Source organism: Paroedura picta, chromosome 4 (assembly GCF_049243985.1).
Source record: "Paroedura picta isolate Pp20150507F chromosome 4, Ppicta_v3.0, whole genome shotgun sequence".
Taxonomy (NCBI): domain Eukaryota; kingdom Metazoa; phylum Chordata; class Lepidosauria; order Squamata; family Gekkonidae; genus Paroedura; species Paroedura picta.
Window position 1 is genome coordinate 100,731,557 of NC_135372.1, and position 104,957 is coordinate 100,836,513.

The 104,957-nt window shown below is 42.4% G+C and overlaps 3 protein-coding genes across 12 annotated transcripts; 1 reads left to right on the forward strand and 2 right to left on the reverse strand.

Annotated features, from left to right (window-relative positions):
- Nucleotides 1-3,065: 3,065 nt before the first annotated feature.
- Nucleotides 3,066-71,621, forward strand: CNTN2 (contactin 2). 4 transcript variants are annotated; one of them, XM_077334688.1, is made up of 23 exons: nucleotides 3,066-3,094; nucleotides 36,224-36,338; nucleotides 40,542-40,686; nucleotides 43,106-43,281; nucleotides 44,100-44,210; nucleotides 45,225-45,434; nucleotides 47,801-47,900; nucleotides 48,740-48,915; nucleotides 50,330-50,466; nucleotides 53,552-53,681; nucleotides 54,395-54,545; nucleotides 55,382-55,509; nucleotides 56,322-56,497; nucleotides 56,731-56,851; nucleotides 58,624-58,782; nucleotides 58,895-59,044; nucleotides 59,614-59,684; nucleotides 60,544-60,778; nucleotides 61,014-61,129; nucleotides 61,397-61,583; nucleotides 63,277-63,389; nucleotides 65,114-65,282; nucleotides 67,267-71,621. In XM_077334688.1, the coding sequence occupies exons 2-23, from the start codon at nucleotides 36,284-36,286 to the stop codon at nucleotides 67,374-67,376; spliced, it is 3,126 nt and encodes a 1,041-aa protein (XP_077190803.1). In that variant the 5' UTR covers nucleotides 3,066-3,094; nucleotides 36,224-36,283; the 3' UTR covers nucleotides 67,377-71,621. The 4 variants fall into 4 exon arrangements, with proteins under 4 accessions (XP_077190803.1, XP_077190802.1, XP_077190805.1 ...); XM_077334687.1 differs by lacking the exon at nucleotides 3,066-3,094 and adding an exon at nucleotides 3,118-3,393; XM_077334690.1 differs by lacking the exon at nucleotides 3,066-3,094 and adding an exon at nucleotides 3,119-3,393 and having other exon boundaries at nucleotides 44,100-44,195.
- A 3,819-nt stretch (nucleotides 71,622-75,440) lies between these two features.
- TMEM81 (transmembrane protein 81) lies at nucleotides 75,441-79,960 on the reverse strand. Of its 4 annotated transcripts, none has more exons than XM_077334699.1 (2): nucleotides 78,986-79,960; nucleotides 75,441-76,662 (listed from the first exon to the last, which is right to left on the reverse strand). In XM_077334699.1, the coding sequence occupies exon 2, from the start codon at nucleotides 76,549-76,551 to the stop codon at nucleotides 75,784-75,786; it is 768 nt and encodes a 255-aa protein (XP_077190814.1). In that variant the 5' UTR covers nucleotides 76,552-76,662; nucleotides 78,986-79,960; the 3' UTR covers nucleotides 75,441-75,783. The 4 variants fall into 4 exon arrangements, with proteins under 4 accessions (XP_077190814.1, XP_077190813.1, XP_077190811.1 ...); XM_077334698.1 differs by having other exon boundaries at nucleotides 75,441-76,710; XM_077334696.1 differs by having other exon boundaries at nucleotides 75,441-76,713.
- Nucleotides 79,961-81,865: 1,905 nt separating this feature from the next.
- On the reverse strand, nucleotides 81,866-102,796 carry RBBP5 (RB binding protein 5, histone lysine methyltransferase complex subunit). 4 transcript variants are annotated; one of them, XM_077334693.1, is made up of 14 exons: nucleotides 102,541-102,796; nucleotides 100,426-100,451; nucleotides 100,109-100,281; nucleotides 98,189-98,329; nucleotides 97,168-97,330; nucleotides 96,426-96,535; nucleotides 95,581-95,700; nucleotides 94,359-94,512; nucleotides 94,175-94,246; nucleotides 93,600-93,717; nucleotides 92,080-92,149; nucleotides 89,786-90,015; nucleotides 88,127-88,321; nucleotides 81,866-83,506 (listed from the first exon to the last, which is right to left on the reverse strand). In XM_077334693.1, exons 1-14 carry the CDS (start codon nucleotides 102,557-102,559, stop codon nucleotides 83,481-83,483), a joined length of 1,617 nt encoding a protein of 538 aa, XP_077190808.1. In that variant the 5' UTR covers nucleotides 102,560-102,796; the 3' UTR covers nucleotides 81,866-83,480. The 4 variants fall into 4 exon arrangements, with proteins under 4 accessions (XP_077190808.1, XP_077190810.1, XP_077190809.1 ...); XM_077334695.1 differs by having other exon boundaries at nucleotides 88,244-88,321; nucleotides 102,541-102,795; XM_077334694.1 differs by having other exon boundaries at nucleotides 81,866-83,509; nucleotides 88,244-88,321; nucleotides 102,541-102,795.
- Between the last annotated feature and the right edge of the window lie 2,161 nt (nucleotides 102,797-104,957).

The following is a 104,957-nucleotide window of genomic DNA, read 5'->3' on the forward strand; positions in this document are numbered from 1 at the left end:
GGACACTCATTGGTTATGTTGAGTCTCATGGCCAATAGAAGTAAGAGATTTTTCAATGATTTCACAATGTTCTTACATTTAAAAAGCAACAATGAAGCCCCCAATTTGAATTACAGCTTTGTAGTTGAGGTGGGGGAATCCTTTCTTCACCACAGCATTTTACTGATAGAAAGAACTGAGGCACAAGGACCTCAAGTACATCTTAGAATGAGAGCAGTCAGTCTGCCTTTCACTGAAAAGGAGCAGCGACAGATAATACAGAATCTTATTTCACAGAATATTAGGAAGTAAGCCCATTAATATTTGAGATGTTTCAGCAATAGGAACCACATAACGGGTAGTGACGAGGAACATTTGCAGAACAGCTGTCCACTGGGAATGGACAAGGATTCTCAAAATACCAGATCTCCAGGACAACTACTGAAAACAGCATTTCCTGGCTGTCATGTATTCCAGCAGCCCTTAATTGACTGTAGCGCTCGCAGTAGATATTTTTGAATCTAAAAGTCAAAATGATTTTCCTCCCACCTAGTCCAGGAATGATTTTTTTAAAGACATGATTAAGTCAATAAAATCAGAGTCCAACGGCACCAACAAAGATTTATTCAAGGCGTGAGCTTTCGAGTGCAAGCACTCTTCGTCAGACTAAGAACTGTTATGAGTAAATCTTTGTTGGTCTTAAAGGTGCTACTGGACTCTGATTTTTTTGTGCTACTTCAGACCAACACGGCTACTCATTTGAATCTATAATTAAGTCACTTACTTCTAGCATCTGCAATCAAAAAGCTTTATGGAGCTTCATGGAAAAGCCAGCCCTGGCTTAAAACTACAAGGGGCAAAATCTTTATTCCCAGGGCAAATGTTGGGTCTGATTATAGCATCTTCATCAGAGTTAATTTTTTTTAAGCTGTCTTCTTCACTGCAATGAATGGGACATCAATTCTCATTAGATTTGCACTTTGTGAGGCAAAATAAAATCAATCAAAAGTAAGGTTTTTTCTGTTGTCGGATATCTCAGCATATTGTAGGTGTTGCCATATAATATCTCTCATTGCACTCCCCTTGATAAAGCAGCAGCCCCTCTCCTATTCATACTGAGCACACACCCCTACACAAGAAAAACTCATGTTTGCTCAACTGCCCCCCCCCCCCAAGTGCTTAATTGATCATGAAAGGTGAAAGGGCTCAACCCTGCTCTTAAGCTGAGGCTCTGGTGGCCCCTAAGCCCAATAAGCATGGAGCAGGACTGTGGTGGTTACTCAGTCGATAGGAAATGAGGCCCTCTCCCTATGGCCAAAACCAGTTTAGGATTCAGTACGGAACTGGCAAAGGCAAATAGTGTCCGTTTTTAAGGGGGACCGAAATCCTGCTATTAGTTTCAAATGAATGTAGCTAGTTATTGTAACTAGGCAAGTAACAAGGTCAGAGAATGCGGCTGGTGTCCCCCTAGAGCAGCCTTTCTCAACCAGAGTTTCATGGAACCCTGGGGTACTGCGACAGCCCCAGAAGGGTTTTGCTGATGGGTTAGAAGTTAAATTAAATTAAGTTAAATTTTTAAAATGTAGAGAAAAATAATTAATTAAAAATGTGGTATGATCCGATACCACATGATGGGGCCAATGATGGGGCCAGCCATGTTGACCCCTCCCAAAATGGCCAATGATGGGGCCAGCCATACACATCCTTGCTGGCTGAGGCTCATCGCATGTGTTATCTACTGGGCTCCAGAGGTAAGTGCTCTCATTTCAGCTTAGCTGTGGGGTGGGCAACTGAACAATACAGGCCTGTTCCGCCCCTGCTTCTGGATCTGGGGAGGGGGGAGGTGACGGAGCAGCATAAACCTGCCCCAGACGAGTTTTTGCAGGCTCCCACTTCAGGCTCCCTTTGGTGAAAAAGAGCAAACTGGTAGCCAGCCCAGAGTGCCGGTATGGTTCTTGTGGCCTTTGAGGACCAAGCTTGAGGTCTGAAGCGGGATTGTAGTTTACAATGTAATTGATCACTGCATGGCTTGATCACCTCTGCCAGATCCAGTCAGTGTAAACTGAAATTGACCAATAGTGCACACTGGCAGGAAGAGCTATTGTTGGGTCCTGTACATAAGCTGAGGTCTTCTGATGGGTTCTTCAATTCAGTGCTTTTTATATGGGTCCTAATAAAGAGCTCAAATCACTACCACTGCTGAACTCATGGATTTAGAAGAAGAGTTGATCCTTATATGCCGCTTTTCTCTAACCGAAGGAGTCTCAAAGTGATTTATAATCCCCTTCCCTTTCCTCTCCCCACAACAGACACCCTGTGAGTTGGGTGAGGCTGAGAGAACCCTGACATCAGGGCTCAGTCAAAACAGTTCTATCAGAGCTGTGGCGAGCCCGAGCCCGCTGGCTGCACATAGAGGAGCAGGGAATCAAACCTGACATGTCAGATTAGAAGTCCGCACTCCTAACCACTACATCAAATTGGCTCCCACACGAAACAGTTCTTTTCATAAATAATCTGAATATATTTATGTGCAGTATGGGTGGCCTGGTGATGTCACTTCTGGTGACATGTGACTTCCAGGTGGCAGAAAGGTGTGGCCTGCTGACTTCCTTTCTGGATTTCTCAACTCTTGAATAATGTTTCAGGGGGTTCTCAATGGTAAAAGATGGGGACAGGCTGCCCTAGTGGGCTTATCCTTCAAGCCTGACAAAGCCTACCCCGAGTTGTGGTGTTTGGACCTAAAACAGAAGCCCTATCATTTGAAAACCGTTATCAGTCTGTTTCTCAAGACCTTGCTGCCATGAACTTCTGTGTTCCACCCACAGCTGTGGCATCGAACCGTGGCTCGGCGGGGACGGGACTCCAAGTGCAGAGTCCCTTGGCGTTTTGGCGGGGCCGGATAGGCGGCGACCAGCCAGGATGAGCAACGAATATAACCCGGGGGTTCTCTTGGCCCTAACGACGGCGGGCAGGCTGGGGAAGCGTTGCAACGGGCCGTCTTTGGGCGAGGGCTCCGAGGTTCCCGGCCGCAGGAGCGCCAGACTGAGGAAGCCCATGTATTATGTATGCTGCCGCCAGTCGCCCTCGCGAGTTCTGACTGGGCCTGGCAAATGAGGTAAAGGCGAGGGGGGACGAGATCACCCCTCTCTCCAGGCGGCCCCTGGCAGGCGGGTGGCGAGGAGGGTGGAGACAAGAGAGAGCGCGTGCCGGGGGAAGGGCGGAGCACATCCTAATGCGGAGCCGCTGCAGTGGCTCAGGGCGCGCACACACCACACAGGCAGGCGGCGGCGCCAGCGCAAGGCTCACCTGCAGAAGGAGGGCAGGCGCGAGACGGGAAGGGGGCTGCTGCAACCAAGGGCTCCCTCGGCCCAGCCACGCGCCAGCACGTGCCCATCCAGCCACTGGCCGCCCAAGGTAGGCGCGGGGCTGGGCTGGGCTGGGCTGGGCTGGGCTGGGCGGGGGGGACCTCGGGGCTCCTGATTCTGTTTCGTAGAGGCGGCTTGGATTGCGGAAAGCCGCGCGCGGCACCCGCGAACTTTCTATCCCTTCTGCCAGAGAGCCCTTTCCGGGGGGGGGGGCGGGGGGCGGGCGGGGAGAGAGCCATGACATCAGTGAGGCTCACCATCCTGCGCGGGTGGGTGGCACGATCCCGGGCGGGAGAGGCTGGCGACGGAGAGAGGCGGCTGGGAAAGCGGGAGGGCTGTCAGGCAGGAAGGTGCGGCCAGTGGGATTCTCTCCCGGTGCCCTTACTTGCAGGGAGATGGTTGCTGGGGGGGGGGGCACCACAAGGACTGGTTGAGGGTCCCACCTTTCTGACTTGGGGAGCGGAGCGAGTGGCGCCGTGGGTGTGACTGAAGGCGCCTCCGAATGTGGCCCGGGAGAGGTCTGGGATAGGGACCAGGCGAAGGATGGGAACACTTTGGAGTTCTGGCGCGCTGCAGACGGACCGTCTCCTCTCCGCTCCTCGTGAGGACTGCAGCGGAAGGCAGGGCTGGCGTCGGGTGTGTGGGTGTTCTGTGTGTTTACGTCCCCTCTCTGGTCCATTTTAGGACTTTAGAGCTGCAGGAGGTGGCTGTAGAAAAAGCTATGGTACATTTAGGATGGGGTGGGGTGGCCCCTGGAAAGATGGGCTTCCTGAGGGTGAGGAAAAGAGAAGGGATATGTGTTCAGGTATATTATTTAGATGTTAACCAGACCTGCGCAGGATCATGCACCAAGCTGAAAACAAGCCCGCAGGTATGTTGGTGGCCCACCAGGGGCTACAGGTTTTTCTCCGTTCTTGGGACTTCCCAAGTGTCAAGAAGCTGGGGAGCCTCAACACATAGGTGATGGGCTGGATTTTCCCTTGGTGCAGGCCTGAACTAGGCAGGTCACATATGCTTTTATGCTTAAAGCTAGTGGCAAAGATAGAGCTTCTAGATTGTCACCCTTGCTTTTTCATCCAGAAGCATGCAAACTTGTTTCACTGACTTTCCAGCAAAAAGTCTGTGTTGTGGATTAACGTGCCTTGAAACAACTCTGTCTATGTGCATGGATTGTAAATGACCTGTTGAGTATCCTGTCCAACCACCCTTCAGTTGTGGTAATAAATTCCCACAAATAAATTTCATTCCCACAAACTTTTCCCTATATACATGTGTGTCTGTGACACATGTAAAAATCTGTCAGTTGATGTAACCAACTTGATGTAACCAACAAAGTGAAGACTAATCCACAAAAGCATGAATGATGCCTCAGGAACCTTGTTTGAGACAGCCTGTAGGTCTCAGTTTAGCTTTTGGGATCAAATCATTGAAACTATCCTTCAGCTCTTTGTAGGCCATACTTTGGAGCTTCATGGTAGACATTCATTGTTTCATATATATTAATAATGCAGACCAAGCAATGTCATTTGATAAATTAACACACTTGGATTTATTTCCTCCATGTACTGAAGTTTTGATTCCAGAACCTGTAGCACCACAAAGATTTAGTGGATCCCAAGTCTAGACATTCTTGTACAAAATGAATCTACCACATTTTGTAAAGTGCCAGGATTTATGGCAGCCACTCCTTCCTCCCAAGTCAGCCCCTAAGAATTTAACTGCCAATATGTGAGCTATTGTCCTTTATTCAAACCATACCTCACACTTTCTTCTGAATTTAAAGTCAACATAATTGTATCTCCCACCCCCACCTCCAAATCCTTAGTCCATCTGGGTGCAAGCAAACCTGATAGCCAAAGACCAAATCAGGGTACCTTCTGCCCATCCCACAGAATCAAATGGAGAAAAAAGACCTTTTTGTATATTGGGGGTTCCCAAATCTGTGTACAGAACAAAGGGTTGCATGAGACTTTATAATATTACATTGAAGGTGGGGAAGGATGATGCATTTTGGGTCAAGCCAATAACCTGGGGTCTACACCCCCTTGCACATCCCACTGGATCACCCTATGCCAGCTTCCCGGAAAGGTCAGAAAAGGCAAATTTTGTCTCTTTCCCAATTCTCCGTTACTGGGTCTACATAATATAGACAGTTGCTTCTAGCCTTGAGAATAGAACATATCAACCTTGGCAATATTTCAAGATACAGTCAAGAACAAGCTGCTAAGAACAAGTTGGATTACAAAACAAAATAGTTTTCTTTACTGAACAAAAGTTGAGGGGGGAAAAGTTATCTCATTTCTCACTCCATCAAACCTGCCAGGTTAGTAGCTGCCTCTTCTGTTCTCTCGGGCAGCTACTAAGAAGGCTGCTTTGGTCATATGGTTAAAACATGCTTGAACCAGCCTGGAGTGTCTGATAAACTGGAAAACAACCCCGCTGATTATAAAGATGCATAGGTGGCTAGCTATTTAGGCAAAGTGGTTATGCTCAGTATAGGTGTGGTTGATGATGATTCAATCCAAAGTGTAAGGGAACATGCCAGATTGCATGCCTGGATCCCAAAAATCCCACCATCCTTTATTTGTTATGTTCCATTTCTAATATCATAGCTGTTATGCATGTTGGTACCAAGGTCCTGTATGCATTCAGAAATTAGATTAATCTTTTCTTAATCCAGGAATGGAGGGCCAAAATACATGACGATCTGATCCCCAAATGCATCCCTTGGCCAAAAAGAGAAGCTGAAGAGGAAGCCTCACTTTAATTGGGGCCACAGTCCCAGGGAAGGGATTTAAGTCTCTCCCTACCATGCCATTTCCCCAGGCAGTGATGAGAAAAGCCTTCCCTTTCCTGTAACTGTTAAAGAACTTCACCCAAAATAAAGACCAGGGGTCCATGGTCCATTTTGCTCAGCTTCCTATCTTCTCCAAGATGGGACACAGGTTTCCTTCATCAGCTCCCCCCATCGTAGGTTTTTAAAAGCTTGTAAATCTCATATTTGACATTAAAAGCAACTGAAGTCGTGAATAGTTGCCCTGATCAAACAAACCACTTCATTTTTTTGTTCCCTACATGAAATCCTCACATGGGGCTGGATCCCATAAAAAAGATGTATGTGTGCAAGATGCAGAGCAATTCCTCTTCCATGGCAGCTCTCCTATGTTGCTCCTGAGATCCCCTTTCTCCCAGGAGTAACATTTCAGGAGGAGCTTGGGCTGCTTCAGGAGGGGGAGGTTCAGGAGTTGTGCTTCTGGGCATGGAGCTTAGATGGGATCTAACTCATGTTCATCCTTTACTTGTTAAAGAAGGAAGAAAATTATCCTCATCTTGCTGTACACCAGAAATTCCGATGAACAGAAATGGATAATTTGACTTCTTTGTTCATATGAACACACATGAACCTGTGAAGCTGCCTTATGCTGAAACAGACCATGAGTCCATCAAGATCCTTACCGTCCACTCAGACTGGCCTCAGTCAGGGATCTTTTGCTTACTTGCAGACTTGGGTGAGGCCAAGGTCCGGATGAGAGCAAGACATTAGTCAGGGTTCTGGGAGAGGAATCACAGCAAGAAAACTCAAGCTTGTTGCCTAGGATGAGAGTAAAGTAAATGGGTAACCTTGTAATCAAGCATTAGTTTCTGGCTTTGTTTTCACTCAGTCCATATTAGGTAGGTATTGGCACACTGTGTATGTGTGGCAGGGCTAAGCAATTACAATCATCTGCTGTGCTTGCTCTATAATGGACAATGGTATTGGTATCTTCTACAGAAGGTGGGATGGCTGCCTGCAGGACTGGTAGAAAATGTCCTGCCCCTATAATAGAAAGTGTGGAAATGGACACCTGAAACATTTCATGGCATCACAGCACCAGTTAAATAACATCACATTAAGTCTCTATTAAAATGGTAGCTTTCCCCCACCCCTCTAGTTAGTTGCTAAATCTGCAGTAGCTACTAGGAATCAAAAGATTTGGCATACAACAACATTCTCCTATCCTTTCACAGAGATGCCTTTCTCTTGGTGTCTCAAAGGTCTTTGCTTTCTCTTTTGCACTACTTTAGGTTAAACAAGATTAGAATTTGGGAGGAAGACTCTCAGAGAGATCAACTCTTTCTGGAGAGCTGTAATCATAATTGCATAATGCTCTGGCGTGACTGGCAGACAATCTCTGTCCCACTGGCACAGAATAATTGTCCTTTTTCTTTTCTGTTCCCCCCCTGTATTTGATTCCACTCTTATGTTTGATGCTGAATTTGATCAAATAGTACATTCCATTTTCTCCACTTACTTAAGGAGAATGACCAGCATCTTCTCTTCAAATTTCTTTTGTTTTTTCCCTTCTTTGCTAATTATTATTTTCTTACTTTTCAAAGCCTGTTATTCTGGGTTAATATATGTCTTCCCATCTTTGATCTTTTTCCATTATAATTTATTGGCATTTCTAAGAAAGCAAAAACCTTAAGCAATTGTTTTAGACCCATCATGGCAGAACCTGTGCTGGACCAAGCCTATAGAAAAGTGCTCTTTCTTTTTAACAGCTAATTTGTGTTTGTATTTTTTTTGGTCTCTCTTAACCATCCAGCTCTGTTAAGGGCAGATGTTCTTTTTTCTTTTTAAAAAACAAAATAAACAATATAAAAAAGACACAAAGAAAGAGTGAGATGCTACATAGCAAATTATATAGCTCTAGAACAGGAAGTATTCTCTCCAACATCTCCTTCATTATAATCCCAAAAACATTCTCTATAAAATATAATGTGTCTTACTTCAGTCACATTAAATTTCAAATTTAAATTTAATGTTTTACAGCTATATTATTAATTTCATCATTACTACACATTCCATATTCCTTTTTTACATGTTTGCCACAAATCCTAATAAATTCAATTAATAAAAAGAATCTGTTATTTATCTCACATTGGAAATAAGGAGTTTATTTTCAAACTTTTAATATCTTTATATTCAAACTTGGTCTCATTCTATTTCTGCAATATAATATATTTACATATGTTACAATGCATTTTATATAATTTTTAAACAGTTATTCATTCTAGGTTAATTTGTTTTTATAATAAACACAATGTCTCGTTGAATTTTGAAATTGATCTGTTTCTCAAATAAGTTGTTAATATTGCCGTTACTGCATAGTCAGTAAGTTTATTTTCCCATTCTTCTAAACTTGGACAGACATCTGATTTCTACTTTGCTGTGTAGATAATTCTAGTTGCTGACAATATATATAACAAATCTTTTGGTAATTTATATGACAATATTCCTATTATATTTTTTTTAATATATTGGAAGAAGAGTTTCCGATATTTTCCTTTATAATTGTTGTTTACTTTCCCCAATGTCCTTTAAAGTAATACACCATCTGAAAAACATTTTGTACCAATTTTCTCTTAATGCCTGACCAACTGTACACTTATTTTTTTCCCTTGTAGCCATTTCTATTGATGCATAAGTATTTGCTCTCCCAAATTCTACATCCACTTAATTTTTCTTAGCTGAAGTAATAAGCCATTGTAATAAATGATCTTTTTGTTTTGTAATGAGTTGCTTGAATTTATGCATTTCTCTGAACTTGGTGTAGTGGTTAAGAGTGCCAACTTCTAATCTGGCAAGCTTGGTTTGATTCGCTGCTCCTCCCCCACATGCAGCCAGCTGGGTGACTGTGGGCTCGCTACAGCACGGATAAAGCTGTTCTGACCAAGCTGTGTCATCAGGGCTCTGTCAGCCTCGTCTACCTCACAGGGTGTCTGTTGTGGGGAGAGGAATGGGAAGGCGACTGTAAGCTGCTTTGAGACTCCTTTTGGTAGAGTAAAAGCAGCATATAAGAACCAACTCTTCTTCTATGCTGATGATTTTCTTTAATCTTGAAACTGATTGGAAATGTAGTAGCCATTGAATATTAATTCCTTCATCTCTAATATTTTGCTAGGATTTGAGTTTCCACTGAGCATTTACCATATTGCAGTATATTTAAAAATCACATTTATTTCTCATAATTTTTATCATGATAAGCTTCTATTGAGGACATAAGTAGAGAATTTGAGGGACTCTGTATATTCCATTAAACAAACCAGCATAGTGTAATGATTAAAAGTGGTGGCCTCTAATCTGGAGAATGGGATTTGATTCCCATTCCTCTTCCACTTGCAGCCAGCTGGGTGACCTTGGGACAATCGTGGTTTTCTCAGAGCTCTCACAGTCTCAGCTAACTACAAGGTGTCTGTTGTGAGGAAAAGAAAGGGAGGTGAATATAACCTGCTTTGAGACTCCTTCAGGTAGGAAAAAGTGGGGTACAAAAAAACAGCTCTGTTCTTCTTCAGTCCATCTCTAATTATATGACTCCTTTCTTGTATTACAATCATTTACATTGATTTCTTTATCCATAAATAGTTATGTAGACCTTTTTGTAAGTCTGCTGATTCAACTTTTACTATTCTTTGATCCAATCTGCAATCCAGACCAAACCTGCTGCTTGATGATATAATTTTATATTTGGAACTGCCAGCACAGGGCAGATTTATTGGCCATACGAATTCACTATAAAGGTAAAGGTATCCCCTGTGCAAGCACCGAGTCATGTCTGACCCTTGGGGTGACGCCCTCTAGCGTTTTCATGGCAGACTCAATACGGGGTGGTTTGCCAGTGCCTTCCCCAGTCATTACCGTTTTACCCCCCAGCAAGCTGGGTACTCATTTTACCGACCTTGGAAGGATGGAAGGCTGAGTCGACCTTGAGCCGGCTGCTGGGATTGAACTCCCAGCCTCATGGGCAAAGCTTTCAGACGGCTGCCTTACCACTCTGCGCCACAAGAGGCTCTATACGAATTCACTATACATGAGCTTTATTTCTGTTTTTCTCAATACTTCCCTGTTTTCCCCAACAGTGGTATTTTATATAGCAATATAATAGCTTAAGGACTACAGTCACAATTTTCCATCAAAAAATACCCACTCCTCTTCAAAAAATCCTTTTCTGTTAGTTCAGTGACATGTCTGAAAAGCCTATCCTAGCCAACGTGAAATAGAGCAGTCATTATCACCACGTAGCAAACGTTTACTGTAATACAAATGGAAATTCATATCATGTATGTGTGAGGAGCCCTTTCCCTTCCCGTCTCCTCCAGACAAGCAGACATCAAAAAAAAGGGAGCCCTTTCCCTTCCCGTCTCCTCCAGGCCCATCATTGGCTATTTTGACAGGGAGGTAGTAGGTTGATGTGACCATATATGGTCATATCACCTGATACATATTTAACTTTAAAAAGATACAAAATTAATTAACTTCCACCCACTGGGAAACCCTTCCAGGACTGTCAGGAAACTCCAGAGTTGAGAAAGCCTGCTCTAAAACAATGCTTCTTATGAAGATTGCTTTGTCCATATAGTTCAACCCCAATCAAGCCTTAGCATGTTCCCCTGAGTCCTCTGTCTTCATCTTGGCCAATTGCTCCCTCCTCCTTTTTGACCCACAAGGAGCCACCCAAGCACAAACTTCTCATTCTGAGATAGCTGAGGTTCAGATACACCCCAGCACCACTGTGGCCGTTTCTCTTCCCTGCAGCCTTGTGATGTTCTGATTGTCTTGGCTGCTGGCCCAATATTTTTGTGGGGGTGAGATGCCAGCCAGCAAGACAGTGTCCTTCACCCAGCAGCTGATCAGCAAAGGAATTAGAGTAAACACTGCGTACAGGTACAGAGTTGAACCTCATTTACAGTCAGCCAACACTGATGGTGTAGTGTTGCAGGCTCTAAATGGCCAGCTTCAGGCTGGGAATACCTTTATTTGTTTGTTTGTTGTTAGGTGTGAAGTCGTGTCTGACCCATCGCGACCCTATGGACAATGATCCTCCAGGCCTTCCTGTCCTCTACCATTCCCCGGAGTCCATTTAAGTTTGCACCTACTGCTTCAGTTACTCCATCCAGCCACCTCATTCTCTGTCGTCCCCTTCTTCTTTTGCCCTTGATCACTCCCAGCATTAGGCTCTTCTCCAGGGAGTCCTTCCTTCTCATGAGGTGGCCAAAGTATTTGAGTTTGATCTTCAGTATCTGGCCTTCTAAAGAGCAATCAGGGCTGATCTCCTCTAGGACTGACCGGTTTGTTCGCCTTGCAGTCCAAGGGACTCGCAAGAGTCTTCTCCAGCACCAGAGTTCAAAAGCCTCAATTCTTTGACGCTCGGCCTTCCTTATGGTCCAACTTTCACAGCCAGACATTGCAACTGGGAATACCATAGTCTTGACTAAACGCACATTTGTTGGCAGGGTGATGTCTCTGCTTTTTAGGATGCTGTCTAGATTTGCCATAGCTTTCCTCCCCAAGAGCAAGCGTCTTTTAATTTCTTTGCTGCAGTCCCCATGTGCAGTGATCTTGGAGCACAGGAAAATAAAATCTATCACTATCTCCATTTCTTCCCCATCTATTTGCCAGGAATTCAGAGGGCCGGATGCCATGATCTTTTTTTTCTTGATGCTGAGTTTCAAGACAACTTTTGCACTCTCCTCCTTCACCTGCATCAACAGGCTCTTTAGTTCCTCTTCACTTTCTGCCATTAGAGTGGTATCATCTGCATATCTGAGGTTGTTGATATTTCTCCCTGCAATCTTGATCCCAATTTGTGACTCCTCTAATCCCGCCTTTCTCATGATGTGCTACGCATACAAGTTAAATAGGCAAGGCGACAGTATACAGCCTTGCCGAACTCCTTTCTCAATTTTGAACCAATCAGTGATTCCATGTTCAGTTCTCACTGTTGCTTCTTGACCTGCATATCAATTTCTCAAGAAACAAATAAGATGCTCTGGTATTCCCATCTTTTAAAGAACTTGCCACAATTTGTTGTGCTCCACACAATCAAAGGCTTTAGTATAGTCAATGAAGCAGAAGTGATGTTCTTCTGGAACTCCCTAGCTTTCTCCATGATCCAGCGTATGTTGGCAATTTGATCTCTAGTTCCTCTGCCTCTTCAAAATCCTGCCTGTACTTCCGGAAGTTCTCGGTCCAGCCTAGCTTGTAGGATTTTGAGCATAACTTTGCTAGCATGAGAAATGAGTGCAATGGTGAAGTAGTTTGAACATTCTTTGGCATTGCCCTTCTTTGGAATTGGAATGTAAACTGACCTTTTCCAATCCTGTGGCCATTGTTGAGTTTTCCAAATTTTGTGGCATATTGAGTGTAGTACTTTTACTGCATCGTCTTTTAAGATTTTGAATAGTTCAACTGGAATGCTGTCACCACCACTAGCTTTATTGTTGCTCAGACTTCCTAAGGCCCATTTGACTTCACATTCCAGGATGTCTGGCTCCAGGTCAGTAACTACCCAATTGTGGTCATCAGGGATGTTAAGCTCGCTCTTGTATAGTTCTTCTGTATAATTTTGCCACCTTTTAAAAATCTCTTCTGCTTCTGTGAGGTCCCTACCATTTTGGCCCCTTATCATACCCATCTTTGCATGAAACGTTCTCTTCATATCTCCAATTTTCTTGAAAAGATCTCTGGTCCTCCCCATTCTATTGTTTTCTTCTATTTGTTTGCACTGTTCATTTAAGAAGGCATTCTTATCTCTTCTAGCTTTTCTCTGGAATTCTGCATTCAATTGGGTGTATCTTTCTCTTTCTCCCTTGCCTTTCACTTCCCTTCTCTCCTTAGCTATTTGTAAAGCTTCCTCAGACAGCCATTTTGATTTCTTGCATTTCTTTTTCTTTGGGATGGTTTTAGTTGCTACCTCTTGTACAATGTTGCGAACCTCCGTCCATAGTTCTTCAGGCACTCTGTCTATCAGATCTAATTCCTTAAATCTATTTGTCACCTCTACTTTATATTCGTCGGGGATATGATTTAGTTCGTACCTGAGTGGCCTAATGCTCTTCCCTACTTTCTTCAATTTAAGCCTAAATTTTGCAACAAGAAGCTGATGATCTGAACCACAATCAGCTCCTGGTCTTGTTTTTATTGACTGTATAGAACTTCTCCATCTTTGGTTGCAGAGCACATAGTCAATCTGATTTCTATGTTGACCGTCTGGCGATGTCCATGTGTAGAGTCGTCTCTTGGGTTGTTGGGAAAGAGTGTTTGCTATGACCATTGTATTCTCATTGTAAATAAATAAATTTATTTATTTATTTATTTATTTATTTATATTTGTTGCCCTGCCCCGAAGGCTCAGGGCGGTTTACAGGGAACAGATACAGATTATTGTTGTGGAACTGTGAAAGGAAGTCAGCATTGCCATGGGTGCTTCTTTTTGGAGATGGATGCGTTAAAGTTAGTCAATACTACTTCAGATTTGTTTTGACACTAAACCAATCAAGGTCAACTTTCAAAAAAGTCAGATCTGAATTCTAGCATTATAATTCAAATTATATTTAAAGATGCTATTGATTTTTACATATTTATGATACTTTCCTAAATGAAAGAGGAAGGAGATTCCAGATAGCAACTAACTTTTCTTAAAATGCTGAGCTTAAGAAAACCATTTATAATTCTGAGTATAATTTGATGCTTCACAGCCAGTGAGGGGGAAGAAGTCTGGAGACATTAATCACCTAGCTGATTTTGAGCTGCAGTCTGTTTCCATTAAGGAATTAAGAAATCAGTGATATACAACATACAGCAGAGCCAAAGTTAAGTAAGTAGTTAATGAATCCTGGAACTATTGAATATATCTGAAACAACCAGAATATTGAGCCAATGTGAGTTTCCTGCTTTAAGTTCTATCATTCCTGTCAAGCAAGGCAAGAAAAATGGGCACATAGAGCTTGCCAAATGGCAAAAGCAGAATGCAGCTGAAGATCTTGCAAGGGAGGGAGGAAAGCTAGTGCATTATTAGCTAAGGAAGGAGCATGGCAGTTTCTTCCTCTTTAATTCCAGTGGCATTCTAAAGTTATGTGTGCTCATGAAATCAAAGCTGTTTCCCCTTAAAAAGTTAATCACTTACTATAAGCATGTAAACCATATAAATATGTTATATCTCTTCCATATCTGTCTAATGCATAAGCCCTCCCAGTGGATGGAAGTGAGCCGCAGAGTCCCTCAGAGATCTGCATTGGGAGTGCTTTTCAATGTCTTCATAAATGACCTGGAGCTAGGGGTAGGTTGTGAAGTGGCCAAGTTTGCAGATGACACTGAATTTAAGCTGGTTATTTAGGGTGGTTGATACAAAAGAAGAACTCCCAAAGGAACTTTGTAAAGAACTCCCAAAGGATCTCCCCAAGCTGGGGAAATGGGCAATAAAATGGCACATGAAATTCAAAGCAAGCAAGCGTAAATTGATCCATATTGGGACAAATAATACCATCTTCACATATAGATTCTGATGGGATTTGGGAGGGCAGTGACAGATTAAAGAAAGGGATCTTGGGGTGGTAGTGGATAGCAAATTAGAATCAATCTATGTCAATCTATTGTGCAGCTCCTGTGAAAAAAAGCAAAATCCATGCTGGCTATCATTAGAACAGGAATAGAAACTAAAACCACCATCATCAAACTGCCCTTATACAAATCCATGATGAGATCACATCACATTTGGAATATTGTGTACAGTTCTGGTCACCGCTCCTGAAAAAGGATATTGTACAGCTTGAAAAGAGCAACTAAACTGATTAGAGGACTAGAGTAGCTGCCTTATGAGGATCAGTTAAAATACTTAAGTCCATTTAGTTTAGAAAAAAGGCACGTAAGAGAAGACATGACAGAGGTCTTATACAGTTTTGCATGATGTGACAAGAGCGGACAGGGGAAAGGTTTTAATCCTTTCTCATAATACTAGAAACTGGGGGCATCTACTGAAAGTGAATGGTTGGAGATCCAGGGCAGACAACAGGAAGTACATCTGAAAGTGCAGTTAAATTGTGGACTTCTCCATCACAGGACTATCAACTTGGAAGGCTTTAAAAGGGGAGTTGACAAATTTATGGAGGATGAGGCTATCAGTGGAAGTTATGATGGCTATTGATCATGATGGCTGTCTATTCTCTCCTGTACCAGAGGCGTAGTGCCTCATATCGGTTGTTGGGGAGTACAGAAGGGAGGATGGTGTTACAGTCTTCCTGCTTGTGGGCTTCCTCGAGGCAGGTGGTTGGACACTGAACAGAGTACTAGATTAGATGAGTTTATGGTCTGATTCAGCTGGGTCCTTTTTAAGTTCTGGATCTTCTGACCAATTGTAAATTGTAAGACCATTTCCGCATAAGGAATCTGCCCCTGGACAGCCTCTGGTTGCTGGCAGGTTTTAGAGCCCCTTCCACAAGACGTTGCCTCTATCCCAAGGCTGTCCAGGGGCTGGCCTATGTTTTGCCCAAATTTCCTCCGGGATGAGGGAAATTGCGAAAAGTGGATTTGCCACTTTTTATCTTGCATTCCATCGGTGAGCAATCAGAGACAAGCCCGCATGGGGGGTGGGGAGGCATGATAGTCGCAATAGCATTGTCCCTCCCTCGCACCCACCCTCCCCTTTCCATTTCCTGCTCCGAATAATTTTTTTTTTATGGTGCAATCAGTGTCAAAGGTAAAATAAAATCTTCTGCAAAGTGCCCACATTCTTTTTGGGATCAGGCAAGCAAAGCACAGCCCTGTTTCTGTTTTCTGGAGGTGGGAAATGAGCTGGGAAAGGGGGTGGCGGGTGACCGACGAGCTTTTTCCCAATCATGCAGGGGTCTGAACACCTTGTTTTTAAGCCAACCATTTACACACAATGGTTTTTTGGGGGCTTCAGTTACCACATCCAGCCTTCTCACAACTCAGGCAGGCAAAAACAATCCCATTTGTCTTTTCTGGAGGTGGGAAATGAGCTGGGAAAGAGGGAAGGGGATGATCATGTAGCTTTCTCCCAATCATAAAGGGGTCTGAGCACTTTGTTTTTAAGCCAACCATTTACACAACTTACTTTCATGTACTTGTCATGTCTGTTTTGAACTAGGTAAAAGGTAAAGGTATCCCCTGTGCAAGCAATAGGTCATGTCTGATCCTTGCGTGACGCCCTCCAGCGTTTTCATGGCAGACTCAATACGGGGTGGTTTGCCAGTGCCTTTCCCAGTCATTACCATTTACCCCCCAGCAGCAAGCTGGGTACTCATTTTACCAACCTCAGAAGGATGGAAGGCTGAGTCAACCTTGAGCCGGCTGCTGGGATTGAACTCCCAGCCTCATGGGCAGAGCTTTCAGACAACATTTCTGTTGCCTTACCACTCTGCGCCACAAGAGGCTCTTCTGTTTTGAACTACATATCCCATAATCCATAGAACACATTTCTATGAGAGTCTTAATGGATGTATGACATGCAAATCACAATGTAGATGTCCAACTGGGTGTATATCTTGATCCAACCCGCATTTAGTTCTCAATCTGGCAAGAGACTGAATGCAGGGAAACTGATTCCAAGTGTGTATCTCCTTTGCCAGGCTGAGGAGACAGTTTCTTTTATTGCATCCAATGAGAATGTGTTTGCCTGTGGCTGGGATTTTTAAACCTTACTATGAAGTATTAGGTCTGTGTGGTTGTGCCTGACTCTTCTGTAACTGAGGGGTTTTTTTAGATTCTGGGTAAAGTAATCATCAACCATCATATACCTTTCACACCTCCTCTGATCATATTTGACACACAGCAGAGTCCTCTATGGTTAATCAGTGTGTTATCTAATACATGTACAACATGAGTGGGCATGAAGATTTGGATATCATCTCTGCTTCTGTGTGATCAACAACATACAAGCATGGCAGCTATGTGTGGTAGAAGTCAATGTATATAGGCTCCCTACCCTGGGATTAGTAATATTAGAGAATAAGCATTCCCAATTATGTGAACAGTACTTACACATATACATGTATACACATCCTTCCACCCATAGGTGTCACGCTTACAAGCTGCTAATCACCTAGAGTCAGAGTGTGGGACTATTTCACTCATGCCTACTACCTCTGTATGCACATTGGGTATATATTTGCAAATGAATCATCTGTAGAAGGCTAGTATGTTCCTCAGTTGATAAGTAATGGGTTTTGACAAGAAAGTGGTAGGGTGCCAAACGGTTGGTGTATATGACACCAAAACTGTGATCTTCATAACAATGTTGAACTGGCATAGCCATCATTGTTCTCCAGCCTAAAAGCCATCTTGTTCATGGACAAGTTCTGTAGAAGGAAGTCATACAGACCCTGATCTAGTCAAATTCAGATGAGCATGTGCAGTGCTGCTTGCTTTCTACAGTTGTTCTATCTACCGTATTTGCCGGCATATAAGATGACTGGGCGTATAAGATGACCCCCCAACATTTCCACTCAAAATATAGAGTTTGTTACATTACATTACAGTACTATGGGCCACTATGGGCAGCTATGTCTATCCCAACTGAAGTGCACCCGGCATATAGGATGATCCCCCCACTTGGAGGCATGTTTTTCAGGGGGGAAAAGTAGTCTTATATGCCAGCAAATACTGTAAGTGTAGTACCAGTATTGTGTGCAAAATTCACCATTCTGTATTCAGTTTCTAGCTATCCAGTATGCAGAAGTGGGCTTGAAGACATGTGAGAATGTCTGGAGAAATCTCAGAAGCCTAAAGGGTGGCTAGGTGGAATTTACTCCAAGTCAGGAAATGGGTCTTCTACCCATGCTGAGTGATTTGCCCTCCTTCCTCTCTGAAAAAAATAAATTGTGCAAAATTAGCACCTGTATGCAAATTGCACAACCGGAATAATTTTTACAGGTTTAAAGAAGCAAGTTTTTTTTTCTTGATGTAGAATTTTGGATACATAGGAAGGGGGGAGGAGGAGGTTAGCACAGTGTGGCATAATCTTCAGAATGGCAAGCAAAATGAGGAAGTAAGAAAAAATTTTGGGAAAAGATCAAGGTTATTTTTGCTTGTCATCTATTAGTGCTGTCTTCCTTATTCAATACTTTTGCTAGTGCTGTTATTTAATGTTTTTAAAAAATGTTGAAACATGTATATATTACATATAGCAGAAATGAAAGAGTGAAATTCAATAACAGTCATGGAATTTCCAGCCTTGTATTATTCCAGATCTCTGTGGGAAGATTGCTTCTTCAACAACACATGTGATGCTCATCATCTTAACTAACTGTGGGCAGTTAGATTTGTCAACATAGAGTAATTATTATTAAAGAAGATCAAAATAATGTTAGTAATTTGATCCTGAGTTTGAGCTAGTGGGCTGCTGCCCTTCACAAGAGTGGGCACAGCAAATGGAAATCTAAAAGCAGCCTTTCAATGACCCAACCCTAACCCTGTATCTCAGCAGCAAACATGCTTTGAAATCAAGGCCAAAGGGCAAACTTTGAAACGAGGGAATACTAATTGCAATCTAACACTTTGTTCACCTTTCTCTGTGTTCCGGGATCTCATCCCAACAGGTAGAAATATTGTGAAAAAGTAGAATCTAAACATCCAGCCCTACCTCCTCAATGATGAATATATTCCAGGGTCCTAGAAGAAAACCAACAAATTGCTGTGATAAAAACAAAGAAATACTCTCCCAGTTAATAGATCTATAGAAGAGATTGTTATTCCATTAGCTTTTTAGCAATGGCCCCAGTTTCCTGTATCCTTGAGCCCTCATAGAAAAATTCAGATAAAGCTGGATGAGCCTAAAAGCTTTGCTGCCATTTATGGACTGTTAAAATTCTAGAAATTTTTTGGTGACAAGATGTGTGCAGCAGAGTAGCCAAAATGTCATTTGAGACAGTCCCAAATCCTGCCCTTGATCGCAGCCACTGTGCATTGGATGTACTCCCCACATCCTGAAGCACTTGACATACACTTGTTTGAACAAACGGCAGGAACAAGTCAATGGTGGTTTCTAGTGGCTGGAACATCTGCTTGAAGAGTTTTAAAAATCTTTCACTTCAAATCTTGTATTCCTTTCCCATGGAGAGTGCTAATATTGTGCACTAATATGTCACAAATAAGTTTTCTTTATATTATATGCCTGAGCCAAAAGGGAGAGTGGTGTATGAATATAATAAACAAACAAATAAATAAGCTAGTGTATATGTTGTACTTGTGTACAAATTCTTTATTCTGCCAAATGTCATTAGCAGCATGTTAAAGGGGAGGGGTGGTATTTCTTAAGGGGCAACCATGCCAATCTATTATAGGTAAATGACCAGGAATTTTATAGCATCTTAAAGCCTAACATGTTTATTGTTCATTTGTGTGTGAGAGAGTTCATTTTTTTTAAATTTTATTTTCAGTGAGACTTACCAAGTTGTCTGAAATTCTGACACTGGCAATGTCAGCAGCAATTCTAGTCTGAACGCTTCAAAATGTGAGGGACATTGAAACCTGGGGCAGGAATTATTTTCATCAGGTACAGATATTCTTACTTTATTCCAAGGACAGTGGATAAAAGCACCAGTCATCGTGTGGCCTTTGCAAATGAAGGTACAAGTTTCTAAAGCTCTCACCTCATTTCTGCAGCATCTTTTGATTTAACAAATGGATCTCCACATATCACGAAACACCTGCCTCCATCCTCCGGCCAGAAGAAGGGCATCAGGAATGGGATACTGCAGCGGCAGGAGCAATAACACCCCTGCACAGCTCCTCTGCTGGTCTCCTGACTACAGGAGATTAAATTGCACTCATTTATTCTGTTTTAATACATTGCCTTCCTTGCTCGAGACAGCCTCCCATCTCATTCTGTTAAACCCCAGTTCCTCATTCTAGGCTGACAGACTCAGGAGGGGCAGAAGTGAGTTATTGCCAAGGAAGCGGAGTGCTACGAAGCCCTGTAGCCCTGTTCCCACCACTTGTCAGAACAAATCAGAACAATGCAAAAGAAGTGCACGTGTGAATCACATGAGGAGCAAAGGAGCATGAACAGAGATGTGAAGTGATTTGAAAAGGCCAGTCAGCAAGATAAGGTGAGGGCTTGGCCTGACACAGGTGTGCTAGTTTCCACAGGGACTTTGGCAAGTGTTTGTGAGTGACAGTGACAGAAAAGAGAGATGGAGGCATGGCTTGCTGGCAGTTGTGCACAAACAGCCTAAGGATATGATAAGAAGCAGCTCAGAATGGTTATAGAGCAGCACCACAGTGTTTAGACATGCAAACCCATGCTTGTTGAACGCATGGTGGTTAATTTCTTTAACACAGAAGTGCCAGGGCTCAAGCATGCCTGGAAGCTACGACCTCTTATACATCCCCCTTCTGCCCCCTACCAGGTTTCAACATATGGGTTTTTAAAGTTCGTTTAAAAGACAAATGCATGATCAATATTGTGGTTAGTTCTGCAGATGAAAAGTGGAGAATTGTGAACAGGAGAAGGCAGAATATAATGCCGCTTGCAAAGAATAAGTATGTGGGGAGGTCCTTGTCCCTTGCCAGGTACTGATTGAATGTATTGGAGAGAAACCACTAATGTTTACGTTACATAGGATTAAACCCATAATAACAATCAAGTCTTGTGTCTTAGGGAGGATAAAACCTCCTGAGGTTCGTTTGGTCAGCTCTTATCATTCTAGTTTTCAGCTTACTGATGCTCCTGGGATTTTGCTCAAGACAAGTGGATTTTTAGAAGACAAATTTATAGTCAAAATGGCAAAAAAGTTATGAAGAGAAGATGAAAACTCTGGGTTCAAAGAGACAGGGTAATTCCAGACAGAGCTGCACCTTTCTAAGTGCATTTACTTCAACTGACTTAGGAGGGTGTAATCCTACTTGTAAGGTTGCCAACTACAGATTGGGAAATTCCTGGAGATTTGGGATAAAGCCAGGGAAAGGTGGGATTTGAAAAGAGGAGGGACCTCAGCAGGGTGTAATGTCAAAGATGCCATCCTCAAAACAGTCGTTTTATCCAAGAGAACTTCATCACTGTAAAGAGATCAACTGTAATTCTGGGAGATCATAAGGCCCCACCTGGAAGTTGGCAATCCTGTCTGCCTAGAATTGTCCTCGTGGAGAATGACAAAGGGTTTGGAAACCTGTATCATGTTTATAACACGTTACTCATAGGTAAAATTAATCACAGTTAAACAAACATATTTTTAAAGATATGTTGTGCATCTATAAACTACACAGAAGTTTTCATTTTGTGATCTTGTAGTTTGCCATACATAAATAAAGCTTCATACCTCATATTCTGAGTGACTGGAAACTAGTATTAAAAAGCCTTTCACTCATTCTAAAACAGAAAATAGCCCTAAAAATTATCTAGAGAAAATATAGAGATCCCCCCAGGTTTCACATCTCTGGTCCTGCCAGAAACTGCTCTGGCTTGGCCTATTCAGCCCAGTTTCTTCTTTTGATCACAGAGGAAAAATTGTAAAGACTGGGATATCAATGGAGTAAGTTGTAATGGCAAACTGCTGTTTTGCATTTTCTGGTAGATTTATACTACAAGATGTAGAGAACACATGCAGCTAGAAATGGGCACAAACTCCATTTTTGAGGTTCAGTTCATGGTTCATGGCCGAACCATGAACTGAACCTTGAACTGATTCATTTTGGTTCATGATGCATTTATATTTTAAAACCCTAGTTTCTGTGCCCAGCTGTTTTTGGCAGGGAGGAGAAAGCAGGGGGTTAAATGGCCTGGAGTCATTTCACTCTCTGCTTTCTACTTGCCATGGCTTTTGGCAGGAAGCAGAAAGCAGAAAGGTCAGAGTCATATAGCTTAGCTTTTTTTCATGAAGAGCAGAAAGCAGGTGTTTAAATGGCTCAGAGCCACTTATACACCAGGTTTCGGTTCTTCATAAACCTCCACAACTTGTATCAAAATTCATGGGAGATTGTGGCAGCTCTTCAGTTCAGCTCTTCAGAACATCAGTTCACAAACTGCAAAATTTATAACAAGCTTCAGTTCATGCCCATCCAATGTCAAACTGGAATATATGGAATCAGACATTGGACCATCAGGTATTGTCTAATTAGACTGGCAGCAATAGTCTAATAACACAATACAGGCAGTTTTGGGATTCATCTTTCCTATAGAAAAGCCTTTCTCAACTTTTTTACCATTAAAAAATCCCTGACACATTCTTCAGGCTCAAGAAACCCCAAAAGTGGCATGATCATGCAGAATATGGTTGAGAATATGGTTGTACACGCCCACCCAGCTCTCCTCCCCTTCCTACCCCCTCCAGGCCCACCTGTAGCCATTGTGGGGAGGGAGTCATTTCACCCAATAAATTTAAACAAATGTTTAAAATATATTAAAAATTAATTAACTCCCACCCATTCAGCAAACCCTTCCAGGGCCACCAAGAAACCCCAGGGTTTCATGAAACTCTAGTGAAGAAGAAGAAGAGTTGGTTCTTATATGCCGCTTTCCCCTACCCGAAGGAGGCTCAAAGCGGCTTACAGTCGCCTTCCCATTCCTCTTCCCACAACAGACACCCTGTGGGGTGGGTGAGGCTGAGAGAGCCCTGATATCACTGCTCACTCAGAACAGTTTTATCAGTGCCGTGGCGAGCCCGAGGTCACCCAGCTGGTTGCATGTGGGGGAGTGCAGAATCAAACCCGGCATGCCAGATTAAAAGTCCGCACTCCTAACCACTACACCAAACTTGGCTCTCTTAAGAAAGCCTGCTATTGAATTTTTCATGAAAAGTAGTCACAGGAAACTGAAATCAGAGGCAAAGAGACAATAGAAGGGTGGTTTAACCATTCTTGCCAATCAGAAGGGAGGATGGGCTTTTTGAGAAAACATAGAAGGAAGGGACGGAGATAAGCAGCCCTCTTTTTTCTCCCTTCTCTTCTCAATTTATTCTGGCTGCTTTGCTTTTTTGACAAAAAAAATGTGTCAGAAGCAAGAACTGCAAAAGCACCCAAGCCCAGATACAGACAGACATATCACAAAGAAGAGAACAAGAGAGTGTTTGACAGTTTACACTGGATATACTTTGTTTCACCTCTGCTGAGGATTTGGTTTAGCTTGTTGGACCATCTGGTGACTGGCAGCCCTAACTCTCCATATGAATTTTTTAAAGATAGGTAAATAAATTCAGATGTAGTCAGGTAAAGCTTGTATGATTGGAATAAAATAAGATTTCTGTAATCCTGCTTTCTTGGGGGAGAGGCCATGGTCCAGTGGTTGAGTATCTGCTTGGTATGAAGAAGATCCCAGGTCCCATTTCCAATATCTCCAGTTAAAAGAATTAGGTAGTAGATGATGTGAAAGACTTCAGCCTGACAGCCACTGTCACTTTGGGTAGACGGTTCTGACCTTGACGGACTGATGGTCTGATTCAGTGTAAGGCAGCTTCATTAGTTAATTAAAAATTCATGGATGAGATTGAAGGAAACTGTCAGCCATGCTGGTTCAAAACAACTGCCCATAAACCGTAATAAGAAGTACTGTAGGGATTGTGCTCTGGGTTTTTGGATTAGATGGCACTTTATAATGGCCAGTAGCACAATAGTCACAATTCTGTCCTCTGGAACCTGTGCAATTTATTCCAATAAACACATCTCACACTAGCTATATTTCCCATCTGGTTTTTCTGGCCTTTCGCCTGTGCCTTTAATAGCAGTCTGACCTGCAGAAATTAAACAAGGGACACTGTTTCTCATGTGAATTAAAAATGATGGGAATGACTTCATCCCATATGTCAGTCAGCCAGTAAACCTTTATTAGCATATAAAACCATCATTACAGATGGTTTAGATACAAAATATATACACAAAAGTGAACAAAATGTTGGATTTTTGGTTTAAAATATAACAATTGCACTTAGCAAATCTCAGTATCCATAATTGCTTTAGTACTCCATTTGCTGTTAAGAAACAAGGAACCCAGTTACTGGATATTTTGTGTTCGTGCCCTTTCTCAGACCACAATGGCTAAAAATTCTGCTATGCATTCCGTTACTTCAGGAGATATATCCGTTAATGACTTTTTGGTGCCATGAGCAGATAATTTATTAGTCCACAAAAGGGGGTCTAACAAGAAAGAACACTGTTTAGAAAACAATAGGCAAGAAGACAATATATGTAAAATAGATTCAGGTTTGCCAAGATGAAAATAACACAGCCTTTGATCATAAAGAATATTCTGATATCTCCCAAACAGTCTTGCCCAGAGAAAGAGATTTATTCTAGCCAGCATGAATGCATGCCGAAGGAAAGGGTTTAGTAAATTAACAGAATACTGGGCTGTATATTTCTTCGGAAAAGAAGGCCAAAAAAGGAAGGAAAAAAAAATATGGTTGACTCCGGCATTGATGGTTTATTGCCCAGTGTCCCAGATCCTTCTCTTGATTGTCTGGAGTATACAAGTTTTTTGTGAGTAGCTAGTAGTTTAATATCAGTGCCAAGGGTATTAATTTTATGAAGAATAAGGACCATTTAGAGCAATGAAAATCTGTAAGTAAATTGGCCCAAACTCGTCTGTCATTGACCAGAGTCACGGCCTTCTCAGTCTTGCCCCCTCATTCCTTGGTGGAATGAGCTCCCAGATGACATCTGGGCCCTGCTGGAGCTAAAACAATTCCACAGGGCCTGCAAAAGGGAACTCTTCACCAGGCATTTGGCCAAGACAAGTGAAACAATCCATCAACCACCAACCAAAGCCCAGTGGCCCCTCCCACCATTCACTGCACTAATAGAAGAAAAATAAAATCACAGTGCAGAAAAGATGAGTTGCCAATTGTTTTTCAGCCAAGACAAGGGACTGCTTCCAGTATGAAAACCACTTTAGTTCACAATGAAAAAGGACACCAAGGTATCTAAAGGTTTTAATCTGTTCAATAACTCTCCCATCAACTTTCCAATGGTGACATTTCCATGACTTGGAGAAAACCAAGATTTTAGTTTTCTCAAAGTTGATGGATAGAGATTAGGGTAAACAACAAATGACATTAAAAGGCATCTTAAGCCTAATTTAGAGAAAAAATATGGTGCCATCTGCCTATAATAACAAAGACATGGGCTGAGAGTTGAGTTTAGAGGCATGGCCATCAGTTCTAGACACATAAGTTAGTAAATCTGATAGAAACAGAATAAAAAGAAAAGGGTGGTAATAGACAACCTTGTTTAACTGCCTTGGTCATAGGAATCCTTTGAGAGCCTTTCTCGTCAAACCTGATTTGAAGAGTGGAGTTTATGCAAAAGAAAAAAGAATTTCTCCTCCACATCTAGTTGGAATAGCTTCTCCCACAATATTTGTCTATGGATGGAGTCAAATGCACCACACAGATCAATAAAAGCAGCACAGAGCTTTCCGTTTGGATGACTCATATATTTCTCAGCAAGGAAAGACAGTGTAGTACAATGATCTAAATTTCTTCTTCTCCTGGTAGGCTTTGTGCATCCATCCATTCTCTTAGTTTTCCCCAAAGGTGCTTGGAATATAATTTCCCAAATACAGATAGCAGTTTATGGGATGGTAATTCTCTGGATTATTGTGATTACCTTGTTTGAAAATTGGAACTATAATTTAGCCATGAATCAGGAAGGATACCAAATTTGTCAATCATTGTAAACAATTAGGCAAGAGGCTCCATCCACCAATCAAGACTGGTCTTCAGCAAATTGACAGGCAGACCATCTGGGCCAGGGCCATACTGAGAATATAATTTGTATCCCAATTTAAGTAACTGGGTGCCAATCTGGGACATCTAAGAGTATTAAGTTATCCTCAACTGGTTGAGTTATTGATATATCACTGAAGAGTTTGGTATAATGTTGAACCCATCCCACAGGCTGAATAGGGGAACTAGGTGAGTGTTTCTGGTCCACCACTAAGGATCAGAACTCCTTAGTATTTTTACTCTTTGCTGCAAAAAGGAATTAGGACCAATTTTTAATAGAGTAGGTGTGTTTCTTTTCAGTTAACAGAGTATGGCACCTGTCCATTTCTCATGAGAAGAGACAGTCCTTTGGGGAATGATTATAGTATAATTCATGACACAATTGGTGCAGTTGTTTTTTTGGAGGAAAGACATTCAGCATCAAACCAGGAGTGTTTAACTACAACAGCACAAGATGTTTGTCCAAAATATAGAAAATGAGTGCCTCAGAGATATATTTAGCATTAGATAGGTTACTTTTAGATTGCTGTCCAGAGTGACTAAGCATCCATATATTAATTTTAGTCTGTGACATGGGAGACCATTTAATTTTGATATATAGGGACTGGTCCTTATTATCAGAGTAAGGAAGAGGGGAAAATGCTAAATCAACCCTTAATTTAAGGACATCTGAGTTGGAAAATGCACCTTTTCTGTTTGAACACCAAACTTAAAATCAGTAGTATGGTCTTCCAAAGCAGTTGAAAGCAGTTCAAAACGAATATATAATGCACAATGCTAGACCCACAAGGAGAAATGTAAGTATATTCACCATGAGGATCAAGAGAACCTAAGCCATTTAATATACAAAGATTAAATTTAATACAACCATCTACCAAATATGGCCCTGCCTGATTTATAACCTGGTCTTCAGATTCTCTGGAAAGCATAAATGGGTAAGAGATAAAAGCCTCATAGTCCCAATTCATGTAGTTAGCTAGCATTTTGTTGTTACTACCCAGTCTGGCATTAAAATCTCTTGCCATGAGGAGAGTGACCTCAGGATGATTCTCCATAAGAGGGTCCAAATATATATTTAGTGATTCCCAGAAAGGGGCAGACATGCTAATGGAAGAAAAAGGGGGCATATAAACATTTATCAGTAACAACTGGAAGTGATTGATGGAAAGATGAAAAGCCTGAGAAAGTGAAGGGTACGATTCTAATTGATTTATCTTAAATTTAGAGGCATTATTAAATAAGTAACATAACCCGTCCTTGTAATGACCTTTTGTATTAAATTTCAGGACAGGGAGTACAAAGGAAGTAAAACCAATAATAAAGATCTCAATAGATGACCAAGTCTCTTGTCAAAAATAATATCAGAGTCCTTAATAAACTTTAGTATGTCAGGATCTCTTCTCTTATTTCTCTAGCCCAAGATATTCCAATATAGAAATTTAATATTGTAAGTCTGATTAGCAGAAGATAGTCAATCCACTTCCACAATTTGATCCAGAATCTCATCAAGTTCGGAACAAATACACCCATTGGTGGAAGTTTTAGAAGATGGTCAGATTTTTTGTCTTAGACTTTTCAATAGATATTCTAGGTAAATTCTCCGAGAAAGAGACTATTTCCACACTGGAGGCTTCATGCCAGGCTGCAGGCTGGAGTTTGAACTGGGGCAGGTTTCCTCACCTCTTCTTGCTCCCGCATGGGAGAGCATTTGGCCCTGTGCACCTTGTCTGCCCAGATGTGTGCTCCTACACAGGAGCCGGGGAAGTGAATTTACCAGTGCAGAAATGGTCAGAGTAAGTCTATCAGGACTTCACTGGGCAAATCAGGAGCATCTGAAGGCTCAATTTGTGAAGGTTTGTGACCATATTCCTTCTAATCTTCCTGTTCTTTGGGTCTCAGAAGAAGCTGAAGTCTGTTGCCTATAACATAATCCATCCAAAGGCCTTGTTTCTGGTAAAGCATTAACACATGATTTAATTTTCCCTAGGGAGAGCTCCAGTTTTTCCTGAAATTCCTTTATACTGGAAGTGATGGTAGGAACAGCGGCTTCTTAAAAAAAAACATGTTAAAATTAGACAAAGCACCTTGGGTTTTCAGTGGAGTAACCCAACCCCTTGGTTCTGTCAAATGCTACTGAGTGAAGTTTCTTCCTTAAAAGTCTTTGTGATATAAAATCACTCTTGAGGAATCCTAGTTGATAAGTTCTAACTTGATAAAAACTCAAATGATATCAAATAAATCTTAGTTTAATTGACTTTAGGAGGGCAGCAAGGGAAGTCAAAATAGCTCTTCCTCTGTTCTAAAATATATGAGCTACTGTAAGAGATATCTGGCATTGGCTTAGTTGGCATACATGAATATTCTGATTTACTGTTTTAGGTTGGACCAATTTCATATAAGTGTTAGTTTTGGGGACATCATGGTTAGTGCCTGCCTCAGAGTGCTTGAAAGATTTCAATATACAGTCCAGGTTCTCAGAAATGTCTTGTAGCTGCTGAGACAGAATCTGAAGTGTGTTATCCACTAAAAACCTGAAATCAGCATTCAAACAATTTGACCAAGAAGTCTTATCCACTGGTATTGAGAGTCTGATATCTGATTAACATTACCAAAGGCAAAAAAAGAATCACAGACTAAACTGGCTTGTGTTCCTTGCATACTCATACCAGCAGTTTCACACACAGCCAGAGCAGGGTCTTGTATATCATCTCTCTGTTTCTTCCTCATGACACTATAGCTAGTAATTAGCTTCTGGTTGGATTAATGGACTTAGATAGCTTACATTTCACTGACTTAAGTGGTAGTTGAGAAGTTCTCAGCAGTTCCTGACTGCCACTCCTAGGCATCAGGGATCCAAACCATTAAGGGCTTTAAAGTTTAACACCAACACCTTGGATCAGAGACTAATTGGTAGCTAGTGCAGCTGCCATACAATTGGAGTAATATGAGCTGACCATGATGTTCTGGTCAGCAACCTGGCAGCTCTATTCTGGACCACCAGTTTCTGAAGCATTTTCAACGTAGCCCTATGATGAGCAAATTGGAGTAGTCCAATCTGGAAGTGACATTGCATGGATCAATGGAATCGCATAGCCAACCTGGCTGTGGTCATAGGATTGCCAGATCTCTCAAGGAAAACTTTTTTTTCATAGCAGAGTCTTGTGGCAACATACCAGTTGGCTAAAGCTTGTTACATCAGAAGCATCAGTGAAACCTCAGTCAGTAGGTTTATAGTATACCTTCAAAACAGGCTTAAATTCTAGTCAAATAGTATTCATAAATGTTTGCGCACATGTTGGTTTTCCTTTTGATTCCCACACGTCTGTGGAGTAGAGGTGGCCAGAAGGCACAGAATATAAATATGTAAATTGTAAAAGCACATTTCTTAATATTTGCCAAGACAAATTGGTTAGCCTATGTTATAATTAAACACACATTTAGCTACGGTCTCGTACAGGCAAATGCCGTGGTTTTTGTAAATGGGCAAGAAATTTAATTATCTTGTGACAATAATATCTGTTGATAAAGCTAGTCCTGTTTCATCAGGCTTGGATAAGGCTCAAAGTGATGAGTGTATTATTTTGCTTTCTGGGATGCTGCAAGAAACCTTGGGAACCATTTTACTTTTTCCAATTAGTTTTGAGTGAGGGCTATCCATGTTTCAGTCTGAAATACAAGGAAGCAAGTATGAAGACACTGTTGCCTCCTATAAAGACACTGATGCTTAGCAGAGACTGCTAGCATCTGCCATTCCAGAAACATAAAACAGTCCAATTAATCTGGGATGGTGTATTTTATCAGTATTTAAATAGAACTAATAATGTGCATGACACTTATTTATTATTTAAACTTCTATTCTGCTCTCAGCAAACTTCCCAGAGTATAAAATGGGTCCTCGCCCAACTTGAAGACAAGGGTGGGGGGAAGGGAAATTGAAGCAGTTTTTCATAGGTGGAATTCATTTCAGCAGGGGATGAGAACTAAGGTCAAATATTTCATAGGCAAGCTGAAGTTTGAAGATGGACTTGAAGGAAGTATGCAAAGTGGCATCACACAGGTGTTTTTGGAGGCAATTCCACCTAATTCTCCCCCCTTTCCTCATTTTATCTTTATAACAACTGCATATATTAGGTAAGGTTAACCAGTGCACCTTATATGGATTTTAACTAGAGTGCCATCTTGCTAATAAAAGTTTGTGTGTGTGAACTAGAGTGCTAGATGAGGTGTTCCTTGGTCCAGTCCTTTAGTCCAGCATTCTTACTAGTTCACTAAACAAATGTATTTATTTATTTTATTTATTTCTCGGATTTCTATAACGCCCTTCCATAAGGCTCAGGTTGGTTTACATGAAATGTTGAGGGCATACATCACAATCACAACACAAACACACCATCACAACAGTGGTTCCAAATTTAACAGAATATTACACAGATTCAATTGAACAACAACTTAAACAAGAACCCCACAGAGGTCATTTTGGTTCAGGTTATATATGGCCTTGAAGGTAATTACCAAAACCTTAAGCCTGATCCAGAATTTGACTGGGAGCCAACTGAGTTGTTGAAGTACAGGCCAGAGGATCTATTTGTGAGGATCCTGGCTGTGGTATTCTAAACCAGTTGCAGCTTACGGATCAAGTATAAGGGTAGGCCTGTGTAGTTGCAGAACTCTAGAGGTGACCGGTCGCTCCTGACGCAGCCTGACGCAACTCAAATAGATACTCAAAGAAAATATATACAATAACACCAATGCACAGTTTATAATTTTAACAAGAAGAGAGTATTAAATCTTAACACTGAACAGAGTACATTGGCAACAGTAGAACTTGATTAAGGTGACCATATATATATATATTACAATACTATATTTGCATTCTATGTGTTCTATGACCAAAGACCAAATTTTAAATCAAGACCCCCCCCCCTCCCCCAGTCAATGGTGTCCTGTTTTACCAATGTTAAAATCTGGTCACCTTAAACATGATCCTTCTCAGTGAGCATGGCTTCGATGATTTGTAGGTCAGTCCTGCATTCAACTTAATTCTTATCCATTGTTTCTCTTAATATTTTGTAAATAGCTCTAGGGGTGGAGAGTGTTCTGGCTGTCCAAGGTGGAATTGGCCCTCTCTCTCCAGTTCCCACCCTTCTTCCCTGGACATTAGCCACTGTGCTCTCAGATGCCTGAGAGAGACAAAGAGAGTCCTGCCAAACCACAAATGACCCCTGATTATCTGCTATGCCTTCCTTGCCTGAAAGGATTCCAAGGAAGATAAATCATAGAAACTCTCCGTGGATTTTGTTTACCTAGATTTCATTAAGGCTTTTGACAAGTTTCCCCATGATGTTCTGATGAGTAAGCTGGAGGACTTCAGGCTGGATTTTCAGATGGTTAGGTGGATAGGGAACTGGATAGAAAACCATACCTAAAATGTGGTTGTCAGTGGTATTTTATTAGATTAAAGGGAGGCAAACAGTGGAATGGCAGAGGGCTCAGTACTGGGTCTGGTACTCTTCAACATTTTTATCAATGATCTGAATGAGGGGATAGGGGACCTCCTCATTAAATTTGTGGATGACACCAAATTGTGATGAGTAGTGACCACCCCAGAAGACAGAGATAGGGCGCAACAAGATTTGAATATGCTGGAAAAGTGGGCAAATGAGAACAAGATGCAATTCAATAAGAAGTGTGGAGTTCTATAGTATACATGAGAAGCATGCATATTGGATGAGAGATACACTTCTGGATAGCAGTGTGTGTGAACATGATCTTGGGGTAGTTGTGGACTAAGCTAAATATGAGCAGACAGTGTGATGTGGTGGTAAAGAAGGCAAATGCAGTCCTAAGCTATGTCAACAGAGGCGTCACATCAAATTCCAAGATGTCATAGTCCCACTGTATACCACATTGGTCAGACCCCATCTGGAGTACTACGTGCAGTTCTGGACACCTCATTTCATAAACGATGTGGACAAAATTGAGAGGGTTCAGAGGAGAGTGACAAGAATGACCAAGCCCTATGAAGATAGGTTGAGGGACCTGGGGATGTTCAGCCTGGGGAAGAGGAGGTTGAGAGGGGATATGATTGCTCTCTTTAAATATTTGAAAGGTTGTCACTTAGAGGAGGGCAGGGAAAGGTTCCTGTTGGCAGCAGAGGATAGGACCTGCAGTAATGGGTTTAAACTGCATGGAGAATCAGCTAGGCATCAGAGAAAATTTTTCACACTCAGAGTAGTTCAGCAGTGGAATTGACTTGCTTAAGGAGGCAGTGAGCTCCCCCTCACTGGCAGTCTTCAAGCAGAAGCTGGAGAGATACTTATCCTGGATGCTCTAGGCTGATCCTGCATTGAGTAGGGGGTTGGACTAGATGGCCTATATGGCCCCTTCCAACTGTATATGTCTATGATTCTATGAGCTGTGTGCCCTAATCAAGGTTAGAGTTCTTCCAGCTAATACCTATAAAACCACAGAAATCAGACTCAAAAAGTGTAGTTTTGCTTTTTCACAATCATTTCCCAGATATAGCATCATCTTGCCAGAGGACTCCAATCAGGCAGGAAGACCCCGAGGGACTGTAAGCATCTGGATGTAATATCAGTTCCTTGATAATGGATCCACTTGAGGTCCCAACGCATCCATTTATTCCAGGGGAACTGATCTCTGTAGTCTAAAGAGGCACTGTAATCCCAGGGCATCCTCAGGTCCCACCTTATCCATGCACACCTCGTGTTTTTTAGGCTAAACCTCAAAATGTAGAGCATGGCTGTGATCAAAAATCACTTGAAATATACTCACCAGAGACCAAGGGATGCCTGCAGATCCCTGTTAAACCTACTCAGTAGTTAACCCCTCTTTATTGTCATTTGTGAGTAAGTCTGAATATATTTAAAACATCTAAGACTAGATTGAATTTCGACATGATTTCCATGAAGAGAATTCCTTGAATCCTGTGTATATCTTGCATCTGCAATATTTGACGAAGACGTACGCCTCTGTTTGCTGCATTTTTGCATATGGCAAACTACATGCAGGATTTGTGCAATTAATTTCTGGCACGGAAGTTAATTCCGTGTTGGAGATTTACCTAAAATGAAATATCCTCCAATTGCAAGAGGAATAATGACAGTGCACAATTAATATGCCTTTATGTACAAAATATTCTTAAGTGCATTACAGACTGTCCAGCCAAAGAACTTGGCTTTTTCAGAATCTTGTCTGGAATGCTAGTCCACTGCAGCTGTGAATGGATCTCTGCAACAATTGCATCGATACTTGTATTTATTTTCTTCAGCAAACTCCATATTATCTCTTGCAGATTAATAACTAAGTGGTTTATGTTGGCTGCGCAACCATGCTCCTGTCTCCAGTATGGGATAGTCACTCTCACACTGTGCTCAGCCAAGTCTGCAGAGGATGCAGTCATAATTGGCAGCCATCTATGGAATCTGGCTGGCAAAGCATTGGCAAATAAGGAATAGGGGCATCTAGATTATTCTAAACTACCTACCAGTTTCTACTGAGACATCAAGAAGAAACAAAACCTCATTTTCTGAATTCCAGAAGCTGCTTCTTATATGTAGCATTTTTTAACAGTTAAGTGTTTGGAGTTGGGGAGGGGAAGACATACCCTACACACTAAGAGTACACAGGTATCTGCTTCTGTAGGTTGTGTAGGTAGAACAGAAATCCTGACCACTAGGCGTATATCTCAGTGGTATTTGTCACAAGACATCAAAGACTACAAAGATTTTTTTAAGTTGCTTTCACCTGAGGATTTAAGTATACTATTTGGAAAGTGTACTTCCTAAGAGGGAAATGAGACTTGCATGTTTGGGGCCAGTTCATGGCAAAGCTTCACAGCTGGATCAGGCAGACTTCTGGCTAAGGAGCATACAAGATTAGGGTTCTTACACCATACCTGGTTGCCATGTTTGAGAATTGACTGGAGACTGAGAGTAGTGATGAGGGTTAGAAGTTTATGCACCATGATGTCACTTCCAGGAAATGATGTCACATCACTCTAGGGATTGATGGAAACTGTCCAGGGTTTGTAAAGTAAAACTTTGGCAACAGTAGGTAGTGGTGGTGGAGAAACTGAAATGGTGTATGTGCTGGAGATTTAGCAGTTATACCTTTGAAAAGCTAAGACCAACCCTGGTTTTGAGGAAGTGATATCAACTTTATCATGTTTGATGTGGCTAATTAAATGGAACTCAAGAATGCCTATTGTGGTAACCTGCAATAAACATGGAAATAGGAGACGATTAGCAGGCAAAACTATGTAAGCCCTTAAGCAGAAGGTGTAGGCATGAAAGAGACCTCGGAAGCAAAGAAATAGCTCTTTAAATGTCATTATATGAATCATTGAAAGTACTACAACCACTAAATACTTTTAAAAGCAATAGAAATGGAGACTGTAAATTTAGAGCAATTGTACTGCTTCCCCCCCCCCCCCCATTTTAGTGACTAATGGCTCTTTGGGGGACAAGAAAGAAAAGGGAGAATTAACACACCAACAATGCTCTCTCTTCCATGATGTGATTGACTACTCAGCCATTTAGTCCTGGGGGGCTATAGTTTGTTTAAGCTAAATATCTCGGGAGAGAAGGGATGAGAGTCGCTGTCATTCAAATATAGCATCTATCTTTTATAAAGCAAGAAAATGGAAAAATGAAATTATAATCACAAATGTCTCCTCCTTGCTTAGCTCTGGCTGCACCCCCTGTGTCTTTAAGGCAGATCTGCTGATTTGACTAATCAAATGTAGCTTTTGTTATGCTGGTTTATCTGTAGAGCTGATACAGGAGAAAAAGATACAAATTATGCATCATCTCTTTTATAAAGGTTTTGGCAGACTCTTGAGCCACAAGTTGTTATTCAGAAATCCCATAACCCTGGTGGGTTTTAGCACTGTATCCAGCTTGTAGACCATCAAACTATAAAGTTTAGTTCTTGATTTTAAGGAGACCAGCAATATTGGATTTAGGATGAACTCCAGATGTTTCAGTTAGTTAGCGGATGAATCTGAGATCAGGTTGTCTCTTGCACTGCATAGACAAAAGGGTATGAGGAGGTAAGAGACAGAGAGGGCTCCTGGGGCTGACTTGGCAGATCCTGGGGCGGGGCGGGGCGGGGGGGGGTGTCACTGGTTATATTGTCTTTCCACTGTGTAAGCCAAACGCATAGAATATGTGGTCAGTGAACAGAAATGGGGAAAAAAACCACATATTTCATTCATAGATCAGTGTGTTGTCAATAATGGTTTATGCTGGGCCTTTTCAACTGTGAAGAAACAGTTACCTTCTTAGAACATAAAGCAGGGCATGTATGCCACAGTTAGATCAGGTATTCTGAAAACGAATATAACCAAGGTCAGGGAGCAAGGAAAATCTACTTCCCACAGTTGTGCTTTCTGCCATGTCATGGGGCCCCCTTGTTTCAGCCTTTTAATTTGCTGTTCTTAATATGGAAAATATTTTGCTTACCTGCATTCCTGTGAGAAAGAATCAGCTGCACTCCAAAACAGTGCAGATGCAGCAAACCTTTCTTGCCAGATATGCATGGCAGGAATCACACTGATAAACAAGAGAATAAGAGAGAGTGGAAGTGTGGCTTTATGGTGTATTCATGCATGAGGCTAAACTCATTTTTGTATTTATATCTCTTGCCATCTGAACTTCAAATGTCAGACATTATAACAATGCTTTGCATTACAAGATATGTATAAATCAGTTTGAATCCTCAAGATGTATCTAGTGTTGTAAGTCTTTCATGCACACTAACATGAAGTACCCCTGTGAGATAAACCAATGGTGTTTTCCTATAATAACATTATCGTAAAGAGCAGACTTAAAAGACTGCAATGCAAGTGATACAGTCTATTGCTATTTTTGTGTAAAACTTAAATATGGTCAGCAATTATTTTTGCTGTGTCTGGTCACTATGTGATTATCTTAGATATATGTTTTGATTTTTTAAGTAGATGTCTCACTGCTTATTCTTGCATCTCAGGGTTTTTTTTTTTTTGCAAGGTAGCCAGTTCTCATCTCAGTTCTGGTCCAAAATATTTGATAACCAGTGTGGTGTACTGAGTATAGTGTTCTCACAGAATAATTCTGTCAGAGCTCTTTCAGCCCCACTTATCTCACAGGATGTCTGTTGTGGGGAGAGGAAGGGAAGGTGGTTGTAAGCTGCTTTGAGACTCTTTTGAGTATTTAAAAGCGGGGTATAAAAACCAACTCTTCTTCTTCTAATGGGATACTACTTTGGAATGGAACCAAATCAAGGAGACAGCTAATAGGAAGCTTACGATTTTACCATGAACCCTTCCATACTTGGTCTGTTCATACTCAAAAGTTTCAAATAAGCCTTTTTGTGTCTTACAGAATCACTCTCCTCTCTTCTGTCCTATTGGCTGAGCTGCCATCCACAATTCAAAGATTACAATGAGGACATTTGTTGAACTTGCCTTATTCTCATCATCTGTCATCTCTTTTACAGGTAAGAATTAGACCCATCTTGTCTCAAAAGCTGGGACAAGCTGGGACAAGCTTTGAACTAGGCCTTCATCCAGAACTCAAAACACACAATTATCTACATTTCTGATTTGCATATTGCATAACTTGCCCAATGAAAATCCCAGCATGTTTGCCAGGTAGATCATGTAATTTGAATGTGGTTTATAATATTTGTATTGTGGAATTTATATTATTATGTGAATGAATATTGATGTCTGACTGCACTAACTGGGAGATTCAAAGCAACAAACCAAGGCACCAGTTGAGACCCATTGTACAATAAAATGTTTTTGTTTTTTGCCCCTCTGTCCAATGGAGATTGTTAAACCATTATCATTGACTTGCTTTCTATAACAGTGTCTCTGTATTGGTTAGTTCTTCCAAAATATTATTCATCTACGCTTCATGACCAAATTTCCATTTTCTCCTCAATATTGCTAGTTACTAGACGTCTCAGGCTACCCTTTAAAAGGCTGATCTCTCAGTGGGAAAGCTTTTCATTTCAGACGACTGAGAATTAGATAATACCGTGAGCTAATTCATCATCTTGGGGAGAGGCTGCTTCAATGTCCTTTATAAATATCTAATTACCTTTTAATGTTCTTTGGGCCTCTTGGGAAGATGGCTAGCCTAGATCAGGAGGCAATTAGCCTGGGTGGAAACTGGTCTGACCCACATATGTTGGTGACATCAAGGCAAAGCTGGGTTTGCTGTTAACCAGCCAAAATTTCAGTATTCAAGCTGAGATCATGAGGAATAAGTGAGCTACAAAGATCTGCAGAAATATTTACTAATGATTGTTAGCATATGATACAATACATCTGGAGAACAAACACTGGAAGAGTGAGCATCATTCATTATCCATAGTATGCAAGCATCTAAGCAGATCAACTAAACCATCTTAAACCATCTGATTAGAGATCTGTCTGATAGTCCAGATTTATAAAATAATAGATAAAACATCCCCTTCTGCATGCAAAATCAAGAGCAGCTTTTCAGAGAGGCTAAATGTGGACTCCTAATCTTATTTTTCTACATGGAAAAAAGCAAGGAGCAGCCAGTGTAGCCACAGTTAAGGAAACAGGAGATTAGATATTCTAAAAACTGGGACTGAGCTCTCTTGATCACCTACAAGGGCAGAGATTCCTCAGCATATACTTTTCATGTATTCATACTAAGATTGCTACTCTAGGCAAGGCACTGCACTGCCTTTTGCAATTTACTTTTAAATATCCCACCTGGACTACACCAGCTCCAAAGTTGACTGATGTCTATATTGGTCTCTCTCTTCACTACTGGCGGTGTAGTGGCAATCTCTTTGCCAGTGTGGTGCCCTGGTTAGAGTATCAGAATTTGGGAGACCCAGGCTTGAATCCTCACTCCACGATGGTAGCTTGTTGGAAGACCTTGGGGCACTAACACAGTCTATGCCTAATCCACCTCACAGTGTCGTTGTGAGTTTAGAGGGGAGAAGAGAACAAAGTTCCCATTTGGTCAAAAAACTCAGGGTCTAATTGGAGTAAGTAAATAAACAAATCACCCTGCTAACAAAAGTGCATCTAGTCAAGGCTATGGTCTTCCCAGTTGCAATGTGTGGCTGTGAAAGTTGGACCATCAGGAAGGCCGAGCTTCAAAGAGTTGAGGCTTTTGAACTCTGGTGCTGGAGGAGACTCTTGCGAGTCCCTTGGACTACAAGGCGAGCAAACCGGTCAGTCCTAGAGGAGATCAGCCCTGACTGCTCCTTAGAAGGCCAGATCCTGAAGATGAAACTCAAATACTTTGGCCACCTCATGAGAAGGAAGGACTCCCTGGAGAAGAGCCTAATGCTGGGAGCGATTGAGGGCAAAAGAAGAAGGGGACGACAGAGAATGAGGTGGCTGGATGGAGCCACTGAAGCAGTCGGTGCAAACTTAAATGGACTCTGGAGAATGGTAGAGTACAGGAAGGCCTGGAGGATCATTGTCCATGGGGTCACGATGGGTCGGACACGACTTTGCACCCAACAACAGCAACAACAACAACAAAAACAACAAAATAAACAAATCCAGTACTTCATTCAGAAGGTAGATATGAGAGTTACTCATATACAGCCATGTCAAGAGATACATGCCACCCAAGCTTGCTCCCCCAGAAACACACATCTCTCAAAGTCCTTTGCAAAGACTGGCAGTTTTCCTCGCCCGTACCTTCCCATCTGTTTCCTAAAGCAGATCTTAGCTATTTTGGCATTTTACCCAGACACCTTGAAATCTCAGATACAAGCCTGGCTGATCTTTTTGCACTCTGCACAATCAATACTTGACAGCTGTCATCTATAATCATTGCATGGATATGCAAGGGGCAATGGGAGGATACAGTCAGTGGATGCACAGCTCATGTGGAACTAAATGGGAGCTTAGCGAGGTTTGGCCTCTGTGCCTTAAATCCCCAGATACTTGGAAGCAGAAACTTGAGATTTTAACAGATAGGACTTTGAAACACAAAATATCTTGCAATTATTTACCATGCATTATTTATTGAGTTCTGAGGACTCCCTAAGAGGAATTGCCTCCCTCCTTTTCCACATGATTCTGAGTTTTAAGTGGAGCTGCTTTTAGCTCTTGAGATGGCATTAAGAGATGACGGTCATTCTAGACCAGCATTGTGTCCTTGCCCTTTTGCTTCCCCACCCATGTCAAGGACAAAGGCTTTTCCTGCTGCGACAGGAGAAGCACACTGTTTTCAATGCTTAAGAGGAAGCATAGGACCCTCCCATTCTTTTAATTAACGCGGTGATATTTCGTTGTCTAAAAAAGGATATGTGCACTTTCCGAAAAACGAGGAGACTGGAGCATTCAAATAAAGTTATGCAATAAGACCAGACTGACAGTGAAATCCGATGCAGAGTTACTACATATGAATCCTGAAGAAGTGCACTTGCACACAAAAGCTTATATCCAGAATAAAACTTGGTTGGCCTTAAAGGTGCCGCTGGACTCAAAAATTGGTTCTACATAATAATCCGGTTGGTTTCAACAGCTACAGACTGCAATAATGATGCATAAGAAGACAGGACTCTGTACAGGCTTGCAAATGCCCCTCCAAGCCCCTATGTATATTCTCACTACCCCATAAGTTAACTCTGACTCCTGTTAACACCACCTTTATGTACATTCTAGCAGAAGAGCTGTGTTAATTTGCTTCAACAAAATATTTTAAAGAGAGTCTTGTGGCACCTGAAAGACTAGTGGGTTTATCGTGGGCTTTCAAACGATAGAGACCACTTCATTGACTGTATAATACGTGATCCAATTACCCTCAGTTGGCAGGTTTACACACATCCATGTACACACATATGTGCACATGCAGCATACATGCTCACAGAGACATAAATGCCCACAAAACACATTATTATTAGTTATTATTATTATTATTATTATTATTATTATTATTATTATTATTATTATTATTATTATTATTATTATTATTATCATTATAAATTTATTACCTGCCACTCTTGGCAAGCCAGCTCATGGTGGGTTACAACGCACAAACTATATATGTGTGGTATCCACACATCATATACATATTAGGGTTGGGCGTTTCGGCATCCAAAGTGGCTGTTCCCGCCCGAAGCAACCAGGGCTGTGGTGCGGGGGAGAGGGAGGCGTGAGCATTAGTGCGCCAGTCGACGCACACATGTGTGTGCGTTGACCGGCGCACCGGTCCTGCACCTTCCCTCCCCCCGTGCACCATGGCACTGGCTGCTTCAGGCGGGAACAGCCACTTCGGATGCCGAAACGCCCAACCCTAATACATATAAAGAAGAAATGGTAAACATTGGCACTAGAAGGCTACAAAATATAACTAACTAAATTGTTTGCATTTCATGATCTCCTGGCCCTCTGTCTTCAACAGGTATGTTCTACTCAACCATTTCATTTAGACTTGTGCATATATGCTCACAAATTTGACATGGCATTTCCTCACATCTAAACCTGGAACTGTTAGGTTTTGCTAGAGATATGGAATAGGTACAGTCCTATTCTATCATTGGCTCATATGAGGCTTCTTAGCACCTTTTTTGGTCTAATGAAGAGTATTGATGGCTGGGGAGTGTAACCATCCTTTCCATGGAGTGCCTGCTAACATTATCATTGTATCCTCATTCACAATCTGAGCACTTGAGGTTTCTTTCAAAATTTAGTGTGGCAGTCAGCAGCAGATACTGTAAGAAACCGTGGGCCGGACTTTGAAGAGCAACCACGCAACATCATCTTTCCTGAAGGGTCAACAGAGGAACAAATATTGTTGACATGCCAAGCACGAGCCAACCCTCCTGCAACGTACAGGTGAAGTTCGTTCCTTTCAGTGGTGTTTTTGTTTCTCTGCAAGTCTGGCTGTAACCCTCACAAGCATGCAAGAACCAATGTGGTACAGTGCTTACAGTGTTCAGCTTGGGCCTGGGAGATCACTGAGCTATGAAACTCCATGTGGGACTCTGAGCTGGTTGCTAACTATCTCAGGCCTGGTTTTCCCTTCCTAGAGAATAGGGTAGTATGTGTATACAGTGAATCGGGGGGGATCTTGCTTTGAATGTTCCTTTGCATAAAATCTCCCTGTAAATAGAAGATTACGAAACAGGAAAAGTGACGACCACTTCTTGTTGCTTGCTGTACTGTTTTTCTCTTTGCAGGGAATATTGAACGTTAGAGGAACATTCCAAAATGTGATCTTCCACCTGTAGCCTGAAGCTGTCTAGTTCATTCTGCCATCTCACCTTTCCTTAACTTCTTTCCGACCTAATTTTCTTCATGTATGAATCAGCCCTCACAATTGTTACAAGGACAGATTTGGCTGGGGGAAAGCTGTGCACACCATCCTGAGCTCCTTGGAATAGGATATAAATAAACATGTAGACAAATCCACTTGCCTTTTTCAATTGACAAACCTGTCCTATCTGACTACTTATGGGACATGATCCAGCCAAAGTGAAGTGTTTTAGTCCCATTAAGTTAAATGTGAGAGTTAAGCCTGTGAGAGCAGTTTTTGAGCCACCTTGAGCATTATAGGAAGATGGACCATAAATATTTAAAAATAAATAAAAGCACATGATGGGAGTAAACATTAAACTCTCTCCATTTTACATCTGTGGGTTTTAATGTGCTTAAATTTGTCTGGATTGTGTCCCAGATTTTAAATTCTCCTGAGCTCAAAATTTGGTTTACTGAATTATAATTCTCAAATACCCACCAAGGAAATCCAAATTCTGTGCTCAGAAGATGCAAATTGCCTATTGGAATAATCATACCTAATAAAAAGCATTGGGTAATACCCAAAGACGTGCCATCCCTCTGAATGCCCTCAGTAGGAATGAGGGCCGTTCCCCACCGAAGGCTAGTCAGAGGGCTCTACCATGCCCCTCCTCCTCCGCTGTGTCACTTCTGGCACTTGCCAAGAGGAGGGGGAGCCAGTAGAAGATAAGCACCCAGCTCTGGCCAGCTGTCTACTCCCTCTGTGCCAACTGTGCTACCCTCCTGGCTGCCAGGGGAGCCTGGGGGTGGAGGGCTGCACACTCTGCCACACAGCTCTTCCTGGCCACCAGATAAAAGCTGGGAATCCCCTCTACCCATGCTCTGTGGCCACCACGCCTCTCCCTAGCCTCCTGGCTGACCAGACGGAGGGGGAAGGCCCACCTTGCACACTCAGTGGCGGCTGCTCTGCTCTTTCTTGCCTCCTCGCTGCAGCAGAGGCCAAGGAAGTTCAGCCACATGTGCTCCCTGCTGCCTGTGCAGCTTTTCCTGCCCTCCTGGCTGCCAGGGCAGGGAAGGCTGTCTGTGCCATTTCCGTGATGCCTGTGATGCCTCTTCCCAGCTGCCACCGCTGGGTAGGATAGAAAGGCCCCTCTTACCACCCCCCAGACCATTTTTAAAACGGGCCTTTCTACTAGTGTTATATAAAAATGTTTACAACAGAAATGTATATAGTATGTATAATTACTGTGTATGAATAAAATATAATAAAATCAAATTATTAGTTTTATTTGACTGGATTACTTCACTTTCTAAAAGCCCCACCCCCTGGAACAATTTGAATTTTACAGTCTGTTGGGGGGGGGTATCACAGGGGAAAGCAGACGGCCATTCCAAACTTGATGCATCTTGGAAGTACTTCCTCTGAAATTCAAGTGCTATGGCTTATTTCTTTACATTATGAAATCAATGTCCAGGGTGTACTTCCAGATCAAAAACTGGCAGCTGTCTCTCTGAACAGCCACTAAGAACAAGATCATCGGGGAAGAAGAGCTGACATTAAAGAAAAGGAAGGGCAAGGAGCAGCAGAAATATCTCGCTAACATGGATCGGAAGACTGAATATGGACAGCAGGGAGTTCTGCAAAGCAGAGGTTCAGGGATGCTAGCTACATAATGCAAACCTGAAATTAAAACATCCAAATCAAGGGCTTTTGAAGCAACTAACATTGTACTTCTTGGTGTGTTTGAATATAGTACAAAGGAGTTTATTGCTTTTCTAGCATAGTTCTTTGGGCCTGAGATCTTCTTTAGCATTGGGAACAGAGAAGTTACTGGGTTAGTTTTGTAGCAAACTGAGATGCTATTCACCATTCAACCATTGTCCTACAATAGGCTCTATTGAGAGTTTGCATGCATCATAAATGCCACTGTGCATCAGTATTCAATGCAGTGTTAATGTGCAGCTGTGATTACTCTGTTCTGTTCCTTTCCCCACCCAAATTTCATTGCCTTGGCAGGTGGAAGATGAACGGAGTAGAGCTCAAAATGGAGCCAAATTCCCGTTACAGGCTGAATGGGGGCAACTTGGTCATAAGCAATCCTGTGAAAGCCAAAGATGCTGGATCCTACCAGTGTGTCGCATCCAACTCTGTGGGCACGGTAGTCAGCAAAGAAGCTTACGTTCGGTTTGGCTGTAAGTAACCTGTTCAGTTTTACAACAAAATTTTAGTCCAATCGCACCTTGAAGACCAACAAAGATTTATTCATTGGACTCAAATATTGTTGTGCTACTTCAGACCAGCACAGCTATCCACTTGAATCTGTTTAGTTTCAGCAGACTTTCTAGAGTTAATACAGTGCAGGAAGAGCGGCAGAATGTCAGAGGTCACTTGGGAGCTGCCCTCATTGATAGCTTTCCAGCATAGACCAACCTGGTCAGAACTCAGACATTTATACAACTATTATTGAAGTGGTGTAGCAGCACATGAACACCTTGATGTATACTGTGTAAATGTCTCCAACACTGAGTAGGAAGGAGAATTATAGAAAGTGGAGGAAGGGGTCTGGAAGCACTTGGGTGCAGTAGGTTATCTCTTTGTAGGCATAAAAGTTCTGTGCCACTTTGATGTGGAATGTACTGGGGAGGGGTGCACAGTCCCAGTTCTCCTTCTACATATGTTGCCTATACCCCTTTCTCACTTATACATTTTGTTTGTTTGTTTATTTATTTATAAACCACCCTCCATGGTGCCAGAGTACTAGAGAGTTTCCAATGAGGTGGCCTGGCTGCTTGCTACTACAGTAATGGGGAAGAGGCACTGTTTACAGTAGTTATGGGGAGATGTTCCACTAGTTTTCAGGTTACATTCATTTTTAAAGCCTCAAATGGTCTAGGTCCAGGTTACTTCTGGGATTGCAGTCTCCTTTTCCAGCACAATGCAATCTAATTTTTAAGAATGCTTGACCTTCACAAATTATGCCATATCTTCTCCATCCATTTCTATTATTTAGTTTTGCAGGAATTCTCTGCAGAAGAAAGAAACCCAGTGAAGATTACAGAGGGCTGGGGTGTGATGCTTCCCTGCATCCCACCCCAACATTACCCAGGTGAGGCAGCAGAAGGTATGTTAGAAACATGGCTCTTAGCTTGGGTGTGGAGAACACCAACATCCTTTCCACTTTATTCCTTTAGTTTAGCATAGTGTAAATGTGCTAAGAAACAAACAAATCTCACGTTCATAGTCCTACAGCAGTGGTTCTCATCCTGGAGGTTGGGACCCCTTTGGGGGTCAAGCGACCCTTCCATACAGGGGTTGCATTAGGGCAAGCAGTTTGGCCAGAGCGGGGGCACCATCCACACAACAGTCTTGTGGGGTAGATCAAGACAGCATTCGTCTGTCTGGAGCAGTGGGAAAGAGTGAGATCAGTGGGACAAGAGGCAGAACTGAACTGAAAAACCCTGGAAAAGAAACCAATTTATATGCCATCATGAGCAATGGATCTTCACACCATTTTGGGTTTAATTTCAGTGAAAAAAACTTGCATAATTTTATGGTTGGGGGTCACCACAATATGAGTAATGGTATTAAAGGGTCGCGGCATTAGGAAGGCTGAGAACTGCTGTCCTAGAAGGTCATAGTCATTTTGATGATAACCCTGCAAGTGTTGTCAAATGTAAACACAAGTTATGAGTCTTGCTGGCATTTGCCAGCAACTGAAACAGGGCTCTGAGAAGCATGAATAGCTTTGTTCATCTCAAACAAAGGTCCTATTAAATTCTGTGGTGATATATTTTGGATTTCTTCCATTAAATCCCAAAATGGCAGTCCCAAATTCTGGTATCTCCAGATGCAGTGTTTATGGAAACTGAACATTTTGCAGCTAGGCTGCATGCCAGTTGAAAGGAGAATCCTAAATGGAAAGAGATGTCCAGCATGGAGATGTTGACTTGTAGAGAGCAGATATGCCTGTGTACTTCCTTATTCATAATGCTCTGCATCCTGTTAGAGGTGTGAAATGAATAAATGGTGACTGAATTTAGTTGTGTCTAAGAAAGAAGCACCCAGGGTCAACCTTCTGGTGTCACTGTGACACAGAGGCGCTAGCATTTCACCCTTTCTCTTTTTTTGCTCACAGGACTTTCATACCGCTGGCTTTTGAATGAGTTTCCCAACTTCATCCCAGTAGATGGAAGACGCTTCATTTCCCAGACAACTGGAAACCTTTACATTGCCAAGACAGAGGCCTCGGATGTGGGCAACTATTCCTGCTTTGCTACTGGCCAGATTGACTCTATTAAAAAGAGTGTCTTCAGCACATTTTCTCAACTCAGCGTTGTTCGAGAAGGTAAGCACAGTAGGGATACAAAACAGTTGTCTGCCAGATTAGGGTTATTGGATGACTCAAATGTGGCACATCTACAAGCCAGATGTAGCCCAGAAGTCATTAGCAGCCTTACAAATATCCTGGATGTTTTTGTTGCTTGCATGAGTCTACACAGTCAGTCACCATGCAAGTCATCTTGTATGGCTGATATAGCCATGTTTGACTGGGTGGGTCACAAATTTGTAGGCCTGTCCAAAAATGTTAATCATCTAATGCTTCTAGCATACCTCAAATTCTTTAATATAGAATGTCAAGGCCAAGCATCACAGCAAGGAAAGACCGGAAGAAACCACTGATACAAACAGTATATTTATTGTCTGGCTTCTGTGAGATGTCCTAAGACATTTTTAGAGTCTTTTTCATTAGGGAATATGAAACACTACAAAACACTGTATGTGCTTTTAGGAATGTCTGTCTTCTTTTAACAGCTCAAATATATAAATGCTAAATGAATGCTAAACCTTTTATTTTATTACTAGCTTCAAAGCCCATTCCTAAGAACAGGCCCTGAAAGGGTCCCCTCCCCTGGCCCCCGGCCAGGCAGCTTAAGGTGGCTTTGGCCGCAGCTCACAGCCGGATCAAGTGGGGCAGGTGGGGACAATCATTGGCCATTTGGGTGGGGCAGATTGACATGACCATATATGGTCATATCACCCAATAAATGTTTATCAAATTTAAATATATATATGGGAGGGTGAGCCTCTTGTGGCGCAGAGTGGTAAGGCAGCCGTCTGAAAGCTTTGCCCATGAGGCTGGGAGTTCGATTCCAGCAGCTGGCTCAAGGTGGACTCAGCCTTCCATCCTTCCGAGGTCGGTAAAATGAGTACCCAGCTTGCTGGGGGGTAAACGGTAATGACTGGGGAAGGCACTGGCAAACCACCCCGTATTGAGTCTGCCAAGAAAACGCTGGAGGGCGTCACCCCAAGGGTCAGACATGACTCGGTGCTTGCACAGGGGATACCTTTACCTTTTTATGGGAGGGTGGGAGAATCAGTTAATCAATCAGGATGCCAAATTGGCTGAATAATGACATAACCTGAGGTATCCTGCCATTGCCTGCCATTTGCCTACTAGCTGCCTGTCACTTGATTGCTGATCAGTAGCTGAAGGAGATAATTCTTCTCACCTCAGTCCTCCAGGTCAGTGGTCCCCAACCTGCGGGCCGCGGCCCGGTGCCGGGCCGCAAAGGCCATGGCACCGGGCCGCGGCTCCCTCTCCCCGCCCCGCCCCCGCAGTAAAAAACTTCCCAGGCCGCAAGCTTGCGGCCCGGGAAGCTTCTTACTGCGGGAGGCGGGGAGAGGGAATCAGGGCCGGGCCGCGCCTGTGCGGGCCACGCCCGCTCGGCCCGATCCGCGGGCGCGGCTCGGGTGCAGCCCGATCCGCGGGCGCGGCTCGGGTGCAGCCCGATCCGCGGGCGCGGCCCGATCCGCGGGCGTGGCCCGCGCGGTCCGCGGGGGCGCGGCCCGATGCCCTGCCGGTCCCCAGCCTCGGAAAGGTTGGGGACCACTGCTCCAGGTCACCTAAAACACGCATAGCAAGCTACACATGCCAGTTCGAAGACTCTTGTAAGAGTCTGGCCACCACTTGTTCTTTCTTGTGGTCATGACAATCCAAGTGTTGGCCAAGGAAGGAATCATGTGAAGATGCCCTAAAGGGTATATATTGTCATATTGTTTTTAAAGAAGGCTGGGGCACCAAAGAATTAAGGAGAATTGTCTCCTCCAGAGGCTAAGGGTGGCAGCAGCAATTGTGAGGTGGGGTGGAAGGGGGGTGCTGCTGATTTTGAGCTTCTACTGCAAGACATGTGCACTCTTTGTAAGGTGATAGATTTCAGAAACTTGGATTTCCAATGTCCTGGATGGGTGGTTTTACTACTTTTCAGCCCCTGACCCATAGGTGGAGAAATTACACCTTGAACATTTACACACGGCCCATGGGACCCTTTCATCCAGCTCTCAAACTCAAAGCATGCCTAGACTCAGATGTGCCTCTCTCTCATACTTTGTTTGTCTCAGTGGTCTTAATAGCTTTCAGCCTTCAGTATGTTAAGCAATTTGTCAGGAACATTGGTTTACCAGACCATATTGGCCAGCAGTCCAGTAATTTCCCCAAATCATTAAACAGTTCAACAGCCAAGAGCTATTAAGAACCATTAAAAACAACAGAGTAGGGGAGAGAGGGGGGCATGTAAGAGTCTGTTCCTGCTTTAAAGGACTCCTAAGTTGGATGCCAGCTCTTGCTTTTTTCCCTAGTAGTGCAGTAGTAGAAACAGGAAAAATCACTTCTCTCTGCTCTAACTCTTTTGCAATCTCTTCTCCTTTGCACAGATTCCAGACAGTATGCCCCAAGCATTAAGGTCAGATTTCCTTCTGACACTTATGCACTGGCTGGGCAGTTGGTGGCTTTGGAGTGCTTTGCCTTTGGGAAGTAAGTACTTGTGTCAGTTGTTTTTAGTCTCTTGCTGCTGACAGCTGACAGGTTGTGGGCCAGTGTGCTAATGAGCTTGGTACGGCATCCTTCGCGCTTCCTCATAACAAGGAAGCAAGAAGGAAATGGAAGAGAGTAAAAATAACAGAACCACTGTCCAGCAAATAGTTTGAGAGCATATGCTTTAACCTGCAGTGGATGGAACATACCCAGGTCTACATTGAGTAAAGCCTCACTCTTCCCACAGGTAGATGATTTCAGGTAGTGGATTATACTATGATGTCCCATTTTGTGTGCTAAGTTTTCATACTCTGTATGTACTGATTCATTGATCTCGGTGTATTATGATAATGGTTACTGGATAACAAAGGTTATTCATTGACAGCTCTGAGCTAGGGTACCTCACAGCTTAGTTAGTTCCAGAATCTGTTTTAAATGCGAGGCTGTAGTGTTAAAATTTGAAAAATAAACAGTAGTTCCTCTGAAGATGTACAGAGTGTTTTTCAACCACTGAGTATCCACAAACATATCTCACCATCTGTGATGGAGAGTAGAAAGGGAGGAGGGAGGAGTTTCTAAACCAATGTGATTTCTGAGCAGGCTAATATGCTAGCAATTTCTTGGAAAGACATGGAAAGACATTTCTTGGAAAGCAATGAATAAAACTTGAATAATTGCAAAGAATGGAAGACATAGCTTACAATTAGGAATACTTGAGGGGTATAGGCTGGAAGAGGAAGGAGCGGAGTGCATTGTGTGATTTTTATTTTGTTCTTACGTATTACATTGCTCTTGATGTTTCAAGTTGCATTTTTATTGATCTTCTTTTTCTGATCTAGCCCTGTCCCTCAAATAAAATGGCGCAAGCTGGATGGCAGTTCATCCTCTTCATGGATCACAACCGAGCCTGTCCTGCAATTCGAGAAGATTGACTTTGATGAGGAGGGCATATATGAATGTGAAGCCGAGAACATCAGAGGGAAAGACACCCATCAGGGACGCATCATCATCCAAGGTGAGGCTCCCAGCAAGTCCTTTCTCCAGGCACAAGTTTTCCTTCTGCTTCTCTCACTCTGATTTCAACATAAAGAATGGGGATAAGAGAAGCAGCTGCATGAAGAGGAACAGTTGCAGCAACAGAGTGGGTTGAGTGATCAGAGGATTTCTACAGGGGTCATCTGGAAGCAAGAGGAATACCTTCTCAAAGGGTATCTCAAAAATTGGTTGGGAGAAAAAGCTCAGAAAATAAATAAAAAGACAGGAAGCTGTAGCTTAAAAGTGAACTGCAGTAGGAAGGGGGTTTGCAGGGTGGTACCATCAAGGAACTATTTGTACATGAAATTGTCTAATCCTTTTTTAAAGCCTTTCAGACTAGTAATCACCACTGCGTCCTGTGGCAGTGAATTCCAGAAGTTGGTCTGAGTACAGCAATATTATCTTTGTCTGTCTTGAATCTAGAACCAATCAGCTTCATTGGGTGCCCATGAGTGCTGATATCAGCTTTGGTTCTTATCCTGAATAACTAAGTGTTGCATAAAAACACTGTAACGTTGCTGCTCGTCCCTAACGTCATTTATGAACAAATAATAGACATGTTACCACTGCAAGAGCTAAGCATGTATTCCTACTCTCTGCTTCCTCTTGTTTTCCTAGTTTCTAATTTATGAGAGGACCCGTCTTCTTATCCTTTAACTTAGGAATCTTGGGTAAGGGATTTTGTCAAAAGCTGTTTTGAAAATCAAAGTGTATAATGTATACCAGATTATCATTATTTGCATAATAAATTCCAGAGTGTTGGTGAGACAGGCCTTCTCTTTACAGAAGCCAATTCTTCCTCAGAAAGACCTTGCTCCTGTGTGCGCTTATCTAATTTTAATTATAGCTTCCCCCAATTGATGTGGAACAGATGTTAAACTAACTGTAACTATATCCCATTTTTGAAAAACTGACTTCATATTTCTTTATTCTTAGGAAAGGAGGTGAAGTTTAGTAATCTTATTTGTTGGGAGATGAGTAATTTTGAATTGATTTTTTCAAACATATTAACCCTTAGATGTAAGCCAATGGACTAACCGACTGGTTGGTTTGAATTTGTCCATTGCCATAGGATGCCATAGGTCATCACTTCTGTTTGCCTAAGTTCTTCCAACACCCTTGGTGGAAAATGCTGGCTTCAGTGTGGGTAATCTTATAGTTTCTGCAGCAAAAATCAACACAAATAATTAATTTGGTTTTCTCACATGGGACAAATAGTAGTTTAGAGGCAAAAATATTTTAAGTAATTAAAAATGTTTTAACCAGGTTTGGGAAATGAAATGCCTTGTAGTAGGGTTCATAATACCATGGCAAATCCCCAATGCAAGGTGAACTTTATGAATTTTGTTCTGCTTTTTGCGTGAAATTCATGGACCCAATTCCACCCTTTATAGCTCAACCAGAATGGCTGAAGGTCATCACAGACAGAGAAGCTGATATTGGATCAGACCTGCACTGGAGCTGTGCAGCATCTGGCAAGCCGAGGCCTACGATAAAATGGCTACGGAATGGGCAACCATTAACTTCCCAGGTATCACATGTGTAACTGACAGGTCGTAGTTATCATTGCCCTTCATCTTCTCCTGCTGAAGCCTCTGGTAATCTAATCTAGTCACCCTTGTGACTTTGTACTTCCATCGTGCACTGGTAATGAGACATCCCATTTGTCATGTGGACCACAGGACAGCCATCACTCTGCCTCTAAACTCTGGAGGGATGGCCACATTAATTAGTTGGAGCAAAGCTAAAACAGTGAGTCTTGTGGCACTTTAAAACCTAACAGTTTTATTGAGGCAACAGTGTCATGATATGCGTAAAGTATATTCTCAGTTGGTGATAGACATAGAAATGGTGAAATGAAAACTGTAAATAAATGCATTGAAATGTACTACAAGAATGTGAAAACAAGAATGATTATAGTTTACATTCATGTAGTACTTTCAGTTTTCAAAACACTTCACATTATTTTTTACAGATGTCATCTGGAGCTGAGAAAAAGGCATTTGTCTTTAAAAAAATTACATCCACCAAATCCAAAAATATAATATCTTAAGCTTGTTAATACGTTTGTTTCCAGTAAGGAACAACTGTAGTCCATTTTGTACATAGTTGAAGGCACAGAATTTAACACAACAATGTCCAATGTTTTAGGTAGCCCTTTTTTGATTAATGGATTCCTCAGTCATTTCTAATGGCTTACAAGAGCTCTCTTACCTGAAGTTCATACAATTGAAAGTTGAAAGAAAGCTGAAACAGAGCATAAGTAGTAACATGACATGTTTAAAAATGAACAAATTACATACTAGAATAGATAATATGTACTATACACAATAGTAAAAGTTCACAGTCCTTTTCCACTTATTGAAATGCCTTCCTGAATCACCTTTATTAAAATGCCCATCTGAATAATTCAGGGCCATTCCGCACTTGTTCAAAATTGCACAGTGGTTGCAAATTGAAATCGCTACTAATTTGCTGTTATGCACAATGTCGTTGACAATCTGCAACACTCCTGAAACCGATCCGCAAAAAGCGCTTCGTTGTAGCGCTTTCAGGAAAATCCCCAAAAGTGGATTCACCCTCCGGAAAGCGCTACACTCTTGCAACCAATCTGCAACACTAGCGGGAAAGTTCTGTGCATTACCATTGTTGCAGTTTCTGCAAAGTCCCTCCCCCTGGCTCTCTCCTCTGATCTTCCGGCGAAGCGATCGCCATTTTTTTTTCTCGGAGCGAGCGGAGATCAATGCACCGGTGAGCCTTTGTTTACCCAGCGAGGCTTCCCCGACTGCAGTCCCTCCCCAGAGCTGTTTTAAGTCACCAAGCACCAAGCACCACACAGCCCCGTTTGCTGGTTTATTTTCCCTTTATTTTTCACTCTGTTTCCGGCGGAAAATCACGCCGGTGCGGGGGGGGGTTGGGTTTTTTCTCTCGGGGGGAGCGTGGCAATGATGAAATGGCAGCTCAAACACCACCTGCTAGCTAGATGGGTCTCTCCGTTGCAACGAATCAACGCAGATTCGTTGCAACGTGTTTTTTTTTTAAACCTTCCTTAAAGGGAGAGGGGCTTTTCGGGAGCATGATAACGGCCGCCCATTGGCTGCTCGTTTGATTGACGGCAATATCGCTTCCTGGCTAGCGATTTTTGCCGAGACCGGAAACCTGTGGGAAACGATAGAAACGCAACTGGATTCCACTAGAAAGGCAGGCATGCATAACGACGAATTCCACTATTTAAAATGGCATTTTTTCATTCCGAAACCAATTTGCTACATAGATCCTGGTGAGAAATGGCCCTCAGTTTTACATAAGTACCAGGAGAATGGGATCCTTATAAGGAAGGCCACTCCATAAATTGAGGGCCACCACACAGAATACATGTACCTGGGCAGTTGTTGATTTTACCTGTTTGCAGGGTGGCACCTGCAGAAGGCCCTGATCAGATGAGCAAAGCTGTCATGATAGACCATAAGGAGACAGGCTGTCTCTTTAAAACCATTAAAGGCTTTACATGTGATAATGAGTTTGATCCAAAATAATATTCCATAAGTATCTTTTGTCCTAAGTCAGTGGGAAGTTTACAAAGGAACAATTTGCTCAAAAGGGATTTGAGAGCTAGAATTACAGATTTGCCTTTGTTGTGCCATACTCGGGGACGTGTGACCCACAGGAGATATTTTTTTCTTAACTGGAATGCTAGTTAAGGGATCCAGTTTATATTTGCATATATTTAAATTGGAATTTATAAATGACAAATTGGATGTCTGTCTGAGAAGTAGCAATCTTATTCCCGGATTTCACAGTCCCAGTGTCCCTAGATTAACCCTGCAAATTAGCTTCACTAGCATGGCAGAAAACCAATGGCACACGTCCTGGGGCACAATAATAGCCATATAGAAATATTTTCTTTCTGCATCCCTTGGAGTGACAGCTGGCATATTTAATTTTCCTTATGTCATTGCCAGCCCAGACTTTCTCAATGTTTTTACCATTGAGAAACCCCTGATAATTTCTCCAGGTTTTGAGAAACCCCAGAAGTGTCATGATTGTGGAGAATATGATTGGGAAGCATTGCTGTGTACATGCCCACCCAGGGATGCTCCCCTTCCCACCCCCTCCAGGCCCATCATTGGCCGTTGGGGGGGGGTGCAAATCTACATGACCATATATGGTCACATCACCCAATAAACATTTAATACATTTAAAAAACATATAAAAATTAATTAACTTCCACCCATTCAGGAAACACAGGGCTGTCAAGAAACCCCAAGGTCTCACCAAACTCTGGTTGAGAGAGCCTGCTCCAGTCAAATGTACAACTTTTGACAAGAATATTGAACAGCTACTTTTCAAAGGGAGCAGGCATTCCAAGAAGTGTTTGAGCTGTCCCACAGTTTTGTACATGTGTGCACACACATGAACACTTGAGTGAATAACAGCATGTCACAGAGCTTGTAAAGTTTAGCTAAGATATATCATACATGATTGGATATTACAGCCTAACACTTCTGAGAAAGCTGGTTTGGAGATCTTTGCTGAAGCCTAGCTCTCAGAATCTGAGTTTTCCATTTCAAGCTTTGTGTTGCAATCTGACCATCTAAATCTACTTGTCTGCACAGAATCGTATTGAAGTGAATGGTGGAGATTTGAGGATTTTAAAGTTAACAATGGAGGACTCTGGGATGTACCAGTGTGTAGCAGACAACAAGCATGGCACTGTTTATGCAAGTGCTGAATTGTATGTGCAAGGTAAGTTCTAGATGGTATCAGTATGACTTAGGCGAGAGGTTCTCTCACCAATTCCAATGAAAAACTCTCCAATTAAATAATTTTAGCTTTCTAAATTATGAAATATCGAGCTTTGAGACTCCTTTGGATAGTGAAAAGTTGGGTATAAAAAACATTTTGAAACAGAACTTTGGATTAGCTCTGTGATTCTTCATTGTGATCAGTTTAATTCTAGGATTCTTCAGTCTTTCAAAAATCAAATTTCCAAGCATGTCCCCATGCTCGCACTCACAGTGGAAAACATTATTACATTTCTATTTCTAGTTCAGTGAGTTGCATTACAGTCCTAAAGACAGGTAGTGTAGCCAAAGACCATTGATTTCAGAGGCCTTCAACTGGAGTAATTCTGCATAAGATTGCCCTGTTATGAATTCAGTTTATGAATTTGGATTTGTTTCTCATACTGAACAATGGTTTGTGTCAGTGTAATTGTATTTTATTTATTGTTGTTACCTGCCTTTGCTCCTCAATAATCAGGAGAAAGGTGAGTTTCCAGCTGTTTTAAATAAATAAATGCACTGGCATAAGATTATTTAGGTGTAAACAGAAGGCCACGTTTAATTTAAAAGCAACAGTAAAATATGCCACAGAAGTCTTTGCACATTCTAAAATCCACTTTATCAATTCCATGACTTGGCATTCATTAAAAGCACATTAATTTTATTTCTTCTTAGCTCTTGCTCCAGATTTCCGTCTAAATCCTGTGAAGCGACTGATACCAGCAGCTCGAGGAGGGGAAATCATCATTCATTGCCAGCCAAGATCTGCACCAAAATCCGTTATACTCTGGACCAAAGGGACTGAACTTCTGCACAACAGTCCCAGGTACTGGAAATTTGTTTGTAGTTGGACAAAAATATCCACAACCGTGTGTGATTACCCAGCTGATCTCTGGCTCTAACTTTTGTTTCGCCTGAGATAGTGTATGTTTTCTTGGAAAGCATCCCACTACACTCTGGGCTCCCTTCCAGGGATGCTTGTTCAGGAGTGCAGTTTTAATCCTTCAGAGGCAGCAGCCTCTTCTATAGTTCTGCTGCAAATCCATCAGTTTATTCAGAGAGTACCAAGATGTCTGTTTCATCCAAACAGGAGGGAAACATGATCTATTAAAGCCCTACATGGCTTGGGATCATGCACTCTTCCATTCGTTCCACCCTGGGAATTAAAGTAAAAGGGAAATGCCCTCTTGACTGTCCCACCAATTAAAGATGCTCTTTTGGGGGCTACATAAGAGAGGGCCTTTCCCACAACAGCCCCACAATTATGGAGCGACCTCTCCAAAGAGGTGCCCCAGGACCTCTCATTATCAATCTTCAGAAGACAGTTCAAGAAAGTTCTATTTAGGAATGCAATTTGATTATTGTGGTGTTTACTATTGGCTGTCCTACTTGGATTTTTAAAAATGGCTTTTATGGGTTTTATAACAGTTGTTTTATTGCATTTTTATAATGTTTTATTTGTGTTGTGAGCTGCCTTGTGTTCAGGGAGAAAGGCAGCTAACAAACCTTTTAATAATATATATTATCTTTGACAGGTTTTAGACCTCACACGTTGTATAATTCATCTGTTTTTTTATTCTGCATGTCTGATAATTTGACGGTGATCTGTGCTTGCCTGCACCATCTTTATTTTTCTTTTGGTGGGCCTTTTCTTCACTGCAGCATAACTATTACTCCTGATGGCACCTTGATCATTCAGAATATTAGCAAGTCAGATGAGGGAAAATATACATGCTTTGCTGAAAATTTCATGGGCAAAGCAAACAGCACAGGAATCCTCTCTGTTCGAGGTAAGTGGGTTTTTTCTGGCAGGAAGATTGAACCCTGGACTTGCCTGGGACTGTTTTTGCAGCCACAGAGCAGTGGGTGGGCCCAAAAGGCAGGCTGTTGCACCCACATGGCAGTGGATTGTATGAATAGAACCAGCAATTGTTGGTGGGGGCCTGTCAGCTTCCTTTAGGCAGCCTGCAGCTAGCTTTCTTGGCTGCTGATGTGGGTGGGCCAAGGGAGGGCTCCTTAGCTGGGGGACCCTTCTGTGGCATTGGGCTGGATCCATTTTGAGGGGAGTCTGTGCCTGCATGCCTCAGGTGGGGACCCCCTTAAGGGATTGTGGTGGTGAAGCAGCATGGCCAGCTCATGGGCTGTCGCTTGGCTCCACTCACAGGTGGCAAGGGAACTATGCATAGGCCCATGTGGGTCCACTTAATTTGCCATTCCAGGTTTACCCCATGCAGGCAGGCTCAGGAAGGGTTTCATTGGCTGGTTGGCAGGTATCCCAATATTTGGATTCATGTTCTATGTTGTGCCAATGTTCCTGAGGCTGTAATTGATAAAACTGAGGCCTGTTTCACCCCAACTCTGTTTGTGTGTACATGTATGCTTGTGCCACCTACTCTCCCACCCTTCACATGCCCTTAGGACAGCAATGAATATTGTAATGAAAAGGGTAACACATTTTGTCAACACCTCTGTTTCAAAAAAGTACGTGGTTCCTTGTTTTATCCTCACAACAACCCATGAGGTAGTTTAGGGTGTGAGAGCTAGTGGACTCTGATGTAGATGAACACCTTTGAGAAATAATGCCTCATTTGATTCTCCACAGATGCCACCAAAATCACCCTGGCACCATCCAGTGCTGATATCAACGTTGGTGAGAACATTTCCCTTCAGTGCCACGCGTCTCATGACCCAACAATGGACCTCACCTTTACTTGGAGCTTGGATGACTTTCCTATTGATTTCACCAAGTTTGAAGGCCATTACAAGCGGGCGAGTACAGTGAGTACTCTAAACTGCAGGCTGCTAGTACATTATGTTCAAAATGCTGGCCACAGTGAAAAGAGACCTCAGTTTTTTTCCTCACTGCTATTTGTCATCAGTTACGTATCCCCAAGACTCAGCAGATATTGCTGTGACTTCTAGCTGCCCATCACTCTTTCAGTTCCATTTGCTTTATTATTCCCAACTTGGTTCTGATGTTGTTACTGTTGGATGTTCTCTCTCATTCATAGAAAGAGAGTATTGGAGACCTTATGATTTTGAATGCGCAGCTGAAACATGCTGGACGATATACATGTACAGCCCAGACGGTGGTGGATAGTGCTTCTGAGTCAGCCACCCTAGTTGTGAGAGGTAATTTTTCCTGTTTGCTGTTTGCATCCTGTGCTCCTGCTCCTTTTGCATTAGGGTTGTCCAGCCTTTCTATTCTCAGAGCCACTGTATTCTTCTCAGAGCTTCCAATCAGAAAGTATGTTTCCCACAAAAAACCAACAACTAGATCTTTTAGGAGTATGTTCATAGTAAATATTTCCCAGATACAAGAAGCAGGCACTTAGGCATAGTATTACATACAGTTGTGCACATTTATATACTTCTATACCACACGTGTCTGTCACATTGTGGGGCAAAACTAAACACAGTTTTACCTGCCTTTACTATTGCTGCTACCACCTCAGGTAAACTCCAACTCCTCTTATGGATTGGCTGAATACAGCTTCACTGGGGTGTCACTCAGTAGCATGCCAAGCAGTTAGGCAGATGGGTAAGGACTTGTGCAGACTCTCTCAAGTGAAACAAACTTTTTTTCTACAAGGCACAAACTCAGGGTACCATAAAGACAGGGACTAGGTTCAGTAATCAAAATAAACAAAAAGACAGTTACTGGCTAGTACTTGCAATCCACGTCGCATCTGATCTCTGACAGTTGTAGGATGCCCCCATTCCAGGCACCTCTGCAGTCCTCTTTGCATCAGTCTCCTCTGTCATCCATCGTCGTAAAACACACACTCTAACGCACTCAACCACAGACCCGAGAGGAGTTCCCAGGAGTTTATTTCCAAACAAAAGACCGGCTCCCATTCAGACTTCCCCTACCATGTGTGTTCCAGGGGCCTTTAGCCTGTCTTGATGCCAAGCCTTGGTGCTCAAGCCTGCCAAACCTGGACTCCTGAACTGAGAGGTGTCCAAACATCAAAGGGCTGACATGTTATCCCTCTCAGTTGGAAAAGGATGCTCTGTATCTAGCAAAGAGCATCTTCTCTCCAACCAGAGCAACGTCAGGACTGTCTTCCGTCATCATAACTGTCAAGACATCTCTTGCCCCCCTGCCTCTCAACTCATCACTGTGTCTTACAACCTGAAGTTTTCTTTTCCTTAAAAATAAACTCTTTACTATAACTTTATTACCTTTCATTAAGGCTGCCTAATGTCAGATGCAATTGCCTTAAAGGCTGCCAATTGGCCAGTCCTTTGCCATGTTGTTAGAAAATCAATCGAGGACCATTCAGATTTGGGAGAGATTCTGTTACTCCCTGAGGCTGAAAAATGTCAGTTTTAACCAGTCAGCTTATGTCTGTTTAAGAGTAGGATAGATTTTTTAATGCTGCAGATTGTCAAGATATTGATTTCGGTGACTGCATGCCTCAGGATATAAAATTTTATGTAAGTGTTCTTTCAGTAACCTGAAAATTCCCCTTTAAAACAGAATGTACACATTAGATAATTTTTTGAAAATGAAAAACTTTCAACTGATTGAGAACCTACTAGCACAGGATCTAGAATTCTGTGACAACTGGAAACACAAGTGTTCTGTCCAGAACAGATGGTTACGATAGGGCCAGTTTGCCTAGTGTGAAGTTGGCTGGAGAATTCCTGGTATATTATTAGACAGGTAAGTTGTGACTTCCATAAAAACCTGGAATGCACTATCCTATTCAGCATGCTCAGCTACAGTAATTGAATAGAGTAATCCTCACTACTAACATGAATACAAGAGAGAAGGAACAGAGAATCACAGAATTCAAATATAGCTGACAAAGTCCACATTGTGATTCACTTTGCATTTATAACACACCCCTTCAATGAGATATTTTTTATTTCTGTTATTGTTGTTCTCTTTCTTGTAGGTCCTCCAGGGCCTCCTGGGGGGTTGGTGGTGAGGGACATAAAAGATACCACTGTGCAGCTGAGCTGGAGTCGAGGCTCTGATAACCACAGTCCTATTGCTAAATATGTCATCCAGTCCCGCACTCCACTCTTCTCCAAATGGAAGCAAGTGCGCACCAGTAAGTGTCTTGAGGGCAGTGGCCCATACTGTGTATGCTCCGGCATTAGGCTTCACTCCTCTTTTGGCACTGCTTGCTCTATTTGGTCTGTTCTTGTGCTTTTGGGTTATAGATCCTGCAAATATTGAAGGTAATGCAGAGACCGCCCAAGTGGTCAACCTCATACCATGGATGGATTATGAATTTCGGATCCTGGCTAGCAACATCCTTGGGACAGGAGAACCTAGTATGCCATCTGCTAAAATCCGCACCAAAGAAGCTGGTGAGTACATGTGTTTTTTTGAGGGGAGAAAAAAATCTGGCAGTAGCTACATTACAGAACTTTGTCTTCCATGACAGTAGATGCTGCGGTCAACTGCTGCTTACGCACTTAAGAGCAAGTAAACATCATCTTTGTATTTTTGTGAGGATTATAACATATCTGACATAGTTAAGATTATGATATTTAAGATCTTGTAACCTATTGATTTGACAGCATTCTTCTTCTTCTTCTTCTTCTTCTTCTTCTTCTTTTCTTCTTTTCTTCTTCTTCTTCTTCTTCTTCTTCTTCTTCTTCTTCTTCTTCTTGCTTTCCTAGACATCCCAAATAGTTATTTTCAGCAGTTTACAAGTGCATTCATAGTATACAAAATTATGTATCATAGTTACAGGACCAATTGACCATTCTGTTAGTATAGTAGATTGACAACTGAATTGCAAGTCAGTCTTCTTTAGGACATGGCTGCTGCCTTCAGTTTTCTTGGGTGGTGAGGTTATTTGGCCTTCAGATTGCGTGGCTTATATTTTCTAATTTAACTTGCATTCTGTCTGTTTTATCGTGGAATAAACCAGTCCCTACAGTTGCACCATCCGGGCTCAGTGGAGGAGGGGGAGCACCTGGGGAACTCATCATCAACTGGACGGTAAGTTGACTGTAAGCCACACAAAAGTGAATGTTTTCAATACTAATGGGTCTAATCATGTTTCTTGTGGGAATGGGAGGATAAGCAGAAAATCATTCATGAACTCCTGAATTAATTTGTTGTCCTTCTATCCAGCCTTTAGTCCATCTCAGAACTCAAAGCAGCTTATCCAGCAAAGCAGGCACTGACCAAATTGTCTTGCATAGCTTCAGTGGGGTTGCTGTGTCACGTGCCTTCCACACACAGCAGGCTTATGTCTCAAGTGGCTTTAAAGATAGTGAAGTAGTGAAAATGTGATTAAGATGGCTGTATTTCTTGATGTTGCATTCAACATCTCAACTTGTCCCTATATGCAGAGGCTTCTTGGAAATACATTCAAGTTAACAGATCTTTAACAGCATTTTAACTGATTGTTTCCTGCCTATAAAATAACATTGTATAAGTATGTGTGTATACCCACACAGACACATTACAGTGTTCTGGCTGAGCAGTAGGAGAGCAAACCTGAGGACATCTAGTTAGAAGTAAGTCTCATATTATTCAGTGGGGCTTACTCTAAGGAAAGTGAACACAGGATTAAAGCCTAGAGCACATTCTAATTATTAAAAACAGCTTTCCCATGGTGAGTGATCTCTGCACCTTCCCACCATTTGGAGTTTGGGTGCCCATTTCATTCAGCTGCCAGGAACATGGATTAGAGACACGGAGGCTCCAGACATGGCATTACCCAGAGTGTTCTTCTGAACTTTACAGATCAGGCAGGGATCACTTCCTATGAACAACCATAATTTCTGTTGTGACTAAGTTTTTTTGCTCTAAATTTGTGGACTTCAATTTTTGGTCTTAATACATATCTCAGCCAATGCACCGGGAATATCAGAATGGAGATGGTTTTGGGTACATCCTGTCTTTCCGAAAACAAGGCACCCAGACCTGGAAGAAAGCAAAGGTGCTCCATGCAGAATCACTGCACTATGTTTATCGAAATGAGAGTGTTGCACCATATACACCCTTTGAAGTGAAGATCAGGGCCTTCAACAGGAAAGGAGATGGACCAGAAAGCTTGGTCGCCATTGTGTACTCTGCAGAAGAAGGTATGCTTGGATCATATGGGTAGCTCGCATTCAAGTATTGCTAAGCTTAGCTGCATTTCTTTCTCATTCTCCCAAGAGCACCTAATAAAATTAATATTATTATTAGGGGATGCTTCACAGACAGACCAAATGTATGGCTTCTGATCCTTGCCTCATAGATATTTTAAGACTGGATGAGATTTATCTGCAGTTACAGACTAATTTAAAGTAAAATTGTTTTACTATAATTTGACAGAACCCAGAGTGGCTCCATCTAACGTTACAGTTGAGGGAGTTTTGGCCACAGAAATGGATGTTTCATGGGAGTCTGTGGAGCAGAATGACATGAATGGAATCCTTTTGGGCTATGAGGTAAGTAATATGCTAGACTGATATTGGAACAATGCTCAATTTTGGTTCACATTCACCCTCTTTACAAAGAAAAATTCGGCTGCTATGACTGAAACAATGCTCAAACAGATTCCCTCTCCCAGCTCAATCTGAGCAGCCTTATAATACAGCAGAGTCCCTTCTCCTGAAACACCCTAAATGGACATTCCAGGAGAAATGGTCTAGTGTCAACTACTGAAATACTGTCATTCCTTAGGAACTCAGATTCCGTCATTTTCTTGGCTTCAGATCCGGTACTGGAAACATGGTGACAAAGAGGAGGCTGCTGACCGAGTGAGGACAGCTGGTCTTGAGAAGTCGGCACATGTGACAGACCTCAACCCCAACACAAAGTACCATGTGACAGTCAGAGCCTACAACCGGGCAGGGACAGGGCCAGCCAGTCTCCCCGCCAGTTTCACAACTACAAAACCACGTGAGTAACTATTAGTAATATATTCTTGAGTATGTTTTTGATGTGGAACACATCTTCTGGTGCACTCGGTGAAGTGGAAGTACTCATGGATGTGACATCCATAAGTCCTCCCCCCTGAAGATGCCATGAGATGGAGGTGGCCAGCGGTGGTGGCAGAGGCCGAGGCCAAGGAGGCCATTCCAGCTGTGGCAGCACCACCTGCAGAGGTCAGGGCAGCTGCAGCAGTGCAGACTGGCCTAGCTGTGGAGTTGGCGCTTGCATAGGCTGAGGTAGCTGCAGTGCCAATGCCTGCAATGCTTGTAGAGAAAAACGACTAATCGATGTTTAAAATATATTCCACATTTTAATAATTCTCTTGGCAAAGTAGTATTTCCTTTTATCTATCCTGAATCTACTACCCAACTGGATGCGCTCAAGTTCTAGTATTTGGGGAGAGGGAGAAAATGTATTTGCCCACTCTCTTCACCCCTTCAGGAACCTAGCAGACCATGGCTGCTTTGTTGAGTTTGGTGGGTCACAAATTGTTCTGTAAGGGTTTCCTTAAATAGCTACAGTTCACAGGAAGACCAGAAAACAATAGGATGGATGTAGGAATATGCTGATCATCTTCCAAGTACGTAAGGAAGAGAAAAATTGACTAAGGGTGATTGGAGAAGGGAACATTCTAGAGCAGTGGTTCTCAACCTTTCTAATGGAGAGAGCCAGTTTGGTGTAGTGGTTAGGAGTGCGGACTTCTAATCTGGCATGCCGGGTTCGATTCCGCACTCTCCCACATGCAGCCAGCTGGGTGACCATGGGCTCGCCACGGCACTGATAAAACTGTTCTGACTGAGCAGTGATATCAGGGCTCTCTCAGCCTCACCCACCTCACAGGGTGTCTGTTGTGAGGAGAGGAAAGGGAAGGCGATTGGAAGCCGCTTTGAGCCTCCTTCGGGTAGAGAAAAGCAGCATATAAGAACCAACTTCTCCTTCTCCTTCTTCTTCTTCTTCTTCTTCTTCTTCTTCTTCTTCTTCTTCTTCTTCTTCTTCTTCTTCTTCTTCTTCTTCTTCTAATGCCACGACCCTTTAATACCGTGCCTCATGTTGTGGTGACCCCCAACCATAACATTATGCAATTGTTCTTTCACAGAAATTAAACCAAAACTGACCAATGGCGTAAAGATCCATTGTTCATGATTGTATGTAAATTGTTTTTTTCCTGAGGTTTCTCAGGTTTCTCAGTTCAGTTCAGTTCTCAGGTTTCTCAGTTCAGTTCCTGAGGTTTCTCAGGTTTCTCAGTTCAGTTCTCTTGTCCCACCATGCTGATCGCGTTCTTTTCTGCTGCTGCAGACAAACGCTCTATCTAGGTCTACCCCGCAAGGCTGTTGTGTGGATGGCGCCCCCTGGCCAAGCTGCTTGCCCTGCCACGATCCCTCTGAAAAGGTTGTTCGACCCCCCAAGGGTACCCCCAAATGTACGAGGGAAGAGAGAGACACATGAGGAGAGAGGCAGTGACAAACAAGTGAAAAGACAGGCAAAGGGAGACCCTAAAATGAGAGACAGAAAAAAGAAGAAAAGAGAAAGTATAGGAAAGAAAAACAGAGGGGTTCAATGTTTCATAAGTTAGGTGGCAGATGGGAGGAACGGTTTGAATGTAGCTCTAGCTGGCTTTCCGTTGCCTCAGTTAAACTCTTCACCAGTGTGTATCTTCTAGCTCCAAGAAGGCCACCTGGCAACATCTCCTGGAAATTTACCGGCTCTGTGGTAAGCATCAGATGGGATCCTGTGATTGCAAAGACAGATGAATCTGCCGTCACTGGGTACAAGGTAAATGAGATCTTTCTCTTGGCTCAGGGATATTAAACTTTTGAAATGCAATATATATTTATTTATTTACATTTATATGTGGCCCTCCCCTGGGGCTCAGGTGTATTCTCAATTATTTCTCAAGTCAGGGCAACATTACTTATTAATTAATTAATGTTATTTATAGTCCATTTTTTACACTGAGATTTAAGGTGATGCACAGTGTAAGGCAGTACTGTACAATCAACAGGATGGGTCATGCAGTGAACAGGGTAATAGAATTACGTTTGCAGGAATCTGACACAAAGCATCAGTATTAACATGACATGCTAAACGATTCAGAAATTACATACTAGGATAATGCATACAGCAACAAATCGTATGTGCTCTACACAATAGTATAAATCACATTCCCTTTCCTTTTGTTAAAACATCTTTCTGAACCATTCCATTGCCTCATTACATGGGTAAGAATGCCCTTCTGAGTAATTCAGTTTTGCAAATTGTACAGATATAAGGGTTCAACTAAATGAATGTGACAGCTAGTACCTTTGATTGAACCCAGGAAGTAATGGGCTGCCAATGTCATAACTGCCGAATGGGAGTAATCTGCAACACCTAACTCCTGATGAGAACCAACCTGCATTATTTAGAATCAACTTGAGTCTCTGAGCTGATTTTGAGGGGAGATCTATATAGAATACATTACTGTAGTCTAGTCTCAATGTTACCATAGCCTAGTTTTAGGTGGCCAGATCAGTTGGCTCAAGGTATGTGTGTGGAACATCTTTTGGACTAAACAGATTTGGAAGAATACATTTTGAACCTGCTGGCAGTATAACCCCCAGGCTCTTAACCGAGTCAGCAAGGGTCGGCTAACCCAGAGGTGGGCAGCACAATGTCCTTCAAGATCTCTGACTTTCCAGTGAGCACTAATTCTGTCTGTCTTGTCAGGGTTATTTTCTGTGTGTTCACTCTTAACCATTTAGCATCAAGACAGGAGTTGATCTGAGGACCTTTGCTACATTACCAGGAGGTTTGGTTAAGGACATTTTGAGCAGGGCTTTGTCAACACATCGATCACCTCCAACCCCAAACTATGAAAGATTTGGCTTCCTTTTATATATGCACAAGTGTGGAGCCGCAGGACTTGCAGGGAGGAATCCCCCACAACTTTCCCAACAGGCCCAGCATAGCTTCTGGCCTGTGCTGCTGGTAGGTCCAGCATGGCTCCCAGGCTCCTGGGACAACCATCCGAGGTCGATGGGTTCACTGCACTTGCACACAAAATGCTGTTTTATTTGTGGGTGAATTAAACCCCCACCCATGTTGTTTTAAGATTTCAGATTTTTCTGCAAACTTTGGAGGGATCACCCAAGTTTGCAGAAAAATATGTTTTGGGTGTGACCCTGATCCATGGATTTAGGTATCCACAGATTTAGGTATCCACTTGAGAAATAGATATATAGATAAAACAACACTGAGAATCTCTTTGTTGAAGAATAGGGGTATTACTCTTGTGGTTAAGGTAAAGGTAAAGGTATTCCCTGTGCAAGCACCGAGTCATGTCTGACCCTTGGGGTGACGCCCTCTAGCGTTTTCTTGGCAGACTCAATACAGGGTGGTTTGGTAGTACCTTCCCCAACTATTGTGGTTACAGGTTTGTAAAAATATATGTTGGGGAGAAGAGATCCTGACAATTAAGGTCTTTTAAAAGTAAGCCTCAAATGATGCTTCTGCCATAGATGCTGTACAAGCAGGACTCGCACTCCACTCCTAAACTGTATATAGCCAACAATAATCGGATTGAAGTTCACTTTCCAGAAGACTCCACTCATGCCACAGTGCAAATTAGGACAACTGGGCCAGGTGGAGATGGAGTCCCAGCACAGGTGCACATCCTAAGGAATGGCGGTGCGTCTCCCTTTTTCTTTCTTTGTGTATTCTCATTCTGATCTGTATGTAAGAGAGGATAATCTCAAATGGCATACTTATCTAGGAAAATACTGAAGTTTATCTGCTTCTCATTGCCTTACTTCTCTAAATAACATTTGGAAAAGAACAAAAGCTCTGGTACTAGGTCTGTTTTCTTCTTGCTTTGTTAAAGGAACAGTGGCAACTTGAGTTTCCCTCCTTATGTGGAAAGTTAGATGGTCTTGTTTGACCACCAAATCAGTTCTTTTGCAAATTTCTCTCAATGGTTTCTCAAGTGCATTTTAGTCTTGAAAACAAAGGGCACTTTGGTCTTGAGAACAAAGGAATTCACAGGAAATGGTAGCAGCTACAAGCACAGACAGCTTCAAGAGGAGACTGGATTACATGTGAAGCAGAGGTCCATCAATGGCTATTAGCCACTGCATATAGATAAAACTCTGTGTAGGAGGCAGTGATACTCTGTGTTGTTGATGCTTGGGGGGGGGGACAACAGTGGGAGGGCATCTGGAGTTCTGGCCCTTCCTGATGACACCTGGGTTTTGGGCCCTATGCAACACAGAGTGTTGGATTGGATGGGTCACTGGCCTGATCCAACATGGTTTCTCTTATGTTCTTATGTATTGAGATCAGTGGCTGACCCACTGATTGGCAACATGTATTCAATCAGTATGTTATTGTGTGTTGAATATGCATAGTAACATGGTATGTTAGGCAAGAGAGGAACTCATGGTTTAGCATGGGAGCAGAAATTTTAAAAGGAGGCCTCAGATTCATCACCAATTTGATGAATTAAACCAGTGGTTCTTAACCTTCCTAATGCTGCAACCTTTTAATACAGTTCTTCATGTTGTGGTGACCCCCCAACCATAAAATTATGCAAGTGTTCTTTCACAGAAATTAATCCGAAACTGACCAATGGTGTGAAGATCCATTATACATGATTGTATATACATTGTTTCCCCCCCCCCCTGGGGTTTCTCAACTCAGTTATGCCTCCTGTCCCACCATGCCTATCGCATTCTTTTCCACTGCTTCAGATAGAGGAACACTCTATCTTGATCTACCCCACAAGGCTGTTGTGTGGATGTTGCCCCCCTGGACAAGCTCCTTGCCCTGCTGTGACCCCTGTGAAAGGGTTGTTCGACCCCCAAAGGGGTCCCGACCCTCAGATTGAGAACCACTGAGTTTCTTGTAGTAGGAAAATTGTCAGCTGCCCAGATAAGAACATACAGAGCTTGGATGGATCAGAGCAGTGAGGGTCCACCTAGTCTGGCATCCTGTCTCGCACAGGGACCAGCCAGTTCCTCTGGAGGGCCAGCAGCAGAGGCTGAGGCCTTCTCCTGATGTTGCCTCCTGGCACTCATATTCAGAGGTTTTCTACTTCTGAACACAGAAGTTCCCTTTAGTCACCATGGTAAGTATCCTCCATGAATCCGTCTAATCCCCTCTTAAAGCTGACTATGCCTGTGGCCATCACTCTATCCTTTGGCAGCAAATTCCATATTTTAATTACTTGCTGTGTAAAGAAGTATTTCCCCCACTAGTATTTACAGGATATCACCCATTCCCCGAACGTCAGCTTGGGACAACATCACTATCTCACCATCAAATCTAAGTGGAGATGTAGGCAGGTCCTGGATGCTTGGGGTTTCCTGACCTCACTGGCTAACCCCTTTCTGTGCAGTGATTTCTCAGCACTAAGCCAGGGGCAACTCACTTGGAAACCAGTCCCATGAAGCACATATTCACAGCTGTGTTGGAATCCAGAGCCTCCCACTGCTGATGTTGAGAGGATTACTGCTGCACCAATGCTTACCTTCTGCTGGCAGCCAGCAACATTAAGTCTTATTCAAAGACATCAGCAACTTCTAAACATTGCACAAAACCTCTGTGGTTTGCTAAAAAACATAAGGTTTTATTTCGCTTTTCCCCCTAACTAAATTGAGCCATTTCTTTCTTGCAGGCACAAGTATGATGGTAGAAAACTCTGCAGGCCACCCTGTTACACATACTGTGATTTCTCTGACTCACTCTGTGGTAATGTTGGTCCTGATTGGGTACTTGGAGCTCTGATGCCAGTCACCCTACTGGAGGCCCCCAGAAAGGATTCCTCCTAAACGAGCAGGAGCAGTTGACCATCAGGACTACAGATTTCTACCACAGCTGCACGGCAGGGAGTGATTACTGGGAAAGGACTCAAGAGGAAAACTTAACTTCTTCTTTTTAGAAAATAGAACATTTCATACAAGATATGAGACTTTAACTAATCAAAGTTGTTGTTTTTTACCTGAAGAAACAAAAGGGTGAAGTCTGGAAATTGGATGTCTCATAGTACTGTATTCAGTAGATTTTTCTGCCTTATGAAGCCATGTACAAAAATAATTGGACTCCTAAAACTTGATTTTTTAAAAAGCAGGTAAATACACTACCAGGTAGGGAAAAGTTTTCAGAGTAATGAGCATGCTCTATCATTCCCAGTTGCAGCCAGAATTGAACCAAGGACTATGCTCAGAAGTAACGTGTGAATGGGTAGGAAGAAGTGAGAATATTACAGTTGTCCCCTAATCTGGCTTTTACCCTGTACTGCTGTAGGCCAACATTCCATTTCTGCCAAGAGGTTCATCTCTCATTGGTCACCTATATCTAACATTTATCCTTTATCACTTCTTGTGTTTTATTTTGGTTTCTTTCCTTCTTTTTCACACTGTTCTAGAGTTCTGGAAATAAGTGTTCCCCACAAGAGGAACCAAAGAAGATTTTGCATCAAGTAATAGTTCAGGATTAGGCCTGCAAGGAATTTGAATGTGTTAGAAAAAGAAGACCAGTGCAGAAGTGAATTGTCGTCTCCCCATGAGTCACACTGTCCTCAGCTGGGCTTCGACTTGAGAGCTAGATTTATGTATTAACATGCCATTCCATCAACAACGAATGCACAAGAAAGTCCTCTGGGTTTGTGGTCGGATGGGTGCTTCCCCCCTCTGTCACCACAAGATGCTGCACACCAGCACCTGAAATCCCTTTCTTTGATGGTGCAACTGGAAGTGCCACCACCTGCATGTCCTTTCTGAGTAGCACATGCAACTGGGAGCATGAGTGGTAAATCAATCATGAGTGTCTGGGATAAAGGAGCATGGGATGGGGGATGGCGAGAGGGGACCCCTGGGTGTGCTACCTCTGATCCTGAAAGTCCTCCCCGTCTGTGCAGTTGGTAACCTGTTCTCTGTAGAACAAATGACTATTTGATCATGGCCATGAGATTACTGTTTACCAGCTTTATTTTCTCAGATTGTTCTTTGAGGACTTAAAGTTTGTTCTGAATATGCTTAGCTGATTAATTCCTTTCAAAGTACTTTGAATCTCCGGGGTTACAGAATAAGGAAGGAGAAAACATAGCATTATATTCTTCCAATGCCTTTTAAAAGATTACTCTTGGGATCCTGTTATGCATCTCTGATTCATCCTCATTTTCTCATGCTGTAAAAGAAATCGAGCCAACCAATGTTGAATGTGGAGATTTTGTCTCCATGAGCAAATGATTAGAATGCACTGTACCTTCTTCTAGTTACAGGGCATCATTATCACCAACCTTACAGCCATGGGTAGCTGGAGGAAGATTTAGAAATACAAAGTTAGATCACTGGTAACCCATTAAAGTTTGCTCAGCCCTGAGTAAGTCTGATACAGCACAAGCCGAACGGGACTTCTACAAAACTTGGTTGGATATGATGGCAAATGGCATAGTGTCAGTGCATGAAAGAGGGGAGAACTGATTAATATGGCAGAGCTAAGTAATGAATAATATTGGGGTAATGTTTCTAGTCAGTGGGGATCAAAGGTTTATGGTATGGATGCCTGCCTGCTTCAGTAGAATCCATGTTCTCATCCTAATCTGTGTTCTCATATTAACTTTTGTTAATTCCCAGTTTGTGCAGAAAGTTTACTGGTTGATTTGTCTGCGTTGATTGTTATCCTGCAATGAGCTCAGAGCTCTCCCGTTTTCCATTAGTGTCATATATCTGGGAAGGGAAAGTGTGGATGGCTAAACAGTCAGGAGTGGGCTGCCATGTGTGAAAAAGCTGTGATTGGACTGAACGCCCACTGCCAGTCCTGGAGTGCTTGGAGATAATGTTTTCCCTTCACAGTTTACACTGCTGCAAATACTGAGCTACTTACTTAAAATGTGGATTATCCCATCTGCCATTTTTTGGGGGGTTTTTTTGGCTCTTTCTTGTGGACTGTTACAATATCTCTGTCTAACTGAAGCACTTCTGCTCAAATGTAATTTTATAGCTATATATTTTTATGTTTTATGTTAATATTCTATTTTTGTTGAAAATTTGATATATTTTTGTAGGATGTTTTTTTGGCAGATTGGTAACTGCTGTTACTATTTTTAAAAGTTGTCTTCACCTCTTCCTTCAAGGATCTCAGAAGCATTTTAAATTTGTAACAACCCTGTAACGGAGAGAAGCTTGTCTAAGGCCACCCAGTGACCTTCAGAGTTGAGCAGAACTGGGGCCACCCAGACCCAAGCCCAGCACAACAGCTTTCTGCAGAGCATGTGTACGACTTGCTTGGTATTGCCTTCCTGGGCTACTAGCCCTATTCCCAAACTTGGAATGTGCACCCTGGTCTTGCAGTGTATATATAACTTTCTTTTTACTGTATTAATTTTTTCTGCTAGAGGCAGGTTTACTCTGGCAACGTAACAACTGTAGAGAACCTAAACTAGTTTCATGAATCAATATGATGCCAATAGCATTCTGCTCAAAGTAGTCTTTGGAGGAGAAGAAGACCCACTGCTTAGTTTGATGGTGTGTTGCTTCTATTAAGGAGTCCAGGTCAAGATTTTTCATTATCTGGAATAGGGGGAGGAGCAGAGCAAGATTCTGTACCCAATGTGGTCATGTATGTCCCATGCCCTTAGGCAAGAAAGGTGCTCACTTTGGCAGCACATATACGAAAATTGGAATGACCCTTAGGAGAGAAAGTTTTGCCTGTAAATTTTGCCATTTCTGTCTTGTTTATTTCCTCCCAAGGAGACTCAAGCTGTTTCCTCTTCTTCCTCCACCTCAGAAGGAACCCTGGCAATGTAGGCTGCCCTTCTTGTCCCTTCTTTCTCAAGGATGGGAGAAATTAGTGTGAGATAATACAACTTTCTTGAGCTGAACTGTTGGAAGCATCTTCTCTGGGTGCCAGTGCAGCAGAGACAGAGCTGTTAACCAACAGTTTCTTTTTTCAAAACTTGCCTTACGCTACCTAAATTTTCACTAAGTTTTCACCTAGGTAGCTTCCAGAAACCCACAATCCCTCCACTATCAGTAATACAGGAACAGTGTTACCGAATTCTCTTTGTGGGCTGTTTGTCAGGATTACTGAAATGATGTATATGAGGCATTTTGAAGACTTTTAAGTACTATGAACATATTCAGTCATCTCTGCGTTAAATGTGTTGCTTGTCCCCATCCCACCCCCACTCCGCTGACCTGAAGGGAGTTTTTGATAGCAGAATGAATTGATGGACACAGTAGACAGCAATTGTCCCAACAGGCAGAAGTAGGAAGAGAGAATACCGTCATGTTATGTTCAGGGGTAGTTGTTTCATGCCCTTATCTAAAAGCATGTAAAAAGTAGGCATTTGTGCAGTGTGTAGATGTGTTTTGGCAAACCGTATTTAGATTGCTGTATACAGTGATGGATAATGGTAATTACTTCAGGGAAATGTATTTCATTGTATTCTACCACCCAAGCCAGGAGACTTAAATTCTGTGGGACTTCAAAGAAATAGAACACTGTGCTGAATCTTCTGCTGGTTATCAGTGGCTGTGCTGCTAAAATAAGCCACTGCAGTTTGTAGAATGTGTGGATGGGATGGAACAGGGTGTGACAAAACCAGAGTCATTTGAACTGTAGTAGACGTTAATGTCGCCTTGTGAGTCAAGTCAGTACATTTTCCATACATTTCTTTTGCTGAACTGCATCCCATGAACAAACTTCACATGTGACACATTGAATGGAAAAGATCTCCCACCTTACCAGTTGGCTGTTTCCATGAGGGTCACTCTAGTTTTTAGACTGATGGTCTAATATAATTAAAACTAAACAGAATTTTAAAACATGAACTGTTCCTACACCATGTTGACTAATATATTCCTGTCATTCTTTGTATGTAGGTGTGTGTATATTTATATGTACAATTTTGTTTTATTTTTCTAGAATGTGTGTTATTTCTCATCCATAAAAGTGTATTCCTTATGTTACATTTACATTCATAACCCCACCCTGTCATCTATAAATAAAAGTGTAGTACACGTTCAAGCTTATGTACTCCATCAGCATTTTAAGGCATTTCATGGCATGGAAAAATAACGTTCATCCCAATCCAATGAATACTTTCACATATAGCTTGGTTTCACTGCCAAAGCAAAAGGCTGGAAATCTGTATACAGCACCTCCACCAGAACAGGTGACTGATGGGCACTGTTGTTGAGCTAGAGACTCTGCATACATTCAGGGAGATGCATTTCATTCTAAGATGTTTGCAGTTTCCCTAAACAATGAATGTATGGATTTAATGCAAGCGTGCATTGTTCCCGTGGCCTGTATGTGCCACATCCATCTATTGGCTGCAATTCTAAATCCATTTAAGTCCTAAATAAGTTTAACAGAGCATTATCAAAAGTGAAGAAAGACACCATTGCAATGTCTTTTCTATTGCAAGTAACACTATCTGTGCCCCATACAACTTACATTGCTTTGAACATTCATTTTACTTATTCTAGTACCTTAACATTTATAGTCACATTTTTAGCGGAAATCTGTTATGACTTTGTCCCTTTAAACAGGTTTGTCTATTGTTGGTTATGAGATTTTCTCTGTAAGATTCAACATCAAGGTTCAAGCAGAGTTAGGGATGTCATTGATGTGTGTTGGTGCAGGTAGGACCAATGGTTTAATTCAAAAGCATCTTTCCCCCTTTTTAGGAAGCAGTTTAGTGACCAGAATAAAATCAAAAGGCTGAAGCAGCCTAAGTGACCAATAAATTGTCCCCAAGGAGTATGTTTCAGTGCCAGCAATGGGTACTCACTGTATGTCTGTGCGATAGTTTTGAAGAGTGCCAGATGTGCACTTAAGAAATATAACCATGAATGAGGCTGAACATAGCTGGTATAGGGGAGGGGCTTACCATAGTCAATCCAATGTGGTAAAATTGACTGGAGGCTTTTGATCATGAAACCAGACTTTCTGCTTCCTTCCTTTACCTAAAGAACACTTTGGGGCCTTGCATTATCATAAGTATACTCTTGCAGTCAGAAGCCTACCATCACATATTACAATCTGCTACTTCTACCCGGACTGTATTGTACAGGAAATAGGGACAGTTTCTTTTCAGTAACTTTGTACGCTATTTTTTTAAAGAAAACAACAACAAAAAAGAGCAAATATTGTAAGCATACTATGACTAAAAGTTATTGGCTACAGTAGCACGCAGTTCTTAAATAAAAATCTTCAAAGATTTAGCAAGTTTCTCAGGAGTGACTTATTTCTAGGCAGATGATAAAAGTTGGAGAAGATACACTCCAAAGGATGGCAATGCCATCAGGAAATTGACATTGCTGCTGCGTCACAGCTGGCCATGCAAGGTGCTCAGGAACCTTTTATAAACAGGAGTGAACAGCAGCCAGCCTGGCAAGCAGGGGAAATTGGTCACCTACATATTGTCAGGTGTACTGACCTCTTTTATTCAAATATGGTGAATATCTGAAATATCTATAAACTCTTACCAGTTTAACTATGCCTTCCCAAGCTGCTATAGAGTTGTTGTTGCAACCTGTTCCTTTACATGCAGGGTTACAATTCTAGGGTTAGTTACCTTGCTTGGGAACAAAGACTTGTGGGCTGAGTCCTGCAATGGGCATCATCTTTGGATGGAAGCACATGTAAGGTCCCTTGGTGTTTCCCACTGCCCCTTTTCCTGGAGTTTTAGTTCTTGTTTTCTGACAGCAGGCACTACTACCAAATTGTAGGAACAGAACTCAATCACAAAACAGAGCATGGCCCTGAATACTATGTTTAGTCTTAATTCATTATTCATTGTAAGTGAGGACAAACTGCTCTTTCCTTGATAGCCCACACCTGCCCAGTCTCATTCTCTCTTGGAAGCAGAGCAAGGTCAACTTGGGCCAGAACTTGGCTGAGAGACCACCAGAAAATACCAGACTTGTGTTGTGGAGGCAGGTGATGGCAAACCACCTCTGAACATTTCTTGCCCTGATGATGTCCCCTTAAGTTAGCTATGACTTGATAGCCATAAAAGAAAAATAAAACCATTGTAGCTTTTCTGGGTTCAAACTGCACTTCTCTTTACATCAGGTGTCCCCAATTTTTTTTTTTTTTTTGAGCTTGTAGGCAAGTTTGGAATTCTGACATAAGGGGAAGTTGCATAGTCACAAAATGGCTGCTGCGGGAGATGGAACCAATCACAAAATGAGTGAGGTTATACACAATGCTAATAGTAACACATCCTCATTTTAGGCAGAAACTCTGCTTAACATGATGCCTTTTTAAAAACACATTGTCTAAATTATTTTCTTCTGCACAGGGAAGTCACAGGGAAGAACCTTGCACTGTGGAGGCAGCTGCTGTTGAAGATACTTTAGCTTTTGAATGTGTACAGCTAACTAGATCCCCAGTGTCCATTTAGAAGCCCTGCTGGAGAAAAGCCCGACTTGGCCCTGCAGACTTTTAAAAAGTGCTTGGCAAGCACCAGGGAAGGTGGCGGTGGGCACCACATATACTTAACACGGCGATTTGGAGGTACAGCTTGGGGAAGGTGGGGTTTGCAAACGGGAAGAACTGCAGCAAGGAGCCATAGAGTTCAACCTTCAAAGCAGCTGTTTTCTCCAGCTGCTGTCCAGATTACTGTCATGAGTAGATTGGTTGTAATTCTGGGGGATTCCAGACCCCGCCTGGAGGTTGGCAACCCTATGGATATCCCAAAACAACCCTGGAGTAAAACTAGATAGAAAACCACCCAGCCTCTGCAGGACAGCACTCTGAGGTTAGGAGGCCCCCAAAGACCAACCCCCTTTGTACACCTCTTCCTCCCTTCACAACTTGCCTGGTGGCAGCAGAAAAATGCACACATACAAACACCAGTACTGCAGGATAATAATGGATTTGTAGCTGCCCTTCTTGCCAATGTCAAGTGAATTTCTGCAGCTTTAGGCATGAACTAGTATAAGCTCAGCCTGAATTTCAGTGAGGTTTGGGTTTAATGCACTACCCAGAAAGTTCAGGTGATGATCTCTTTAATTTAAATTTCAACCAACTCACTTCAACCTTATATCTTAATAGCAATGGTAGCCACCTTTAAAGAGCTTAGTAAGCTTTTAGAAAAATATGTTCCTAATTCCCCTACAATATGCATGAGTAAGAGCCTCTTGTGGCGCAGAGTGGTAAGGCAGCCGTCTGAAAGCTTTGCCCATGAGGCTGGGAGTTCAATCCCAGCAGCCGGCTCAAGGTTGACTCAGCCTTCCATCCTTCCGAGGTCGGTAAAATGAGTACCCAGCTTGCTGGGGGGTAAACGGTCATGACTGGGGAAGGCACTGGCAAACCACCCCGTATTGAGTCTGCCATGAAAACGCTGGAGGGCGTCACCCCAAGGGTCAGACATGACTCGGTGCTTGCACAGGGGATACCTTTACCTTTACCTTTATGCATGAGTATTTCGTATCTCAATCTTGTCATAGAAATAGGCACAGATAAAAAAGAGAAAGTTTTCTAGAACCTGCTCATTCCTTTATCTTGTCTCTAAGCCACACCCCTTCATCCCTTCCATAGAAAATGTCCTCCCCACTCTCCCACCCCATTTTGATAGAGCAGCCCTTGGGCAAAGTTATTTATTTTAAATACTTAGAAGCCATCTTTCCCCCTAAATGACTGGGACTAAAGGTAGTTGGCAACAACAAAATCAACACAAGGTAATCTCTCTCTCTCTGCATATATTTTAAAGAGAAAAACAAACAGTATAGGCTGGGAATAAAACAAAAAAACAAAAACAGAGCTATATAATTTTTGTTCCTTCCTGTAGACCTCAATAAAATGGAAATCAGAGTAAAAATCCCTCAATGTCACAGATGTTTATTTTGCCTTTTGTCCAATGAATGCAACTAGATGTGGGTGTTGGGAAATTCCTTTTATTTTTTGAAAAGTATAATAACATACTAGTAGTGGAAGCTATAAAGGTAACCAAGGGTTCTAAGGGATAACTCAAAAGGCATCTTGGACATGCAGTCAATGAAAATTTTCAGTGTATATTACAGTTTGATTAGGCTGACACAGAGTATCAACCAAGTATTACTGAATGGTCTTCAAGTACTTTTCCAGGTGAATTGTGAAGCCAACCATCATGAAGGTACAGAGCACCATTTTTAGCAAGACAAGATGTTGCAGTTCATTGCCTACACGTTCAAATTTACTAACGATTCTTCAGCAAAGAATGAAGAAAGATGCCCAACAAAACTCCTCCTAAGACACCACTTCCAATGCCTACCAGAAACACCAACAATGCTCTCTGTTGCCAGGAGTAATGCTGCCACTTGAGAAGAGAGGTGGTTGTATTCTGTTCAGTTTTCTCCTTTTCTGCTTCTGTTTTCTGTTCCTGAGTCAAGGATTTTTCAAAGTTGAGATCTACCAAGTTACCAGGGATCACACGAAGCCCAAAATAGATTCTCTTGACTATTTTATAGTTTTTCATGAATTGCACATCACATCTATAGGTCCCCGCATCATATTCTTCAGCTGGAGAAAGCTCAATGACATAGCTGGGAGCCTTAAAAGGCACAAAAAGAGGATCGTCTGTGGTGATGATCCCCCTGGCCAGCCTCCAGGTATAGCTGAAGCTCTGGGTTTCAGGGCCAATCTCCTCAGAGGTCAGGCAACTGAGCTTTAATGGCTTACCAACAAGGACCGTGAAGTGCCGCACACCGCAAAGCCAGTTGGTCAGGCATTCAGAGCGCTGTAGGGTGCAGTGCCTTCTTTGACCATCAGATCCAATATCACATATTTCCTCTGCCTTATAGCCCAGACCACAGGTGACACTGCAGCTTGTGGAACTCACTGAAAGCCTAGCTGTAGCCGTGATCAACGCTTTGGGAATGGTCACAGATATCATAGAAGCTACTGTCAGCGGCACAAAGAAGGCAAACGCCAATGTCCCAAGGGTCAAACGTGTTTCTGTGTTCATTGTGCCTGAAGAGTCCTTTTAGAACCCCTTTTGTCGCCTGACTGAATATCCCAACTGCCATTCTTTGAACGTCTGACGCTTACAGCTGATCACTCTTCTTGCACCACTTGCCTAGATGTGCGATATCCTCAATTAGCAAAGATGGTTTCAAGTGATACTCTGCTAAAGAATAGGCATTTTAATAAGCAGTCTACTTAACTATGCAGGGGGGGTGCTATTAGCATTTGTTTGACAAATCAGCAAGAGGCAATATGGTTTGCGCCCTTTACATATGAAAATAATGGGTTGCATCCAGAAATGCTTGTGCTGACTTATTGGTTCTTCCATCGGCAGATTCCAGCCTTCTATTGTAGACACCAACTTCACACACACACACCCCCTAGAGTTCATGGCTCCAATGAACAGAATTTCTAAGGTTCAGTGGGAGGGAGAGGAAGAAGGAAGAAGCAGGAAAATTCAATTCTGTGAGGTTTGCTCTATTTGCAATACATTGGGCCCAATATAGTATGCTGAAAATTAATGGAATTTAATGTAAATTTAGCCTCCTATCCTTGAATTTCTACATATGAGCCTTGATTGTTCTCCAAGCAGGTAGCAACTGTGGCTTGAAATAATAAAGGGAACCAGTAGGAAGGCAATATAAAACTCCATGCATCATTAATTTGCTGCATTCAGGTATCATGATGCACTACAGTAATAAGTATCAGCCTAGGTGGGTGATGTGCTTGTGTGTTCCCTCCATCCTCCCCACATGTAACTGCAAACTTCCTGGTCTTGGAATTTTTCAGTCAATCTCCAGGCTACCATGACATTCAAATGTGGGCAAAAATGAGTTTGCTTCTTCTCTACAAACTGGGATTCTGTGGTTTAGAAAAAACTCCTGTCTGCCAAAGCACCCACATTTGAATATCATGCCAAAATGCTTTCACTTGAGACTTCAAAAAGCAGGAAGCTATTGCCCTGAATCAAGAGTCTTACTAAAATCACCAAAGAACTTGGCTCAAAGAACTTTACCTAATTGTTCAAAGCACAGAAATGAATGTTTTCTCTGTCACTGGCAACACCAACTCATGAATTTCACAGGTAAATAGAGATGCTTTTTTAAATCCCAGATTTGTCACCTAACCTCAAGACCTGCCTTGCCCCAGCTAGCTGCTGCAATTGGGGAAGAGCACATTCTAAATCAGACTGTGAATTACTCACCCTACAACACCCCTCTTATTCACTCACTCCCCTGCCCTCTTCCAAGCAACAACCAGAAGTCTCCTGGACAGACTTCCACCCCAAAGGATTAATTCCATGCAACATGACATGAAGTCCATGTGACAGACACAAGGACTGTCAACAAATGTTCTGCTATTGGGAGTTGGAGTTAGACTTCATGCCCTGGGATAAGAGGATTAATAACCACCCTATGCTCCAGCATTATTTGCTCCAGCGAGAAAACTTGCATGTACGGCATACTGAGAGAATAGCTGACCTGGGCCATTTCAGGACAGGAAAACAATGAGGGGGAGGGGGTTTAAGCTCCTTCTCATATGGCACAATCCCAATCAGACCCTTAGGTGTTTGCTTCCCCAGCACGGTCTTAATCCTATCCTAATTTTTCCCTTGGGTCCTGGCAATGACAAAGATACTGCTGTATTTCCTCCATCCTATTCTGTGCCAAAGGCCTCCCCATTACAGGTGCTACTGATTCCTTTTTACCTTCAAACCCATGGTTTTATCAACTTGGGGACACTTTTCATATAACCATATAAGCATTTGGGGGGGGAGGAATTACCAAGCAATAGCAACGTTTGTTTCTTGGGCTGGTTGCAAGTGGGGTATCTTCCTGCCTACATATTGAACTGGTTTTGCTTGCGCTGCATTAAAAATTTTGTTTTCTGCTGAACTCTGTTGAAGCAGAATCCTCTTTCTCCACCACTGCATCTAAACGTGCTTGGGTATACATGAAGAGGAGAAGAACAAGAATTGATTTTTATATCTGTCTTTCCTCTATCTTAAGGATTCTCAAAGCAGCTTATAATCGCCTTCCTTTTCTCTCCATGGCAGTAGAAATATGTAAATGGATGTTTAGAAGGGTTAGGGACATAGCTATTTTAGTTCCTAGACAAAATGCTTGTTTCTCTTTTGAAAGCATGACCTAATGTAGAAAAATAATTTAATTCCCAATTATATTTGACACAATTCTACTAATTTCAGTTTTATACTACAATTCAAAGCAGAGTTGACTTAGATGGTTGCAAATGTTTAGGATCATACTGTTAGACTACTGAACCATAGGAACAAGCAACCACTGAATATTCATTTCACCCAGCAGTAAATGCTACAGATCAATTTTTGCTACATTTAAGCACAGGGCTCCTGAACAAACTTCAAAATCTCATCCTTTAGTGAGATAGCAGGGAAACAAGAGGAAAATGATACTCACATAACACAATCTTCACCATTTTGGCTTGCCATTTAAAGCACTTCCAATTTACATCGTGACAAAAAATACAGTCAAGTTTGCAGTAAACAAACAGCACAAGAAATGTTGGGATCACATAAAATAGGAAGTTTCTTTTTCTTCAAAATATCACTACACATTAAGGGAGGGAGATTCTGCTTCTTAACACTCCTCTCTTTTCCATGGTGTTCATTCAGTCACTCACACCTCTGTGCAACTGATGCCTTATCATCAAATTGTGATGTCACAAACCAGGCTTCTGCAGCAAAGCTGTAGCAGTACATCAAGCCAACATCTTACATTCATATCACTGCTTGAACGCACTTTCACCAGATACAGTCCTCAACCTACATTGATACAATGCTGACATTAAGGAAAACATTAACTAGCAATCTAGGGATACATTCCCCAAGTATCCCACCAGGCTCGGGAGGTAATCCAGCCATTGTTTATCCGTGGCCCAGTCTTTTAGCTGACCATCCACCAGAGGAAAAGGAGTCTTACATCTACTACTGGGGCCAGACCATGATGGAGGAACTGAATAGCATACTCTGGTTCCTGAGATCCAGTTTCTGCAGGGAGCCAAATGCACTTCTCTAACCAACTTCTTTCTCCTTAGCTCCCTCCCAGGGACAAGGCCTCTCAGCAGGGCTGCCTAAAGGTAAAGGTATCCCCTGTGCAAGCACCGAGTCATGTCTGACCCTTGGGGTGACACCCTCTAGCGTTTTCATGGCAGACTCAATACGAGGTGGTTTGCCAGTGCCTTCCCCTGTCATTACCATTTACCGTCCCAGCAGGGCTGCCTGCTCCAGCTTTAATTCCTCACACTCCTTGCATAGTCTAAATACAATCTACAGTACCTACAGTTCACAAGGACAGATGTCTGCTTGGGAGTCATAAGCTCCCAGTGCCACGCAGTTTATGCACAGTGGCCTAAGGTGGCAATGAGGTGCAATCCTTGCAGATACCAGCAAGCAACTCACAGGAAAATGTGTAGAACTGGGACTGTTGGAGGGGCGAAATAGGCAGCTGTGCATTATGCTTTTTAAAAAAGGCTGGCTGTGGAAATACTGGCTTTCCAAGGTGAGGACTTGGATCCAAATTCCAGGAGGAACAGGCTCTGATATCTCATGCAGCTCTCTTAGCCAGTTATAGGAGGCTTGTTCTGGATGGGGGTCAGAAATGCTGTCATTCATAACACCGACAAATACCAAGCAATGGAATTCAAAGGGCAAACTTCCTCTGCTTGAAACATCTGCACCATTTTTGAGTTGGGCACAGACCTCTTTAAAGCTTGACCTGAAATGGAGAAAAGAGTAACAAGTTGGGATAGATTACTATGGCTGTGTTTTCTCTTCCCTGTATATTTCTCTTTTTTGACTTCTTTAGCAGACACTCACTCTCAAAAAAAAATCCATGCAGCTTTGAGCCCAACATGCAGATATTTTCCTATCAGTAATTATATCCTGACTGGTGCTGGGTGCTTTGCAAACATAGTTGCTAAGGAAGTTTTCTGTGGCCATCCTCTTCCCTGGAAGGTAGCTGCAGGCATTGTGGCCTGTTGAGTTTTGGTGGAGAGCTGCTGGAATTGTTGTAGAGTAAGCAAACTGCCATCCTAACAGGCGCTCGTAGCTTGGATATTCAGTCTTGACCCACAGTTGCACCTGAAATGACTCTATGGTGGACATATCGCAGCCATTTCATTTTGCTTTTTTCAACACTTTACATTAAACTCAATGTTTTAAAGTCAGCATTATTTGTAACCCACTTTTCTAAACTACAATTTGTTCCAAGTGGCTAACAAAGTCAACCAAAGCAATAATTTGCAAATTAAGTTGAAAACGACTCTCCAATACATGGCTATAAAGTTGACGGGTAAATGACACACCTCAGCAATCCTAACAAACAGCACGAGACAGTATGGTAGGCGGTTCAAACAAAAGGTATGGAAAAGGCTTTACCCATTACCCAAACGACAATAGCGAAGCAGTCAGGTGAAGAAAGATGCAATGCCACAGGCTTCAAGGTCCTCTGCTTCTGACCACCTCAGGAGATTAGCAATGAAAGAGGTTCATACAGGAGTATCACTTGGACTCCACCAATCAGCAATACACTATTCGCACTGTGCATTCTGCTGGTATTTTCATTCTCAGTTCTAAAACTTTTTGCAGGTCAACATGAAACTATACTCGACAAAACTGGATACACTTGAAGTTAACCTGCCTGCAAAGGGCGTATAGCCCTTATTACAAGCAAGGACCACAAGATTCATAGAGGGGATCCTATCCCCCACCCCTACACACACACACATATTCACAGGCTATTCCCATAGCCACCTGAGCTTCAACATCTCCTTCCCTGCCCCCTTCCAGAGCTGTCACCTCTGGGCTGGGGAGGGGCAGTGATAACCCAGTGATAACCCACCCAGTGTTTCTACCTTGGCAGAAGTGGTGGGAGGGAGCATTGCTGCCTGAACAGCATGGAGGGTTGCTGGTTTCCATAGCTATTCACCTGCCCACTTCCTGGTTTGACACCATGGCATTTAAAAGGATCAGAGACCAGCTGCTTTCCTGTCTCCTCCTCATGTGCCCCATATGTTTGGATAAGTTATGTGTACTTGCACAGACAAGTGTCCTGAGTTTGGGTTTTTGTATTTGTTTCCTTCTCTCCTCCTGGGGTTATGGAAAAACCTCTTTTGTGTGTACGTGGTCCCCATCTGCAGATTTAATTACCTATATTGACTATTAGCTGTATAGATCACCATCAACAACTATTATTAAGCTTTTAATGTTTATTGTTTGCTGTTTGAATCAAAGAGCTTCCTAGAAAGACTGGCCCTATTTAAAAAAATACATCATAGTGTTTAAGAAATAGACATACCTCTTTATTTACAAACACAGAAGCTAGCGTCACAGCACCACTTTACAAATAACTAACAGGCAATGGTCATCTGTCCGGCTTTGTACAAAATATTGCAGTATTGAAATATTTTTAATGTGAAAGAAAAAAACCATGGAAAATGAAATGGAGACTCTTGTGGAAGAAGGCTGGATTTCACACTCCCCTCTCCCCTCCCCACCCCATGAAGAACAGCAACTGTTACCCAGGCAGCCTTCCGAGCTTTAGGTGGACTGGCAGAGTGCAGGTGGCAGAATTACATAAAGGTAGGCTGAAGTCGGGGATAGCATTAAATTTATAGCAACACATGTAAGGTTTCATTGCAGGAAAAGAGGCCTTGGGGCACAACATGCAGAAAAGAAAAGCACTAAAACACTTATTTGCAGCTGGAAATTAAGTGCCCATTCTTCAACATTTAAACCTCCTCCAGAGCTTGGGAGCTTCCAATGAATACATTCTTCTGGATTTTGTTAAATTATTTTGTACATCTGCAGAAAGGAGCTTTTACTCTTCTCTTCTGGAGGGGTAGAAATAATTTTCTCAATTTAGGAAATGGTTACAACTTTATATGAAACAAGGAAACAAGAAAACAGCAGAAAATGAAGATGCAGAGGCTGGTGCTTTCTTGTGTAGGCCAAGTGACAGAGGTCAAATGCACAAAGCACATTCCATGGCCATGCTTCAATGTCTCATCTGTATTCTAGAGGTACACATCACAAAGTGTGGGGTGGCTGAGTATCTGCCTGTGGGAGATGCGTGCATTTCTACGGTGTGCTTGAGATGCAAAAAGCACGGTGATCTGTGCAAGTGACTTGTGCTTCTGCTGCATGCCATATCCACAGCCCTCCTTCTAGATCTATGGGGGCCTATCACTCTCTCCGTGCTCCTCAGTTCTTGTAGTGAATATTCATTCCCTGAAAAGCCGTTTTGTAATCTGGTCATTCCCTGCAGGCTTTTTGGTCCCAAATGTGAATTCCAAACATATACAAATGGAAGGTCAACTTGGAAGGCAATCCCCCTCCAAGGTTACACAAAGGGAATCTCAGCATTAACAGCATGTTTACCAGCTATTGAGCCAGAGTGGATGACAGATAAAATAGTGATGCACACAAGAATCTGCTTCAATTGGCAACAATGCAGCAGAAATGTACTTGGGATTCACAGCACTGTATTTGTGGAAACAAAACATTGGGATTCATCTTCAGAATCAGAATTTGCAAAAGAAACATAATGAAAGACCTTAGCTCGGCAGGATAGTGATCTCCTTGTCCTCCGTCGGGATTCTTTACAATTGGAGTGCTCTAAACAGCAAGCAGTTCCACCAGGTTCTGTACAAACCTTCTTTCCTGAGAGTCAGTGCCTTCTTTCACGGTTAGCAAGAAGAGAGGTTCAGAGGGAGCAAATTTTCCTCTTCCACAATTTTCATCTTTTAAAAAGTTGTCCCCTGTATCCATAGGCAGCATGGTTACTTGTCCCTACCATATTAAGGTCAGTTCATTGTCTGACTGACCATCGTGATCTTAATCCACATGATGGTACCAAGAGAGGAAATAAAGGGTAGGTAGGGTATGGGATGTCTTCATAAGAGTTCTGAGATCCCACCGCCTGCTGGAAAAAAAGATCAAGCACCGATGACAATATTTTCAATAGAGCTCAAGCAATTATTTCCATCTAGATACCACAGAAGCACTGGGGAAGCTTTTCTCCAACAGGCTGTGGGTTTCATGCTTATATAGTCCTTTTTATAGAAATTTTAATCAAAGAAAAATAAAAAATTGTTTGAATCCTTAAGAAATTCTGAACTTTCTCTTGGATGGAATTTCTGCAAACTTACCTGGCTTAAGCACAGGAAATAAGTGAATCCTGACTGTGCAGCCAGTCAGGACACCCAGCACAAATGGGGAAGGGGCTGTTGGGATCAGGATGTTAGGCAGATGAAACAGAAAGTAGGAAGTGATTTCAGCTCAGGGTGAATTTATTATCTGTGCTCTGAGTAAAACTATTGCCCTGTGCAAAAGGAAGCAAAACTGGGACATAAGCTTTGCACAAAATGAAGCATGCACACATATTTATTTCATTTATGGTGTACTTTTCTTGCTGATTTTCAAGGAGGATTACACAGCGTACTCAGAAGGGATTGAACCATTTACACTTGTTCACTCATCTGAATGTACATATATGTTTGGGGCAGTATGCCTAATTCTCTCACAGATCTCCACACACACACACACATGGCCCATATCATTTCACCAGGCCCTCCTGGTTGTAGTAGCCAAGTGTAGAGACACCTTTTGGGATCCCTTATTGGATGCTCCATTGCCACCATTCAAAGCAACAATAACCCTGCCTCTGATTTGTGAAAACAGTGAGGTAATCACAGAGATAATGAGATTCTAATGCAGGGTGACATCATTGACGGCAATGAAGCAAAAGCAAAGTGCATGAGCTTCATTTGCCCTCAATGATGCTGCAAAAGTAAATCTCAATGGCTGATCATATCAGTATCCTGAAAGAGGTGATGGCTTTTAAAGAAGAAAGTAGCACCATTTTCCCTTTAAAGAAGTGGCACCAGCTAACTGGGACTGTGAACACCATCAACCTAGTGCAAAAGCAGCACAGTGAGGTGGATTCCCCACAGTGAAGCCTGTTTTGACACTAAAACTGTTCCCAACCAGATTTTCAACACAGCCCTCATTATCACTAGGGAAGCAACAGAAAGTTTAGACCTTGCATTAATTGCTTTAAAAGTTTCATTTTTTCAAGAACTAAAGCCCAAGTTAAATCCAGCTTTATATAAGGGACTTGATAGATTTCCTTGCAATTGTATGCAGAAAATGTGCTTTGTTTGCGGCTAAAGCATTGTTTGTTGCTTGATTCAGGAAAATATGGATACTGCCTGGCCATTTGAGATGAAACAAGCATGCTCAGAGAGGTGCCCAACAAATGATTTTCTCCTGGGAGGAAAAAGATGCTCTGAAGAAATGAAGTCAATGAAGGAGAATGAGTCTTAGCTATAAGCCCCCAGAGACAAGTCAGTATGATGCAGTGGTTAGAGAGTTGAACCCAGATCTGGGAGACTCAGGTTCAAATCTCCCCTTAACCATGGAAGCTTGCTGGATGATCCTGAGCCAGACACACACTCAACCTAGCCTACCTCACAGGGTTATGAGGATAAAATGGAGGCAAGGAGAATGATGGAAGCTGCTTATGGTTCCATTGGGGAGAATGGCAGGGTATCAATGAAATAAGTACATAAGTATATGAATATACTTTCCAAGGTGGAGTCTAGGATTCAAAATGGAACATGAGATGATTGTGCCTAATGCTGGCCATCAACCCAGGGTAAGAGACTGAACTGGAACCAAACCTTAAATCCTGAAACCAACAGTTTTCATTTGGATGATGCCTTCCTGGCATGGTTTACATAACAATTATCAACAGTTAAAGATGCCATCAGGCTTTCTATTTACAGAATTTCAGGCTTGGTTGCCAAGTGGATGCCTGCTGTGCAGTTGCAAAGGCTACTCCTTTCTTCAGACAGCAGTTTAAAGGGTGGAGTATAGTTTGCTGTATAGGTCTGCTACTTCATTGATGGCTTGTCAAACCAAGGGAGCAATTTGACTTTAAAATGACACCAGGAAGAAGGCTCTCTTCCAGCCCTCCAACCGCCACAAACAGGCTCCCAATCTGGCTGCATAACTCTGTACTGCTCTCTAATGAAGTCACCTAAACCTCATAGCAATGAGCATCTAGACAAATTCAGAACATTAAATCAAATGTGTTTGGCGATTAACCTGTCATCATGTATGTATGTATGTATGTATGTATGTATGTATGTATGTATGTATGTATGTATGTATGTATGTATGTATGTATGTATGTATTATTATTATTATTATTATTATTATTATTATTATTATTATTATTATTATTATTATTAGCTTCACTTATAGGCTGCCTTTCTCACTGGGACTCAAGGAGGATCCAAAATTTTAATTAAGGTCTATTCAGCCTATCAGAAAGCAAATCACAATATGCCACAAATATTTGAATCTGCTATCAAAGATAGCAATACGCATTGCAAGGGCAAACATTAATGATACCTCTACATGGTAACTGAATTGATTTTGAGAGCAACCCTAAACTGATCTCCCCAGAATTAAGTCCCGTTTTATTAAGTGGAGCTTATCCCCAGGAAAGAGATAGAATTGCAGCTTTTAAAACTTTAGGGACATGTCTAATACGATGCCATCCAATCCCTGGAGTGCTTCTATAGAACACTGAAGGTCTTTGATGTCGTTTTAAACAAGGCATTCCATGACCCTGGATACATCTACTGCAGTTTCTGTAAGGAGCTGCAACGTATTAAATGAGTAACACACAACACAGTAAACATGTTTCACCTGAGAAGGTTTCACATCTTTCACTGTATTCAGTATAAGCAAAACCCCCGAGGTGCTGGCTACTACTCTAAAAGCAGCACAACAGGAGCAGAGCAGGAAGGACAATGAGCAAGGTGGGGAACAGGACCAGCAATGAGGGGAAAGAAAGGGCTATTAAAAAATCTCAATTCTGGCAACTAAATATTCACAGCAATAGCAACTGAGCTTCAAGGACATACAAAATTTTGCATGTGTAACCACACTTGAATCTCTGTTAGGCCTGGTTCCCATTAACTCACTTTCTCCTGCCTCTCTGAATTTTTTCAGACTATCAAGAGGAAAGCAGCTTTGCACTTTACAAATGAAAATTAGAGAGCGTCATCCAAATGGCATGGCACCAAAAAGACCATGTGTACACACACGCATGACCTGCACAATATAACCAGTAACATAATCTGGATGTTGGAGGAACATTTATCATTTACTAACAAGCCATAACCCTTAACTCACTTAAGCCTATATTATATAACAGCAAATGCTTTTTCTCTAGCAATGCCCTTTTCAAATTAGACTAGTCAGGGTGCATCGAAGTGGGTATTCAAAGAAAGAAAGGTTACTGTGATGAAGTACTGCGGCATTTCTTTAAAGTTTACAGGGATGCACTCTGTGAAGCAACATATACAATTTAAGGCTATTTATAAACAGGTTAACTTTGATTGAAAGCAAAGCCATAATAAAAAGGAAACGCATTTCATAAGGCAAGAATATTTTCATGCATCAGCAGAACATGCATGTCTGGATATTTAGCCATTCTAAGATATAGCAGTTAGTTTCCAGTACATTTTAAATGTCCACTGAATATGACTTGCATGGGGAGAATGGCATTACAAATTCCTTACTCAGAAGCAAGAGGAATTTTTCAAATATTTTTCAAAATGTCCATCACAACAGATGGTCAGGTAGGGTTTTGCATTTCAAAGACTCTGGAGGAATGCAGTTTCTCTCTCTCTCTCTCTCTCTCTCTGATCTCCAACACTTGACCTGTTTCTTTCTGTGAAAAAGGACTGGTCTGCTCAAGTGTCAGGCAGGAAGGGCGGATTTTGCTCTCAATTTCCTCATGCAGCATCTTACTATATGATACACTCAGGTGAGGAAAAAGTAAAAGAAGGGACACTACTGGAGGTGGGGGCTGCCATCCCTGAAGGTTGAACCTGCTCCCATCTTCATAGCTGCAGTCATTACTGCATAGCTTCATTCTGGTTTCTTAGTCATCATACTAAATAGTGACAGAATGTCAAAATATGGCTGATATGTATTTTATTTCGATACTTGCCATAGTTACACAGGCAGGGATGACATAAAACAGGGAGATGGAGTCTCACAGCACCACATATTTTACAAGCAATGCAGTTTAACAACTAATGGAGGGTAGTTCCTCTCCATGTTTTTGGTTATACTCGTAACTGTGCCACAGAATCTGATTTTTAGCTTGCCTCTCTACTTTTCTGTAGTTTGCTCAGAACATCCTTCTTGACTCCAATTTGTGTATATTCCAATGCAGTAAGCCACTGAGAAGAGTCAACCGTTTTACTGCTCTCTAATGGAGCAAAACTATCTTTTAAAATATTTGCATTCTATACTTGCAGCGGAGAGTACCAAGGGCTGTGGTAAGGAGGATAAAAACAGGACAATTCTCAGAAGAAAAATTTTGTCCATCCTTGAGAGCAGAGCAGCTAAACACTTCGCAAGCAGCTGCCATTTGGAGAACTAAAATACTAAGACTATGCCATGTTTGAATGAAGCAAGGTCACCAAGCAAGCAGACGCTCACACTGGGTCCTTACCTGGCAAAGGCTGTCCCAGTTCCGCCTGCACTTTACCCTTCGCTGCTCCTTCCAGAGGTAAAGAACCTCTGTCCCCTTTGTAGAGTTTCGGTTTAAATGGAGAATCTTTCTCTTTACCTTTTGATCCTTTAGGCCTGCCTGCTTGCTTCTTCTTGGATTTACCATCTCCCTTCACACCCAGCAGCGGATGGACTTCTGTGAAGGAAGAGGCATGTTTGGAAAAGTAAATCTGCAGTTTTATATTAAACAAAACAGCAAATTCATTCCCCTGTCTACTTTGCCGCTATCTGATGCTCAGGCTATGATATGAGAAAGGAGAAACTCATGATTTTGTCTTTTTTTTTTAAGAAACTAGAAAATGAAATAGTAGTTTGAGCTCAGTAAGAACATTGGGATGAGCCAGGTGTTACGATAAATCGAGTTCACCAGCAGTTCATTGTCTAGAATCACAAGAATAAACTTACTGGGCCACTGAGATCAAGAGAGCAGCTGGTCCAGATTCTTTAAAGGAAATGCATAATACCAAATATTACTAAGCAAACACTTCATCTCATTTGAGATATTTTCCATCGATTGTTCTCAGCCTGGCAAACTGCTTCCTTTTCTTAGGAATGCAGCTAGATAAATATTCTAAGCAGGGAGAGCACAAGTATACTGCTAGCTAGACAGGGTTAAGTGGGGAACCCATAAGGACTTGAGGGGAATCTCATTTCCCCCTTCCCCCCTCCTTTTCTGAAAGATCCCAAAGCCTCTCCCCTTTTCCTGCTTCTTCCTCTGCTTCCCCTCCAGACTACCTTTCTTTGCCCCTCCTCTGCACCTTCAGCTTCCCCTCCTTCCCTCCTCCTGGCTGCCTGTACCCAGGGATGCTGGCCACAATGCTGGGGCCAGTTGCACAGTGAGGAACCAGCAAGAACTTTGGGAGGACCTCACTTTCCCCCATTTACCTTTCTCCCCACACCATTTCCTCTTTCCCTCCTCCTGGAAATCCCCATATTCTTACTTTTCCTGGCTTCCTTCTCCTTCCCACCCATCAACCAACCTATGTTCTACCTGCCTTTCATCTTCAGCTATTTATTTTTATTTATTTATAACTAGGTTTCTATATAATCATTTCTATCCCATGGTTTTTCTCAATGGGGTCCCAAAACAGCTTACATCATTCTCCTCCACTCCATTTTATCCTCACAAGACACCTGTGAGAGAGGTTAGGCTGAGAATGAGAATGTGTGACCGGCCCAAAATCACCCTGTGAGCTTCCATGGCAGACTGGGGATTCAAATCTGGGTCTCCCAGATCCTGGTTTGAAACGCGCACCACTACACCACCTGGCTTCTGTGATCAGGCCAAAACCTAGTATTATTCTACTCTTAAGGAAATGTAAGCAGCAGAATTGCAGATGGTATACCAAATGCTTTTTTAAAAAACCTGTAAGACCAGCAGTTCCCACAGCACAGCAATAAACATCAATGTTTAGGAATCACTCTTCCCTAAAGAAACGTATAGTCATGACTGATAAGAACTGGTAGTCAAAGTGGACTACTGTTTCAAGCAACATTACAAAAAATATATCAACCAGAACTAGAGACCCTGCCCATTATCCAGTCTATAAATATGTCAGACAATACCAGTGTGAGCTAAAGGATGGCAGTTCTCACTCACCATCATTAGGTACTCCCTGCAGTTCTATATTGGTTGTTTTGGGTTTCTTCTTTGGTGGCTGGGGCCCATCAGACAGCGACTGTCTCTTCTTTTCAGAGCCTAGTCCCTCATCAGGGATGGCAGTCTGAACCGCATCTGGTGGAGGGCCATAGGGGTTTTCTTCTGGGTCTTCCACTTCGGGAGCAATGGGCAAATACAACAAAGCTTTGGAGTCTTCTAGTTCTTCATCACTAGTAAGGAAACAATAACTCTCCCATGAATTATGGGCAACTCTTACAAAGAGATTCCTTTCCTCATTCATTTCTTCTTCAAGAAGTATCACAACCACAGAAATGAGCCTCATAGGTACATACTAGAGGGTCATTTCACAATCCAAGTTTGTCACTTAGTATGCATTCATAGGGTGCTAAGTCACAGCTTACTGATAAATACACTGATGAAATAACACATTTTACTTCCTCTGAGTTGACATTTTGTGTGTGTTATATGGTCTGTGGTTAAACAGCATAAAAATAAACTCTCTGTCCCTAACAGAGACTGAAAAAGAAACTGAAAACTTTGTGAAGAAAGGATAATTTAACTACAAGTTGGAACATATTAAGCAGAAGATGGAGACAGAGATACCAAAAGAAATTAATTGTAAAAATCAAGTATGCACCAGTCAACGACAATCAATTCTGGGGGCAGGGTTAGGGAGGAGTAAAAGGAAGGGGGGACAAGATGTTTGAAATTTCTTCTTTATTATTTTTTTCCCTGTACACTTTTATATGGATGGTATATAACTCCTAAGATAATTGCAAAGATTTTAATGTGATCTGATTGTAAGTGCTGGGAATGTCACGATAAAGTGGGTTTTTTCTCTCTTATTACTTCAGTGTATAGTTACTGGGCTAAAGTTCATATTGTTTTATAAGAAATGTTTAATGTTAAGTACCTAATGAAACCTGAAAATATGTTGTTGAGTAGCTGTCAGGAATTGCTTTTCGCTTGTGCTAAAAACTTATTCTTTTATGCAACCACCGCAGCAAGGTTACATCTACAGTCAGCAGAAAATCAGTTGAAGAATTTCAAGAACAGTGGAACTTTAACCTGAAGTATTTGACAAAATGAAACTTCAAGCCAACGGGGACTCGGGGGTAGAGGGAGGGGAGATATCATAACTAAAGTTATTCTTTCTTTTTTCCTTTTCTATCTATATAAAAATTAAAAATTATATTAAAAAAGAACAATCAATTCTGAGAAACTAAAAAGGGAAGAAGAAAGGAACAGAACCATAATAATCATTTTAAAGCAAACAACAGCAGTTACACCCTTCTAGTCCTACTGACTTCAACAGACGTCAAAAGGGGTCTTAAAGGTAATTACCAGAACCTTTAGCCCGATCTGGAATTTGACTGGTAGTCATTGCAGCTGATGGAGTGTAGGCCAAATGTGGGACCTCCACAGTGTTACTGTGAGGACCCTGGCCGTCGCGTTTTGGACCAGCTGTAGTTTTCAAATCAAGGTTAAGGGCAGGCCTGCATAAAGCGAGTTGAAGAAGTCCAGTCTAGAGGTGACTGTCACATGGATCACTGTGGCTAGGTGTTCCAGGGCCAAGTAGGGCGCTAGTAGTTTGGCTTGGTGGAGGTGGTAAAATGCCAGCTGTGTTACCTTTGTGACCTGGGCCTCCATTGTGAGGGAAACATCCAGGATCACGCCCAGGTTCCTGGCGGAGTGAGCCACTGAGAACTGCACACCATCCAGGGTGGGCAAACGTGCTCCTTTGCATGGACCCTTCCTACCCAGCCACAGGACCTTCGTCTTTGAAGGATTGAGCTTTAGACGACTCTGTTTGAGCCATCTCGTCACTGCTTCCAGGCAGCTGGCTAATGTTTCTAGGGGAGAGTCAGGGCGGCCATCCATCAGGAGGAAGAGCTGGGTGTCATCTGCATATTGAGGACAAACCAGTTCGAACTTCCGTACCAGTTGGGCAAGAGGGCGCATGAAGATGTTGAATAAAATAGGAGAGAGGACCACTTCCTGTGGGACTCCACAAGTAACTGGCCAGCATACTTGTAAAAGGTTAAATATTTTCCACACAGGTATGCAGTGAGGTAGGCATCAGAACAAAGATATCCCTCCTATTCCATCACTCAGAAAATAATAATACTTCTAAGAGCTTTCTTGTTACAATGTATGATCTAAATACTTTGGTTAACAGACTGATTAAAAGTTAATCAACTAAGCTTTCTTTGATTGTGCTAAAAGACAGTTTAAAGGTATTTGCATGATTAGCAAATATTTATCACATTTACCTGCTACAGAAAGCAGCAATAGGGTCTACACTGGTTACATCTACTTCCTCGTCCTCTGCCGCATCAGCACCTGCCAAGTGGAGAAAGTTTAAATCTCAAAGTAGGGGGAACAGAAGAATCCCCTTAGCAAACTAGTGCCCGAATAGTAAACATGGATGAGTTCAACACAAACACTAATGTACAGAATTACACATGTGCCACAAATATTTAACTATCAAGCAAAGATTTTCTCTATAGCAGATAAATGGATGAGGCTATCTCCTATCTAGCAAGTCAGAATCTTTAGATGGCAGTCATAACTAACTATGGATTTATCTAGCATACTTCTACTGGCATTTCAAATCAGAGATGACACAAGAGATCCCAAGATCTTTTTGACTGAAAAAGGGATTCAGGATATTCCGAATGGAACTGAAGCACTGGCAGAGAAGGAATGCAATTAAACCTTTCTCTGATACTGTTTCCCAAAAAAGTTGCTATTACAGAACAGACAAGATAGAGACACCTGTCTCCCCCACCCCCGCAAGCACACCTTAGCAGTTCTGGAGGAAAGGTTCACTGATTTTCCTTATTTGTAGCTCTCTTTATCACCAAAACAATGCAATCTGACATCCAATGAACAGTAAAATAGAATTAAAGGTAAGGGTATCCCCTGTGCAGGCACCGAGTCATGTCTGACCCTTGGGGTGACGCCCTCTAGCGTTTCAATGGCAGATTCAATACGGGGTGGTTTGCCAGTGCCTTCCCCAGTCAGGATTACAGAATTAAAAAACAACATTATTAACAAACCAAGTTAAATTGCACCATAAACAATGGTGACAGTGGATTCCAGAGAAGACAATCGCAGTTCAAACAAGATAATGCCTAAAATAAACATTACAGTTGGCTACAACCATATTGTGCCCCCTGAACTGTTCCACTCTACCACAGTTCTAATCCATTTACAAAAATAAATAAATAAATAAAACTTTATTTTTATAACCTGCCCTTCTTAAGTGCTTAGGGCTAGTAACAAAATGGGCAAACCATCAGTTAAATGTAAAATCATATGTGATATGCACAATAAAACATTTCATGTTTCAAGTCACCCCACAACTGGTTAGGGTCAGCAGATCCTTGGGGGGAAGATCTTTTCTCAGTTTCCAGTGGAAACACCTTCCTGAATATTACTTTTGAACATGCTACACAATGACAGGTATTGGAACCTTCCTGACCTCAGGCAGGCTGTTCCACTATGAGAAAGCCACCACAGTGAATGTATGAGAATGGGCATCACCCAGCAAGCTTCCATGGTAGGCTGGGAATTTGAACCTGCCTCTCCCAAGTCCTAGTGTGACAATCTACCTGCTTTCACATGATGTTTAGCTGCTGCTTGCTTCTACTGAAATGTTGTAATGTATAATTTTATTATATTCTGAACAAAAAGAAAGGTACAATGAAAACAATTAAATCCACCCATCTCTTACATTAGTTTATGCAAAGTTTCATTAGTGCACACAATTTTATTTATTATAGATTACCTGTCTGTTCTGGTTCACTCTTATCTTCATCTTCTATGTCAAACTCAGATTCCCGCTCTTCATACTCTACATTTTCATCCAACTCCTTAAAATCAGGAGCAAAGGCACTCCAGTTTTCCTAAACCACAAATCCAAAGAACATTATACTCAGCATCAAGACAAATCACAATCTAGGCCTGCACTAAAGATCTCCAACCACATGGAAAATCACAGGACTAGACCTTCTTTGAAATACTAAGTCACAAGGCCTGCTAAATAAGTGGATTCATTAGTTGTGTTGGGTTCTCTTTCAAAGCCACACAGAGAAAAAAACTACAGAAAGAGATGAAAGCAAGTTCTAACAGTTTACTTCAGACAGTTTACTTCTAACAGTTTACTTTCTTTCGGCCTATTAGCAGTTAATTTTTTCAGCAGTTTGGAGTGAAAGTGCACACTTGATCTACTTATCTTTAGAAAGATGCAGCTTCATCTGTGAAAAAAGATTACTGCAAGAGTACTGATTCTAAACAATGAATGGGAGTCATGGAAAAGGAGAAAAAATAATGGTAAGAAAATGACTTGCCACCAGCACATACCACTTGATTTTGGGCCCAAATGGATACCACTCCACTGGATATGGAAGCAATGATAGGTCGGACAGGATGCCACTGGAAGAGACAGAGCAAGAGACAGGGTGGGGCAGAAGTGATTGAAAAACTGAAGGATCCAACTGATTCCGAAAAAATTAATCCACTGAGAACAAGTAAAAGAAACACTCACTGCTACATCCAGCAACAGCTCCCCTCTCGTGCCATGAAGGATTTTCACTAGGTTTCCAATGCTCTTCTCCCAGATGTATAAAGCGTGCTGACGTGCTGACCCTGCAACAATATATTCCCCATCACCAGAGAAACAGCATTTCTTCCAAGGTGTCCTGCAGGCAAACCAATTCACAGAATAAGTTAGCTTGCTACATTGTGCACTAGTGAGAAGGAAGGATTTCCAAGTAAGAGCCAAAGGTGGCAGTTGTAGAAATATGCTTTTGGTATAATGAGAGGCCAGGTATTCCAGAGCAATAAAGAGCGATTTATGCAATTTGAATAACTCAAATGGGTTACTAAGATGTATTGTCTTAATTTCAGTAACAACATCTGCAAACTTGCAAATGCTTTTCATAATTTGCACTTTTATATTACCCACTTTTGTGTTCAATTACCTTATGGCAGTGGTCCCCAACCTTTCTGAGGCTGGGGACCGGCAGGCCATGCCCGCGCTGGCCGCGCCCACGCATCGGGCCGCACCCGTGCTGGCCGCGCCCACGCATCGGGCCACGCCCGCGGGCCGCGCCCGCACAGGCCACGCATGCGCGGCCCGGCCCTGATTCCCTCTCCCCGCCCTCCCGCAGCAAGAAGCTTCCCGGGCCGCAAGCTTGCGGCCTGGGAAGTTTTTTACTGCGGGGGGGTGGGGAGAGGGAGCCATGGCCCGGCGCCATGGCCGGGCCGCGGCCCGCAGGTTGGGGACCACTGCCTTATGGTACAAACCAGGGTGTCCCTAAACTTACAGAAAAGTAGAAAGACAGAGAAAGGACCAGTCAGGGCAGAGGGATGGAGAACAAAACACAGGATAAGAGGCTGGTAACTGTACTAAGTAAAGACATTTCATCATCACAGTAATACCAATGCAGTTTCAGGACTGTCTGTTAGAGAGGATTTCCAATACCTGAGTACAATCTTAGTCAGGAAGACAGGGCAACTTGCTTAGGCTAAACCTGGAGAGTCACAAGGCCATTTCAGCTGTATTATCATCCTGGAGTCCATTCCTTTGGGATGACATATTAAGTTTTTGGAGGCAGAAGGCCTATGGCCTATATCTGTTTTTCAAGGCTTACAAAGCAACAACTTGCTTCAGAGGAGCCACTGAAGGATCCTGTTTGGTAGAGAAGTTGGAACCTGCAAAGCAATGCATGCCACTCTCAAGACAAGTTCTGCCTTCTTCAACCTACCTGTTCACTAAGTCCTGGAGTTTCTGCATTGGCTCTGGTTCTCCATCTCTACCACAGGTCAAGATTTCCCGGCCGTCATAGACTCTGATTATTCTATCGGCTGTATTTATTAGAAAGCAACTGAGGAACAGAAAAGATACATACGATCTTGTAATGAAATTATCAAAAGTGCAGTCTTGAGACACTCCTCTATAATATATTACATAAGCAAGAGAAAAGAGTCAGAAGCTGGAATACAACATTTTTTCCCTTTAAACAGTAGCCCTTTAGGTCATAATAAAAACTACTTTTGGAAGGCTTATCATTTGAAAAAGTGGTTTTCTACACAGCACTGAGACTGTTTGAAAAAGCTTGAGTATACAGGTCACTGGATCCCAGTCAGAGTTTGGAGTCTCCTTATTCTTGTGAGTTATAATACTGATAATTCTCAAATTAGCTATGTTTTAAAGGATATTAATGTGTTGCTCTGCCATATTCCAGGAGCCTGATGCTTTTCTAAGCTCCTGTACAAGTAACTAAGGAAAGTGTTTGAAAGTGTTTCTGAAGAATTTGAACACTGCACCAGACTTAAAATCAATGAATTTTGTACAAGAATGACATTCCAGCACAATCTTTACATAGGCACCATTTATTATAAGAGTCCCTGTGGCCAAAGCAGAATAGTGGTTTTAAAGGCAAGCACAAAAACAAATTCCATCTGTAGACACTTAGTAATCCCATGGATTTCAACTCCTTGTGTTCTATTGCCTTCAGTATCAATCAGGGAAGTAAAAGTATTGGGGAAATGTATGCAAAAGGAAAAACCTTATATCTGCACTCTCGGTATCCCCTATTCTTCAACTCACCTTCCTTTCCGTGCAAATTCTATGGATTTAATGGCTGTAGTGTTGCTGGTGCCTGTTGTAACTCTAAAAGAGGCAACAAGGTCCTGAGTGTCTGTCTTTAAGACCAAAATCTAAAGCACAAGAAAGAAAGAAACCATCAAAATCCTGTGCTGGGAATTAGTGAGGAAAAGCATTGAAAAGCTGTGCAGACTTCAAATGTGTCATTTCCAATGATTTATGGGACACTGAACAAGGGGCATAACCATCTTATCTCTAACGCCATCTCTTCTCTCTTCGCCTTTAAAAATAATGAGTAGCAACACCATCAAGTTGTGAAGTCTGACGAGCAGACATGAAATTAGAAACAGAAAAAAAACAGAATCTCAGTCTCTGTTGCTGACATCATGCAATTCATACAGAAACTGATATTTTCCACAATATCGTATTATGACATCTTTCATACCACTGAACACCCCTAATAATTTGTTTATTTACTTAATTTAGGATATCTTTATCCTACCTCTTCAGGGTCCTGCTCAAGGTGGCTTACAATTAAAACCACCACAATATTAAAGAAGCAAGCCCTTAAAAATAAGCAACCTGAAAACTACCCACAATTCCACTCACTGTATAAAGTAGTATTGACTTTTGTCTGTCCTAAGCTACTCTCCATCAGTTTCATTAGATGCCCTTGAGTTCTAGTATTTGGAAAGAGGGAGAAAAATTTATCTTAGTCAACTCTCTCTACCTCAAGCATAATTACCTTCCCTTTGGCATTCCCTGTATAAATATATTCCCCTCGCCGGTCAAAAGAAGCCACAACATTTAGATCAGAATCATCATCCACTGGCAGGATGACATGTTTTGAATCAGACAATGTCAGCATGACTGGGGCTGACTTCATTGGACATACCAACACCCTGTTCCTATAAAAAAAACAAAAAGCAGAATTAAAAAAAAGGAAAGAAAATCTTTAATATTCTTATTTTCTTATTTGCTTCCCATAATGATATTTACAATATTTAAATGCTGCCATTACATTCTCTGTTAGAATTAGACAAGAGAATCGCACATGTGCCAACATACAAAGATTTCTATTGTCTCCCATTTAACTTGTCTCTCATGTGCTTAACAACATGACTGATGTTTGTTTACGAAAAACACAGCCTGTAGTTTGGGGTTGGATAAGATAAGAACCTGTAAGTGCTTGAACAGGGGACAATGAAAGACTGGGCAGATTTGTATGCAAACATACACAGGCAACTGAATTTAACTTTTCTTTAAACACCTGCATCTTGGCTTGATTCCAATTTAGCCTGCTTAACTTCATTCACATCTCCAACACTTGCATAATTGACTGCTGCTGGGAGCTGAATTAGTCAAATTTATAACTCAGCATTGTCATATTGATTACTATCAATCCAGTCTGCTTAGTTTTCCTGATAGTCTCACAGAAAAACTAAACAGCATGAGTGATAACGAGTCCCACAGCTCCCTATTTTCACAGCCTATTTTCAGAGGGCTGAACTGACATCATTGACCAGCACTCTGTATGTACATCCATAGGGGGGGATGTTGGTTTATCATATCCCACTTCCCTATCCTACCTACTCTACCACTCCACAGGAAACCTAGTCAATTCAAAATTTAACTTTCAGTCTAAAATATACAATTTCCCTCCCCACTGCATTTAATGTTTCTAGCTCTGAAATGTTACTATAACTCAAGAAACCATTCAGATTTCCAGAACTTCTCTAAGAAACATTTTTGTCAGTGTTACTTACTGATCTCGGGGATGGTACTGGACCTTCAGGATAGGTGAAGGAAATCGAAACCTCTGGTCACAATCACCAGTCAGAACATCCCACTGAGATACCATATTATCAGTTGATGCACTCACCAATTTGTGACCATCTCGACTCCAACTAGGAAAGTAAGATCATGATTTATAGAAGAAAATGTTTTGTGGCTTTCCCTTTTAAAATTTTACAGAATCCACAGAAATACTTGATAAATCATAGTTCTCTTTTTTTTAGCATTTTTTATTTAGAAGAGGAGTTGGCTTTTATACCCTGCTTTTCACACTCAAAGTGATCTCAAAGCGGCTTACAACTGCCTTCTCTTCCTCTCCCAACAAAGGATGCCTTTTGAGGTAGGTGGCATGGAGGCCCATTATGCACGGCCGCCGAAACGGCGATTTCGGGTCACATGGAGGGGGAAGACGCGACGCACACCGGTTATGCACGGGGCGGGGCGCGACGGCGGCAAAACCCAGAGTAACCGATTATGCATGCGGCGATCCGGGCACCGCTTCTGGTTGCGCCCCGGTCACCCGGAAGCTGCGCTTTCTTCCGCGTTTCACTGACGCGGCTTTTTCGGCGGCATGCACCGAAGCTGCGGCCGGTTGCAGCCGGCTCCGTGCGTTATCAGTGATTTTAGTCGCCGCCATTCCACCCCGAATGTGCGCTAAAACCTCCGTGCATAATGGGTCTGAGAGAGCTCTGAGAAAACTGCTCTGTGAGAACTCTAACAGGGCTGTGAAAGGCCCAAGGTCACTCAGCTGGCTGCATGTGGAGCAGTAGGGAATCAAACCCGGCTTGCCAGATTAGAGGCTGGCATTTTTAACCACTGAACCAATCTGAGAGAAGATAAACTGTTCAGGAACTAGAAATTGAGCAGTTATTACAAAACTGTACAATTGAACATTATGGATGCTGGAAACGAAAGACTGAAAGCCATATCAGCTGAAAGAAAGGAACTTTAGACTTATCCTGAACAACACCTATTGTGCCATCTGCAATCACAGACTGGGTCTCAAACCAAGTCTCTGCAGTATGCAAAACAAAAGCAACCGCTTGGAAGAGCAGGATCTTTATAGTAATGAAACAGAGGCAAGGTGTTTTTGAACTTAATCTGTGGTATGAGACAGATTATTCATAGGTAAAATGTAAACATTCTAGTGGGCTAAGCAAGGCATCCAGAGATGCAGTGTGTGACAGAGGCCCAAGGCCACCCAGCAACCAGTATAACCAGAAATTGCTGGCCATACATCCGCACACATGGCAGGACCCATCTATGCCTGAAGGCCATTGGGTGGTCCATGGGGGACAGAGGCCTGCTTACTAAGTCACATGCTGAATGGCAGGACTAGACCTCCAATGTGTGGAAGAAACTGCTGAAAAATGCCCCTCATGGGCCAAAGCACAGTCATTTCATGGAGGGTGGGCTGCAAATATGACAGCTGCACTGGCTGCTAGCAGGCCCCAGCAGAGGATCATCTGACGCTCCCCTACTTGCAAACACTAATCTGGGACAGCCTCCTCAGAACTGCAGGCTGAGCAGGGAGGTGTGTGACCTTGCCTTGTAATCACAAACTGGCATGAATGCGACTGCTGTGGCCCCCACTTTATCAGTGAGGCTGCCACTGAGGTGAAGGGGTTCCGCTTGACAGATGCAGACAAGGTTGTCTGTCATGCTGAGGCCACAATCAGAGTGGCTCTGCCCACTTGCCCCCCTCCCAAATAGCCTCATGTTCCTTCCCTCACACCAGTTCCTTGTGGGCCAGATAATTGCTCTAGATGGGTCTGCTCTGGTCCTCAGGCCTTATGTTTGATACCCCTGACCTAGAGGGATCAATGTCTTGTCTCAGTTTCATTTTTGCCCATGGTCAGACATGCTAGCTGTAAATCACACTCAATCCTTACCATAATGAACAGACTGGATGGATGTGGGCACTTATGATTTTTGCTATGCCTCTTGTCAAGAAATCCCAGATAACAATTCGGCCATCATTACATCCCACTGCTAGAAGAGTGCCCCATCTGTTAAAAGTACAGGTGAGGGCCATACTAATACAGTCCAATGTGCCATCAGCTTCCTGAAAACAAAGGAAGACATAGAAAGAATTACTGAATGATCCATTTAGGTCATCCCTGTGAAACATTTTAAATAAAATACAGAGAGCATGCATAAACTCAAGGCACAATGTTTACAGGATATAAGATATATAAAATACATTTACCTCTGGATAGTTCTGCCCAAAGGATTCTGAAAATTAAAGCAGAAACAACAAAAATTACTTTACATTACTTTATTTGTATCATAGAATACTTCAATGCACGTATATACGATTGGAGGGGGGGTGAAGCAAAATCTAAGAAGATGCAGCCATGTTAATAGCCTTAACTGGCAGGATGAAAGCACATATATATAAGTAATTAACAAAATATTGTCAAGCATTTATTGAACAGCAGAATGCAACAAAAACAGAAACAAGTCACAAGTCACATTAGAATATTGCAAATCCCAACGCATTACAAAAAATCTCCTTAAGAACCACAACCATGTCACCTCTTGGAACAGTGTCATGGACATCATAAAGGGCCTAGAGTATCTGCTGTGTGTGCAGAGTGCCCTAAAAAGTCATGTAGTAGGTGATGTGAAAGACCTGTACCTGAGACTTCTACATGCACAGTTACTAATAACCTTGACAAGACAGTGGGCTGACTCTATAAGACAGCTTCATGTGTTCAAAGGGTTCCCAACTCTCCCAACACACATAATCTTTGTTTCCCATCCTCAAAAAGCATCAGTGTTTGCCACACTCCAAAACTACCATTAAACTGGAGGGACTCAGTTAATAATCTGACATGGGAGGCTAGATGGATTGGAATGCAGAACAGGGCCTCCACGATATCCAGTGAAGCCCTCTGGAATACACTTGGAACAGTCTTGGCAGTCTTCAAGCAAAGGTTGGATACACACTTTTCTTGGATGCTTTAGGATGCTTAGGGCTGTTCCTGCGTTGAGCAGGGGGTTGGACTAGATGGCCTGTATGGCCCCTTCCAACTCTATGATTCTATGATTCGGGAAAAGATTGAAGGCCTCAATTAGAAGAATTTACTTCTATATTAATGGGGGAGGGAGTTACCCAATCATTCCATTATGGCATTTTACAAACAACTGAAAAATACAGAAGTTAGTAAAGGATATGAATAAGCAACAATACACATTCTTTTTAGAATGAGCTTGTGTTTCACAGTATGATATGATTATTATTTATATTTGTTCAAAGCAATCTAAATCTCATACCTAAAGAAGGGCAGCAAAATTGAAAAGAAAAATGCAGCTATTCCCACCCCAATATTCCTTTGGTGAAAGTAAGGCTGTAATCATATGGCCACATTCTTGGGAGTAAATCCCACTAAATAATATGGGATTTACATTGGAGCAGACCTGCTCAGGATTTCTGCCTACATTTTGGCGACATCTCAGAGTAGATCAATTGCTATATCTGATATCTGGAGGGGACCTTCCACTATGTCAAATCTGGCTAGACTTCTTGGAGGTTTTGCTGCGCATTGATCACTTAAGTTGCCTGTAGCTGGCTGCTTAATACACATCCTTCCATCTTAACAACAGTTCTGGTACCATATAGAAGATGGACGGTCTTGCCTTTGGGGCAGACAACTTTATCCCTGCCAGCAATATGATTTTATCCCTGCCAGCAATATAATCAAAATGGAAGGAATGCAAACAACCCTCTTCATCAGAGAAAACAGCTCATGGGACAACGTTCAGGGATGCAAACCTTGGCACACTTCCAAAGCACAGAATGGAACAAGTGGACTAAATCATTTCAGAAATAAACATCTGCCCAGAAAATCAGTTAGGGCATGGCCTATTCTGAGTTGCTCCACGAGAGGAATGCACTGCTAATTCATTTGTTCATATTTGGCATCTGAATACTATGAGACGACGGGCTGTCATGGCAACAACGTCAAAGATGGCAAGTCAGTTCAGCTTAGCAAGGGAGACCTGCCATGGCCATGACTACGGCTGCCAATGGTGCCTCGTGGATGAAGAGGGTGGCCGGGGAGACACGATGTACAGGAGTGAAGCCGGGGGCCAAGAGCGCCTCCCCAGGACGCCTTTGCGTGCCTGAGGGAGAGCCCGTGGAGCGCTGGGCGCCTTTCCCAGGAGGGGCTGTTCCCCCGCTGGGGCTCAGAGGTGGGCACCTCCGCTCTCGGGCCACGGCCCCTTCCGCCCTTCCCCCCTCCCCCCAGGGCCTGTCTCGCCTCGCCCCCCCCCCCCCGACGCACTGAGAGGCGAGCATGAGACGCACAACCCGACGTACCGAGCAGCTCCAGGTTCATCTCGGCCACTCTCTCCCTCGGTCCGAGCCCGCTCCGGAACCTAGGACCCGGAGGCCCTCACTCCAGGGAGGGCATCCATGCTCTGCCTGACGAAATACCTGCCGGTTGCGATCCTATTCTCTCATCAGTCCGAAGGTATCAGTGTGCCCTTCGGTGCTTGCCTCCGCAACTCCCGTAAGGCGGCAAGGAAGGTCGTGGAAGAAACTTTCTAAGTCATAGTAAAAACAGGCAGAGCTAAAGACAGCCCTGACTCGGAGTACCTCGCTTAATGAAGGCCGACTAGAAACGAGGAGACGTGCGAGCAAAGTTCCGAGGCAGAGTGGCGGATGCCGCGGAAAGAGCTAGGTCGGAAAACAGAAAAAGGGCGGGGATAGGGGCAATGCTAGTGAAGAACAGCGTAAGAAGGAAGACCTATTGGGGCGTATTGCGGTGCGGGCACAGGAATTGCACTTTCTGAACCAAGGGCGACCGCCTATTTCCTTTGAGGTCAACTTTTGCGTATCCCTCTGAAAAATTCGAGAGAATACAGGCGAGACGGAAAAGATGAGACAAACTAGAAGAGCTACACTTGACCTCCCACTCTTGCATTGTATTCCTGGGATTTTGTAGAGGTGGTATATACTTCAAACTGACACTAATGATCTCTTATTTCTCCTATCCGAAGACGTGAGCTCGGTTTTACGAAAGTTTATACTGTTATGAGTCTTTAAGGTGCCATATCACTTCTGTTTTGTTTTGTTGCAGAACACTACCCCGGTGGACATATACAACACATAGATTCAATTTTCTGATCAGTGCTTGCACCTGAGTGTTGCCAACCTCTAGCTGGCGCCTGGGGATCTCACGAGAACATTAAAAAGCTATGTTGGGTCACACAAATGGCCCATCCAGATGTCCAACACTGTCACACACTGACAAAAAAATTTAAGTGCCATCAGCTAGTTCACTGGGAAAGCCAGCCCTCCCACTGCCTCCCCAGCATCTCCCACTATTACAATTGATCTCCAGACTATATAGATCAGTTCCACTGGAGAAAATGGATGGTTTGGAGAGTGGGCTCTATGGCATTATCCCTGCTTAGTTCCCTGACCTCTTCAAGCAGGCCATTCCATAGGTGGGGGCGCTACAGAAAATGGATGTGAAAAGGCAGTTGGCAATTGCCTGTTTGCAAGGTGGCACCTGTATAAGACTCTTTTCAGATGAGTAAAGTTTATGTTTCCTATCCTCCCTTTTCTTAGGGAGTCAATCAACACCACAATTCACTCTGACAATCTTTTTCTGAAGTGTCTTGTTTTCAGCAGGCAGATATTAGAGGAAGAGGAATGCACAGAGAAACTGGCAAAGTTCTTTCTTACATCCTGGGGGATGTGTACTTTTCTTATTACTATTTTTTTTTTATTTCTTACTGCTATCGGAAGACTGTCTCACGATGGGTTAGTAAAAACCCCTTATAAAAAGATAAACCAATATCAAACCCACAATAGCCTGACACTGAACTCACCCCCACCTGCTCCAGAACCACCCACCCAGTACTTGAGGGGAATGGGTTGACCCACTGTTAAGAATTAAGATAGTGTTCCACGAGGTTGGCATTTCAGATCTCTTCTCATGAGTTCACTAGTAGGTTTTAAGCAAGCCATCTTCTCCCATCTGGTGTGTGGTTTGGACTTCCCTTTGTTCCTGTTATTTTACTGAGATGATATTTATAAAGTATTATGAATTATAACAGTGGTGTATTCAGGTGGGCAGCTGTGTTGGTCTGAAGGAGCAGAACAAAGTTGGAGTCCAGTGGTACCTTTAATAATAACAATAATACAGTATTTGCTGGCATATAAGACTACTTTTCCCCCCTGAAAAACATGACTCCAAGTGGGGGGCTCGTCCTATACGCCGGGTGCACTTCAGTTGGGATAGACATAGCTGCCCATAGTGGCCCATAGTACTGTAATGTAATGTAACAAACTCTATATTTTGAGTGGAAATGTTGGGGGGTCGTCTTATATGCCCAGTCGTCTTATACGCCAGCAAATACGTTAAATTAAATTCATATACTGCTCTCAGAACAAGCTGGCTCAGTTCAACAAGGTTTTATTAAAGTGGTATATAAATGTATATAATGCATTATTCTTCTTTGGGGCTTTTTCTTCAGTGTTGTGTGAGCCTCAAAATTGATTGACTAATGTAATTAATTACATGAGGCTATCCCTGAAGACAGCTCAGAAAATTCAGCTAGTGCAAAATGTATTGGCTCACTTGTTTACTGGAACATAAATCACCAGTCCCCCTTCAAGGATCGCTGCCTTGCCGTGGTGAAGGGGCTTGCATAGCTCAGTGAAGCTATGAGCTATGCCATGCAGGGTCACCCAAGACGGTCATAGCTGAGAGCTCTGACAAAAGG

Bases quoted from the DNA above. Each gene is read 5' to 3' on its own strand.
- CNTN2 (XM_077334688.1), top strand. From the start codon at position 36,284: ATGAGGACATTTGTTGAACTTGCCTTATTCTCATCATCTGTCATCTCT. The intron at 40,687-43,105 runs GTGAAGTTCGTT...TTGCCTTGGCAG, and splicing joins AACCCTCCTGCAACGTACAG to GTGGAAGATGAACGGAGTAG. The intron at 60,779-61,013 runs GTATGCTTGGAT...ATAATTTGACAG, and splicing joins TGTGTACTCTGCAGAAGAAG to AACCCAGAGTGGCTCCATCT.
- TMEM81 (XM_077334699.1), bottom strand. From the start codon at position 76,551: ATGAACACAGAAACACGTTTGACCCTTGGGACATTGGCGTTTGCCTTC.
- RBBP5 (XM_077334692.1), bottom strand. The intron at 95,701-96,425 runs GTGAGTTGAAGA...TCTGTTCCTCAG, and splicing joins GAATTTGCACGGAAAGGAAG to TTGCTTTCTAATAAATACAG. The intron at 94,247-94,358 runs GTGAGTGTTTCT...TGTCTCTTCCAG, and splicing joins AGCTGTTGCTGGATGTAGCA to TGGCATCCTGTCCGACCTAT.